The sequence below is a fragment of the Maylandia zebra genome, linkage group LG23 (assembly GCF_041146795.1).
Source record: "Maylandia zebra isolate NMK-2024a linkage group LG23, Mzebra_GT3a, whole genome shotgun sequence".
Taxonomy (NCBI): Eukaryota; Metazoa; Chordata; class Actinopteri; order Cichliformes; family Cichlidae; genus Maylandia; species Maylandia zebra.
This window is the reverse complement of record NC_135188.1, coordinates 47,934,036-48,038,100: the sequence shown is the minus strand read 5'-3', so window position 1 is coordinate 48,038,100 and position 104,065 is coordinate 47,934,036. Positions and strand designations below refer to the sequence as shown.

Below are 104,065 nucleotides of genomic sequence, written 5' to 3'. Positions count from 1 at the left end.
CCAGCATTTTACAATGAGGGGGAAATAAAACCGGTCTGGACCTCAGCAGGCCTCGCAAATTCTTCCCAAGGTCAGACCATCAGTACTGAGAGAAGCTGCATGTCATACTCTACAGTCCTCAATTAGCAGGTTAAAGTTCACAAGAGTAGGACTGAACAAGTATGGCTTGAAGGGCTTCTAGGAGAAAGCCTCTTCTTTCTATAAAGAGCATGGCAGCACAGCAAAATCCTGAGGAACAATCAATCCATTTATTGATAAGCACATTTAAAAACAACAGGTTGACCAAAGTGCTGTAGATAGTAAAAAAGTAGCTCGAACACGCACAAAGAACAAAACAAAACTCAGTCACAATCAAAAGCTAGAGAGTAAAAATGTGTTTTCAAACGGGTTTTAAAAAGTGTTGGAGAGAAGTTTGGGTGCAGCAGAGGCCCGATCTGTGTTTCCTGTTTCCTGTCAGCTGGCCTGAGAGTTCTCTTTGGAGTATTATTAGTTATCAGATCAGAGAGGTATGATGGAGATAATCCAGTTAGAGATTTAAAAACAAGCATTAAAATCAATTCAACAACGTACTGGAAGCCAGTTTAAATGAGCCAAGACTGGGGAAATATGGTGTGTTTGGTCTGTGCAAGTGTAGATGTTTGGCTGCGATGCACCAACACAAGCACCTGTCAGCGTGGTGAATGTTTGCAGCCACACAACCTGTCCAACAACTAAAGCGTGGACAGCAATGACCAAAGGACAGCGGGTCTGTCTGATGTCTCAGTGTTGGTGTTGAAGACGGAGAAACTGTTTAAATTATGCAGTAGAACAACTATATGACCAAGTTCGGTTTTTTGTCAGCCATATTTGGGTTACTCATGTTGATTAGCATTAGCCGACTTCTTGGCTAATGCTAACTGAATGACCAGACCAGGGATTGGTCAGTCCTAGACCAACGTCATTATGATGCAGCACCATGAGTGATGGTTAACTTTCAAAGGGCTGGTCAGTAAGTTTTCTTTTTTGCTATTTGATTTAATTTCTTTCTGTTTTGTACGGCGCATAACTCGGAGCCCCTCTGATGACATGGTCCCAAAAATCAAAACATTGTGCCCACAAAATACTACTTCGTGGGCATGAAATATGTATAACGTGCGCACAAAATGCTTATCTGTGGGCACGAAGCAGTATTTTGTGGGCACGATTTATTGATTTTTTGGACCATGTCTCCGTACATAACAAATAAAGTAGTTTCATACAAATAAACCATTTGTGGTGTTGTTGCGATGTTGCAGAGCCTTATATATAAATGGCAGATGAAGTTCCTCATACTGGGTCTATTCTGCACGAGGTGATATTCAAGGATCAAGCACAGCGCTCATAAACAAGAGGCCTGGTCTTGTGCAGCATAAGATCAGTTTTGGCAGAGCGACGGTGAAAGAAAGTGAGACTCACACAAACAGAGACACAAATGACTTAAAAACATAAAGGGGTCTGGTCCCAATGTCCTCACACACTTTCAGTTGTTCTACTGTAATAGATAAAGTTGTGATGTGACAGAAGCCTTTACACAGAAATATACATTTTATCACAGTAAGGCATAGCTTCAGAATTCTAATTTATAGCTAAGGGTCACTTCCCATGTCTGTTGTTTCTCCACCAGTGGCTTCCCGCTGCCTGAATGGGTCTAATCCCACAGGGCTTTGGCCAGCGAACACGGGGGCTTAGCCGCTCCATGCACCCACAGGCCAAGAGCAACTGGGCTGGGTAGCTGGGTTGGGATGTTTTGGGGGCAGTTTAGGCAGCTTGTTAGGGTTCAGGGTTGCTACCGGATGCAGATGTACTTGCACTGGCTGCATTTCAGCAAAGTCAGCATTCTGAGGGTTTTTTTTCAATGGTTCAGATAATGCCCGTGTTCTCCATGTTTTCACAGCTCTGAAAAGCTGTTTTGGTCCACAAACTGGCGACTCATGCCCATATTCAAGAGTTTTTCATAAGAAAATAAAGTAGGTTGATCAGGGCAAACACTAATGGTAACATAAATGTTTACATTTAGTTAAAAGCATCCCAAAGTCAACCTGCCATATACACTACAATATATACTGGTCAAGAGTTTCAGAATGCCCCAATCTTTCCAGCTCTTCAAGTCATTCAAGTCCAATGAACAGTTTAAGGTACAAAGGTAAGTGCTGAACTGCCAAAGGTTATGAAAGGTAAGGTTGGCCAAAACTGAAGAATAATGTGCATTTCAGAATTATACAAAAAGGCCTTTTTCAGGGACAACATGGGTTAACAGTTTAAATCTGTTCTGCAGCAATGAGGTTGATCAAGCCTTGAAAGCTGCTGCTACTAATTCTTACAGCTGTTCCAACCTTTCTGGATTACTTCCCCCTCTGTCTGCATAAAAGCAGTGCTGGGACACACTGATGTACCCTCGTGAGCATCAGCTGAACAATATTGTCCTGCAGAAAGTAATGTGTTGCTACAAACATGGTGAGAAAGAGGCAATTAACAGTGGAAGAGACACAGACCATCATAACACTTATAAATGTCGGTCTGTCCTACAGAGAGACTGCAAGTCAAGGTGTCAGTGAGTCCAGTTTCCTTCAGCATCAAAGGCTCAGAAACTGTGACAGCAGGAGGTCTGCAGACCCAAAGACACGACTGACTCAGGACGAGTTTCTGAGAGTTAACAGCTGTGTGATCAGCAGCTCACAGGACAACAGCTTCAAGCAGCTTCATACTGGTCGTAGTGAGAAAGTCTCAGTTTCAGCTGTGAAGAGAAAACTTCAAGCTGCAGGTTTGACAGGACGAGTTGCAGCAAGAAAGCCCGAATAAGACAAAGAGGCTCGTCGGGGCCATGAAACACCGACACTGGACTACTGAAGACTGCAAGAAGGTTTTATGGACTGAAGGATCAAAATCTGAAACCTACGGTTCATCACGCAGGATCTTTGTACGCCGTCGAGTGGGTGAAAGGATTATTAGAAATATTAAAAATTAGATAATAGATATTTAAGTTACATACTCTCTTCCCAGACATAAAAACATTTACAGCAAATAAAATGATTTGATGACAGGTCTTTAAAAACGAAATTAAACCTTTAAACACACACAGTGCACATTAACTTCTTGTCTTTAACATTTTCCATGTTTCAACCTGAGAACATTTTTTCTCACTCTCACTGTGTCAGAAGTATTTCATCTAATCTGTATAGTAAGTACCACATTACAACAGTTATATTGTAAGGGTAAGGTTCTTCAACAACACCGTGTGCTCTGCTGCCCCCTACTGGACTTTCAGAATATTTTCTTACTTATATACTGTCAGAAAGTATTACTTTAATATACGAATAGGTATCTATTATTATTATTATTATTATTATTATTAGCTACACATTTTAATACTTTTTTTTCCCTTTCACAGAATTTTCCTGTTATTTAAATAGATATCAACACAATTACCAAAGCAGAATTAACACGTCTAACATAAAATGACAAGAAACACCAATAACTGTGAATGAGGATTTTTTTGGACGAAAACTGTTTAGTTTCTGGTTTGTTTGTTTGTTTGTTTTTCAAATTAAAGACTAAAAAATATTGTTGCAAACCATTTCCTGGTGACTGCCATCATCCTCCAACAGCCACTCACTATTAGTCAGGGAATACTGGTTCGTTCCTTGTGTTAGGAGCCTTTTTAGGCTTGAATCAGAATCTGAATAATTTGTTGTTCCCAGAGGAAATTATGTGGTCACAGTTGCTCCTAAACAGTAAGTCATGGTCAAATTTATTTATATAGCACTTTTCAAACAGCCGAGGCTGCACAAAGTGCTTAACAATATGAAAGTGGCATTAAAAAGCAACAATGTAAAACAATAATAACAATAAAAACAATAATAGGACAATAAAAGAATTAAAACAATAACTAAAACTAATTCAAATAAGACCAGAATGCCTGGGTCATAGTGTGTTAAAAGCCAGGGCATAGAAATGTGTCTTTAGTAATGATTTAAATTGCTCAAGTGTTTGAGCAGATCTAATATTAAAGGGGAGACTATTCCAAAGTCTGGGACCTGCCACAGAGAAGGATCTATCACCACGGGATTTGAGGTTAGTCCGTGGGATGGACAGCATTAGTTTTGAGCTAGACCTCGTGGTTTTTCCTGGAGCATAGGCAGAGAGGAGCTCAGACAGGTAAGGAGGAGCTCAGGCATTAAGTGACTTAAAAACAAAAAGTAAAAGTTAAAATTGGATCCTGTAGGAGACAGGAAGCCAGTGTAAAGAAGCTAAAACTGGGGTTATATGCTCTCTCCGTTTGGTACCAGTTAGCAGGCGAGCAGCTGCATTTTGAACCAGCTGAAGACGATGGATGGTGGCCTGATCTAGACCATAATACAACGAATTGCAGTAGTCCAACCTGCAAGTAAGGAAAAGGTGAATAACACGCTCAAAGATGTTAGCCGGGAGGGATGGCTTTACCTTGGCTAGCTGCGTTAACTGAAAGAAGCAGGACTGAACTACTGCACTCACCTGCTTATTCAATTTAAAAGAACCATCAATGTAGACACCGAGGTTTTTTTACATGTTTTACAATACGAGGAAAGGGGCCCAGAGTGCTGTCGATATGATTAACGTTGTCAAAAATGACAACCTCAGTTTTATTTTCATTTAGCTTTAAAAAATTAAATGACCACCACTGTTTGACATCATCAAGGCAGCGTAATAAAAGCTGCGGATGGTCTGACCCTGCTTTTAAAGGTAGATAAATCTGCAAATCATCAGCAAAACAGTGAAATGAAATGCTGCACCGCGAGAAGATGGAGCCCAATGGCAACAAATAGAGTGCGAACAGGGCAGGACCCAAAATAGAGCCTTGAGGTACACCGTATTTAAGAGGGGCTATTTTGGAGTTGTGGGGGCCCATATTGACAAAAAAAAACCTTTCTGACAAATAGGACCGAAACCACTGTAGGGCAGATCCTTTTAGGCCAGCATGAAATTCTAGCCGTGATAACAGGATGTCACGGTCGACCGTGTCAAAAGCTGCTGACAAGTCCAACAATAAAAGGGCAGCAGGGCTGCCAGAGTCCAGAGTTAAAAGAACATCGTTAAAAACCCTTAAAAGTGCCGTCTCAGTGCTATGTAGTGATTTAAAACCAGATTGAAGTTTTTCAGAGATCATATTAAAATCAAGGTGGGCCTGCAACTGTAGGTAGACCACTTTCTCCAAGACTTCAGATAGAAAAGGAAGCTTTGAGATAGGCCTGTAGTTGGACAGAACAGGTGGGTCCAGGTTTTGTTTTTTTAAGAAGAGGCTGAACTACAGCTTGTTTAAAGCATGATGGGACGCAGCCTGTAGCAAGGGACGTATTAATTAATCTCAGGATGAAAGGCCCAACAGTATTAAAAGTGCTTTTAAGCAAGCTCGGGGGGAGACAGTCAGAGGGGCAGTGTGATGATCTTGGGTTACTAAGTTTCTCTTCTTAACGGTATAAATGAAGGGTGCTGGATTTGCGCCCTGGGACGTACGGCTTATCTACCGAGCAGCATTAGAGTGAACAACACAGGAAGATGATCGGAGATGCGCAACTCTGATATTTCCGTGATGCACACATCCAGCCCGTGGGAGAGCACCAAGTCCAGTGTGTGACCTTTTTCATGCGTGGGACCAGTAACCCACTGGGTCAAGTTAAAAGAGTCAACAATATTTAAAAAGTCCTTGACCAGAAGTTTAGAGTCACAGCAGACATGGATGTTAAAATCAGTTTTTCTCAAATGCTAAAACACATTTCACAAACATGTTCCCCAGTGTCTAAACACAACCACACCGTCCCACTGCTAAAATCAAACTTTCACACCAAAAGAGCAGCTTTCAAAAATGTGAACACATCATTACACACTACAGCAAAACAACTGAAAACACAATGCTCAGTTTGTGAGACGGTTCTTTGTTTCATAACTGCCAGTGCATATTTTAGAAACCACACAGTAACGGATCGCCATAGATCTCTGCAGAGGCGTTTAGATTTGTGAGTTTCATATGAAGACTATAAATCTATAGAAAATCCTGCATGTACGTACACTACTGTAACACAACTCAATGCAAAAAAGGAATCTATTGCACACAGCAGTACTCCTGAAAACATCAGGGTGTGAAGTTTTTTTTATTTACGTCATTCACACCACTGTGCGGCATCATGTCGCTGAGCTGCATCGGGCCACATCACCTCATCCACATCGCAGGATATATTGTCTCTTGCCAGGCACCGCGGGAAAACGCCCTGGAATGGCGAATCCATCCTTGGAAGGCCTCCGCTGGGATGTCAGCACAGGCCAGCTCCATTGCCCTGAGGAGGTTCTCTCTTGTGTCTGTCATAAACCTTCCATCTCCACGATGAGAAGAACTCCTCTATAGGGTTCAGGAAAGGGGAGTAGGGTGTCAGACAGATGTTTAAAAAGTGGTCACTGTTGGCGGTGAACCACTCGCTGATTTGGTTTGTTCTGTGGAAGCGGACATTGTCCCAGATGATCACATAAATGTGATGTGCGGGCCCAGGATGGTGTTGTTGGCGGTCCAGGAGGATGTCTTAGCTCCTCTAGGAAGGTGAGGAGACGTTGGGTGTTGTAAGACCCAAGGACAGCATGCCGGTGGACAAGCCCCTCTGAACCCATGGCCACACAAAGGGTAATATTACCCCCCTCCCCGTTTGCCAGGGACCTCAGTGATGGCTCTTTGGCCAATGACGTTACGGCCTCTTTGCCTTAGTTTCTGCAGGTTGAAGCCAGCCTCATCCAGGAAGAGGAACTCATGAGGTCTGGCCATCGCGTCCAACTGTAATATCCTCTGTGACAATGTGAAAGTGCACAGGTGTTCAGAACAACAGTCAATCAGGTAGCGCAGGATTGTCCAGAAGTAATGTAGGCCACTGAGCAACACAGTATGTCCACTGACTGTACTGTGGACATGTATACTTACTTGTAACGCAGGTCTTTGTGTCGCGCAGAGTGGCGCTCAAAGGGAACCCTATAGACCTGTTTCATCCGCGTCTTTTGGCGCCGGAGAACTCGGTCTATTGTGGCCAAGCTGACATCGTCAGTGTTCTCAAAGTTGACATTATCAGCAATGACTTTGTCTCTGATCTGCTGGAGTCTGATGAGGTTGTTCCCACGAACCATACCCACAATGAGGGTTTCTTGTGCCGCTGTGAATATGGCAACCCTCCCACCTCTATGTGGCTTTCTTTCAACTCTAAAGAAACATGTGTTGTCACATGTGTTACAATACAGTCTGATTTGAAACCAATAGCCTACTTTCACAGGTTTGTAAAACTGTATTGTGACAAAGAAAGCGATCGAGTACCTGTTGTGTTGTCTGAATGCTCTGATAGTGGCCACGGTGACCCTACTCAGGTTTGGACGGACTCAGTCCTGCTTCAGCCTTTGTCATGACACGGTCAATGACTGCTGCTCGCATCTCGTCCGTAATGATGGTGCGAGGTTGTCTTGCTCTCCCTCCTGGACCTTCTCCTCTCTCATGTTGACCTTCTCCTCTCTCATGTTGGCCTCCTCCTCCTCGTTGGCCTGCTCCTCTTCTTCCAGGGCCAGCTCTTCTCCCTCCTCTGCATCGACTTCCTCCTCCCCTGACTCTGCCTTCATCCATGGTGTTCAGGCATCTTCAGCATACTGTGCACTCTGAACTTGCTTTTATACATGTGGTCACAGCATTAGCAACAGGTGTCTTCAATTTTGAGTCGTTGTGTGTAATGAATGACGCCAGGTGTGTTCATTGTGTTCAAATCTTGCTGACTGTGGCAAGCATGTTGCATCACATGAGCTTTCATTTGAGAATATGAGCAGAGTTCTTTTGCAACTTGTGTTTTAGGAAAGATGTGTTTAGATTTATGACAACGGAGGATTGTGTTCTGTGACTCGTGTCTTCATGTGACATGTGTTTATGATATTGGTAAATGATGGCTAGATTTAGATGTGTTTAGACAACTGGTCATTTGGTTTAGAGCATAGGTGTCAAACTCTGGCCCGCAGACTAATTACATTTGGCCCGTGAAGCCATACCAAATGACTATTAGAGCTGGCCTGCTGGTATTATACAGCTAATATATATATATTGTTTAGTATTAAGCTTTGCTTGTTCCATATTCAGTTTCTCAGCAAAACATGTTTGAGTCCATAAGATTCATTCTTATATCTGGAGGAATAAATATATTTCAATAAATATTAATGTTAGCCCGCGACTTTGTTCCAGTTTTGAATTTTGGCCCACTGTGTATCTGAGTTTGACACCCCTGGTGTAGGTCAAACTATGCACTTGCAGTACTGCCTGTATAGGTGGCGCTCTAGAGACATTTAAACTTCCACGTCCCGAACCAATAAAATACCGACATTTTCCAGACCAGACCTGACGTGTGCGCAGAAACCCCTGAGTTTGTGAACATGTGTGTGCTCTCTGAAAGGCCAGTCGTTTACTAACATTAGAAGCTGCGCAGAAACAGGCAGCGCTCCGATCAAACACTCGCAGCCTCCCTCTAAGCTCCAAGCAAACTCTTCACACACACTCGCTGTTCTAAATGCCAGAGCTGCGTAAAACCAAGGACCACCGTCAATGATATAATAAAACACGAGACGTGTTTTATTTCTTACCCTCAACACAAGTCATTCAATAGAGAGCGAGAGAGAGAGTGGGAGGGGTGGGGGGAGGACGCGAGCGCTCACAGCTGATTTCCGGCAACACGTTGCGTGAGTGGACGGTGCGGGAGGGGACAGGAGGACAGCTCTCACCTGCCGCACGCAACTTTTATCGTGTGCGTCTCAAGGACAGTTACGGTCCGCGCCGGGTTAGCGTGTCACGCAGCGTGGAGGATGGGACTGTAGTTTCGTGGAAACGCGCACCAAAATAAACACAGCAGCAGCACCGGGATCAGCGACACCGTGCCGAGGACAGGAGCATTAATCCGGGTAAAAGCACGCAGGCCGCGCTGATCGCAGCGATGATGAGAGACTCGGAGCGGCCCGAGCTGGAAGACGTGGCCGAGGAGGAGGACGTGCTCGCTGGGCTGGAACACTCCAGGAGCGCACAGGAGTCCGGTGTCTCTCAGGTGTGTGCTGCTCTCCTTCCATGCTTACCGCGTACAGGAGCCGCTGCTGCAGGCTGCCGGCGCCCGTGTGAGGCAGCAAGCTTTCATCGGAAACAACAGATGTGTTTTGATTTCAGGTACCCAAACAGAAAGAGCTGAAGGGGGCTGAGCAGCAGCTGGCGGTATCCCAGATGGAGGCAGAGTTCGTGCAGCTGACCTTCAGGAAGCAGGTGTCTTACAGGTAGGAAGTCTCCAAACAGACCGGAGGAGTGAACGTGGCAACGAAACACTGATAGTCCCCACGTTGTCTGCGTGCTGGGACTTGCTGTGGAAAGGCACAGTTACACTTTAACAGGAGGTGAATTGTTACCCACAGTGAAGTGGTCACCTGACACTGACACGCACACTGTTCCAGCTTAAGATGAGGTTATATATGCTGTAAGGTGCGAGGTAATCAGTGGTAGTGCACACTGAGTAAGAGGCTGAGGTGAGCTTAGTGATTCTCTTCCTTGCACTTTCACCACAAATCCTGATGATTATGACCATGAATGTGACCTGGTGTGTTCTCAGTATAGACGTGATGGCAGCCATCATCAGGTACATGGACTGGTTCTCATTCATAGACGCACTCTTTTCTGTGCTTTCCAACATTCACACTCTGAATGGCTGAACGAGACGAAACCACCAACCTTCCAATTAACAGATGACCTGTTGTGCCTCGGAGCTACAACCACCTCCAACAGATTTCCCAACTGAAACTATTAAGACAATAAAAGCATGTGCACGACTTTGCTGCATACGAAACTGGCGCATGCACCGACTGGTGTGACAGAAGAGGACACTATGGAGGCTGAAAGAAGACGATGTACAGACATGACAGGCGTGTTTACAAACTGGCTTGAAAAATTGGAGGAATCAGAAAGAGAAGCAGTGAAACTGACGAGTTGATTGGTCTGGAGAGCGCTGCTGCAGGTGACTGCTGTGCATGTATGTGTGCCTCATTCAGTCACTCAGCCTGTTCACAGCCAGAGAAAGGTGACCGTAAGGGCTCCATTAGTTTAACTCGCTGTGTTTAGGATCAATGTTCGAATCCATTTCCTGGGTTACCAGGGTGACGCCCTCTAACACAGCTAATGTGATTGGTCTCCTGAAAAGGAGCAACAGGAGCAAAGTAATAAGTGAAGCTTGTAATCTAAAATCCATTTTACCATCTGATCCTTCTGTGTTTACAGAAACGGCACCACACTGGGCTGGCGCTGTAAACTGGATTGTCCTTTTTGTTTTCTCATCAATGAAAGAAAGAAATGAGTCTGTTGCCTTAGAAACTGCAGTTACGATCTGTTTGTCTTTAATCTGATTATTGGTCCTCGTCTCCAGCTCTCCTGTCACTACTGCAGCTAAAAACGTGCACTTCTATTAAACGCTGCGCTGGTGTCCAGTGTTTCACTGGTGTCAGGTTGTGTTTTAGTTTTTCCACCTCCCGATCAGGCCTCGCCGACACATGCCGCTTGTACTCAGGGAGGATAAACAGCAAGCGCTCCACGTGCCCGAGATGCACTGAGCAGGTCTGGGTGAGGAGAACAAAGTCAGATCTTCAGATACAGGAAGTGAAAGTACTTTTACATCAGTGTCATGATAAAGCACAGTGAAGTCACGTGTGCTGCCTCCTTCATGCTCTCTGCATCACTACAGCCTGATAATAAATAGCGGGGCATGCTGTGAGCTACACGCGTGAAAAGGTGACTGCAGACATGTCTGACCTAATTTTCCTGATATGATTCTCGGCCTGTTGCCGGTGAACCAAAGCTAATACGGAGCGACGATCTGAGGCGGTGGGCAGGCGTCTGTTTTCCTCACGAGCTCTGCTGTCAGATATGAATGCTCTCCAACTTCCTTCAGCTACTGACGGACTTGCTGTTGATGTATTTTGAGCAGGACTGCAAATAGCAATGATTAAAGTACTTGCAGGGACTTTATTGGACAGTTTTTAGCCTGTTTCTCCTGATTCTTTTTTCTCCCCTCTCTTCTTACTTACACTGATCGTCTGTTTAGTACGAAGGTTTTTGTTTGTCTTGTGGGACTCGAGATGTACCCGATGAGTGATGTGCTTCTTACTCTTTTCAAAAGAAAGAAGTGGGACATGCATATGGAGTGGCTTTGAGCGCAGCTGCAGCTGCGTGTGCTGACTGAAGCTGTGGCTGTGGATGTAGCTTCTGTTCTGGCTTCACCTGCATGTGTGGTTGGATGTATGATGCTGTGCTGCACTTTACTCCTGCTATTAATAGACGGTAGAGCATTGTTAGCTCACATGGGATGTGAAACCTTTACCAGATGTGTTAGCCGTACTGCACAAACATCATCTGCAGGCAGTATTACGCCTGAAACATTTCCTCCAGCTGTGCTGGTCTCTCATGTTAGAGGCGATTGATAAACTGAACTAAATCATGACAAACACCCACCTGTCTTCCTTCAGATTTCCTTGTGTTCCCTGTTGAATCTGCCTGAGCTCCTCAGCACTTTCTCTGAAGTGTTCAGGTGGAACACTTCAGAGAAAAGCTTTGATGTTCTCCATCCCTGCACTGACGTTCTCAGTGGAACTGTTCATCAACTAGTTTCTTATGTCACTGCCACCATGAGGCATAATCTCAGCATAATTTAGTATGGTCTGTAATCCACATGGGATTGTGTGTGTGGGGGTGGGGCGGGCTGCCTGGCTTTCAGCTCTCCTGACTCAGACGAGTTATGTAAGGATCATCTGTAGCTGTTGCCTACAAAAGTGTGTGTTGCTGCGTGTATATTTCATGCTGTGAGATAATCTACATAAGATTCGAGGTCAGCCGGAATTCCATTAGCATCAACACAAGTGTGTGACATGAATGAAGTCCACATGAAGCAAGAACGATCGGATACAGTTTGCAGCTGCAGCTCCTGAAAGGCTTCAGCGATTCGAGCTCGAGGCAGCGCGTTTCATTTTTGGTGCTATTGATTAAAATGTGTTTGTCCAAAGTTGTTCTGTTGTTGTTTTTAGTGTCTGTGTGGCAGCAGAGACACTGTTCATGCTCGGTGCCTCACAGCTATTACAGTAGTGCTGCTGCATCATACGAAGCCTCAGCCGAGCACGTAGCCTGTAGCTTCATGTTGAATAGCCTGATGCAATTATGTTACATGTAGACATTTTAATTATTTGCATTTCTTATAATCAAATGGTTTTGCAGGGTGTAAAAATTGCAGAGAAGAACAAAACCTTGGTGCTGTGTTTTGCATGATGACAAAAACTGTTACAACAGTCAGGAACATGTCAGATGTGTGTGTCTGTGTTTGCATAAAACAGGCTTGCTGTCGTGTTTGTATTTCTAACCACACGCTGACAATGGCAGTCAGTGACAACAGGCCCGTGCACTCCACGCAGCTGCAAACATACAGAAGCAGCTGGAAGGAAAGGCCTGCACATATGGAGCAGAGGCTGATAACAATCAGACATTAGACGCTGCTTCCCTTGTGATGATGATAGTAATAGTAACTGGAATAAACTGCGTCTGTTCTGTAACTAGATGAACTTATTCTGTTTAAAGGCTCGATGGTGAAACAGACAAAGACGGGCAGATTGGTGCCACCTCCACAGCTCTGCTGACGGCGTCCAGCTTGACAGCTCACTCGTGCTGTGCGTCTGACTAGCTAGTCACACGTGTTTTATGTCCTTATCTTGTGAAACCTTCAGGAGGAAATATTGCTTTTCTGTACACAAGAAAGTAAATATAATTATGGATTTTAATTAGGACACTCATGCTCCTGCCACCCCCCCTTTTTTGTCGGTGCTGTAGCTCTTTTGTAGCACCATTATGCGAAATGCTTTCTTCTTACACAAGCTAATAACCTGGGGCTGTGTTCATAAAGGACAAACAGCCGTGCGTGGACAAACGACAAAAGAAGACCAGCATCCTGATTCCTTCCAGTGAAATTCAGCCCAGTGTTTACTGAAGGGGGAACAGAAGGGCTCATGCTAAAGCTGGAGCAGCATTTCCACAGAACAGGGAACGTGAATGCAAATTCACATTCCCTGTAAGTTATTTTTGAATGTGTGTATCAGTGGCCTAATATAGCACAGTTGTTATCTTTGATATGCTGTAGAGCTCTGTTTACAATCTGAACAGAAGCTGGTGGGTGTGCGAGCCTGGAGGAGAAGGGACGATCCAACAGAAGATTTCAGAGACAGAGAAGACAAACTGAGCTGTGGCTCACTCTGTTAGCTACAAACATGGAGCGGAGGCTATTCCAGGCAGGTGGAGAAGAATACTGAGCTGATGAAGGAAATCTGGTTGGTTCGTCCAAGTCAGAACAACAAAAAAAAGTTGTTAAAAACAGACGGAGAAAAGAGTTAAAGTTCAGGAAATGGGACTGACTGAATGAGCAGAGTGTACTCTGGGACAATGTTCCCTCTAATGTTTCATGTGTCTGAGCGAACACACAAACTCCCTGAGTTTGGACCACTGTGAGCAGCAGCAGGCGTGTGCACTGTGGTCACGCCAGCATCAAATCCATCCAAGTCACATGTTTATTAAAATAATCCAATTACAGCATTTATGTTAGACTACTTTTAATTAACTGCTTTAGCCCACTTACAATGAATATTTAAAATATCTTGTTCCTGACCTGCAGCATGTTAACACTACTGGAAGTAAAAATAACTTCAACTCCAATTTTGAAAACACAACTTTCTTTATTTTTTAATAAAGCTCTGACTGTATGATGAGTCTGTGGTCTGGGAGAGAGTCTGTAACTCTGTCTGCAAATACAGTAAATAATGACCAATGTTGGGTAATTAATTATATAGTTACTTCTTCAGAAAAGTAACTGAGTCATGCAAACAACAAAGTTTTTTGCAGCTATTACCTAAAAACAAACATTTCAAACTATTTACAGAACAATCAGCTGTTCTGCATCAAATCTGATGCCACACAAATTATTTGTGTCGCTCCAAAAATAATTTGTGTCCACTATGAGACGAAGGAGAACAACAGCCTGATACCTGCAGGCCTGACAGCAGCAGATGTGTCACTGCTGTAACACCTGTAACACTCAGCAGGCGCCTCATTGTTCTGACACACACAACACTACTGACTACACTACACACTAACTACACACTAACTACACACTGACTACACACTAACTACACACTCACTACACACTAACTACACACTCACTACACACTCACTACACACTAACTACACACTAACTACACACTCACTACACACTAACTACACACTAACTACACGCTAACTACACGCTAACTACACACTAACTACACACTAACTACACACTCACTACACACTAACTACACACTAACTACACGCTAACTACACGCTAACTACACACTCACTACACACTAACTACACACTAACTACACGCTAACTACACGCTAACTACACACTAACTACACACTAACTACACACTAACTACATGCTCACTACACACTAACTACACACTAACTACACACTAACTACACACTAACTACACGCTAACTACACGCTCACTACACACTAACTACACACTAACTACACACTAACTACACGCTAACTACAGGCTCACTACACACTAACTACACACTAACTACACGCTAACTACACGCTCACTACACACTAACTACACACTAACTACACTCACTACACACTCACTACACACTAACTACACACTAACTACACACTAACTACACGCTAACTACACGCTCACTACACACTAACTACACACTAACTACACACTAACTACACGCTCACTACACGCTCACTACACACTAACTACACACTAACTACACACTAACTACACGCTCACTACACACTAACTACACACTAACTACACTCACTACACACTCACTACACACTAACTACACACTAACTACACACTAACTACACGCTCACTACACACTAACTACACACTAACTACACGCTCACTACACACTGACTACACACTGACTACACACTGACTACACGCTGACTACACACTAACTACACGCTAACTACACGCTAACTACACACTAACTACACACTAACTACACGCTCACTACACACTAACTACACACTAACTACACACTAACTACACGCTCACTACACACTAACTACACACTGACTACACGCTGACTACACGCTGACTACACACTAACTACACGCTCACTACACACTAACTACACACTGACTACACACTGACTACACGCTGACTACACACTAACTACACGCTCACTACACACTAACTACACACTGACTACACACTGACTACACGCTCACTACACACTAACTACACGCTCACTACACACTAACTACACACTGACTACACACTGACTACACACTAACTACACGCTCACTACACGCTAACTACACACTAACTACACGCTAACTACACACTCACTACACGCTCACTACACGCTAACTACACGCTCACTACACACTAACTACACGCTCACTACACACTAACTACACGCTAACTACACATTAACTACACGCTAACTACACGCTAACTACACGCTCACTACACACTAACTACACACTAACTACACACTAACTACACACTCACTACACACTCACTACACACTCACTACACGCTCCACACTAACTACACGCTCACTACACACTAACTACACACTAACTACACGCTAACTACACACTAACTACACGCTAACTACACACTAACTACACGCTCACAACACACTAACTACACGCTAACTACACGCTAACTACACGCTAACTACACGCTCACTACACGCTAACTACACGCTCCACACTAACTACACGCTCACTACACGCTAACTACACACTAACTACACGCTCACTACACACTAACTACACGCTAACTACACACTAACTACACGCTCACTACACGCTCACTACACGCTCACTACACGCTAACTACACGCTCACTACACGCTAACTACACGCTAACTACACAAGATTTGCGCTAAACGTCTCAAATCTCTCACATCTCAAACACGCCGTCCCTCCTAAAACTTCCCCCTCCCTAAACAACTAAAGGCCATGTTGCCATATCGTTTTTTGATTGGTCCACATGGTACATTTTTCCACCAATAGGAAAGGCTGGGAGTTTTGTTTTTGCTCACAGGCTTTTGAGCGTTTTCCTTATAAAACGCCGTTTTTACCGTTTCTTCCCGCAGTAAACATAAACAACGACAGTATTCAGGAAGAAAAACAAACATTGCAGATATTTTATCATAACTCTGGTTTTACGTGGCCGATCAACACGATTTAAAAACTGGTATAAAGTCCACACTTTGTCCGTCAGTTGTTCCGTCTGTCCTGCTCATGTCTCCAATGGTTGGACATTAACCTGGCTTCACTCCACATCAGCCGCTTTGCTAAAACACCGGTGTCGCACATAAGGACGCTGTCAGAGCCTGTCAGCGACGTTGATCAGCTGCGTATATACGAATGTGAATCGCATCATTGGCTGGACTATGGTGGCATCGTTCTGGCATCGTTCTGATCCCATACAGGAGCAGCCAGTCACTGACTCACACTGCAGAAGAGGATTGTTAAAGTTTTAATTTTAATTTCAATTCAGGTGAGATTTGTTTTGTGGGCAACGCAGATTTTCTGTGCGCAGAGACGTGCCAGCAGTGCACAATTGTGCACAGCGCAGCTTAGAGGGAACGTTGCTCTGGGACTATTTTTTCGCCTTAGTCTGGTCAGTTTTTATTGTTCCAGCCAGTAGCTGCAGCTACGCCTTTAGTTCGTAAATCTTCTCGTCATCACTGGCATACAACGGTGTGGCAGCATACTGATGTTCACGCTGATGTTTGTGAGCGGCACGCATTGGTGCATCAGCTGAACCTGCTGAAGCAGTTGCAGAAAACAGCCACTCCTCTCTCGTCTCGCGTCATTGGCTGCATAAAACAAAAACTCTTCTTTGTAAGCGTGCAATAATAATCCATAAGGCACCAGCTCTAGCATGGTGACTAGAGATCTGTGGCCTCCTTATTTATTATAGCTCTGGCACTACCTATAAGCAGAGAAGAGTGGCAGAGTAAGTAATCTTAGTTCAGATTAAGTTAGATCAGGTGTTTTGAGAACTGGCAGCTACATAAAGGATATGCTGTTAAACGGAGACTGAAGGGCAAAGGCAGGTGGAAGCTTGGGGGAAAACTCAGCCAGTGGTTCATCTTACCTCACGTCAAAGCTGTGTTATATTTGTGTTGCAATCAATTTCAGTTCAATTTTCTGTATATAGCACCAACTCACAACAAGAGTCACCTCAAGGTGCTTAATTCTAACTGTAAGCAAATGACGTGCGATGTGCTAACATGGGGCCAAGTGGCTAAAAACGCTTCAAAACACCAAACCAGCAGCATATACAGGTGATGTGAGCCATAGATGGTCAGCGGGTAACTGTGGCGACAGAAGAGCTTCCTGGTTGGTGACCTTTGACACAATTGATTAAATTGGCACGATCAATGTAAAACTCTCTCCTGTCAACGTGCGAGAGGAGCTCATGTTTGTGTTTGAAGAGTGAGCTTTCTGTCCCGTGCTAACGTCAGGATTTCCCTCGGCCTTGGCCCCGGGGTCTTTTGGCAATTCATGATTTGCTTTAGTTTTTAGAGAGGCTTTATGACTAGCTGTATAGTGAGCTCATAGTGCTTTGGTCATTTGTTCCTTTGTGCCTTTGAGTTTAATGCCCTTGCATAGCTTTGGTTCATTATAGGTTTGTTAGTTCCCTTTTGTAATCCCTGTCTGTTCCCTGTGTCTGCCTGTGGTTGGCTGGTTCTTCTGTTTAGTTGTGTCTCCCCAGTCAGTCCTATCTCTTTAGTTTAGCTTTTTGTCTGTCTCAGTGTCGTGTTTCCTGTTTTATGTGCTTTGTGTTCACAAAGCAAAAGCAGATGTTGTTTTATGCAGTTTGTGTCCCTCCGTTTGGTAATGAAGCAACAGCTGCAAACCAAATAACTCGCTGCAGTAGTGATGGGATTTCTGGCTCTTTTTAGAGAACCGGCTCTTCAGGTTGTTTTGTTGCTTTAATTAATTTATTATTAACAACAATATAAAATTATACACAAAAGGAATTACTAATGTAAAAAAAGTGGTTTTATTTATATATGTTTATATATAAATATATGCGGTGGCCCCTAGAGACAAAGCACGTACAAACTCCAAAGTAGGGCTGGGTTTTAATAATCGATTCATCGATTAAAATTGATTCTGGCTTGGATAACGTGATATCGATTCATTAAAATCCTGAATCGATTTTTTAATATAAATGTATTTTGCCCGAAACTCCAGAATCTCAGGTGAAACGTCACAAAATTTTGACAACCACCAAACATTTAAAACAGTAAATGAGAGCAGGTACAGGCTTCTGTACAAAGACGTAAACACACAGCGCGACCTGCAGATCAGAATCAGTGAGATGTGACTTTCTCACCGACGGCACGGTCGGGGCTGAAAGCCGACAGCTCGCTGATTCTGATGTTTCGGCAGGTCCGCGCTTTGTGTTCACGCCCTTTTTGCGCTGATTCTAAAGCTGTTAGTTTGATCTACCTTCAAACAGTATTGACCGAACCAGCAGCAAAAGAAGATCCAAACTACGCTTCACATAAACATCGTCATGGACTTTCTCTGACTGTGTACTGTGTACTTCAAGAACAGTTTCCCGTCTATCCCTGAAATCTGTTTTCTGCATTATTCGCTTGTTTGTTACGCACAAGACTACCGTTATTTACAGGCTGTTGCCGATGTTTTTTTTTCCTTTTACTTCTGAAAAGAAAACCTAATTTCTGCAGTTCAACAGGCTTCTGAACAAATTGAAACTTTTTAAAATTATGCAAAATGCAAAACGCTGTGTCTCTAATAAAACCGCTGTAACTTCAGAGGTGATGTTAATAACTTGATTAAATGTTTTCTTTCGTTTTTGATCTACTGCAGAATATTTTTATAAAATCCAGGCCAGGAAAACCTTCATGTTTTTCTGTGTTTTATCTTCAGCTACTTTGACACAAAGGCCTCTGCTGTGATGCTCACACCTTTGATAAAGCCTTGCGTGTGTCAGCTTCCTTTTTATAGATACAAAAATATGTAAATGTACTGATCTGAATTATAATATTTCTGACTGTCAAAATTTCCCAGATTCAAATTCAATTGAATCGAATCGAATCGAATCGTGGATCGATTCTAGAGACGTGATTCTAGAAATCAGTGACGATACCCAGCCCTACTCCAAAACACATTTCTAGCATGAACTGAACTTCAAAGCAGAGCTACAAGATCACTTAAATTACACAATTGAAAGCATGTGTGTATTGTTTGTGTATTTATACACAGGCACTCATATATATTCAAATAATTTAAATAAAGTTCATTTACCTGTTACTACCACACACCAAATCTGGTCGTTGGTACTTGCTGGCTTGTGTAGCCACGAGTTAACAAAAACTCAACACTGCCCCCTAGCATCCTGGAGCACTTCTGTTGTGTGTTGTACGTGATTTGAAGTTTGTATGTGCTTTGTCTCTAGGCGCCACTGTAAACATACTTTTATTTATTCACTCCACATAAAATGTAATAAATAAATCATATAATACAAAAACCAACTATTCACATTTCAACTTTTAACTAATTAAATTTTCAGCTTTTTCCTTTTAAACAAATTTAAAGTGAAACAACACAAAACACTGCAAACCACAACACAATTAAATATAAATTATAATATGAAAACAAAAAGAACATGCATATTCTCTGTCATATGGACCTGCATGAATAAACTTTCTGAATCCTTTATCATCTGCAACTGAAAATAGTTGTGGATGATTACTATACCTTTCTAATGTGACGTTGTTGTCCCTGCTCTCTCCCTCCCGCTCTGTTCCTGTGCTACTGAGTGTAACTACCGCCCCTCCCCCCTCTGCCCAGCGCAAAGCACAAGGCTGGCGTGCAGAGTGAAGCGGGAAAAAGTGAGAGAGAGAGAGAGAGAGAGAAAAAAACGCCCACGGATCCCAATAAAGAGTCGGCTCGCGTCGTTCACTTGAAAGAGTCGGCTCTAAGAGCCGTTTCGTTCGCGACCGACACATCACTGTAGTCAACACCAGCTACTCTGATAGCACCGTTTTTGTTCTTGGTGATTTTATCCACTGTAAGCTGCACCTGTCACTGCCTGATTCGGATGTTCAACACGGGATAGGCGAGTACTGCGAGTGCTACCTGCAAATGAAAGACCAAAACAGTAACTGTGGACAAGCACAGCGCTGCCCCACAGAGAGCTGGTTTTGTGGTACTGACTGAATATTTTTCATCGTTCTGACATAAATGAGGCTGTAAAACCAATAACAGATCATTCATTTCTGCACAGACTGAAAATCAGTGCTGAAAATCATGCATCGACAGGAAGGAAATTTCCCTAAATCCTGATCGTGTAGCACTTCGATCTGTGCAAGGAGAAGCGAATCAGCTTTCGAGTGTAGCTAGGAAGCCACAGATGGATATTTTAGAGGAACACTTCTATAACTCCAAAAGTGTGGGTTAGGCTTTGGCTGGTGGTTTCACCAGCTGGAGTCCTTATCACTGAGTGGAGATTATGACGGCCTGTCACCTGATCCATCCGTCTCTGTCTCAACACGTCAGCTCTAAGAATTCTTCTGACAGAATTTCAGCTTTTCTTCTAAAGACGGAGCAGCCGGCAGCAGCTTGGTGTCTGTATTTCAGCAGTCCGTAGATACTCACACTGTTCCTGATGTTTGTTATCATTCCTGCTCCAAAGAAGGCTCATCCAGCTGATTTTAATGACCAGTATCACATACAACTGTTGTGATGCTTTGGTTTCATGGGTACTGAAACTGCAGATTAAATCCACTACGGTTTGCCTACAGGCAGGGAAGAGGTGCAGCTGATGCTATAAACAGCACGATGCACTTGGCTTTCAAACACCGAACACCTCACAGCTCATGCTTGGCTGTTTTCTATTGATTTGTAGCTCTGCGTGTCATCGGATCCAGCCTGTAGTTTGAATTCAGCAGCTGTAAGGACTGAGCGTCCATCCTGAGTTAAGTGGCATCATGTTTTTTAAACAAACAGAACAGAACTTGATGGATTAAAGCCAATAAAACTTAGAACTGCCAAAGTCTAAACAGCAGCTACAGGATGGCTGCAGCTCAGGAGGTAGAGCAGGTCAGCTACTAACTGGAAGGTTGGTGGTTTGATTCCTGGCATGCCAAATATCCTTGGGTAAGATACTAACCCCATGTTGCTCTCTGATGCATCCATCGAAGTGTGAATGTGTGTAAATGTTAGATACTGAGCACTTAACAACCTAGTGGTCAGCCACTAATCAGAAGGTCGGTGGTTCGATCCCAGGCTGCATCCTGGCTGCATGTCAAATATCCTTGGGCAAGATACTAACCCCATGTTTGCCTACTGGTGGTGGTCAGAGGGCCCGGTGGCGCCTGTGTCCGGCAGCCTCGCCTCTGTCAGTGCGCCCCAGGGCAGCTGTGGCTACAATGTAGCTGCCATCACCAGTGTGTGAATGTGTGTGTGAATGGGTGGATGACTGAATGTAGTGTAAAGCGCTTTGGGGTCCTATGGACTAGAACAGCGCTATACAAATGCAGGCCATTTACCATTTACCTAGAAAACGTGCTTGTGTGAATGAATTTGCTCAGAGTAGAAAAGCACTATATAAGAATCATTCCAGTCCATACATGAAGGATGTGCCTTTAACAAGAAAGAGGATATAACCATTTCCCATTTTGAAATATCCTTTCTGTTCAGTCTGTATGTCCCCTAACACACATGAGTAGCAGATATGATCTAATCCTGCTCAGTAGCCAGAGGCTCAAGTATCTGTAAGCTTGATAAACTGTGTGAGAACTTTGCAGATGAAGGAGGAAAAACACAAGCATGACTTTCACTCCTGGCTGAAGATTGCTGGGAGCGAATAATCCATAAGTGTTTTTTATGTACATAAACACATAAAATGTTGTGCTGTAGTTATCATATCTTTCTCTGATTTCACCAGAGGTGTGGACTCGAGTCACATGACTTGGACTCGAGTCAGACTCGAGTCATTAATTTTATGACTTTAGACTTGACTTGAAAAAATGTTGTAAGACTTGTGACTTGACTTGGACTTTTACACCAATGACCTGGGACTTGAATTGGACTTGAACCGGTTTACTTGAAAAGACTTGATATTTTACCCCAAATATAAAATTTAACATGCATATTATATAGAGATTGAAAATGTAACGTCATTCACGGGTAGAACCGCAAAGGATTCTGGGAACTCGTGGCAAGCGGTACTAGCGCACGCAGGCTTTCAATTAAAATCAGTCACACAGCGATAAAAAGAAACACAAAAATGTCAAGAAGCTGTTGTATTATTAACTGCAATAGCCGGTCGCATGACAGCCACGGGAAGCCGACGGGTAAAGAGATCGGTTGTTATCGGATTACGTCGTTGAAGAGAAATTGTTCGAGCCATGTTTCCGAAGTAACAAAGAGGCGACTGGATTGCAGCCATTCAAAGATCAATTATGACGTCCCAGAACACTCCAGCTCACAGGTTAATCTGCTCCAAGCATTTCCACACAGGTCAGTCTGCTGTTGTAGTTAATGCGTCATTTTTCTTAACATAATTGGTGATATAGGTTACAAGTAAGTCTGGTGCTGAACAGAAATTGTCGCGCTATGCTCCTTTATTTATTGTGCATAAATAGTGAATTGTCCTGACACAATATTGCGTTTCGCTTCTGTTATTATGGTACATTGACAAAAACATATACTTTTATTCACAGGATAAAACAGGTTTTTTGTATCACTAATTGCCCAGTACGATTACAGCATACAGTATTATTGTCACTGCTACATTTCTGTGATGCTACCAGAAATTATTTCCACTGCTAATTAATTACCGTTGAGCTCAAAGGTCCTATTAATAAACGGTTAACGAATGTGTATTTATGACGACGATTTGTGAAACTGGTAAACTTATGATATGTACGATGGTCTTTCGTTCTACACGGTGCATTTCAAGGTCCTGCACCCATCCGTCGGTAAACTGTACCTGGGCTTGTTGCAGTGACCTGAAGTTACTAAACTTCATGAGTGTATGCACTCACTCCAAGAACCGTATGATTATAAATATGCATATAAATATGCTACGATGAGATAGCTGACTTCATCTAACTAGCAAATGTTGTCCAGGCTACGTTGGTGATGCAGTTTTTTTTTTTTTTAAATGATATTTTAAAAAAAATATCATTTATTTATGTATGATATTTTTGTCATGCGATTTTAAAGCCGGTCCTACAAGCGCATCCAAGAATAACATGCAGCTTATCTCAGAACTGTCAGTGAAAATTATTCTTGGAGCTAGGTTTAATTGAGCTGCATTTTAAAGAGGTGCAATTTCACAATTTGTGTATATTTTCTAAGTTCACTATTTTGTCATGTGTTGAGAAAAACAGATTTAAAAATTACATGGTCTAATATTTACATTTAGCATAACTGCAACATGCTTTTTTTCGTGTTTTTTTTTTTTTTAAGACTCGAAAGGACTTGAAATTCAAAGTTTCAGACTTGTGACTTTACTTGGACTTTTACACCAGTGACTTGAGACTCGACTCTGACTTGCCTGACATTACTTGAGACTTGACTTGAGACTTGAGGATAAAGACTTGAGACTTACTTGAGACTTGCAAAACAATGACTTGGTCCCACCTCTGGATTTCACTAATGTTGCTCTTCATGTATCTGTCATAAATTACACACTGATGAACACACTGGGAAGTGAAAAGCGGCCTATCAGACTGAAGTTCTCTTTCTACGGTGAAGGAAATAGTTTTATGTGCCTCTTATCAACTGAAATTAAGCCTAGTTAACATCAGTTTGCTCATGTGTAAGGACACATGCATTTATTAAAACTTTGTGGACACGTGATACAAACAAGCTGACATCGGAGCCAAACACTTGGCAAGCATGCATTCAAATATTTTATCTGCATTAGCCAGGAAGCAGATGGTTTTCATTCCATGGATATACATGCCATGGGCTGATCTGACAGGTCTGTGCTGTTGGGACACGCTGTGATGACTGACAACAATAAATGCTGTCATGGGTCAGCTGCATTATACTGGAATGGGATGTTTTTGCAGAGAGCAATAACTCATCACAGTTTTGTTACCATTCCTCCTCATTTCTGTCATGATTACTTTGCTACATTCAACAAGGAGAGGACTAGTTAGCATTAGCTATCAGTCTGCACGCCCTCATTCAGAAAGTAGGTCAATCAATGTCTCTGATCAGTACTGTCCCCCACAATGGACAGAAGATCACTTAAAACTAAACTCTATCATCTGACTGAAAGTAAGAAAAGTATGACAAACAATGATGTGATTGTTTTGTGATGAATAATCAGCAGTGGATCAGGCCCCATGAAGTCTGTTCAGCACTGTCGCTCTGTGACAACACCAACAGTAAGACATGGAGCTGACAGTCAGCAGGACGATGGTGCAGATCTATACTCGTGACTCGTCAGCGTCTCACATCACGCTGAATACTTAGTGTAACTCTAATTCTGGGAACTCACGTGTTATTACAATACAGCTGTATGCAAGGTGTGCATAGGTGTAGTGAAGTGTGGCTACATGCAAAATGAAAATATCTCAGTCTTGTATAAAGAGCTTTACAGTTTTATTGCAGATCAAACCTCTAACTGTGTAATCAGTTACCTGCTCCAGTGCAATATGTCCCAGCATATAATTTGTTAAAACAAACAAGCTTCACAATGAAATGCTTTTCCTTAAATATGTAGTTATGGTGACCATGTTGGCTTAAAGAGAATCAAAGTTGTGGCATTTGACTGGTCCAGTGTCCTGGGTGTGACCTTTAAATGGGATGGGTCCACAGTCCACTCTGCATGCAGCAGCAGTTTTCAATTCAATGTTATTTATACAGCGACAAATCAGAAAAACAGTCTCCTCAGTGTGCTTTATACTGTAAGGTCGACCCTACAATAATACACAGAGAGAAAAACCCAACAATCCCCTATGAGCAAGCACTTTGGTGACAGTGGGAAGGAAAAACTCCCTTTTAACAGGAAGACAGAACCAGGCTCAGGGAGGGGCGGGGCCATATGCTGTGATTGGTCAGGGAGAGAGAAGGAAGACAGGATAAAGACATGCTGCTTCCAAACACTCACAGCTTCCTTCCACAGACCAAATACATGCTCCAGTTCACAACAGCTGCCACTCACGGAGCTTCACACTGTAAGATAAATAGCCTACAATATTAGACACTCATTTTAATGGCAATAATAACAACTAGTGACAACATTCACTGTTGTCGAAATGGTAAATGGCCTGCATTTGTATAGCGCTTTACTCAGTCCCTAAGGACCCCAAAGCGCTTTACTACATTCGGTCATCCACACATTCACACACACATCCACACACACATCCACACACACATCCACACACTGGTGGTCGAAGTCTTCAGACCAGTGCAGAATTTTCAAATCTGTAAACAGAACCAGGATCAGCTGGCTCTGCCTTCACTGCTGCAGCAAAGCGGCATTTACAGAGTGCTTCTCTGATCTTACATAGACAGTCTTCATTTTCATATAGCACCGTATTCTATGCACCTAATGTATTTGGTCTGTGGAAAGAAGCTGGAGTACCCAGAGGAAACCTGTGCTTGAGGAGAGTTAAACCAGGAACCTTCTTCCTGTGAGGGCACAGTGCTAACCACTGCACCATGTTGTCCTAATTGAAAACCCATGTTGCTGCACACGTATTACTGTAACTGAAACATACGTTGACACATAAGTGAAACATTTGCTTATAATAGTATAAGCAGAAGAGTCAGGACTGAGCATGTCCCAGTGATCGATTACTCTGGACTGTGTGTGTTTATGAACAAACGGAACAAATGAACTGTGAACACAACACTTCCACTTTTCCACTGTGTTATCAGTTGTCAGTGTCCCTCTGACTCCGTAAATATCATCTGTAGAGAAGAAATGAGATGATCGGGCTGTATAGGGTTATGGTTACGATTCAGAACCTGAGCCCTTCTTTACATAGAAACACAGAAAATGGGTCAGCTGTGGGTGTTTGGAAGTTAAAAGGATTTCTCTGAATTGTGTGTCATGCTGCTGAGTGGCTTTTTATTTGTCATGGAAATATGGAGTGGGCGAAGGACGAGAGAACAGTGAAATAGAAAGGAGAAGAGCAGGTGTGTGTGTGTGTGTGTATCTATCAGAGGTGTGGCCTCGAGTCACATGACTTGGACTCGAGTCAGACTCGAGTCATTAATTTTATGACTTTAGACTTGACTTGAAAAAATGTTCTAAGACTTGTGACTTGACTTGGACTTTTACACCAATGACTTGGGACTTGAATTGGACTTGAACCGGTTTACTTGAAAAGACTTGATATTTTACCCCAAATATAAAATTTAACATGCATATTATATAGAGATTGAAAATGTGACGTCATTCACGGGTAGAACCGCAAAGGATTCTGGGAACTCGTGGCAAGCGGTACTAGCGCACGCAGGCTTTCAATTAAAATCAGTCACACAGCGATAAAAAGAAACACAAAAATGTCAAGAAGCTGTTGTATTATTAACTGCAATAGCCGGTCGCATGACAGCCACGGGAAGCCGACGGGTAAAGAGATCGGTTGTTATCGGATTACGTCGTTGAGGAGAAATTGTTCGAGCCATGTTTCCGAAGTAACAAAGACGCGACTGGATTGCAGCCATTCAAAGACCAAATATAACGTCCCAGAACACTCCAGCTCACAGGTTAGTCTGCTCCAAGCATTTACACGAAGGTCAGTCTGCTGTTGTAGTTAATACGTCATTTTTCTTAACATAATTGGTGATATAGGTTACAAGCAAGTCTGGCGCTGAACAGAAATGGTCGCGCTATGCTCCTTTATTTATTGTGCATAAATAGTGAATTGTCCTGACACAATATTGCGTTTCGCTTCTGTTATTATGGTACATTGACAAAAACATATACTTTTATTCACAGGATAAAACAGGTTTTTTGTATCACTAATTGTCCAGTACGATTACAGCATACAATATTATTGTCACTGCTACATTTCTGTGATGGGTACCAGAAATTATTTCCACTACTAATTAATTACCGTTGAGCTCAAAGGTCCTATTAATAAACGGTTAATGAATGTGTATTTATGACGACAATTTGTGAGACTGGTAAACTTATGATACGTACGATGGTCTTTCGTTCTACACGGTGCATTTCAAGGTCCTGTACCCATCTGTCGGTAAACTGTACCTGGGCTTGTTGCAGTGACCTGAAGTTACTAAACTTCATGAGTGTGTGCACTCACTCCAAGAACCATATAATTATAAATATGCATATAAATATGCTACAATGAGATAGCTGACTTCATCTAACTAGCAAATGTTGTCCAGGCTACGTTGGTGATACAGTTTTTTTTAATGTGTATGATATTTTTGTCATGCGATTTTAAAGCTGGTCCTACAACCGCATCCAAGAATAACATGCAGCTTATCTCAGAACTGTTGGTGAAAATTATTCTTGGAGCTAGGTTTAATTGAGCTGCATTTTAAAGAGGTGCAATTTCACAATTTGTGTATATTTTCTACGTTCACTTTTGTCATGTGTTGAGAAAAACACAGATTTAAAAATTACATGGTCTAATATTTACATTTAGCATAACTGCAACATGCTTTTTTTCGTTTTTTTTTTAAAGACTCGAAAGGACTTGAAATTCAAAGTTTCAGACTTGTGACTTGACTCGGACTTTTACACCAGTGACTTGAGACTCGACTCTGACTTGCCTGACATTACTTGAGACTTGACTTGAGACTTGAGGATAAAGACTTGAGACTTACTTGAGACTTGCAAAACAATGACTTGGTCCCACCTCTGGTATCTATATATATAATATATCAATATGTGTGTGTATACACAAGCAGTGTGAATGCTGCCTGGATGCTAATTCACACGTCCTCCGCTTGTTGCATGCAGACCAGTTCTTGTAAAAAGTATCACAAAATGAAATTTAAGATTCATTGCAAAATGTTTGCACAGAACAATCCTGGTCTGGTGTGGACTCTAAATCAGCGGTCTCCAACCTTTTTTGCACCACGGACCGGTTTATGCCCGACAATATTTTCACGGACCGGCCTTTAAGGTGTCGCGGATAAATACAACAAAATAAAACTAGTACCGGTACCGAAAAAAAGAACATTTATTCATAACACACGTGAAAAGACCGAGGAAAACCGAGTAAACAATAAAAATGATAACAAAATAACCCTGAAAACTGATAAAACCCTGAAAACCAGACATTTCACACCTGAGCCTCAACTCTCGCGGCCCGGTACCAAACGACTCACGCACCGGTACCGGTCCGAGGCCCGGGGGTTGGGGACCGCTGCTCTAAATGATCAGCTGTTCTCAAAACTCCGAGTTTCCTCAGAGTTCAGGGTTGGGCAAAAGCTGCGAATATGTCTGCTTTTCACAGTAATTCTTCTCCACATTTAATTCTGCGCTCACTCACTAATTCTGACTCTGTCTCACTTTGTTTGAGGCAGACATCAAGGTGCACGTGCTGTGTAAGAGGCAGTGGACATGTGATAAGTGAGGTATTAATATTTGCTTATTAAAAAATGTGAACGGCATTTCTGATCGGATGCCTTAAAGCTGTGTTCGTTTCCACATCGATCGAGCGGTGAGTTTATGGTGTGCACGTGATCCTAACCAACCACCACGTGAGAGCTAAACGGCCCGTAGTGACGTGCGGTCTGCCGTCTCGATGTGGGAAGGTGCAAAGCTCTGTACAAGCTAGCAACACACCGTGAAATGAACGTTAACTGCCCGCGTCCAGAACCAGAACACGGCACCTTCTTCCTGTATTTACCTTTGTGGCTCCCGCCCCAGATACTTCTGGCCAATGAGCGGACTGAATATTCTCACGTGGTTTGTAGACACGCCTTTTTGTTTGCTTGAAATGTTGTCTGTGAAAAGAAACGAAAACCACGGAAAACGGTACAAGTTTACAAAATCAAGAACGGATTCAGACCACAGTAAACCCACTACCGGCGTGAAAACGCCCCGACGAGACAGTGAAATCTGAAAAATTGAGATTTTTCCCGCGTATTAAACCTGTCAATGAGCTGATGTTAGAAAGTGTAACCCTACAAAACGGAAGCAGGAGTCACGGCCTCTTCGGTGATGGTGTAGCTTGTATTAGTGTTGCAACATCCGAGCACTGCTGAAACCACACTAACGACTGTCTGGTAATCCCGGGTTAAAGAAACTAATCTAAAACAAATATAGCAGAAAGTAAAATCCTGTCACGGACCGAGTGGCTGTCCGTTACACAGCACCCTCATGTGGGCATTTACAGCAGGGCAGAGACAACGGCTGATCAGTGTCGCCAAAGTCTGTGCGTGAATGTGTTTCAGTGACGCTGAAGTATAGAGCCAACGCAAATGTTCCAAGGTAGACTCACAGCAGGCTGCGTGCGCAACCTGGTTTATAGTAATGACCTGCAGAGAGAGCGAAGTGCAGCAGAGAACAGTCAATTTGAAAAATCTCTCACCAGCAAACTTTTTACTCTTTCTTTCTTTCTTTCTTTCTTTCTTTCTTTCTTTCTTTCTTTCTTGTGTGTATAAAACGTTTGTATAGTGAACAGCAGCATTAATTCATTTGCAGACATTCAGTCAGGCACGTGACAAGGCAACTCGCGCCGAGGCCCTGATTGTTTTCATTATCCACTTCCTGGGTTTAGCCGGCCGAGTAGTACTACACAGGATCAGTGTGTATTTACCAAACTGCGCGTGCAGCAGTTCGCTACAGTAGTTATAGTGTTTGCGCACGCGCGTCAGTATCCACGTTACATGAAGTGTCATTAAACTCAACACGAATCCAAAAGGAGGAGGCGAAGAAGACTGAGTGTAAACTTTGTCAGAGGAAGAAGTGTGGAGGGTGAGATGCAGAGTGAGTGGCTGTGAGCTGCTGCTGCTTACTGCAGGCGTACATGTGGACGGCTGGGAAGGATTAACTCTCCCTCAAGACGCACTAATCCGTCTGTAGACTCACACACACACCTTGTCTCTCTTGTGAACGACCTTTGGCTTGTGGATTATTGACTTTGTAGCTTCTGCTGGGTAGCCATGTTTGAAGTCCTTGACCAGCTCGTAAGTGTTGATTATTATTCAGGCTAACAGTAGTTGAACTGCACTTTAAGGCTTTACTAGAGTTGTGTTTGTTACATCACAATTCTTTAGACACTCTAGTAACAGGTAACTTTTGTCATTACTGCTAGAACTCTTTTAGTGTATGGGTCACTGTAACTGAGGCACAATACGTTTAGTTGAGCTGTGCTTTAGTACTTAGAGTAGTGTTCTTAAGTAACTGCAGGAGAACCATGTAGTGTCTTGTGTAAGGACACACTTCAGTTACTGACATGTTGTGATTGCTGGTGTGGTCCTTTAATGATATCTCTGTGGACACAATGTACACTCACTCTCTGTCTCGTGATTTCAGGTCATATCTCACATCTGTATAAGTTGAGTGAAGCTGGTGTCATTGAGAGGTAGAGTGTAAAGGACTTGCAGGCAGGAGGAATAATTAAAGTGGTCCTGTGGGAGTTCCTTTGTAACACAGGAGCTGGACTGACGTCATAAGTGGACTCGTCTTTAACGTCATGCTTTTCAAAGACTACCCAGAAATCCAGGAGCGTTGCAGGTCGTTCTAACACAATGTGAGATCACAGGACCTGAACAGACTCTCTCATGGATTCGGAACCGGGAGCAGGTACAGATCTGGAGCACGACACTGACCCGGAGGCCTGCAGTGGTGAGCTTGAAGAAACCAGTGTGGACACAAACGCAGAAGGGGAAGGAACGTGCTTACAAAATGTTAACGTAGATGATGGAGACTGCAACTCTGCATCCTCATCCAGTTCCTCTTTGCCTTCTTCCTTTGCCCCCGGTCCAGCCTTGTTGCCTCTTTTCTGTGTGGAGGAAGAGGAGATCCACAGTGGCTGCTCCAAGTCCTTCACTGGATTCAAGCTGTTCACCAGGAGGTAAGGCTGAAAGAGCGACAAGACCTTAAGAGAGAGTTGCACTTTGTTGGTGTAACATCTGTTAATGACCAGTAGGTGGAGCTATTGCCTTCTGTGCTTCAGAGACCTTGGCAGGGCAGATATGCCTGAAACATGCTCAGAGGCAACACACACACAGGCTGTAAGTCTCTGCACTGTTATTTCCTGCAAACGCTGGCACTCACAGCAGGATTGTTTGTGTGCAAATGTGCATATGTGTCTGTGTGTATAACCTTGCCAGTGGTTTACTAGTGATCCTGTGGACTGGGAACACAATTCCCACGGCAACGGGGGCTGTAGTTGTCAGGTCAACAGAAATAAAGATGACAGCTGTGCTTCCAGCTTGGTTAGAAAGTGTCAGTGAGTCACTGAGCGTGGTGTGCAACTAGTGGATAATCTGGGTTGCTGTGTGTGTGAATAGACTAAATAATCTACATGTTAAATGATGACACTGATTATGAAGATGAACCTGGCATCAACGTGTAGATGTTAGGTTGTAGCTTGTTTTGAGCAGCCACCTGTGCTACATGGTGACGAGTACCTGAAGTACCGCGTGGGCCCGAAATATTCCCACTTTCAAGGTAAAACCACAGCAAGCTTTATCCAATGTGCTGGAGTTATTGTGGAAAAACAAACCAAAAAAGCCAGGCTCAGGTTGGAACCTTTTCACGTTTAGCTGATGTTAAATAGTCTGACCCGTCGGGACCAGTCCCCTCTCAAACATCCAGTTCACAGCCTGTAGTTAAAAGAAGGCAGGATGCTGCACAGCGAGAAGCGTGGCCCCGTCCACCTTTGTTGCTGTCATCACATTCATAATGACCTCACTGTCACATGGTTGGTTTTAAGTTAAACATTGAACATGTTTTCTGTTGTGAATCAAATCAAAGTTTAGGACTTTCTGATTTTTATTAGTATTTAACGCGGCGTCCCGGCTGGAATTGGGGATGTATTTTTAGGTCTGATGGTCATCTGTTCGCTGTTCAGTGCTCTTCATTGTTCCCTCCTGCGCTGGTGTAAAGACGTCCTTTGCAGCTCTGAGTCATAGACTTTGTGTTTGAGTGGGTGCTTTGTGTTTCGTCTATCCTCACTGTACACCTACTCTGAATAGCTCGGTGTGCCTTTGAAAGACTGCGGTGTCATAATCACTCGCTGTGTGTTACTTCAGTTTCCTCTTTCTCACAGAGGCTGGTTGTATGTGTGTGTCTGTGTGTGTGTCAGTGTGTGAGCATTTATCAAACAGCTCTGCACTCGGCTTGTCAAGGAAATACAGTAGTTATTTTAGTCCTCTCTCAGGCTCTCCGTGTCTCAGGGCCACGCCCACTCTCTCTTCCTCTTAGCACACGCCCCTAACCCCCCTATGTGCACACACACACACACACACTTCCCTCCCCTCTGTTCCTAATAGCCGTCACCGTACACCAGGGTTTAGTCTAAGCTCGACAAATAAGAGGCGTGGACTCACGGATGGATAGTTTTCTGCTTTCTTTGACAGGTTGGCTTTTAATTTCTCCTTTTGATTTTTGAATATTTGTTAGGTTAAAAAGTTTGCTACATGCTAACTTAAAATGAAGTCAGTGTTGAGTTGAGTGAACATTATTTCCACACAGTCTTAACAATAATAATAATGTCTCAGCTGGAGGGTTTGATAGTGAAAGAAAGTGTTGAACATGAGGCTGAATCCACTCACACTGAGTCTGTGTTCTTGCAGGCTGATGCAGTGCTGTGTTCTTCCTTGTTCTTGTGACTTCAAGCAGAGAGCAGAACAGTAATGATGAGTCTAGCAGGCATACAGGGGCACTTGCAAGATGAGCTGACATCTTTGCACAGCTGTAGGTTTTGTTCATATAAAGAGTTTAGACTCCAGTGTAGCAGGAGGCCACAGTCGCTGTCCTGTAACGTGTGTGTGTGTGTGTGTGTGTGAAACCCAGTAGTTCATCTGGTAATCCTAAACATGTAATGGCTACATTCATTTGTTCATCCTGTGTTGCTCATGCGCTCATTTTGGAAAATCTGTGACATTTTCTCCGAGTTGAAGAATGTGCAGGAACATCCAGTGCTGCGGTGCATGTACGACAGTCGGAGGCTACACACAGTGGACGACAGGCAGCGTAGCTCTGACAGGAACTCCGTCGTTTACTTTAGAGCAGTCAGAAACTCTGAAAAGCTTTCTTCTTTTTGGATGTCTGTTTCAAGTAATTTTGGTCCGCATTCGATTAATATTAATACGTACAAACGCTGACAGACCCAGAACCGTCTTGCTGTGAGGTGACAGTTCTGATTACTATTATATACGACTGTCCACAGTGGAGTGACGAGTTTATTGCAGACTGTGCAGCACTCTGTGTTTTAGCTTCTTCAGCTTCAGTGCTTTGCCTCCATCTCAGTATCACATCTGTAGAACATCTGTCCAGAGGCAAGCAGCACATAGACTTTCTGTGCCCCACAGAGTCCAAGCGACGAAGGGGTGTAGCTGTCCGAGTGTTGTGGGGGAAGTGCACTCGGAACCAAAAGAAGATTTTATTCAGCAATTGAAAGTAAAACGACAAACTTGTCACTCGTCAAGTGGATCAAAGCCACCTTCCTTGACACATAAATATCCTGTCGGCTGTGTGCAGCTGCACCAGCTCCACACAGAGTGGGTGGTACCCAGGTCAGGGGCACACCCTGAAACTGAAATGTGTCACAGTGCTGTTCTACATGTAATGTGCATTTCTGAGCCAAAGGCCAGCATGCTGTGGAAATTAGCTGCTCCCTTTGGATCGTGACTCTTGTATCGTCATGACAATGAAAGCATCGGTGATGTCAGATGGAACCAGAAGAGAGACTAGAACTGAAAGGTTGACGGAGTGTCTGTAGTCTGCTTTCAGATGACACTGTGACACGTCCTCTGACTGCCCTGCTGTTCAAATGCTTGTGATTAGAGGTATGTTAGCACCATTACTTACGCACGTCTACGTGTGTTTGTTAGTGTGATTTTAGTGGCTTTGCCTCGCTGTGGTTTAGAATGGAAGCGTGTCACTGTTTAGCCTGACAATGGTGCAGAGTGGTAATAAGAGCAGGGCGCAGCTACCAGACAGAGGGACAATGTCAGAGAGTCCGTGTATCAGCTCTGTGGGCCGTTGTTCCTGTATTATTAGACGTCCCTCGACGCCAACATCATCAGTCCAACGTAAACATCTCAGCCTGACTGTTTTGCTGCTCTGGATCCTGAATGTCTCCCAGTGCGCTGTGAAGGTTTCCTGTGGTTGGCTTAGTCCCGCCCCCCACCAGGCTTTGGGTGCATGTGAGGGTGGGGGCAGAGAGGCAGAGGTTATTTGCATTCATTTAAGAAAAAACCTCTTTGCTAGCTGTCTCACTTTGTTGTTGTTGCCATTATTATTATTGCTATTATTAATTTTGACTCTGTTTCCAGGAAACGTTTTCCCAGTAACTCGGTGTGTAGGTGTTGTTTTGCACCACTGCAGATCAAAACTTTGGGATCAATAAAGACGAACCTGTCTGTGCTTCTGTGGGAAAAGTCTGATCTATGCATCAGAACATGAGGGGGGCTGGGGGCTAAAAATGAAATGTAAGGAGCCCTTTACATGCACTTTACATATAACCACTTAATCAACCACATCACATTCCAGTCAGTGTTTCCTCAGTGCCAGACTGCGCTGCTGTTCGGCTGTGTAACACACGGTGAGCGTTGCAGTGACGGCAGGATGTGGCACTGTTCTTGCTGGATGCAGCTGGATGCAGCTGGATGGCTGAAGAACTTTGTGAGCTGCCTTGCATTCAGTATCTGTGGTTGTATATGGATGTGAGGCAGATCCACATGTGTTCCACCTGTTTCACCTTCCTGCTGCACGTGTTCATTGATGCAGTTTTATAAACGGATTGTTTTTGCAAGCATCTTATTAAGAACATGAGCTATAGTTAAATTACAGTTCTTGTAGTCTTGCGTTTGACCGTCTCTTGAAATCAGAAATAGCTCTTCAGTGATGGAAAAACGCAGATTGTGGTGCAAAGCAAACAAGCCTGAAGCGGCAGAAATGACTGAAAGTCCTACCTGTGGTTCATCTGATGGCTCAGGTGGCGTGCAGAGCATGACGGCGTTCTAAAGTTACCTTTACTTTGTCGCAGGCATAAGCGCACTCATTGCACTTTATGCTTTTTCTTCACATAAAGTCTGGAAGGCATTTATTAAGGTCAATATTACATATTGTAAAATTCAGCCATTGATCTGACAAACGTTAGTCTCAGTTATTGCTGCATTTCTGTTTGTTTGTAACAAATGTTACAAACAAACAACATTTTGAGAACGTTCTTGTTACTTTTGGTGAGAAAGCAAGTTATTGTTTCCCGTCACTGCACGCCTTCAAAGATGAAACCAGTTTAAACAGTAACACATGACAGAGTCCTATTGGTGGATTAATCACCAGGATGTTGATTCAGACGCTGCCTGCAGTGGAGGTAGAAGAAACAGGCTGAGGTAAATCTACCATCATAGCTCACTGGGGCAGCAGGCGACCACATGCTATACAGTATGGCTGAGAACGGCCGGCCCGGGTTCGAATCCGACCTGCGGCCCTCCCCGTCAGTCTTCACTGTTTCTATCAAATAAAGCCAGAAAAGACCCCAAAAATCTGCCATCAGGATGTAAAATAATCTGATTGCTGTGTGTGATAGCTGCAAAGCCCCTCTAATAATGAAGTGTTGGTGTATAGAGGTGATTGCCACATAGCTCTGAGGCGTTGTTTCACTCCAATAGAGGAAAACCACATTTATCTAGAGCACTCTTTGTGTGCTTGCGTTGCAGACCACTGCTTTTCATGTAAATATTTAAGCCAACAGATCAGAGCTCTGCAACGCCTCACACCCTTTGGCACACTTACGGACTAAAAATCTTTAATTTTTGGTGAAGTGTAAAAATAGTTTCCTAAAGTAGCTGCTCATTGTAAAGATGCTTTCAAGGCAGACCTGTTCTTAGTGGCCTCTTCCCTTGTACCTCAGGCATTTATACCACCAGACCATGCCACAGACTGAACGCTGCACATATCATTTATTGCACTGCTTAGTGAGAGCGGTACACCTTGAAATGTCAAGGCTAGCTTACCAAGATGGGATGGTGGAGCCTTATTAATGTCTCATTGTGGGTTCCACCAGCCAATAAGAAGTATTTTTAGCTGCATGCACTTAGCCAGTCAAACGATGACGTGCTGTATCAAATTCTTGGACGGAGACCACGTTTGTTTCCTGTTTGCAATGACTGTTATCGTCCCATGATGATAATCATGTGAATACTTGGTCGGTTATTGAGAATAGTCTAAATCAACCCCAAGCACACTTTAAAGCAGACTTGTTGTTCTTGTGATTAATTTCACAACATTTTTCTGGCACACTTTGGTAATTTCATCCCACAGTGTCAGTGAGAGAATTTGAAATGACTGTTGTTAATGGAAATGAGTGCAGAGCTCGTCCACAGTGGATGCCTCGGAGCACCACGATGTCAGCATTGTATGTATGTTGAATGACACTCGAGGGAGAAGACTTAACATCCAGCTGAGCACTCTGTGACCTGCTGCAGGATAACTGTCACTGAGCTGTGTCATTTAACTTGAAGAAGTAAAGTGTTGGAAAACATTTAGAGCACATATTGTGTCATCTCTCTGCATCCCAGAGTCCCTCACTTGACCAGTGAAAGTTACTGGGAGTGTGCATTGGTCTGAACATTTGGAACATCTGTATGTAAGCAGTCAAAAACCCTGCTGGTGTTCACAAGTTTGTACTAAAGCTGCACATACTAGTAAATTATCCCAGCATGCAAAGTTGTGTTGCAGGGCATCACTTGAGCCCAGCTCCGAGCAGCAACGTGTTGATGCGTGAGTACGTGCGGCGGTGTGGCTGCGCGTACTCGCGCCCAACTTCAAAGTTCTTTGAGCGTTTTCCAAAGAGTCCAACTGTCTGTTTTAGTGTGTTTTACATTAAAGATGGTGGACTGTGGTTGGCCCCTGATGCATCCATCAGTCTGCTTTTCCACAGCCCTGCTGATTATTCATTCAGCACAGTTAAAGTTTGGCAAGCACGCCGCGAGAGTTTTACCAGAAACACAACAATTCGATTTTTCTTCTAAGTATGAAAAGAGCCTTAAGGTTTGAAATAAAGCAGAAAAATGGTAACGGTGCTAATAACTGAAGGAACATGCACTGCAGTGAGACCGCACCTGTGACACACAACTGTTCCAGCTGTGTGGTGTGGTTGCACGGTGTTCTGCTAAGCACCCAGTTAGTGCTGGGAAACTGCAACTGCTCTGTGGGAAGCTTGGCTTTGTAGAGCGACAGCAACTGGTTTGGCTGCTTGAAAAATGCACGTTTACATTTTTAAAGATTATATAACAAAAGTATTTGTTGACAGCTCGACTGCGGGGATGTCTGATGGGTTATTACTGAGTACTTTCATCCCATCGCTGCCTCACTTTGGCCCATTGTGGGATTAGAGCCGGAGAAAGAAGCCGTTATGTAACAGAAAACACATCGCGGAGGAAAATATTAGAACTCGATTAGAAGGAACTGTAGACATATCCAGCCTGTTACTGTCATATAACTTGTGTGTGACTCTTTTGAGCTTATCCCAGTTAAAAAACAACTGTTGTGTTGGAAACTAAGAAGTTGTAGATTAATCATCCGCGTCACATCAGCCTGCAGTAAGTCGCTCTGGTTCTGATTGTGGTTACGTAACCGTAAGGATCAAATGTGCCCACATTCAAGATTCAGAATAGAAGAAATGTATGTCAGTGTGATGATCTCTGAACGTAGTGAGTGGCAGAGCCGTTTGCTGCTGAATGTCAAGCTGATTACTGTAAGCGAACAGAGGAGGTTTCGGTGGGCTAATGAGTCTGTGATGGGACTTCCTGTGATACCCGAGGTTTCAGCTTCACGGTTCTAAAACGCCTTTTTCTCGCTTTACTGTCCTCATCCGATGCGCTGCGTGATCTTCAGTTTGCTCTTATACGTTCAGTTAGTCACACCACATGTCAAATGTTCTGCCCCACTGTTATCATCTCATCTGTCGTCTCGAGGTTCGTTTGTGGTGGTGTGTGCTTCGCTCTGTTTCTTGTAAATTCAGTGTTAGAAAAACGGAACTAGAACAGAAACGGTTCAAAACAGTCTTAAGTTCCATCCAGTCATCTTGGCTGACTTTCATTTATAGAAAATGTTTTCTGTTATTTATTAAGACGAGAAACACAAACAAATATCTTTGTACAGTCATGGTGAATTAAAGCACAGCTTTAAGGTTTCATAGATCCGTAGTTTGCTGGTCTGGAGCATTCAGGTGTTGAGGAGGAGGAGGAAAGACATCAGCAGTGATCTTAGAGAATATTTAAAAATGTGACGTGTTGGTGTTCATCTCAGGTTAACTGGTTTGCCAGCAGCCGAGCGAGCGGCTGAAGCTGGAGCTTATTGCTGAGTATAATAGTGTGAGCATTAACAAACTGTTGGGTTGCTGATGGGCGAACACAGAACAAAGCCACGGATGGTAAAATGAGCTGGTCGTTCACCGCTTAACCGTGTTGTTCAGACGTGTGACTCGTACAAACTGTCTATATGCTGAGTCTCATAATCTCCTGATTAAATATCTACACTCATTTCCTGTTTGCTACCCACCAAGCCAACGCTACGAAGCATGCTTCCTCACTTCACTTATTTAAGGATGAAGAGCCTTTTAAACAATCTGCCTGTTCACGCCGCGGGAAGCTCCACGTAGAATTGATTTTTCTAGTTAAAAAGCAAAGAAAACGCTGCGTTTGGTCACAGCTTCGTCTACTGAGGACTTTTCTGGTCTTGCTGACTCTCGAGGATCGTATTGTTTAGACAGCGTCGGCAGCCGCAGGGCCCAAATTCATATTTCAAAGACCACAGAAGATGAAGTTTATACAAATACTGAATAGCTGGCCTATGTGCCACACATCCACAGCAATCTAATTTTAACCACTCGCACACTTCAGTCAGTGGTTGGAGGTCAAATTGATGCAACATTTTTCAGTTGCTAAGTATGTGGCTATGGTCAGATTTCAGAGCTGAGCTTTGGTTTCATGCTTTGTCATCTCTGAGGGCATAAATTGATACTTCTCAGAATCAGGAACTGAAATTTATTTTAGCACTTTTATATTTACATTTGACTTCTTCTGAAGAACCACAAAGATTAGATTGACTGATCGAATGTTACCTTTATTTAGTAACTCTAACTCTAATTTGAGTGATTCTTCTGACTGGAAAGTGAAGCTGTGTGTTTTATTAAGATACGTGACACTACAGTCCGCCCTGCTGTGCTGCGACACACTACGGTCCCTGTGCTCACACATGAGCCTTTTCATTGGAAGCAGCTTCACAGCTGCAGTGAACAGTGTAGCTGCTAGTAAAGCAACTTATCAGTTAAACGTTTCACTTTATATTGTAACGATCCTACAATAATGATGTGACCCTGTATGAGCTTTAGTTTATATTTATGATACAGTAGGTCTTAGTAGGTCTGTGTGTGTGTGTGTGTGTGTGTACCTGTTTAGATGTCTTTGTGGGGACCAAAATCCCCGTCCTCACAAGTTTGAGACTCAAAATGTGGTTTTAGTATCAGGGTTATGGTTAGACATTCATTTTTTAAGGTTAGGGTGAGCGGCCAGGGAAAGCATTATGTCAATGAGATGTTCCCACAAGGACATGAATACATACCCGTGTGTGTGTGTGTGGGGTGTCAGATGTTTTGGTATCAATAAAGTTTTGGTCATAATTTGATTGACTTTGAAGAAAGCAGCACTGCATCATGAAACAGCAAGTTAGATCATCCAACCTGAGAACAGCTGATTGAGTCTGATTTGTTTGGAGATTCTTTTAGTCGTTAACCTCAGTAAACTCCTTGGTGGGAACATTTTTCTCTGTTAATGAGAAATGACAGATTTCTGTAACGGCCTGTTTGCCTCTGCAGCATTTCCAAAGGAGGGCTGGAGAGTCAGAGATGTCCAGCAGTAGCTGTACCAGCTTCGAGTGGAGGAAACCAATCTTCGGTCGCATGGATATCTGATATCTGACTGCTAACCCGCAGTCAATGAAGACAAGGAAAGGGCACTGTGTGTTCTTTACCCAACCGTATCTCATCAGATGCATTTTGAGTAGCAGTGTACTATATCGCTCTCCAAGACGAGATGGATTTGTTTTTCCAGCGACACTTTGGTCGACGCCAAAAAAGACAAAAGCATTTTGCTGCAGTGCGTCACAAATGTCCCTCTGTTCAGGCCAGTAAAGCCAGGAGGCGCTCCAGCGTCGGTCTGCCCTCTGTAGCATTAGTACAGTCCAGACGCTCCTCTGTCGGTTTGCCTCTGGTTTGCACTGACCAGCGCAGGCGCCCGAGTGTTGGCCTACTAGTGGCTAGTGGACAGAAGCGACAGTCTATCATCGAGCTTGGGCTAACAAATGCAAGTGAAGGAACAGGAAGAGGAAGACATCGTCCCTGCTGCTCAGTCTCCTGTGCACGTCGTTCGAAAGTGAAATCTATCGAACCTCATTTACTGGGATCCTCTATGTTACTGGCAAGTGTAGTGCATATGGGCACAGGACTGCAAAAGGAAGAAGAGGATGAAGAGGGCATGGATGTCTCCCCGTGCTCCTGTTCTGAGTCGGGTGAAGAAGAAGAAAGCGATGATGAAGCTGATGAAGAAAGCTTCACCCTGGCAGCTCACAGGCACCTAACGCAGGCTGTGGTTACGGAGAACATCAAAGCCCGGCCCTTGCTCTGGCCTCCTCGCTGTCTGAGACGAAATTCCTCACACTTGCTTCCGGCAGACTCCGTGTTTCAGGACAACGAAGCAGGGTTTGGCGTCTTCGGCCGATATAATCCATTAGAGTCGAGTCTCAGTACAGCGAAGTTGACGAACGCAATGTCGACTTCCGTGACCAGTCCCAGCCTTGGCCAGCCGGCTCCAGCAGGCCTGAGCTTTGATGTTGGGGCGGCTGCAGCAGATGCTACCTCATGTGGCTCCATGCTCCATAAAGGCTGTTCCTCTCCACTAGATGGACCCCAGCAAAGCATTTATTACAATCCTTACCAGGATACATGGGACAACTTCCTCTCGTATGTCTCTCTGTCTCACACACACACACACACACACACACACACACACACACACACACACACACACACACACACACACACCTAACATAGACCTGACAGAACTGGTGTTTTATGTTTTGCAGACATACATTTTTTTTCTTCAGATGTTAAAAATATACAGTGACATGTAACTAAATAATAACTAAGCAGCAGTGTATTATTGTGCTGGTTCAGTTTGATTCTATAGTCAGACTAATTTACTGGCAGCATACAGTGGTTTGCAAAAGTATTCGGCCCCTTGAACTTTTCCACATGTTGTCACATTACAGCCACAAACATGAATCAGTTTTATTGGAATTCCACATGAAAGACCAACACAAAGTGGTGCACACGTGAGAAGTGGAACGAACATCAGACATGATTCCAAATAGAGCAGGGCGATATGGCCAAAAATATTTATCACGATATATATTTGAAAATTTGCGATAACGATATAACTGATGATATAATTGATGCGAGACAAAATACAACTCCACAACATTACTAGCGCAAAAAGACAACCTTCCATTTATTTTCACTTAAACAAGAAGCTGGTTTTTATGTACATTAAAGCTTTATAAAAATGTAACAGTGCAAATGCAAATTCCTTGCTGAAAGTTTAACCAAAAGGCATTTCCAGTAGAAATGGGCTGACATATCCTGAGCATAACCATGTATAATATCCACTGAAGTTAAAAAGAGGTGCTTTGCAACATTAAACTGCAGTGTGCAGTACGTATTTTTCGGACCATAAGGTGCACAGGATTATAAGGCACATTAAGCGAAACAAAGCAGTCAGATAAATCAAACTTTATTAAACTCATTCTTCTTGCTTCCTCCACTTCTGTACCATTGATTCATTAATGTTGAATTCTCTGCAGCGGCTCTATTCCCATGTTGTTGCAGTATATTAATGACTAACCTCGTATTGTGGATGGATTATCTCAGTTGTTCAGGTTTCCTTGTAGCATCTGATTCTGCCACAGGCACAATTTCGTTTTAAAAGCTCTCACTGCAGCGTACATATCTGTGATGATACGCCCCCGTCCCTGAAGCTGCAGGTTCAGCGCATCGAGATGGCTCGTGATATCACACATAAAGGCCAGTTCACACAGAAACTCTTGCTCCCTGAGCTCAGCTGTGTCTTGCCCTTTGCTTTCCAGAAACTGAAATATTTCCTCGCGTAGCTCGAAACATCTGTTCAGTACTTTCCCTCGGCTTAACCACCTCACCTCCGTGTGATACGGCACGTCTCCGTATTCCGAACCACACTCCTCAAGTAGAGCTGGGCGATATAACGATATGTATCGTGATATAACTTTTTCTCGATAGAAAAATTAAACTATCGCGATAGACCTCACCGCTCTTGTCCTCTTAAAAAAAAAAAAAACAGCCAATCCAAATTAAGTAGCGCAGAGCCGAACCAATCACAGCCGCAGCGTCACGTCACGTGACTTGTTACGTACAGCACAAGTGCCAAGCCGCACGTGTGTTTGTTTGGGAAGCAGCCAGCGGGTAATGGAGGAAATGAGTGTGCCGACTAGAAAAATCAACCGAGCGTGACCGAAGAGAAAACAGATGATGGTTCCAACGCCCGAGAGATTGTCGAACGGAAGAGCCATAGAAGTTCCGTAGTGTGAAGGTATTTCGGCTATTTCAAGTCTGACAAAAACAGAGTAGCGTGCACTGTAAATGTGCCGAAAGCAAGTCTGGAAATACAATAAACTGGTGCATGCGCTACGTCCACACGTACCCGGGTATTTTTGAAAACGCAGATTTTTCTATGCGTTTGCACCTTTCGTCCACACGTAAACTGCGTTTTTGGTCACTGAAAACGAAGATTTTTGAAAACTCCGTTTTTGCATTTACGTGTGGACTAGAAAAACGGAGAAAACGCGTCAAAGGTGTGCGCCACGTTATTGTTTCAGTGAAATGAATTTCTACAATACTGTTAATTCTACTCTCTGCAGTGTTTAAATGCTCACACACACACACACACACACACACACATACACACAGTTACTGTCCCTCCACACATACGACTCGGTTCTGCTTCTATGCCCCAGCTTTGTTTACTTTTTCCCACCGAGGCTTCTAGACTTCTGATTGGCCAACATTTCTGCACGGTTAGGGATCTAGCGCCACCTGCTGCTTTGGCATGTTCATAGCAGCGTTTTCCTTCATTTCTGCCTTTATGTGTGGACGGGATTATTTTTTAAAACGAAAACGGAAAATCTCCGTTTTCAAAAATACCCGTGTACGTGTGGACGTAGCCTCAGTCTCTGACTGGAAGCGCTAATTCGTCATTCGGCTTTTGTCAGACTAAAGTAACTGTTAAAACTGTTTGAAAAGCTCAGCTATACAACAAGGAGAGATTGAGAATTTCCTTTTAGTTCTCAGTTTATTTGATATTGACAAAAGTTAGTCAGTTTTGTCTGTTCTTCTGTAAAACAAACTAAGATTTATTTTTAGAATTAATATTTTGTTTCTAAGTGGAATTGACAATTTAGTCTGTTTCGTTTGTTCTATTTTGAAACTTAAACGCTTTAGCGGCTGCCTTTTGTGTAGTTTGCAATATTTGCCTTTATTTATCTGAAAAAGTCTCATGTTCCTTAAGTACATCTACCCTGTTGAACTTATTATGGGAAATAAATATTTAAATAAAAACAAGCTGCTGATTATTTCACATTTTACTTGTGAGCAACGGCACATTTAAATCTTACAAATATAGTTATTTGGCTTATATCGTGATAGATATCGTTATCGCCTGAAATGAAAAAAACATATCGTGATATGAAAAAATCTTACATCGCCCAGCTCTATCCTCAAGAAAAGATTTGAATTGGCGGTGATTCAGGCCTTTGGCTCTTATAAAGTTAACTACTCGTGTTACTGCGGTCATAACATGTTCCATCTTTAGGGCTTTGCCACAAAGTGATTCTTGATGTATGATGCAGTGATAAACAGTCAGCTCACCTGCACAGTTCTCCGCTCGCATCTTCTCCCGTACCCTGCCCACCAGTCCGCTCTTTGACCACACATCGCTGGTGCACCATCTGTCGTTAACCCCACAAGTTTTTCCCATGGCAACTTCATTTAAGTTAGACATTTGGAAACCTCTTCAAATATTTCCTTCCCTGTGGTTGTTCCATGCATTGATTTTAATCCTAAAAGTTCTTCCGTAACACAGAGAGTTGAGTCCACACCACAGATGAAGACTGAAAGCTGGGCAGTATCAGAGGCGTCGCTGCTCTCATCCACAGCGAGGGAGAATGCAACGAAACTGTTTCCCTTCTCCATCAGCTGGTTATTTAGATTGTTGGCAAGTTCACGTGTGATCAGCTACTGTTTCTGCTCAGGCTAACATTTAAAAATGCTTGCTTTTTCTCTGGGCACACAACGTCGCAAACTTTCATCATACAACTTTTCACAAACTCTCCCTCACTGAAGGGCCGGGCTGATTTTGCGATCTCTGCTGCCACAACAAAACTAGCCTTTACAGCAGCCTCACTTTGTGATATGGCTTTTTTGAACATAGTCTGTTGTGAAACAAAACTTCTTTTCATCTCTTCTGCTTTCCGGCGCCTTTGAGTCATGTCCAGGTCCTTGTACTTCTCTTGGTGTTTCGTTTCATAGTGTCGTCTAATGTTGTACTCCTTGGTTAAAGCCACATGAGCTCCACATACAAGACAAACAGGTCTGTCTTTTACATAGGTAAACAGATATTCTGTCTCCCACCTGTCCAGAGAGCTCCTGTTTTCGTTCTTTCTTTTCGCCATTTTGGGAGAGGTAGCGCGGCAGTATTCGCGCGGTTGCTATGACTACAGTCAACAGAGGAGAGGGCGTTAATGGGTCCTGTCCTGACTGACGCGCCAAAACGCCAACAGAGCATTCTGGGAGTTGTAGTATTAGCAGTACATGCGCTGTATAAGACCGGCGGGCCAGCTCTAATAGTAATTTGGTATGGCCTTGCGGGCCAAATATAATTAGGCTGCGGGCCAAATGTGGCCCGCGGGCCAGAGTTTGACACCTATGCTCTACACTAATGAATATTTGAATGTCAGTGATCACATGACACTGGCGTTACCGTTGCAGGATCTGAGGGCTGATCTATGCTGCTGTGTTTTTCACTGGCAACTCAAATCAAACTTTGGGCTCCTTGGTGAGATGAAGACTGGAGGTTAGAGCAGCTGACTAGCAAAGCGCGAGTAGCTGGTTCGAGACCCTGAACAATGCTGGCGTTTCCTTTCTGAGATACCCGACAGAAATAAGAATGAGAAACCACTTGACTTCACTATAGTTACAAATACCTGCTTCAGTCTTCTTGTGGCAGCTGTGGGAACAACATCTGCACAGTTATCACACACACAGGCTAATTCTCTCAAACCCTCACAGTAAAGTTTGTGTTCCCTGAAACAAACTGCAGCTTCTTCACTAACCGTCGCGCCTTCTGCTTCACGTACAAATATAATCTAAGAAAAAGAGCTTTCTTTCAGGCTGCCGTGCTTCATAAAGCACTAAATAAAACTGAGCTGCATATTGAATATTAAAGAAGTCTGTGGAAATGTTGAAATGACACCATAACATAGAGCTGTGGGAATGTTTGTATCACACACAGCAGCGTGTTCAGAGCCCTGCAGTCAAAAAAGATGCAAATTAGGGAAAATGTCTGATGGTTTTAGCAGAAGTAACGTCCATTTCTACCAACCGACCCTTCATGATGATCCGTCACTACATGTCAGACGTGGTCAAACAGTTGGGACGTCACAGCAGTATGTTTGTGTGTCTGTGGCATGTTCAGGATGTGTGCAGTGAGCTGCAGGCACCAATCAGATCTTAGAAATGCTAAGTATTGGCGTGGAGGGCACCCTGTTTGGATGGGTGTTGGTGATCAATGATGCTTTAATACAACCTCTTTTTATTAGCCTGTGATAAATGTCTAAAACGGTGCATCGTATTTTAATACTCAGTCTGTCAGAAAAATGACAAATGCTACACAATTTTGTGGCAAAACACAGATGTGAGTGTGATATGAAGTAAGGAAGGGTTAAGCTAACAGGCAGTGCACCATTATGCCTGTTAGGGGGGGGCAGGATTTTGCTTCAGTCCATTAAAACAAGTTTTGAAATCCCTGCTAGTTATTTTGCTCTGTGGCTGCTTTTTACATTTTTCTGACGATTATGAGCAACGACTGTTTTCTACTAAGCCGCCTGTTATCTCAGTGTTCATCGTGATTAACAGGCAGTCAGCAGCCTGGCTGGGCAGCTGAAGCTTCTGCTACGTGTAGTTGTTGGTTAGACTCCAGTTATGCTCTGATGTGTGGTGCTGTACATCTGCCCAAACTGGGACGCTTACGTGACTTCTTGTTACCAGTAATACATAACATGCAGTCACCAGCACAGCCGTAACTGCCCACACACTTGCTGTACGTGCGCTGTGTTACACCCACGCACCACCGTGTCAGCCAGAATCACAGCAGTATGAAATATGCAGAGCAGCTTCTGACTCACACGTAGCTCGTGCTTTATGCAAATAAATAATAAACATTTCTTTTCCAAATGTGAATGACTTTGAATAGTCAGTGTCTTCATATTTATTGAAAATGAAAAGGGAAAAATGAGAAAGGCCCAAACTCCCCACGCTGCTGTGCAACCTTCATCGACCTTCTTTGTGTTAGTGTGTCTGGTGTTTTCCACAAACAGATTGGTACCCTGAAACAAACACAGTTAATGGTAAAAGGTATCAAAAACATGACTGAATCGTGAGCAGGGCTGTCTGGAGATATGTTGGGCTCCGTCTGTACATGACATCATTTATGACCATTTGAAAACGCGTCCCGTCAGAGACTTTGAGACTGTGAATGCGGAGTCTGAAGACTGTGTTGCTTTGAGGCCATTTGGCAGAAATCTGTAATTCCCACAATAATAAGTCACATTTTCTGAATCCTAACAAAAATACCTACGTTTCGATGTATGATTTGTGTAGGGTAGGGTGAAAATTGAGCGAGGAAGAAGAATTTGGTCAGACGTGAAGAACAGATTCAGAAAACTAGAGTGGTGCGCTGTAGCTGAGCTGCATAGCAACCATAGCGACGCATGTATTTTCTGAAAAATCTTCACGGTGTCACTGAAAACTTCAACAGGGATTTTACGAAAACGGTAAGAGACACGAAACAGCTGAATTATTTGGTAGTAGCCCAATAATTTGAGTGCATTTTAAAGTTGGAGTGGTGTTTGTACGTGAAAGTGTGAGGAAGGAGTTGAGCTTGAAAAGAAGCAAGTTTGAGTGCAATTTGGGATGTTTGCCATTCATTTCAATAGGAGAAAAAACTCATAAAAAGCTTAATAATTTAAAATGTGTAAAAGTAATAAATACCAACAGATATAGCCTTCATAAGCAGAAATAGCAGAACATTTTAAAATTGAACCATGAAAGTAGCACAGAAACTGTGGAAGTGGTTTAACAGCAGAAAACAGGAGTGACTTGAAGATTAGGAACTCAAGAGATGTCCAGAGATGTATTCTAAGACACTTCTTCAGCTGAGAGTCAGAGAGGAGAAACACAGTTTTACTTGCAGCAAGAGCAGCCACAGAGCGCTCGCACGGAGTGAGGGCTCCGGGACTCTGCCCTGGTCTTTATACATCAGCAGGTGTTTGTTCCTTACATTGGTGTGTGTGTGTGTGTGTGTGTGTGTGTGTGTGTGTGTGTGTGTGTGTGTGTGTGTGTGTGTGTGTGTGTGTGTGTGTGGTCAATGTGACCCCATAAAGACTCCCCTAAACCTGCTGGTCTGGACGTCCAGCAGTTCATCTAAACAAAAGGCACTTAGACTAAAACAGACATCGTTACGTTTATCCTGCCACAAAACAATAAGAGAAGCTCCGACCTCTCCCACGCCCCCAGGGTGTGCATGCCAGAGCGCTCTGGAATGCACACAACAGCCTAAGTCATCAAAAGGTCAACATGCAGTATTCTACCACATGCAAACTTATATCACTAAAAGCTTATACTGACTGCTAAGTACAATTTTCCATTGACAATAGTGTAAATGCCTCAGCATTCACACGACTGCTTGCACATGTGTGTGTGCGTGTGTGCATAGACCTCCACATATGTTCCTGTCACCTTTTGTTACCTTGACGACTTTGCGTTTTCTCTGTTTTCTCGGACGCTGACAGTTTTCCTGGTCTTTGTGTTTCCAGAAAAGCCATAGCCAAGTCCGGTCTGCACCATCTCCCCTGTCAGCCCAGCACATCCTCTGTGACCAGGACCGACCCAGAAGCAAACATCTCCAGCACTGTGGACTGGACTGTGAGTGTGACGGAGACGTACAGGGTCGGCTCTTTATGCCATGTCAGACTGCTCAGCAGAACTGCTGGATTATCAGGAGAGGGAAAGCTACGGCTTTCATAGGCTTAGGAATCAATCATGCATTTCAGTGGGTCTTCAGTCCATCTTGTGTCTGCCAATGAGAAGCACATTAGACTGAATCATACTGTATGAAATATTAACATTTGGGTATGGGTTTTTTTTCTTGCTAGCTGATCGTGGTTCACTCACAGGATTTTTCACAGTGATTTGAAATGTCTTCTGTCAAACACTGTGCACATTTCATCAGTGAGCTGATACTTCAGATCTTTCATTGACGGTCCGTAGGAACCGCAGCTCTTCTTTCAGCTTCTGTCCTTTTCTTAGCTCTTCTTTGTCTCTCTCCATGTTTGTCTCTGTAGGAGGTAGCTGTGTATGGAGATCATATCTGGTTTGAAACAAACGTGTCTGGAGACTACTGCTATGTGGGAGAACAGCACTGTATTGCCAGATTACTGGTTAGTATCTGCCTGTGTGTTTCCAGCCCGGCCGAGTTCTGTGCAGCCGCCTGCACTCACACTGCGCTTTGTTCTGTTTGGGGTAGAGTGTGATTTATACATGGCTCCAGGTTTTCTTTACTGTGTTACACTGAATGTTTATACAGTCGCATGCTTCCACGTGCACCTGCTCAATGTCTGCTGCTTTCTACAAGTCCTTGCATTAACATCAACAACTAAGCAACCGACTTACGGAGAACACGCATAACAATCTGGAGGAGATCAGTGTGAAAGCATCTCCTTGCACAGTGTGTACTGGCTGCTCAGCAAACATACTGTTAAGTTTTCTTGGCAACAGCTTTAAACAAATGACAAGTTACTGGAAGCAACAAGAAGCAGAATTTAGACTGGTCAACCCCTCCAGCTTCTGTGGACGCAGTGAAACAGCTATGAGCACCACCAGCTAGCACCACCAGTTAGCAGGTGTGCATCACACTCCCAGTCCCAATTAGGGATGGGTATCGTTTAGGTTTTATCCGATACCGGTGCCAAATCGGTACTTTTGAAACGGTGCCGGTGCTTAAACGGTGCTCGAACCGGTGCTTAAAGAATGGAGAACACAAACCTCTCATGTTTTTATTTTTAGCAGTCTCTTTTTTTCTGCAAAATGATAACCACCGTCCAGCCCCACGCACCGGGCGATCCGCGCTAACTCACTAATGGAGATTTACCACACCCGCAGTAGATGCGCTCGGTGTGAGGTCTCGCAGCAAGCTATCAAATACGGCGCATTTCTCGGCTTTTAAAACAACGCTATGCGTCGCCAGGTGTTTCGTCAGATTCGAGGTCTTACCTCTTTTGCACAGTATCAGCTTAAAGCACTTGTTGCTGCTGAGTTTGCACCTTTTGTTGTGAAGTACAGCCAGACTTTGACCGCTTCGCCTTTTAATCTGTAGCTCTGCTCTAAAAGAACCTGGGCCCGCCTACTATCCTTGGAAAGGTAAAATGATTGGCTGGAATCCAAAGTGTATCACAGCTCAGGTTACTACCGTTCATGCCATAATGGCACCGGATATCGGTACCCATCCCTAGTCCTAATGGGACACCCTGAATGAGCAATGAGCTGCACTCGGTGTCTTTATAAAGTGCTGCTGGTAAGAAGAGACGTTACAATCTTCACATGTGAGACTTGCACAGTAAGAGCTCCAACATTTTATCACGGTTTAGTCAACATTCCCAAAAAGCCTTTGACAGAATTCCCATTTATTTCAGGGTTTAACTTTCTATAGAGTGAGATTGTTATGTTGCCTGTAGTTTAATGACTTCATCTGAAGTTTTTCAGTTGTTTTTCTTGATTGGCGAGCGATATCTAGGGTGTTTGGGCTCGAACACGTGCATCCAAGTTCTGAGATGGAGATGTGAAGGACATTTGCATTAGTGACAACAAGATCCTCCTTCAGACTAGAACAACCTAGCACACCTAGCCTATCCAAGCATGCCAGCTTCTGTCTCCAGGAGAAACCGTCCACATTGTCTGCTTGGCTCGTTCTGCTCTGGATCAGTGGAGTTCTTGTGTTTCTCTGCATGTTCAGTCTTGTAATGGTAGTTTAAACACAGCAGCGTGCTCTCCACAAACTAAGCACACAGCTCCACCTCTGACACTACCACATAAACACTTAAGTGCAGCTCTTATTAAAAACTTTACATTCTGCATCAGTCTCTCTTTTTAATGTGAGCCGTTAGCGTTCAGGGATAGCAAACCAATATCTCCCACAGGCTGTTCCACCACATTTACAGTACATCTGTAAACTCATGCACTCATTCATGTTTGGTGGCTGGAGAAACCTGCATGACGTATACTTGTTTCTGTCTGTATCCTAATTCCCGTCAACCTCACTCATAAAAATGTTGACTAATCAGATGCAAATGACCTTTGACCTTTTCAGTTGGTGATGGGAGAGCATTTTCACTACTGTGTTTTAAAAAAATCAGTGCAGTGCTGCTTTTGTAAACATCTGTAAATATGTGAAAAGTCCAAAGGTTTGTAAAAAGATGCAGCCGAGTCAGTGCCACAGGCTGTGGGGGAGAGCTGTGCTGGTTACAGGCTGCCTTCAGTGTCCGATCACAAGGAAATAACAGGGTTCTGTTGAAAATAGCCGTTCTGTGTTTGAACCATGAACTCGTCCCAGGTTCTCCTGTATTCTGTCTTATCATTCAGTGACATAGCGACAAGTAAATCAATAGATAATATAGTTCTTGTAATGTGTGCATATGAGTGAGACCTGCCCACCTCCTGAGCCACTGGACTGAAAAGTTATTATTTCCATTTGCCGGCTGTATGAGGCCTGAACCCCTGAGTGCTTTGATTCATCTGGGATAGTAAACACGGATCGCTGTGTGTCTATAATAATAACATGCACACTGAAGCTGCTCTCCTGCAGCACCGTGTCAGCTCATATCACTGTCAGACACATGCTGGCTGTATCACACGCACAAAGCCGTCATATTTTTAGATACTGTCAAGTCATATCATTGCTATGTTGTGTATCTGTGGTGGTTTCACTCACGTGGTGCAGGACTGTCTCCCAGTGGTCATAGATGGAATTAAGGCTTCATAGTGACTGCTGTTCTTTGAGGCTCATAAAGCAAATGAACGACTACAACACAAGAACCCTGTTTTTTTTCTCCTGTTCATGTGATTTAATTGTTAATCAATGTTTCTATTCAGAGCTGATCACCTTTTCCCTTTTTTCTTTGTAGCAAAAGTCTGTCAGTCGAAGGAAGTGTGCTGCCTGTAAGATCGTCGCTCACACCGTCTGCATAGAACAACTGGAGAAGGTATAACGCTGCCTGTGAGGATACATGAAGACACAGAGGTGTATATTAGTCCTTATGACTACCAGTAAGGTGAGTCTCTGTCCCAGAGACTCTGTGCCTTTATTATCGCAGAGAAGTGTGAAGCAAACTGAACGCTCCCTAGAGCAGGGGTGTGCAGCTCCAGTCCTGCAGTTTTTAGATGCATCCCTACTCCAACACAGCTGAATCCGATGGTTGGATTCCCTCCTCAGCAGCCATCACGTTTGGCCTGATAACAAACCATTCATTAGATTCAGGTGTGTCGGAACAAGGATGCATCTAAAAGCTGCAGGAGCGCAGCTCTCCAGGACTGGAGTTGGACACACCTGGAAGTCTAACATGGATCCAGTGTTGATTGCAGCTGGTGATGATTCTGTATGTCAGTGCAGTCGAATTCATCATTTGTAAGCAGAGGACAACAGGTTGTGTTTGACTGAGCGTCCTGTCTGATCTGCAGTTTCCCGGCTCTAAAGCTATTCTTATGGATGCCACGCTACCCGTCAGTGACCCCAGCTTTAGAGTGAGATACACAGAACTCGTCCTTGTCTTCTTTCTCTGTCCTCTGTCCTCCTCTCTGATCCTCGGCCTGATGCACAGGTTGATCGTGGGTGCTCTGAACCTTACATCAGTCTATTATAATGAATCACTGCACAGCAGCATGGGATGAGGGGTGGCATATGCCACTCAAAAATAATTATTGTTGATGGAGATGTAATTTCCACTGGGAACAGGTGTAGGTATTTAGACACTGAGTGAATCAACGTGGAAGCTAATCCAGGGCAGACACGTCCTCTGAAAATTCTTCTTCTGTCAGGGTCCTTTTTTCTGAAATCCTTCAAATTTGGTCCTCTCGTTTTTCTTGTGGTGTGACAATCTGATAATCTTGACGGTTTGGGTGCTTTGATCTGAAAACACAAGGAGGTCATTGATCTGAAGCTGCTTTCTGAAAGTGTTCTGGTGTAGGAAACTATCAAAAAGGGCCACGATTGGTTGCAGACACAATGCCAGGATGGAGGTAGCGCTACACAGTGCTAACTAAAGATGTGTGTCGTCACACCTGTGTGACGTAATTCTTGCTTGGGGGGTCCCGTCTGCTTGTTCCTTTCTGTCAGCGAGTCCTGTTGAGGAAGTCATGACCCTTAACTGTAAGACACATGACACCTAATTGGCCTGGTCCCACAGGCGTGTCAGTGCTGCTTACCCAGGAAGTGTGCCAGTCAGAGGCCCAGTGTTCAGCTGTGCCGTTAGACCCCGGTAACCCTCTTCTTCTTCTCTGCTCCAGATTAATTTCAGGTGTAAACCATCATTCAGAGAATCAGGATCCAGAAATATTCGAGAGGTGAGTTCTGGTTTCTTTCTTTCTCTGGGGTTCAAACCTGCTGCTGCAGCTGGATCATCGTACAGTCACAGCTATAATCACTCATGTTCGTTGAATTCTGAGTGTTGTAAATTTCTGCTGTGTTTTTTGTGTGTGCTCAGCCCATTGTGGTTCGCCATCACTGGGTGCATCGGAGACGACAAGAAGGCAAATGCAGACAGTGTGGGAAGGTGTGGAAATGATTGTCTTACTGACGAGCAGTAGCGCTGTTGTCCTAAACATCTGCTTTGCATCTTTAACTGAACAGGAGTGGAAACAAGTTTAATTGTTATAGCAGTTTCTCCTTCTGTGCTTTCAGGGCTTCCAGCAGAAGTTTGCGTTCCACAGTAAAGAGATTGTTGCCATCAGCTGCTCGTGGTGCAAACAGGCTGTGGGTATCAAACTGATGCCGTTCATGTCTCCAGAGCTCAATAAATGCACATATTATAACCATGCATCTCTTCCATTAGTACCACAACAAGGTTTCTTGCTTCATGCTGCAGCAAATTGAGGAAGCTTGTCCAATGGGTGCTCATGCTGCCCTCATAGTTCCACCAACATGGATAATTCGGGTCAAACGCCATCAGGTAACGCTGTTCTTAGTGCTTCCATCCTGCTTCAATTATGAGGTCATTTTGTTGTCTGCTGTCATTCAGGCAGCCATCAGTCAGATCAGTGGTTTCATGTTACTGCAGGTCCTTTAAGTGGTGTGTGGATAGAATAAAAGGAACTGTGGGGAGTAGTGATGGCAGTACAAATGATGAAATGATGTGAAATCAGCTGCTTTTTCTCCATCTCACAGTCATCGATGAAGTCCAGCAAAAAGAAAAAGAGAACATCGTTCAAGAGGAAAAGCAGCAAAAAAGAGGTTAGTCTTGTGCTACAGGGTGGGCTAAGGCACACTGCAGAGGAAGCTTGAACTCTGGCGTCTTAAGCAAACAGCGAAGCCTGTCTAGTGTTTGTGAGTCTTTGTCATCTTAAATCAACACACGAACACTTTATATATTTTATTTTTGGAAAAAGAACCTTTGAACAGCACGTTTCCGATGATATCATCCAAACACGGAGGGCAAGCTCAGCCCCGGTTCACATGCTGACATCTTTGTACAGTCCATGCATCAACGTTAGTGCCTTACCTACATTTATACACGTTGTAAAGATGCTATATGACTCCATTAAAGGCAGTACAGTGGTGCGGTGGTGAGCACTGTTGCCTCACAGCAAGAAGGTCCTGAGTTCAGTTCCACCACCTGGCCAGGTTTGCGTGGGTTCCTCCGTCCACTCTCCATGACGTTAGTGGGGTCAGGTTAATTGGTCATTCTAAATTGCCCACTGGTGTGAATGTGAGTGTGAGTTGTTGTTTGTCTCTACGTGTTAGCTCTGCGACAGACTGGCGACCTGTCCAGGGTGTACCCTGCCCCTCCCCCTAAGACAGCTGATATAGGGAGGAGCCTATCCCAGCTGGGACAGACACAGCCAGCGTCTGTGAAGCTTCTCGGTCATCCAGGCCATCGTAGTCTGAGGAGCTTGGAAAGAAAAGCGTCTGGACGTTCGAGTTTCTTGAAGACGTTTCTTAGAGCCGAAGAAACTTCTCAGTTCTAAGAGACAATTGGTGGAGAGTCCCAGATTTAAGCCCTATGAGTGTCCCCAAGGCCCATTGTGAAACCTGGCCCCACCCTATCATGTGATCTCCTGAGGTCAAGTGGCCCAGGATGTGAGTGGGCGTTAAGGCGTCTGGGAAGGATCTCAAAGCTGTATCATAGATGGCAGACAGTTGGTGTGATAAGCCCCGCCCTCTGTTCAAAGATGGTCGTTCCGTCACAGCGGACATAGATGCTTCTTTCACTCCTCTTTCAAACTTCGATGACCTGGAGGCTGAGGACCTTCACAGCCACAGCTGGGAGAGGCTCCAGCCCCCCCGTGACCCTGAAAATGATAAGAGGATGAATGGATGGATGTTTTTACGAATAGCTATAGATGATTGGAATTGATTGTAATACCACAATCAGTCTGTTTTCTAACTCTAGTTCTATTTTCTTCTATTTTTATTTTAGTTTTTTGTTTTAGTAAAAGGTTGATGTGAGTGTGCGTAAGATGCACTCAGTTTATTGAATTCTCATAAAGTCAAAGCAGAGCTTCTTCCATGTTCACTTCATGTGTAACAGGACGTTTATGAGGAGGCAGCAAATCGGGAACAGTCTGCACTGTTCTACAGTCACACATTAAATATTGTTTCTGTGATGATGACTGGTTAATAAAGCCTGTTTTTTAGGACATGACTTGCTTTTAGTTTGGCACAGGAAACCTTCAGATGTCTTCTAATGAGAAGCTAAAATAGCTTTTAGTTTTCGGTCCTTAATTCTATTTTTTAAATACTGCAGTGAACAACAGCTGCTGTGCTTTTGACCATCTGAGCAGATCCTGTTTTTTCTCTGACAGGACGGGCGGCAGTGGAAGCCATTCATAATCCGACCCATCCCATCACCACTTATGAAACCCCTGCTTGTGTTTGTCAATCCCAAGAGTGGAGGAAACCAGGTACTCAGATTTGAAACAGATCCACACCAGTGCAGGCATGCAGTCAGTGGCCTCGTAGTAGTCCTCTTTTTGTCCAAAATGATTTAGATCTAGTGTTTTTGGCAACAGAAAGTTTTACATTTTAAATAAAAACAGTAAACCACAGGACAAAAGCTGGAAAAATAACTAAAATATAAACTAAAACAAAGTCAATTCTAAACAAAAGTAAAATAATAACTTGGTGTAGTTAACTAACTCATTACCAAAGAGAGAACATTAGTGATCAATCGTGTCACTGTTGATGTTTGAGGCCACAATGAAACAAACATGAACATATCTGTGGACTCACAGGAACAAAAACTGTGACGAAGTGTGTCTGACTGACTGCTTCTCTGTTGGTCAGGGCACTAAGATTTTGCAGTCCTTCATGTGGTATCTGAACCCCAGACAGGTGTTTGACCTGAGCCAAGGAGGACCAAAGGAGGGGTTAGTGTCTCACACACATACACATATACATGCACATGTACTGTACATGTACATGCACATATACATATACATGCACATATACATGCACATATACATGCACATATACATGCACATATACATGCACATACACATATACATGCACATATACATGCACATATACATATACATGCACATATACATGCACATATACATGCACATATACATGCACATATACATACACATATACATGCACATATACATGCACATATACATGCACATATACATGCACATGCACATATACATGCACATATACATGCACATATACATGCACATATACATGCACATATACATGCACATACACATATACATGCACATATACATGCACATATACATGCACATATACATGCACATATACATACACATATACATGCACATATACATGCACATATACATACACATATACATGCACATGCACATATACATGCACATATACATGCACATATACATACACATATACATACACATATACATACACATATACATGCACATATACATACACATATACATGCACATATACATGCACATATACATGCACATATACATACACATATACATGCACATATACATATACATATACATATACATATACATGCACATATACATATACATATACATATACATGCACATATACATATACATGCACATATACATGCACATATACATGCACATATACATACACATGTACAGTTGTGTGAAATAATGTTTTCCACCTTCCTGATTTCCTATTTGTTGTTCAAGGTTAGTCACCCTTAATGTTTCAGATCATCAAACAAAGTTAAATATTAGATAAACAGAAGATAATATGAGTAAACACTAAATACAGTTACTAAATGAAGCTGTTTATCATTGTTTATTATTAAAGGGAAAAAATTCCACCCCACCCTCGTTTAACGTAAATTAACTGTGGTATATGTGATTTACTGTGGTGAAGCTTAAACCCAGGCCTGATTACTGCCACCACCTGTTCTTAGTCAAGAAGTCACTTAACTATGACCAGCCTGACAAAGGGAAGTAGACCGAGACCAGAATGAGAGCCATTATCCACAGAAGGCAAAGACAAGGAACGGCGGCGAACCTTCCCAGAAGTGGCCAGCTGGCCAAAATTACCCCAAGAGCACAGTAACGATTTATCTAAGAGAGAAGCATCCAAAGAACTGCAGGCCTCACTTTGACTCCACCATAAGACAGACGCAGGGCACAACTGGCCTGCAAGAGTTCTGAGATGAAACCCACTGCTGAGCAAAAAGGAACATAAAGGTTCGTCTCAGTGTTGCCAAAAAAACATCTTGATGACCCCCAGTTTGAAAAGTGTTCTGTGGACTGAAGAGACAGAAGTTTAATTTTTTCAGTGTGCCTCATCACATCTGGCATAAAACTAGCACAGCATTTCAGAAAAAGGAACATCATACCAACAGTAAAATTGGCTGGTGGTGGTTGTGTGATGGTCTGGGGCAGGACCTGGGAGCCTGGCTGCAGCAAATGGAAGCATCAGTTCTGCTGAAGCTTTCTGAAGCAGAATGTCCGGCCATCTGTTTGTGACCTCGAAGACGCTTCTGTTCTGCAGCAGGATAATGATCGAAAACACACCAGCGAGTCCACCTCTGAGTGGCTTAAGAAAAACAAAATGAAGACTTTGGAGTCCTGACCTGCATCCGATCTAAAAGGCTGTTCATCCTCAAAAACCCTCAAATGAGGTTGAATTACAACAATTCTACAAAGATGATACTTGTGTTGTCCTTGTCTAATATTTGAATTTGTTTGATGATCTGAAACATTTAAGTGTGACAAACATACCAAAAAACTCAGGAAATCGGACACTTTTTCACACCACTGTATATCTGCTGTGTTAGAATGAACTGAATTAACCATCAACCTTTGTCTTGTAGTTTGGAGCTGTATCGTAAAGTCCATAACCTAAGGATACTGGCCTGTGGAGGAGACGGCACTGTAAGAATGACCACATGCACACAGACATGTACCATTAATATGTTCACTTTGCAAAAGTCATGTGCATTTGCATTCAGCTGCCGCCTGGGAATAAATTATTTACTAGGTGGAATGATTTCTCTTACCTCTATTTGAAAATAGTCTCAGATATAAGAAAATATGGTAAATTGCTGATCATTAGCTACGAGTGTTTTTGCACTCCCAGGACCTGCTGGACCAAGCTTTTTAAATGTGCACATTTGCTTCTTGTCTGAGCTCATGCTTGGACAAAACAGTACTGTAATAGTAGTACAGAGCCCTGCTTAAACCGTTCTTGCTTTTAATCAGGGTGTAAAACTACAAATCAAATGAATTATAATGTGTATTTAATTTGCATATTATTTAGAAGTTGATAGATGGATGGATAGATTTCCAGTTTCAAGCTTTCGGCTCGGCTTCCCCTCATGAGATCTGGTTTAGTGATGCTGTTCTTCCTCTGACATCACAAAGTCTCAGACCTTTGCTGACTGGAGACTTGGGCTCTTTATGCTCAAAATCTCTAGTGATCAACTTTCTGCAGAGCGCTTTAGAGGGCTGTCCCTGCAGGCTACACTAGCTGCAGGTTGATTTAGTTGAATGAACCTCTGACTGGCAGAATAAATGCATGAGTGTCATCTGAGCACTGCTTCAAGAAAACCTTACTTTTTGTACTAAGGAGTTAAAATGTTCAAAGCCACTAATTAGCTTCCATTTGATTGGTTTAGACAGGTAGTACAGAACAGTCTGTTTCTGAGCAGTGTCTTTATTTATAATCCAACAGGACTAAACAATCAAACAATAAATATGTCATTCATATCCTATAAAGTCTCTTAGTAAAAGCAAAGTAAAGTGTAACATGGAGCATATTTAAGCTGAAATCAAATTCTCATTCTTCACACTCTGCTGCGAACTGTTCCATTCGCCTGATGAGGGCAACAGAACCACATCATCTGCGAAAAGCGGAGATGAGATTCTGAGACCTCCAAAGTGAAAGCCTTGTGCCACTTGGCTACACCTAGAGATGCAGAGCAGAGGGTGGCTCTGGCAGAGTACATCACCAACCGGAAACAAGTCCAGCTTATTGCGGAGCTGCAACGGTTGTATAAGGATTGCATGGCCCGAGGGACATGGTCACATGCCTTCTCCAAGTCCACAAAGCACATGTAGACTGGTTGGGCAAACTCCCATTCACCCTCAAGTATCCTTGAGCCGTTAAAGAGCTGGTCCAGTGTTCCATGACCAGGAACATTACCTTGTTCCTCCTGTATCCGAGATTCAACTAACGGAATGACTCTACTTTCCAGCACCCTGGCATAGACATTCCCAGGCTGAGGAGTGTGATCCCCCTATAGTTGGAACAACCACCCCAGTCTGCCAATCTAGAGGTACTGCCCCTGACCTCCATGCAACATTGTAGAGGCGTGTCAACCAGGACAGCCCTACAAGATCCAGAGCCTTCAGGAACTCAGGGCGAACCTCATCCACCACATCGCCCTGCCACCAAGGAGCAGTTTCACTGCCTCAGTGACATCACCCCCAGAGATAAACAACTCGTCCCCCTCGTCGGGCGGTAGAAGTATTCCTTCTACCGCCCAACAATGTTCTCAGTTGCAGTCATCAGTACTCCACCCGTACTATGCACCAACTGCCTTGTGTCTGCAGCTCAGTGCAGCAGCTTGGGCAATGGAGGTGCTGAACATGGCCCATTCAGACTTATTGAAGCTCTGCCGGAGGTGTGAGTTGAAGATCTTGTGGTCCAGGGCCTCTGCTACACCAGGTCTGTCCAGTATCCTCCCCCGCCACCTGATCCAACTCACCACCAGGTGGTGATCAGTTGACAACTCTGCCCCTCTCTTCACCCGACTGACCAGAAGATATCCCGCAGGTCTGGTGATACGATTCTAAAATCAATCATCGACCTGCGGCCTAGGGTGTCTTGGTGCCACGTGCACTTTTGGACGTCCTCCGCGTAGGACAACAGAGTCTCCAGGTGGAGCACCCTCAAGCACTTCACCCAGGGATTCCAAGAAGGCTGCGTTTCTGAACCGTTGTTTGGCCCATAAGTGCAGACCACAGTCAGGACCCATTCCCCGACCCGTAGGCGCAGGGAGCAAACTCTCTCGTCCACCGGGAGAAACCCCAACGTAGAGGCAGCAAGCCAAGGGGATACAAGCTGCCTTTCACCAGGGGCAACTCCAGACTATGACAGAGTCCAACCCCTCTCCAGGAGACTGGTTCCAGAGCCCAAGATGTGCATTGAGGTGAGCCCGACTATACCTTCCCCACCAGGGAGGTGACATTTCATGTCCCAGTCACTAGTTTTGGTAGTCAGGGATCGGTCTGCCAGGGCCTGCTCCTGGCTGCCACCCGACACACATTGCACCCGACTCCAACAGTGCCTCGTGCGGGTAGTGGGCCTACAGGAGGATGGGCCCATGTCCTTTGTCGAGCTGCACCTGCCCCATGGACTAAGGCCCAACCACCAGACGCTTGTCTCGAGGATCCTCCCGAGGACTGGCTCCAGGGTGGGGCCCCGGTAACCCTATCCCGTGCAGTGTGAACTGTTTCCTCAATGTTCTACTCATAGTGGTCTTTTGAATCGCTCTTTGTCTCCCCCCTCATGTTGACAAGCTAAACAAGCGGCTAAACAACCGTTAGCGTGGTTAGCTTGTTAACGTGTTAGCGCTGTACAGCCCACGCACAGGACAGACTGCGTTAACTCGCTAACGGAGATTTGCCATATTAATGCGGTTGTGGTGTTAAAGTCATTGTGTGTGTGTGTGTGTGTGTGTGTGTGTGTGTGTGTGTGTGTGTGTGTGTGTGCGCGCATTGAACCAGGTGGGTTGGATCCTATCCTGTCTTGATGAACTGGCATTAACCCCCCAGCCTCCGGTTGCTGTGTTACCACTTGGGACAGGAAATGACCTCGCTAGGACCCTTAACTGGGGAGGGGTGGGTACAAACTAAGAAACACACACACACATCTAACATGAATAAATCCAGACTCCAGTCGCTGGCTGCTGGAAGTCAAACTCCTTTGTATCAACATTTATCATGTCTTCTAACTCTTGTGTGTGTGCCATGTTTTTACGTTTAGATTTACCTCCAGTCTGTTTATAGGTTTGGATTAACCCTGAGTTTCACCTCCTGTAGCGTTTGATTTTGGAAGTGACAGTTTTTTTAAAAGTAAAGAATGAAGTAAAAATGCAAAGTGTTTTAGTGAGCCTTTGACTTGGCATGAATTCTACAAGTGTCTGCAAAGTGCTGGATGGATGGAACAACATTCTCCCCAAATTTATTTTGGTTTGTGGTGGTGCCTTAAACATAGGCACATAATCAGCCACAGGAGGGGCCATAGCTTTTTATTTATTTTGATGTATTTTAATTTTGTGCTCTGCGGATGTTTGCACGCTGGAAAGCATGCTATGATGAAGGTGAACCCTCAGAACTTTCCTTAAATGTGTCACATATCTGTATATTTGTGCGTGCATTTCTGTATGTGAATGCATTCAGGGCTACACGGATGAACCTCTGTCTAAGATCCTGTCTCATGTGGAGGAGGGAACAGTTGTCCAGCTAGACAGGTGGAACCTCCTGGTTGAACCAAACCACAGTGCAGGGGCTGAGCCAGATGAACAGCAAACTGATAAGGTCAGTGCATACGCACGCACATGGACACGCACACAAACCTGGGACTCTCTACCATTTGGTTTTGGAACTGAAGTAGCTTCTCAGATGACAAGTGAAACATCTTCAAGAAATGTAAAGAACTCCAGATGCTTTCTTTCCAAGCTCCTTACAACACACACACACACACACACACACACACACACACACACACACACACACACACACACACACTCTCAAGCAATGGCTTTACCAATGTGACCTCAGCTAACCTGTGTGTGTGTGTCTGCATGGTCTCAGCTTCCTTTGGATGTTTTCAACAATTACTTCAGCCTTGGATTTGATGCCCATGTGACTCTTGAATTTCACGAGTCGAGAGGTACAAACACCACTGTGACACAAAGATTCACATTCTGACTTGTTGTTTGGTGGCTCTGCATGTGCTTCATTTACTGTCTGTGACTGTTTCAGAGGCCAACCCAGAGAAGTTTAACAGTCGTTTCAGGAATAAGATGTTCTACGCTGGGGTGAGTTTACCCTCAAGTTTAAAATCATGTTGGAAGCATGTGTCTTTAATAATGATCCAACTTAAAGGACCACTGCTCGTTTTTCAAACTCTGTTCCAATCAGTCAATCATGTCTGTGTGACTGGTGCAACCAATAAGCAAAGAATAAGGGCCTGCTTTGATTTCATGATGCACTCCTGCTTGTCTCACACAGACGGCATTCTCAGATTTCCTGATGGGAAGCTCCAAAGACCTGTCAAAGCACATCAAGGTGGTGGTGAGTAGCTGTCAGCCAAACCTCTGTCTGTCCGATTCAGATCTTATACACCGTATTCAGATACAGTAGAGTATGGCCCAAGCAAGAGAGTACTTATCATTGGTAACTGCAGTGTGTGCACACACCCAGTCAGAGGTTTATGGAGCACTCAGATAAGAGGAAGTGTGTGATTGGGTGAGTGTGGCATGTTGTATAGAGCACTTTGAGTAATTGGGAGAGTAAAAAAGCTCTATATAAGAATCAGTCCATTCACTGTCTGAACAGAGTTTCGTCATGTTACGTTTGCACTGTTATGCATGTTCTGGCGCATGTTGTTATTACAGGGCTTGATTAAGGCACAGATTAGGCTGCCATCTGGACCAGCAGTGAGTCTGCAACTGGCCCGTGGCTGCACACCACCTACAGATGGCCCACATACTGCCTTTGGTGGCCCAGATCAGGTTTGCCAGAGGTAATCCACACATGGGCCAGCTCAGGACCACCAGTGTGTCTGCAACTGGCCTTGTGCTGGCCTATGTGTGGGCCACCTCTGGCAAACCTGATCTGGGCCACCAAAGGGCCGTCATTCTTTGCAGTATGTGGGCCATGTGTAAGCACATTGTGTGGGCTGGATCCGGGCCATACCAGTTTTGCTATGTGGAGAAGTGTGAGTAAGGATCAGCTGAGTGAGGCGGTTAGTCTTTGTGCTTCTCTTTGGCATTTTAGGACTTTTTCCACGATGATGCCAAAGTGATGAGTTTAAGTCCATCTGTATCTCTCTTCCTCTCTTTGTCTCCCTCTGCAGTGTGATGGGACAGATTTAACATCAAAGGTTCAGGACTTGAAGCTACAGTGCCTGGTCTTCCTCAACATCCCCAGGTCAGTCAGTGTACTGACAGAAAACTGCTAGTTGTACACATTACCATCTATGTAAGCTGTGACTAGTAACACAAAGACATACATACCAGTCAGGCTGCCGGGTGTGCAGCATTAACAAATGTAAAGGGTGCTAGATCCTAAGTCAGCCCTATCAGGAGAGCTTTGGTTACAAAAGCATGTTGTGTTTGTCATGTGTTGTTACATTAATGGCGAGAGTCCAAAGGCACATTTCCTACTCAGATTAAAGAGAAGCAGAGCAGCTGTAAATATCATAAGAGAACTGCAGCTGTGGTGTTTGAGCAACGTTCATTCAAACAAATACAGAGCGTTGGACACTCACGTTGAAGCAGGTGTTTCTGTGTTCGTGATGGTACTTGTTGTGTTCCCAGGTATTGTGCAGGCACCACACCGTGGGGTAACCCCAGTGAGCATCATGACTTTGAACCTCAACGCCATGACGACGGATACATCGAAGTTATCGGATTCACGATGACTTCACTGGTATGGCGTTCTCTCTGTGTCCTGGTAACCATGGTTACAAAGGAGGATGACCAGCTCCCACCTGAGAGCCTTTGTCTTGTGTTCAGTTTTGTTTTTGATTTAGAACGCATCTAAAAATCTGTCATAATTACAGAATTATGACAGATTATTAGGTACACCTTGCTACTACCACATAGATACAGCAAAGAGATGGAAACATCATCATATTCACATGATAGCATCACATGGCTGCTGCAGATCTGTCAGCTGCCTGTTCTTGATCCCAAACCCCATTCAGTACATCACAAAGGTGCTGTGGGGCTGATGAGTACAGTGAACCCACCTTCATGTTTGAGGACCCCGTGGTCAGCAACAATACTCTGGCAGGCTGTGGAGTTTAAACAATGCTCGTTTGGAACTTGGGACCCAAAGGGTGGCGAGGGGATATGTACCAGCAGCAGCTCGAACGGTTTAAACCAGGCAGGATGGAACTGTGCTCTTTGTTCTTTACACCACACTGTGTCATCAATCATCACGCCGGGCATCGTCTTCCAGTCTGGCTGTCCAGTGTGAGCCTTTGCAAACTGTACACTCAACTTCCTGTTCTTGGTTGATAGAGGGGCAAAAGCTGTGTTCTGCTACTATAGCCCAGCTGCTTCGAGGTTCAGTGTGTTGTGCATTCAGAGATGCTCTTCTGTATCCTTGGTTGTAACATGTGGTCATTTACCAATCAGCTCGAAGCACATTCTCCTGACCTGATACGTCAACGTCAGGTTATTTTATTATCAGAGGCTGCTATTCACGCTTGAATTCAGCTCTATGGCCAATTTAAACTCACTAGTTAACCAGCTGGTAATGTTTGTTGTGGGCTGCAGATGTTTCAGGTGGAACCTCCTGGTTGAACTTAGAGTTTCACTTCGATGGGACAGGTCTACATTTAGCTTTTTCTGTTTACGTTTTCTGATAGAAGCAAGGATCTGTCCTAATTATCACATAATTATTATTATTATTATGTTGTACAGCTGAAGTCCTTTGATGCAGAGCTCTTTAATAGGAGCTTTAATTGGACTTAGTGATTTGAAACTTCCCCCATAAGTGGGAGTGTTGTGTAAAAGCACTGTATTCCAAGCAGTCTGAACTCAAGTTGTTCTGTGTGTGTGTGTGTGTGTGTGTGTGTGTGTGTGTGTGTGTGTGTGTGTGTGTGTGTGTGTGTGTGTGTGTGTGTAGGCTACTCTTCAGGTTGGAGGTCATGGTGAGAGGTTGAACCAGTGCAGAGAAGTGATCCTCACCACTACTAAACCTCTCCCGGTGCAGGTAAATGGTGCACATGAGCCTCGTTCTGTAGCCATGTGCTTTTTAATATTGAATGTACACCTTTGGGCTGAGGTAACATCCAGCACTGTCACTGAACCTGCTTCCTGTTTACACTTGTACCCATCGTTCCCACTGACTGGCTCTCAAGTAACACCTCGGTCTTCTGCTGATGTCTAAGTACATTTGGGTATCAATCTGTGGGCTGCTTAGCTGATTGCATTTTTGATTGAGGCTATTGCTTTTGTATTGCTTTTAGGTGGACGGTGAACCTTGCAGACTTGCTCCATCAGTCATCCATATCAGCCTCAGAAACCAGGCCAATATGGTTCAGAAAACCAAACGGCGAACCTCTATACCACACCTCAACGAGTACGTTCTTTTTAGTCACTCACTGCAGCAGCAGCCAAATCCAACCCTGTGAGCAGCGTGCGTTATACGACACGTGCGGGTTTCACTGAGCATTTGCTAAAAGTCTTTGGGCCGTGTTTGTGTCTCAGTCAGCAGCCGGTCCCGGAGAGGCTGAGGATCAGAGTCAGCCGGATCAGCATGAGTGACTACGAGGCTCTGCACTACGACAAGGACAAACTACGGCAAGCATGTAAGGAGAGACACCCTCACTAACATCTGTGTGTCCACTCGGTCACATTGCTGACGCTGTGAACGCATTCTGCTTCTGTCTTCATATGCACGCTTCACTCATAATGTCACAAATATTCCTATGTTTTTAATCATATGACCTGTACTTAGCAAGAATATGCCGTGGCTTCCTTACTGGAAGTTTATAACATGATGAAGTTACTCAGTTTGGGTTGATCCGCACAGACATGTATGTCTAAGTTATTAGGACAATAATATTTATATCACTATTATGAGGCTGCCAGATAACTGAGGATCCCTTCAGTTTAACATGCGGGACAGCCCAGCCTGCCACATGCTTTCTGTAGCTGTTTGCCAAACAAATATTTTCATCCGTCTCAGTCAACATCCAGGGACTCAGCTGAGGACACTGTACCAAGAGTACTGTTGGATCTCATGTATGGGTTCTGGTCTCGTGGCTGTATTGTCACTTATCAAGTAAAGTGTTGCTGATTGGCCAACACAACACTCAAACACCTGGAATTTGGCTGAATTTCCTGCTGGCTGGGATGCAAGTAACTGAATTTGATAACATCAGCTCAAAGAAGTAGAGACAGGAGTACATAGTGATGAACCTGCCACACACCAACTTTTTAAAAATATGTAATTAAATGAAAAGTTGGCTTGGAGATTCAATAAACCGTCGGCTTATGTAGCGTAGCTGAATGACAGCAGCATCTTCAGGCTGACAAGGAAATAAAAACTGCTCGATGATTGAAAGGTGGAGAAGAGGCGTGAAGGTCAACATGCTCATTTTCAGCCATCTCAGTCGTTCCTCATCGCTGTGCTCGCGTCAGACCTCCTCGTTTCAGTTCATGCTGCACAGACAGCAGAGAACAGCGCACGTCTCCGATGTTTCAGGAATATAGAAAGGGACGGCTCTATGATCTTCCTCATTAGAGACAATTACAGTCAGTGGGCTTTGCAGCCGTGCACATGCAGTGCTATGTCAGACCACATGGTGGCGCTGTTACCTTTGTTGTTACAAACAGCACGTTTCATAACACTGTAAACTGGTAATAATGGTAAATTTTATGTGTTTCATTTGCAAAGACAACATATGATTGCAGGTCTTTGCCCAAAGTGGAAACATCGATATTAATATTTTTCATTGCTTATTAAGAATTCATAGTGGCATTACCTCATTGCTTTGTTTTCAATATATTTCCAGCATGTTTTGGTTTCAGATAATTAGCGTCATATTTTATGCCTCGTTCTCTGTTCTCGCTTGCAGAAGTTTTCATTATGTAAGTCCATCACTGCTCTCAGCTTGTAGATGTGTCACACTCAGGGAGACGATTCAAAAAAGAAAAACATTTCATAGCCAGAGGCTCAGTGTATCATCTCAATGCCACTCCTGTGGCTCTGTGTGCACGCTAAGCACAGAATAGAGACTCTTAATAAAGGTTGAAGGATGTTTAATAACTATACGGTTTCATTACATTTATTGTTACTACCATCTGTGAAATGTGAAAACAGCAGCTCACTTTTAGTTGTAGCTTATTATCTGTAAGCTGTGACTGTGTTTCCAGTCAGGCGCCGAGTCAATAGGAAATAAAAGAGAAGAGAAATTGCGAATGTGCAAGCTGCTGAATCGAAACCACTGAAAACAGCACAATAGAAAGAGAATAGAAACGTAAAGTTAGCAGTGCTGTAGTACTGTTCGCAGTAACACTTCCAAACACTAGCAGGGATCTTTAGAAGTGTTGGAATTATGGCTAACTGGAGGTAAACACTGCAGTCTGAGAACGAAGGCGTTCTTCTCTTTGTCTGAAGGTTCACAGATTCCCTGGAAAACAATCTGCCTGTTTTACTGGTTCTACATGTTTTTGCCTTGTCTGTTACTTGAAAAGGTCAGTGTGTGCGGCTACAAATGCAGCAGCTGCCTTTGAAAGCAGCGCTGTGGTGACTGTTTGAAGGTGTGTCTGGCTAATAGACCGCTGTCCGCGCCTGCTTTCAAGAAATATTGTGAGAGAAGTCAATTAGCAAAAAAGTAAGCAAGCCACACTTTTCTTGAACCTGTCAAGCTTTCACTGGGCTGCTGTTAGTGAAGCAACCGTCGACTTTGTCTCCCTCGCTGAGGTGTGTGTGTGTGTGTGTGTGTGTGTGTGTGTGTGTGTGTGTGTGTGTGTGGTGTGTGTGTGTGTGTGTGTGTGTGTGTGTGTTCAAGTCTTCACGCAGTCTGACAGCTTTTCCAGCACAATGAGCTGTGTGATGTTCAGCCAGCAGTGCTGTGCTGGTGCAGGCTGCTGGCCTGGGCTGCCTCGTGGGGCACTTTTTTTTCTTTCAGCATCCACATCGGCTTACTGATGGGAAGCCAGCTTGGTCAGGCTTATTTATTAAAATAAAAGTTACTGGTGCCATTATCAATTTGGCACTAAATACTAAATTCTGGCCCTGGATGAAAACCATCTGATGTGCAGTTGTCCAATATGTTGTCATTTTACGGACTCAATGACTCATTTTAAAGAAAACGTCTTCTGCTCCTGCTTGTGCTGCTCGTTTTGTCACAGGGAAATTAAATTCTTACGTTAACTGAATGAAGGTGTTTACTTACAGTGGGGGAAACAGTTTGCAGTTCCCAGTTTGGCCCATAGGAACCACAGTACTGCCGACCGCTCACATGTATACTTTGTACCATTTAAGTGCGATCCCAGCTCTGAGTCACGCTGCTACATGACCAGAATTAGACTCTCAGGGTCCTGAGGACTGCAGAGTGTATAAGTAGATATCAAAGTGCTGGTGGATAATTGTCCTGTTCCTCTGTATCTCCAGCCATTCCTCTGGGACTGATCGTGGTTCCTGGTGACAGTGACTTAGAGACCTGCAGAGAACACATCCAGCGATTACAAGAGGTAAGAAGAAGAAGAGAGAACAAGAGTGGCAGAGGAGATACGTTGAGATGAAAGGGTCATTGTTCTGTGTTATTAAATAGAAAAGTGCAGTGACACAAAATCGTGAAGAAGCACGAAAACTCTTTTTAAAAGTTGGAGTAAAGCTAATTAAGCTCCGTGTCTGTGCGTGAGTGCGTTTCCTTCTACATTCCTGCTCTTATCTTTACCTTTAGGACTTCTGCTCTCTTCATCCTATACCTGTGGGACTGCAGGTTGGTAGTAAAATGTCGGGCTTTATGTTCTACACTTGTTTGGCTCAGAGACACATGGGAAATAAAAGCTTGCTCAACACTTTTGTATTCTAGTTTTAATCGGAAAACGGACTCCTGTAGCAACGAAAGCCGAATGTTCACAGTAATCAAGAACATTTAAAAATTTAGTTTTTCCTTTTGTTGTTAATGAAACTGATTATTTTTTTATTAGCTTGAACGTTTTGGTTGGTTAAGAATCCCCCTGAGAGGTTCATCTTGGTAATATTGATTTCTATGGTGTGCATAGCCTGAATATGAGAGCATCCAGAGTGAGTGTGTCTACAAAGACATCTGCAGTAAAAAGTGTGACTATTGGCCAAAATATTACTGACTTGTTCTGTTGTTCTATTATCTTTGAGTGCAGTTTTATTTAACTTTATAGAAAAACTAGAATACCATAGTTGGGTTATTGACTACTACTGATAGAAGCATCCAGAATAATCCTCAACGTCTTTTAGACCCCATTCCTACAAAACTGCTCAAAGAAGTCCTGCCATTAATTAATGCTTCGATCTTAAATATGATCAATCTATCTCTAATGATCGGCTATGTACCACAGGCCTTCAAGCTGGCTGTAGTTAAACCTTTACTCAAAAAGCATCTCTAGACCCAGCAGTCTTAGCTAATTATAGGCCAATCTCCAACCTTCCTTTATATCAAACATCCTTGAAAGAGTAGTTGTCAAACAGCTAACAGATCATCTGCAGAGGTTTATTTGAAGAGTTTCAGTCAGGTTTCAGAGCTCATCACAGCACAGAAACAGCTTTAGTGAAGGTTACAAATGATCTTCTTATGGCCTCTGACAGTGGACTCATCTCTGTGCTTGTCCTGCTAGACCTCAGTGCAGCGTTCGATACTGTCGACCATAATATCCTATTAGAGCGATTAGAACATGCTGTAGGTATTACAGGTACTGTGCTGCAGTGGTTTGTATCATATCTATCTAATAGACTCCAGTTTGTGCATGTAAATGGAGAGTCCTCTTCACACACTGAGGTTAATTATGGAGTTCCACAGGGTTCAGTGCTAGGACCAATTCTGTTTACATTATACATGCTTCCCTTAGGCAGTATCATTAGAAGACATAGCATACATTTACACTGCTATGCAGATGACACCCAGCTCTATCTGTCCATGAAGCCAGATAACACACACCAATGCGTTAAACTGCAGGAATGTCTTAAAGACATAAAGACCTGGATGGCCGCTAACTTTCTGCTTCTTAATTCAGATCAAACTGAGGTTATTGTACTCGGCCCTGAAAATCTTAGAAATATGGTATCTAAGCAGATTCTTACTCTGGATGGCATTACCTTGGCCTCCAGTAACACTGTGAGGAACCTTGGAGTCATTTTTGACCAGGACATGTCCTTCAACGCACATATTAAACAAATATGTAAGACTGCTTTCTTCCATTTGTGCAACATCTCTAAAGTTAGAAATATCCTGTCTCAGAGTGACGCTGAAAAACTAGTTCATGCATTTATTACTTCCAGGCTGGACGACTGTAATTCATTATTATCAGGATGTCCAAAAAACTCCCTGAAAAGTCTTCAGCTAATCCAAAATGCTGCAGCAAGAGTCCTGACAGGGACTAGAAAGAGAGAGCAGATTTCTCCTGTTTTGGCTTCCTGTTAAATCCAGGATTCAAAATCCTGCTCCTCACATACAAGGTCTTAAATAATCAGGCCCCATCTTATCTTAATGACCTTGTAGTACCATATCACCCTATTAGAGCGCTTCGCTCTCACATTGCAGGCCTACTTGGTAAAAGGTAAACGTGTTAGAAAAAGATGGAAGGTTAGACAAATAACATAATCGAGCAAATCGCATCATTCTAGCTGATGAAGATTTGTTATCTCAAAATAAAAAATCTGTTTGTACCATATGTAGGTTTTGCTCTACACTAGACAACTGTGGTAAAAATGTGAACAAGTGTGGGTTCAGCCTTCAGTAGAAACATTTCTATGCAAAGTCTGACCTTAGGAAATATCAGTTAATACAACAACATTCATTTTTAGGTTTCCGCAGAGCAGAGCCAGAGCAGCGGTAACGTCTGACAGCAGGGTTGCACGTGGTGTGTCTTAACAATGAGCTTCAGACATTTCACGTGGACTTAGTTTCTCTTCCACATAAAGTCTGATCGATATTTGCTGCTCATTCTTGCTGTTTATTCGAAGGCACGTGGACACAGTTATTAAAGCGAGTGTTGTATTATATCCTCCCATCTATAACAGAAGATGAGCTAAATACGTTCTGTTAAAGTCAGTTACACTCAGCTGCTCTACTTTTTTGCTTTCAAGATTTCATTTCGTAAATGAGAAGCACAACTTTAGATTGAAACTAATTAACTGGAGAATATTTGTGAGTCATATATTAGTATAATCAATCAATCAGTACAAGGAGACGAGCACATGAGTTTACACGATAAAGGAAGCCAACATTGAAACATACACACATACATGTTTAAGTACAGACTCTCCTGGAAACTGCTGAGAAGTTTCATTATGTGCTGCAGCATCTTCTTTCATGATATTCTTCTCACCACGTTTCCAGCTCAGTTTTCAGTTCGGCCAGGATGGAAAAAATGTCTGTAGACCTTCCTCTTTGTGTCAGATGCTAAATATCACATGAGCACGAGCAGTGTCCATTATGGTTGCGTAATGTGCACATAGTTTCTATGGAAACCTGCTGTACTGTATGTGTGAAAGAGCAAAGGAGTTATGCTACCAAAGAAATGAAGCCAGTGACCTTACAGATTTCCTGTCTGACCAGCTTTTAGTCTGCCAAACTCTGGGATCTGTTTACTACATCCTGAATCCATCTTGTTAATGAAAGGCTTAATGATTCAAACAAACAACATATACTGCCACACAGTATATGAAAGCCAGGCTGAGATGTTAGATGTTGTTTTCTTGCTTTAAAAAGTCAGACGTGACACTTTTACAGATGTTGGATGAGCACAATAGATGAAATGGATTTTTAATGAGTCAGCATCAAGTCAGGTGTTACTGTGGGAAAAAACGAGGTCTTGCACCGAGTCTGCAAAACTATGACTGCAGATTCTTATCAGCATTTTAGGTGTGAGAGTCTTACACAGGTGTTCCAGTTTTAGCAGATCAACCACCAGCCTTGAAACCAACCTAGTTCCATCTGTGGTTGACAGGCTGTCTGTATATAGCTCTCTTACTTCCAGAGGCCGTTCTCTCATGCAAAACATAAAACTAGAATAATCTGGCCTCCCCGTCTACCACCATCAACCAACCAAATGTCTCTTTTAGCCACGATCGGTAATCTTCTTTACACCAGGTGTTGAAAGCTGTGACTTTCTTCACTCATTCAGACCTAATGCAGCATTTTGTTAACAACTCTGGTAGAGCTATCTGTGTTAATGTTGTTGTCATAGTCAGTGTTGGCCTTATCACTCCAGTTCTACTTAAATAAGATTGACTCAATTGGGACATCCAGCGAAAATCCCCCTTTTCAAGAAACTGCAGCATTCATCTTGTTTCAGAAATGAGTGCAGCCGTTAGCTCCCAGATTATATCCCGTACTATATATTCCCCAACTCATGTGTGATGTCAACACAACCAGGTCTCTTCCGGTGCCTCACAGACGCTTCTAAGCTCGGTGACAACCGCTAATAACACTCTGCAGAGCTAATTCTTGTTAGCTTTTCTGTCATCCACCGCTGCTTTCTGAGCAGTATTGTTGCCAGCAACCGATTCAGGAAAGTGGCTTTTATAAAAATGGCTGTTTAACAAAACAAAACAAGGCAACATTATACATAGAAAACAAAACCAACTTTCCAGTCTCTCCTCAAATGACAGTTTACGTCAGCATGGCTGCAAATTGCTGAGCGCTATTTCCATTCATACCATCCGGACACGTCTTCACTACACTTTATTCTCCATGTAACCCCTAACACTGTCAGAGAATGAATTACCACACGTCTCTGTGTTTATACACTGGCTGCACCTACATGAATAAAAGTACTCTCAAAACACAGAATCTGAGAGATGGGGAACTAAAACGCACCGTGAGGTGACATAATGTAATCTTTGATTCCTGATAGCGTTTTGTTTTCAAGGAGACTTTCCCCATGTGTCTCAGTGTGACTGCATGATGCATGCTGTGCTGTATCTGACTCGGTTTGAGTTTCTTCATGTGTTGGTAACCTTGAAGTATTCTGATTACTTGTGTATTTCCGTGTGGTATCTGTGGTGTCGTTTGTGTGCAGCAAAGTTAATAGTTGAGTTTGACCTGGTGTGCAAAGTATGTTGGGTTTGTCATATAATCCCCAAATTATTAAAAAAGTTAGCATGAATACTCAGTTACCTGGAATGGTAGATGTTTTTCATTCATTCGTGTACTAAACTGCACTGCCTGCTCACGGTCTCTTCAAGTTGATGATTTTGTTCTTCTGACTCAATCAAACAATTACACAGTACAGTTCTGATTTGAGAGGTCTATTTATAGCTGTATTCAGATATCAAGGGTTGTTGAGCAAAGATTAAAACCATTAAATCTGCACAGCTAATTCTAGTTACTTGTGCTTTAGAAAACCTTTAAACTACCTGAAGCTCCAGAAGGACTAGTCACAAAGCAAAGCCAACAGGTAATTGCTCAGGTTCTAGAAGTGAATCACTCTGAACTAGGTTTCCAATGGGCATCTTAGGTAATCAATGAAACTGAAGTTAGAGTAGTTTGAACAACTAGTGAGGTTGCTGGGCTACTGCAATTCCAGCTTTACCCATTACTTAAGAAATCTACACAAAAACTCTAGTTGTAGTCAGAAGTTTGACTACACCTCATGGACAATTCTCCTTGTCAAGTGTAGATTTACACAAGTTGGGAATGTTTCTTGGAGACATTTCTAAATTCATCATTTCAAACAAATGTACACTACACATGTGTTACACTCAGATATGTCACAGTTTTGCCTGGAAGTCTGGAAGAAGATCCGTATCGTCACCTTGAAATCAGAGGGAAATGGTTACAGTGTGCATCAGCAACACCTGAACCCGTAATGAACTGTTTTAACTCCAGTGTGACTCTGCACAGTGAAGCTAGTTTCACATTGTGAAACTGCCATTTTGGACTAAAGTAGGCTAACATTAAGTTCCTGGGACGATGGTCCCAAAGCGCTGATCTCAAAACTGTTGCAAATTTGTGCCAGGAAACTTGGTTAAATTAACCTGTCAACTCTTCGGAAGAATTGCTGAATATCCAACGTTAATTATGCCCGAAGCTTGTTGATGGCCACCGAAAGTGTAGTTAAAGGGACATTTCAATTCAATTCAATGTTATTTATACAGCGCCAAACAAGTCGCCTCAAGGTGCTTTATACTGTAAGGTCGACCCTACAATAATACATACAGAGGAAAACCCAACAATCATATGACCCCCTATGAGCAGCACTTTGGCGACAGTGGGAAGGAAAAACTCCCTTTTTACAGGAAGAAACCTCCAACAGAACCAGGCTCAGGGAGGGGCGGGGCCATCTGCTGTGATTGGTTGGGGTGAATATTTAACCAAATATTAGCAGCGGTGTGTGTGTATATATATTTGAGCCTGTACTGTATAAGTGCTGTTCACCTTGTGCATATTAGAGAAAATCCAAAATAAATTCAAACTGCACCCAATTATTGTTTTTTAAAGTCGTTAAAGATGCTGTACAATCATACCAGGCTGGAAACAGTTCAAAGAAAGCCAGACATTACCGCGACGTTCATGCCCACCATGAGTCAACCTCTGACCACATCTCTCATCCAGAGCGATGGAGCCAGCCTTCATTAAAAACGAGTAATTGATTGTTTTCATTAGTATTACAGGATTTTGATATTCAGGGGGTATAAACCACAGCCATCAAATGAAAATGACTATGCTTGTAATAAATATATAGAATATATGAAACTTTTAAAATTGAATTAAGAACAATGTGAACTTTTTTATATTCAGCATTTTTGAAGATGCACGAGCATTTCAACGCATTTTTTTACGACTGTAACAGGTTAGTCTGAATCACAAAGCTTAATGACAAGTCTCAGGACTCGGCGAGCTCACCTGCTCAGCGCTCCAGCGAGTCTGTATCAAGGATCCTCTGTTCTTCCTCCCTCTCTGCTCTTCCTGTGCTTGTGCTAGCCGAGGGGGATTTGCTGATGAGATGCCACACTGTCATGTTCTGTCACCCTGATATGTGTGTTGTATGGGATGTAGCTGCTGCGCTTTTATTGAACGCTGGCCAGTGCAATCTGAGTTGTGTTCATAAGCGTGCGGCTTCTCTTTTCCTGTGGTTTATATTAACAGACTTTAGAGACAGACGGCATCACAATAATTAGTGCTTTGGTAAATGAGTCTGTCCGTCTGACTCTGAGTTTAAAGTCCAAAATTTATGAAGCAAAGAAGAAGAAGTCATTTCCTACTCAATATAAACGGCATCATTCGCCATTTAGAAGCTGTGCAGTTGTTGATCAAAGGTGAAACCCAGTTTTCAGGCAGGTTTCACAGAGCGTGCAGAGAGCTCATTCACTTGATAAAGAAAAACAGTTTTCTGTGCTCTGCTGAAAAGCAGATAAAGTCCATTACTTGAGTGTGAATCTAGTGAATGCTGTATTTAGACAAACACTGGATGAACTCAGCCTGTCGGACACCATGTATCCACATCACAAGCTCTTCATCTTCCTCATTAGGTGAAATCAGAGCAGCACTAACTGTAAATGTTATTTTTAACAACATCCTAATTTTATATAGGCGAGATCATTAATAGGAGAGAATTTGGGAGTTGCTGTCAGACTTTGTGTTGCGTAGCAACCAGAATAATGAACGCCTGTTTCGCAGTTTGATCTCCTGCTCTCTGGTGACTGTTGATGCTCACTGGTGCAGTTTGTGATAGAGCGGGAGAAAAAATAGCTTCTACAACCACCTACCGAGTAAACTTTTTGTGTGTTGCAGGATATTCAGTATTTTGAATGTTTTTCTTTGCAAAGCAGAGCTCTATAATATGCATACGCCCACATAACAGCTGTAAAACAGAGCTTGGCTTCTGCCAGTCCATCCAATCTGTTCTTTAAGTGGAGCTTTTGCAGGCTCTCACCTGCTGAGTACACCTAGTACACGTTGAAGGGGTTATATATCCAGTCTGAACTGTGGGAGTACCTCAGGATCCACCGAGGAAGAGCTGGAACATATTATTGGAGAAGGATCACCTTGGTTAGGCTGTTGCTGCTACAGCTGATACCACAGCTAAAAACCTCACAAAATATATTAGTAATGCCCTCTGCATTCATTCAGTGTCCACAAAATGAAAACATATTGAGGAGCTGTTCTGGTTGGCAGTCGCATCTCTCTGTGTATCTCGGCGAACCTTTCTTGGCAACCTGTCATCTAATTTGACTAGAAAAGGACTGTGTTACAGTAAGGCAGTTTATTGTTGCTGTGTGCCGGTAAAGCTGCTGCCATGTGTTACATCGTTTGCAGCGATTGGCTGATCCTGTCTCATCTCAGGAGAAAATGAGAGACGAGGCATCTTGAAGCCGTGACAATTAAAACCAGCATTTCACTTGAGCGAAGTCTGCTTATTATTCACTCCGGTATCTGTTCCTACAGTACTGTCGGCATTTTACTTCACTCATTCTTTGTCTGCTTTCTTTGAACTTGCTGCAGAATAAGGGTTAAGTAGGACAGTGAAGACGGAGAAAGCAAAGAAGACGCAGTCACTCAGATAAGTCAAACTTTTTAGAAGCGTTTGTAGGTTTTCTTTCAAAGCCTGCAGGCATTTTACTCAGCCTGAGACTGGTACCGAACATGACAGCAGGATTAGGCAAGTAAAGACAAACAGCGGAGAGCAGGAGTGTTTACTCCAGCGAACCTTTCTGTTACCGTTTGAGAGGAGAAAAACACAACTTTCTTTAGCTGTCCTCTTCCTGCCACTTCTACTGGAAGGTGACTTTTTCTTTCTGCAGTGCTGAACTCAAATGGGTTACCTGGCAAATCATTAAATGGTTTCATTTACTAGGAGCCACACAAGTCACAGTCTACATTCAGCTGGGCCACTCCATACCAGGTCCTCTCTGATCTCCCTGAAAAACATGTAGGATGATGATACATTTCTTTATAAATTTGAGCTCTTTGTAATGTGCACATACAAATATTTTCAAAGTACAATTTTCAGTGGAGCCAGAGGACTATTTAATCCATGTCAGGCAGATAGTTTTAGGTCAAATATGACCTCAGAAAGATGGGATTTCAAAAGTCAAGCTTAACTTCAGCTACACTTAAAAAATCAATAGTTTGGCACCACCATCTTTGGCATTTAAAAATACATTTTTCAAAGCTAGGGGCTGAAATCTGGCGCACACTCCCATAGTTGTACAGAGAAATGCTCTCAAACACATTAAAGCTTGAAACATAAACAACAAACAAACAAACTGAGTTTATTGAGTGATATTCAAAAAAAACCCATAAAGTAACAGCAGTTTTATTTGCTTTCTTCTGATTGTAGGATTCCTTATACTTCAAACGACTCTGGAAATGTTACAGGGGAACAACATAATGGCCCTGAAGCTCGCGTCCACCCCATCTCTCATATCTTCTTGTTACACGTAGAAACCTGGAATCAGAAACTTAGAAGTACTTTAAATACATCTATAAACAAACGGAGCATGCAACAAGTGACTTTAAATCCTGCGGGTAAGGAAATCCCAGGAAGTTCATCTGGACGCAGCGTTGTGAGAGAAATGTTTCGTCCCTCATCCAGCTGACTGCAGATTTCCAACCTTATAAGCAGCACATCTGTAAACCTACAGGTGGTCACTCAGTATATATCTATATTTTGACAAGTTTCCAATGAAATACTGATGGGAGGTCACGAGCTCTATAATAAACTTCTGCACAGATTGTAATTAGATTATGTTCATTTGCCATAAATGAACATAAAACTATAATATGCAAATATTCCTGACCCTCAAATACTTTCAAAGGTGGTGTGGATTGAAAACACAGCAAAGGATTTCCTGTGGGGTTGAGTCGTTTGTTTGAGAAGTCAGACAAAGTCAGCCAGAACTGATGGTGTGTTTTTAGTCAGTGAAAAATAATGATCGATTCTGCTGTTTCACTCATAATCCGGTGTATCTGTGGGACAGACGCAGGCTTTGGTCTGGAGATCTTAGGTGTCTGACTGTGTTGTACGGGGGCAGGAGTTCACAGATACCAGGCTCAGACCATTTACTTCTCTGTAAACAGAGAACAAGCGTTCAAACTTCAGTCTACAGCTAACAGGGAAACTGAGCAGGGAGGCAGGAATCTCAGTAATGTGCTGTCTGTGTTTTGATCTAGTTAAAAAGTCCTGCTGCTGCATTCTAAACTAATTGGAGACTGGATGTAAAAAAGGCTGCGCCATATCAACATACAAAAAGTTGCAGTAATGAGGCTGTATAAAGAAGTGCAACTTTCTTCTTGTCACAAGTTTTTGACATTATGACTCGAGAAGATAATGTGAGTGGATGTGTACAGGACACATCCAGGGCCTGCTGTATCGCACCTGCTCACAGGGAACAGCGATTACGTCTGCTTTATCCTGATGCGACGTTTGTTGTTTGCAAACTGAAATCTATTTTTATGACTAAAACTAAACTGGTTTGCTTTGTAGAGGATTTTGTATTTTTATTGTACGTTGTTTGCTGTAGGATGTGAGGATTAAACCTGTCACAGCTCTTTATTTTTTAAATTGCCAAAGACAATTTAAAGGTCTTCAGTAGGCAGGATGTTCCCACTCAGTAAAGGCTCATTAAAAAGACAACCTGCTGTTGCAGAGACCCCTTACAACTAAAGCTGGATGTGAAGTGAAAAGTAAGCTACAACTTCTTGAATGCATGTCCATCCATGGGACTCGGCCCTAATGTGCGATGACATCATTCATCTTATCTTAATGACCTTGTAGTACCATATCACCCTATTAGAGCACTTCGCTCTCGCTCTGCAGGCCTACTTGTTGTTCCTAGAGTATTTAAAAGTAGAATGGGAGGCAGAGCCTTCAGTTTTCAGGCCCCTCTTCTGTGGAACCAGCTTCCAGTTTGGATTCAGGAGACAGACACTATCTCTACTTTCAAGATTAGGCTTCAAACTTTCCTTTTTGCTAAAGCATATAGTTAGGGCTGGACCAGGTGACCCTGAATCCTCCCTTAGTTATGCTGCAATAGACGTAGGCTGCTGGGGATTCCCATGATGCTATGGGAGTTTCTACTTCACTCACTATGTATTAACAGACCTCTCTGCAGTGAATAATACTTGTTATTAACCTCTGTCTCTCTTCCACAGCATGTCTTTATCCTGTCCTCCTTCTCTCACGCCAACCAATCACAGCAGATGGCCCCGCCCCTCCCTGAGCCTGGTTCTGCCGGAGGTTTCTTCCTGTTAAAAGGGAGTTTTTCCTTCCCACTGTTGCCATAGTGCTTGCTCATAGGGGTCATATGATTGTTGGGTTTTTCTCTCTGTGTGTTATTGTAGGGTCGACCTTACAATATAAAGCACCTCGAGGCAACTGTTGTTGTGATTTGGCGCTGTATAAATAAAACTGAATTGAATGATGTATTGATGGTCAGGTGTGATAGTCCCTGAGTGTTTTGTTGGTGCATGTTTCTGTTCATGTATATTGTGTTAGTCTTTATTAAATCTAAATAGCTAACAGTCAGACCTGATGAGGGTCAGTAATCTACTTTAATCTACTTTAAATGTGAATGCAGCTTGTTAGGTCTCGCAGGTGTTTCTCCAGATTCAACAGTAGGAGAATGTGTAAAAATGACTCTATTTATTCATTTTAAAACCAAATCCCAACAATGTTGTGATGTCTGGTAATCGTGTTATATTTTCATGGCTTTATATGTGGCCCGAAACAGATATTCATCATGCAGTAAATTTGGAGGAGATTATTTGCAACGACTACTTTTGAGCTGAACAAGAAGCCATGACTGCTTGAAAAACAAGACTCAGTATTACCAGAGGATCTCGTCCTCGCGTCGGCTCAGCTTCTGTTTACTCTCTCGTCCACTGACCTGTAATCAGGTGTCTGTTTGTCATTCAGGAGGAGGCAGCCAAGCCGAAGAATCTTTGCTCACAGAGATTGTCTCCAAAGTGGTGTTTCCTCGACTGTAAGTATTACTTAATAATAGTAGTTTTTACCTTTATGCTAATCATTACCCAGTATGATGATATTATGGTGACATCCTGTTTCATGAGTATGACTTATACATAAATACTCTTATCAACACTCATCTTGCCTGTTTGAAATGGCAGTTACCAGTTCAGTTTTGATCAGCTGCCTGTTGGTCTTTAATTAACTTGGATGAAGCTCAGATCAGTCATGCATGTTTTTGCTGCTATGGATGTGTCATATAATGAATGCATGCATTCATAAGCATAATGGCAGAGGAATCATGTTTATAGTCATTTACAAATGTTGCAGATTAAGTTTACTGTCTTCTGTTCTAAGGCAGTGATGAAGTCACATTACTGGTGTTTTTTTGTGTTCCACTGGGAGAAATGGACAAACACACAACTTGTTACATTTTGAGTGCCCCTTTTCAATCTTGTGCAAGCAATACCAGATCTCTCGCACCACATGTTGCTGTGAAATGTGTATCTGATTGTAAGAACGCAGTCAGTGACCTACAATCAAGATCTGTACTCTGCTTTTGTTTTGTGTAGATTTCAAATGTTCAAATTGTTAGAAAATCGTATCGTAGGTCCATGCAGCATTATCACAGGCAGTGTGAGCAGGACAAATGCTGACACAGTTCTCTAATGTAAACAGGTTTCTGTGTTAGCACTTCCTCAAAATAACATAAAACATAGTCCCATCAGATCCTGGGTTTTGGAGAATGTCATGAATATTTATCTCTCAGAGCAACTTGCCAAAAATATCATAGAGAAAGACCAGGCTTCCTACACAATGCTAAATGTGCATGCACATTAACACAACCCCCCCCACACACACACACCTCTGCCTGGGTTGTGTCCTGTTGGCATTGAGCAGAAAACTGGATTTAAAAAGATGCAGCATCTACCTGACAGAGAGATAAGGAGGATGTGTTTGAGGAGGGCGCATGTGATCAGTGCTACTTCTGCTCTAACCCAACAGAGGATTTACACACATGGCTGATATGTTTAAGTGCTTTTGAAAAACTACATTGTTTGTTTGTACTTTTCACATTTGTTTGTTATTAAGTTATTTCACTGTATGACTGTATTCATGACATCAAAGAATTTCATCAGTTCTTCCTATATTAGACTATATTTCCTCCACCAGCTGCTCAGATGGACAAACTGCACAGAATCTGGCTTTAGAATAACATTCCTAGAATGGTGTGAAAGGAGTTGTGTTACCAGCTGCTGGGCTGTGCTGGACCACGAATTAAACTGGTCCATGTTCATTATAATGATGCAGAACAAAGGTGAACTCGGTGCAATGGGACAAAAATGCAGTCTGGTTAGAAAGTCATTGTTGCATCACAGTAGTCATTGATTTGGTCTTCACAAAATGAATGCGAGTTCCCTATTACACTGAAATAAAATACAATTATTTTATGGTGTAAGAAACAATTCAATTCAATTCAATTCAATTCTTTATTTATTTGTCACATGTAGTTATAGCTGGTACAACATACAGTGAAATGTTTTTTCTGGCTAAAAAAGTACTCCCCCCGACTGTGCAAGTACTCCCCCCAACAGCAGTTTCTCACCCTGTGGGGGCAGCGTCTCATCTTGTTACTCTGCAGGCTATTGGTTTCCCACAGTAATTGGCACAGGAGGTGGGAGCTAGCATATGTACAGATTAACAATGTTCAAAGTTATTTGCTGACCTGAACCTTAATGACCGCCTGCAGCAATCTGCTTTAAATGAGCTGAGTTTGAGACATGCTTACAGGAATAGTAATTTTCCCACGTTGTCTTTATTTGGCTAAAACCGTTTTTTTGTGTCTCCTCAGCCACGACAGCCGATCGTTTCTACAGGATCGACCGAGCACAGGTAAGGTTTCACCACCTGTGTTCTAGTTTTTAGTCATTTTCACTCCGTGACCTTAATGATGCCTTCTCGTTTGATTCTTTGCTAAAACCTTCAGGAACATCTCAACTACGTATCAGAAATCTCCCAGGAAGAGATCTTCATCCTGGACCCTGAACTTGTTGTCATGACAACTGTAGGCACCTCCCCCTCAGCCATGGCCGACCTGGTTAACCCCGCCCCTAGCCCAGTAAACAGCAGGTAAATCAGTTGTGACTAAGCTGAATTTTCATTAAACATTTTTTCTTTGTTCCATTCATTGCAGTGCATAACGCTGGAGGAGGAGAAGGAAAAGCGTGGCCTTACTTTGACTCCTTGAAGTAATCAATAAATCAATAGAAATAGTCTGCCAATTACAGTTACTTACAACCAAAATTTACATGAGAAAAGTATTAATTATTCTTCCTTTGATAATTTTCTTATTACAGCCTTTTAAATAATTCTGTGGCGAATTCTGTAGTTGGACAACAACCACGACAGTCCATAAATATAGATGTTTACAATGATCCTTTTTAAATCAAGACTTTAGTCCCCTGGCTTAGCAGGTAATTATACCCTATGCGGCTGAAATGCAGCCACCTGGGCTCGAGTCCGACCTACGTGCTCTGGCTGTGTGTCTCCCCCACTCACTCTCTGTAAAAGTTAAATAACCAACAAGAAACCCTCTATTATTATACACAAAATAAGCTGATTCCAAGAGTCATCTCGTATTGCTGTCAAACGAAATACTCTGTAGGGCCTATTTCATGACCTAAAAGCTTCTCCAGGGACAACACTTCTAGTCAGAGCTCCACTGATGCTTTAGTCTACACTGCTGCTTCCTCCTCCGACTCACCTTCATGCTCTGTTCCCAGGTAAAGACGCACATTAAACACAAATGCGTCCTTAATGTGTGTCTGTTGCTCTCACCCTGCTTCTATGTTTCTGGTTCTAAAAAATGAAACAAAACAAGGAAGCCAATGTTGTGTTGTGGTCCAGTAATGAAAGTCAGTCTGTTGTTTCAAAGACTAAAGCAGTGGGCCAGGCCAGATCTGGGGAAAAAGTATAGATTGATGTCAAAAACCTGGGTCCTTTTTAAAGTTTTAATTATTATTTTATTTCATAATTTTAGTTAAATATATAAAAATGTAGATTTGGGGGATTGGAAGTTCCTAGTTCAGTGTGGCGCTTTGTGTTTTAGTGCCTATAAAATCTAATCGTGCATAAATGGATGAGTTCAGTTTCTTTTCCTACTGAGAAAATCTGTCATCATTATGTTAGCTTGTGTTTGCATATGTTTGTGTCTGTGGGTCTTGAGATCTGTAGACAACACGTTTGTATTCTACTCGTATTTTCATATTATTAACCATGTACCATAGACTCGTGAAGGTTAATTCCTTACCTACAGCTGTCTGTTGATGCTCCATAAACAATTCTCGTGAGGCAAAATGAGAAGAGGGTAAGCAGATTATGAGTGAGAGGATCAAGAATTTCTGGGGAGAAAACTGGTTTTATTCAATATTTTCTTACAGTAAAGAAATCCCATGAAAAGAACCAAGCCAAAGATGTGTTTTCATCTTCCTGACATCTCTGTGTTTGCCTGTGGCACTCGGCTTCATTGGTTTGATCTAAGGATGAAAATCTTGAAAAACATTCCTCAAATACAGCACCAGTGAAAGGTTTCAGCACATCTATTTATTATAAGACTTTCCACTGTTTTTTCCTCATGTTTTGCATTATAGAGTAAAAAGATCAAAATAATTGAATAACACATTTGAATTTTCTAAAACATGAAAATCCTCAAACTTTGTAGTTCACTCATCCATCTGTCACTCACCTGAGTTCAGATCACCCTGCCAGCCCGGGGGGGCAACAAAGTGTTCCCAAGCAAGGTAACAAAGGTAATCTCCCCAGTGTGTCTGGGACCTGCAAGAGGCCTCTTCCTTGTAGGACATGGTCAGCATACACAAGGCATCCTAATCAGATCCTCAAACCATCACAACCTTCTCCTTTCAGTGTAGAGGAGTAGCAGCTCTACTCTCCATCCTACCACTAAGAGCCCAGACACTTTTTGGAGGAAGCTCATTTCTACCCAGACACACACTACCCAGAGCTTGTAAGGGTAGGAAAGCTGAAAGTAGTTGCTTGGTTGATGGTACTTCTTGGTCACGCAGGTCTTACAGAGGCAGAGGTGGGATTATTGCTCGTTTTCCTGTTGAGGTACAAAGCAGAAACCACATGGCATGTTATGTCTCTTTAAGATGTTGGTTAAGTGCTGTCTTGAATTCTGAATATGTCAGTGAGAAAGACTCCCAAATCCATCCTACCTCCAGCTCCATGTTTTACACCATTTCAAATTAGTGTTCATCAGAACAAAGTCGAAGTTTCTAATGGTCTAACTTCCATCCCTTTTAATGGAATTTAAGCAGTTCTGGTCTTCCTATTGGTCTTCCTTAAATGTGTTTTTTTGCACTTAGAATAGAACAGAATAGAATAGCTCTTTATTGTCATTGTACATGTACAGTAAAATTATGGGTGCTCCACACCAACTGTGCAGTAATAAAATATGAATAGTAGGACATCAAGAAAATTATATACAAATAGAAAGAGTAGAAAAAATATACAAAATAAGAGAGAAGCACAAATAGAGAGCAGGTTGCAAAGTGCTGGGGAGTAGTGTAAAGGACTCTGTCTGAGTAGAGTCGGTGTGAGTGGCCTGAGTGATGAAGGTTACCCAGTCTCCGATTGGTGGCTGCGCAGCCTTCTTGTTCTCAATTGTGACCCCTGCATACCAAACACTGAGGAGTGGTAGAAACCCAGTAGCAGCCTCTGGTCCCAGTTACTCTTCCTCATGACACAGAGGAAGTGCTGCAACTGCTGGGTCTTCTTTCCCAGAGTTTATGGTGTTGTGGCTCCAAATGAGATGAGCGGAGATTTAGGTGTCCAGAACCTGAAGGTGGAGCCCGATTCCACTCGTTCTCCCTCTAATGGGAGGGTAGTGGACCTGTCTGTGCCTCCTGAACTTCATGTTGAGTTCTTTTGCTTTAAGCTCGTTCAGTTTCAGGTTATTTTCTGAGCAGCAGTGGGACAAGTTCTCTACCTCCGCCCTGTAGGCTGTCTAATCTCCGTCAGACTTGAGTGTAACCACGGAGGTGTTGTCGACATACGTTTGATGACGTTGGGTGGGTGGTGTACAGTCATGTGTGGACAGGCTGTACAGTAGGAGGCTTAGAAGGCAGCCCTGTAGAGATCCGGTGCTGAGTCACAGTAGAGTGGCGAGGTGGTGGCCGAGTCTGACTGATCGGGGCAGTTTAGTGGTGATGGCATCTTCCATGGACCGTTTTTGCTCAGTAAGCAAACCGGTTGACACCATCCACTCAAAACACTTGATGACTTGATGTGAGGGCTGTAGGTCTGTAGTCATTGACGGTGTATATTTCAGTCTTTTGAATGGGAATGATGGTGGAGGCCTTCAGACAGGTGGGAACAGTGGCATGAGTCAGAGGCTGAACAGCCTGGTAAGGATACCTGCCAGTTGATCCGCACAGGCTTTGTCCACAGTCGCCGGGATGCCGTCAAGGTCAGCAGCTCTCCTGGGGTTGAACTCTCTCCAGCCATTTTTGTTCTTGCCGCGTCGCTTGTGTTGCGGGTATCTGGTGATAATTTTCACATCACATCCTGTTTCACAAGACACAATCTTTGTGGCACATCGGGTGGTCGTGCAGCTCTGTACTTTTTTTAAGATGGCGAGCTGTGCCGCGACTGTCGCAGCTGGGTTGAAAACATGAGTCTACGATCGTGCCGTTTTTTACCGCCATTTCTATGATAATCAACTTCTTTGGTCTCAAACTGAGCAAAGAAGTTGTTGAGCTCCTCTGCTAGTGTGAGGCTACTGTTGGAGCCATGGCCTTTGAAGTTCTTGAGGATGCCTCTCCAAACCTGGCTGTGGTTGTTGTGTATGAGGAAGCCCTCTAACCATGAAATTCATCAGATTGTGCTGAAATACAGTGCTTGTAAATGGTCATCATCATGAAGTAACTTGACACCTAGTGCAAGACTGTGGCTTTATGAAGTGTTTCTAATGTTTTTAGACAACAGAAGAGTGTTGGAACCGTGTTGGGTTGACTCTGAAGGATTGGTTGCTCTTTAAAGGAAAAGATTATTTCAAATGAAACTTAATTTATATCTCAAATTAAAATGTATAAATATAATTACTGGAGTCACTTAACAAAGAAACAAACTGCTAATGAATAATAAATAATTAACCAGTTTACTGAATACTGGAATGCTTTAACCCTTTCGTGCTGCCTGTTTCACTGGTCTGAACTAAGCTTCACTGGCTAAACAACAGAGATGTCTGAGATGTCCTTGCATGCAGATTCATTTGAGGCATCTGTGACAGCCACATCTGTGGTTAGTATCTCAGATATTTATTATTTCAGTTACAGCAACTATAACCAGTTAAAGCCAGCTGACAGTAGATGAATCCATATCTAGGGCTTTAAAACACTTAGACTCCTAACAATTGCCACAAACAACACAATGTTTTGTAGAGCACTGTGGGCGTAATTGCATTTGCTATCACTCCAAAATCCAAATAACCAATTTTATAAATGTCTAGCCATCAAATATAATATGATGCTCACTCTCAGACTATTATCCATTCTCTACAGAGCAGTGCACTTGTCATGTTTTTCTGCTCATCAAGTGTTGCACAAATACACATCAGTATGTTTAGAACACTAATTATTATTATTATTATACAAGCATGTATTGCAATGTTTCTTTCATCATCTTTTCACTAGTTTCACACCCACTGTATGTTTTTACAGTCTTTGCACAGATTACATCAGTTTTGTGTAGCACAGTGTGCAAACTGGTACAGTGGGTCGTCACTTCACACAAGGTGGTCCTGGGTTTGACGCCAGGCTGCTTCTCCTCTGTGTGGAGTTTGCATGTTCTTCCCGGGTAGTTCAGCTTCCTCCCTGGGACCCTGTGACAGCTGTGACTGGCTTCAGCTCTGCTGCGACTCTGTACTGGATGAAAGGAAGGAAAATGCCTGTAAAATGACTTTTGCCATTTGTCTAAGTAGGCCTGGGATTTGTGGCCTATTACTTCCTGTTACCAGTTCCTCTGATGGCCATGATGTATCAAAAAAGCTTTTTTGGCATTTTACCCCAGCGGTATAGAAACAGCCAAGAAATGTGGGGAGGGTTAGCAGGGGCGGCCTGGCAAGGGATTCGCCCGGGGATTCATTTAGTTCTTGTGGTATGCACTCTAAGCACTTTAGGTTTTCACTCATTTTTATCCTGGATTGACATTCTCGTCCGTACAGTATCATAAATGCCACAAAAATGCAGCTAAAGCAGCATGAGCTCCCATGAAGATTCTCATAATTAGTTAGTTAATAAAGAACTGATTTCATTACTAATGTTAGTTTTAACAAACTGTTAGAAGGCAGCTTAGAGCCTGAATTCTATTTCTTGTCTTTTGTGTGATCTGATGTGTCCCAGTCACAAACTATGACCATCAAGTAACAAATGTTACAAAAAATGTTACAAAAAACCTGTTTACTGTTTCTCCTGGCAGCTGAGCGGCTGTGGCCATGTGAGCTACAAACTGTGAACACACATTTGCATGTGGAACAGAAAGAGGCAGTAAATAAAGTAACAGGTACAACATGAGTATAAGCATAGCAACACAACCTGCTGATCCTGACAGTAAATCCCTTTGGCTGTGTGTGCGTGTGTGAGTGTTGGCGGGTTGATTTGCAATGCTGAGTGCACCGAGTGGGAGGATGAGGAGGAGAGATGAGATCGAGGGGCAGAGTGAGGGAGAGAGAGGTTCAGGAGGAAGATAGTCAGGAAAACAGTGGATGGAGAGAGAAACGTAATGCATGTCAGAGCACTCCAGAGTCGCACCAATCTACTGTATTTAGACACACACACACACACACACACACACACACGCAGCACAGCGGTTTGCCCACGCAGGGCCAGAGGTGAGCGTTATTCCTCCCACTACAATTACTTTTCTCTGTTCTATTTCTCTCCGTTCCCCTGTCTCTCTGGCAAACACACTGAAGGACACCTACACACAAAACATTTAGTTTTTTAAATGAATTTTGACCTGAAAGCTTCACTTACTGTCAGTTTGGCATCAAGACTGACATAATCAGGAGCTCAAGAATTGGAAATCTTTGGAAAATTGGAGTCTGTTTTGTGGGAAAAACTTAAAACCGTTGTAAGAAAGTTTCTATTTTGTGTAGACTGACACAGACACAAAGATGATGCTGAGCTTAACAACATAAACAAAGACAGCTGAGCAGTACAAATCCTTGACTTTAGTCTCTGTTTTGTGCTGGGAGCAGCAGCTTTGGAGCTGTGGCTGCTACACAAGACATTTCACCTAAATGACCAAAACTTATATATGCAGCTGTTGATCACACATACAGAAGATTCTGCTGACATAGATTTTTACTTTGCAGTATCATCCATGATCAGATGTTATTGTGTTTGGTAGGTTCAAGCAGGGTACACAGTGTAGTAACCAGCTGGTTAACCTCAGACAAACCTAAAGCTTCTTTATCCTGGTGAGATGAGTCAGCCTTTTATTCTGTTAGAAAAACAGAAACACAATGGCGAAAACGAAGACGTGAAAAACTCTGCATACAAACGTAAAACAGACAGAGGACTTAAATACACTGAAGGGTAATGAGGGAAGTGGAAACACAGCTGACACACATGAACATGACGCCACAGGAGAAGCAAAACTAAACACACTGAACATGGACCACAGGCAACATAATGGGACATGACATGACAACACACGCTTGACAACATGGAACACACAGACATGAAACATGTGACAGACTGGGGAGACATGAAACACAAGAGACACATGAGAACAGTCCATAGAGGACAAGACAGACTGCACAGACAAAGACTCAAAACTAAAGGGAGCTTGATGATAACTAAAAATAACACAACAACTCAACATATCCAAATGTAACCTGATGAAGAAGCAAACCATCAGGAATCTGCTGCATCAATGAACAGTCAGTTAAGTCCTCTTACTCACACTTCTGTGCTTAAACTGATTCCTGCTTGGATGCCACTGATGGATACTGTGCCATCATACTGGTGTTAACAGTGAGGTAGAGTAAAAACAATGTTAACACATCACAACAATGTGTTTTTAAGGCAGGCTGAGAGTTTGTGCAGATACAGCAACATGATGCTGCTCCCACCTCAGAGAACTGGTATTACACAGATGACCACAAAGGTTTGCTTTTCAGGAAAATGGGAACAATGGTAGAGCAACCACATCAGTGCTGGGATAAAGCACTATGTGTGCTCTCTATTTTCTCTTGGTGCCATAGATTTGGGACTTTGTGAGACTCCCTCGGCTGCTACCAGTTTCACATGTTTTGAAAATTCAGAGAATTTCACATAGCGGCTGTTTCTTCTTGCTTTGCCCTAAGCTTGTCCTACTTTCACAGCCCTTAAAATGCTTTATACTTCCTTCCTCTGTTCTCTACCCATGCCTTTACCTCAATCATGCTCATTATCATACCGTTTACTTCTTTAACCACACCGACCAAGACGCTGCAGACAGGCTGAAGATGTTTTGTTCCTCATAACGTCCCTGTGAATCTCAGATCTGTCTGAAACACGTCTCTCTGTAAAGTCATGACTGGTTCATCATTTCTCTCTCTGTGTCAAATATTCACAGGGATGTTGTTGAGATCTCACATGCAGGTGTTTTCATGCATACGTGAAGCTTCAGAGCTCAGTGGATCTGTGAACTGTGCCTCTTTCTTCTGTCCAGGCAACATGAAGTCCTGGCTGCATGCTCACTCTACCTTTGTTTCCTTTGTGTTCTGCTGTAGTTCTTCCCCAAGGCAGCACATGAACAGTGACAGCACAGAAGCAGAAGTTTTGATGCACAACAAAGAACCTGTGACCAGCAAACTCAGCCGGTTAGTGACTCTAAAATATGCACCGTGTTTTTTACGTGTTTGGTGTCGCAGCTCTCGTCTGTTTGGCTTCCAGCCTGCAGCTTGCTGGGTTATATTTTTAACAGTGTCTCTCTCCAGAACTAGAGATGAGGGATAGTCAGGTTAATGACCACAGAGGAATCAGTGAGAAAGAGGAGGAGGGTCTAAGCAGTCTAAGACCCTTCAGCTCTGTGGCTCTTTTTATCTTCTTAAAGTTGTTTTTCTATCAATCTGGCCATGTGTTGTGTTACTGCACAGCAGAACAGCGTGGATGGTAATGTAACTGTTGAAGCTAACCGTTGGAGGTCTAAGTCATCATCAGTGATAACCCCAAACAAATCCTAACCCTAAGTTTTGACTTGGAAAATAAATAAATCTTTCTGGTTCGTGTCGGTGAATATTTTCCTCGTCCACCGACTGCCAAGACATGAAAGAACAACTGACCTATTCTGCTAGCAGCAGGTTGGGTTTATCACTGATGCTGACGTCAACCCTCAGACGTTGTGAAGCCCTGTTGGTGCATCCAGCCAACGATGCCGAGATAAACACAGACTGATCTTGAAGATAACAGCGATGATGATCAGAGTATATGGATGTATAAATGTCTGTATCGTCTCCTCAGCTTAACCAAACTTTGTCTGTGTGATGATGTTTGTGCAAAGAATACGAACATCTATATTTTTTTAAATGATTTATTATAACTTCCACATGTTTGGATTTCTGCATGTATTATGTTCAGTTCATCATCTCGAAGTCTTGAAAATGTAATTTTCTTCTAAGCTTTTGTCAATAATAAAAGAATAAACACATATACCCATGTAAAAAATAAATATGTAATAAAAATTCAAACTACTAACAAGATGCTTGAAATGAAGGAACGCGATCAGCAAACACCATTACTCCAAATATAAAACATAAAATGCACACACATCGAAGCCGGCCGTATAGCTTTAACAGTGTTCATCTATTTACAGCAAAGAGTATTGATTTGACTATTTAGCATCAGTGAAACCTTTTAAATGTGTTCTGCAGAGCGGGCTGTATCCATCGTTCCAACACAACAGCTGCGGATACCAACCAAAGGCAAAAGTAAGTATGCTTAAAAACACTTTTAAACCACTTCATCAGTACACAATACCTCTACACAAACAGTTTTTTCTACCTTTCATCAGGCTGTGAACGCCTCATAGCACACTGACTCCTTGGTTAGGACCAGATTAGCTTGGTATTAAATGATTTTATATAATTGATGTTGAAACCAAGCCTCCCGAGTGTGTGTGTGTGTGATGCTGTCCACAAATACACTTTATTCAGTTCAGGTCACTTTTATTTGTATAGCGCCAAATCAGAACAACTCTGAGATCAATAATACAGACAAACCCTGTCGATCATATACAGGATATCTCTGTGTCTCTGAAGCCTGCCTCCTTTATCTTTATATACGTTAGAAACTGTGAGCGATGCATTTACAGTTTCTCATGTATATGTATGAGGCAGGTTTCTGATTTGGTAGCTCGGTCACAAATGGCTGTCCTCCTCTAACCCTCATGTAACTCTACTTAAGCTGCACTAGGAGACATGATGGGCACTCAGGAGTGTGATGTGATTTGAGGAAGACTGTTCTTGACGGTGTGATGTGAGTTAATGTTTTGCTAATAGTTTTCATCCATTAATGATGAAACCAGTCAGTTTGAGTCAAGTCACATATCTCTGCTCATTAAAACATAATAGTACTCATTAAAGCGACAAAGTAACGTGCTCATTAAAACGTTTTTGCACTGAGTAATGAGTACAAGTGGTTTTGCACCCTAAACAGCTGTGTGAGAGATCACTTGCTGTACTTGTGATCTTAGGCTATAGTCTCTGTTTACACAGCACACTGGCTCTCAGTCTGGGAAAAAAACATTTTTGTACACGCACAAATTTGCAGTAGAGCAGTTTATTTCTGGATGAGGAAGTATAAAAAGTCTTTCCTAACAGACTGGTGTAACATGTGTGGCATCAGTTGAAAAACATAAATTCAACTAGAAAAAGTTGCATTTCCTGCGAAAATGCAGTGTGAATGCCTCGTAGTGGAATCTGCTGGAAACAGCAGAAGTAAAACTATGTGCTGAGAGGATTCTGCAGGTGAAGAAGCAGAAATTTGTACTGAAAAGAGGTGAAAAAGTTAAACTGTCTGCTGGAAGGAAATGTTGCCATGAGCGGGATTCGAACCCGGGCCTCCTGGTGTCACAGCTACTCATCTCACTGAGCCAAACTGGTTCTCAGGTAACTGATAACAGGTGAAGAAACTGAAAATTCTGCTGAAAACAGTTTTAAAAAAAGTTGAAGAAATTGTTGCCATAAGCGGGATTCGAACCCGGGCCTCCCGCTCTGAGAACGGCTGCTCATCTCACTGAGCTAAAACACGACTCAGCCCGGCAAGCCAAACTAGTGATCACACTGATAATATGGTCCTATTCAGCAAAATGGGCCAGAAAATGGCACAAAAAGTATAACAGTTATGAGCACCAAAAGATATAGCAGGAATTAGCGGAAGGAGAAGAACAGTTTAAAGTTTGAATGGTGAAAATCGGCTGAAAACTGAGGGAGGAGTTAACCAGCAAAGGTCCGAGCAGCTAGAATAAGGTAGAAGAAAGAGAAACAGGATCTCAATAGTGTGAATGAGTTTGTTATTGGACTCCATTTTTAGACATTTCTTGTTAAGTCAGGTTTGGGAATCAGGCGTCATCACTGACACGACGCTGGCTGGTTCTACCCTGAGCGCAGTCTCCAGCGCCATCCAGCTGTGTCACCTGCCAAAGGCCCTGTAACATACTGAAGGATGCTTCACCCTGCGAAGACAATGGGCGCGGTTATATCACATTCCTGCTTTGATGCTGCCTCTGGAGCTGATCCCACACAAAGCACTGCTTGCATCATACGACAGTTCCAGCAGAAGTGGAAGTAGAGGGTTTCAAAAGTGTCCCAGAAATAACATGGGGTTATTTTTGAATTAAAGATACATGAAGCTGCACAGAGCAGGTGAGGAGACGGAGGGATGGCATGTAGAGTCTGCTCAAACTTCACAGAGACTGAACGTTTACTCTGGAAACACTGCCGGCTTGAACTGACCCACCCAATCTGTTCTTTGTTATAATTTATCCTTATTTTTTCATATTCATATGTACTGAAAGTGTTAAACACCAAACGGCAGCAACAAGATTCCTTCACTTTCTGCCAAAACCTCGATTTTGATTTCACTGAAAACAATGAAATTACGATGGAATATCCAGGCCAGCTGATCGCTCTCCACAAAGAGCTAACAAAGCAACTGAACTGTTTTCAGACAAAGGTTTCAAGGTTGCATTAAAGCAGATATAACCCATCCCCTGCTCTCTGACAGATGATTATTGGCATGCAGCCTATTCATACCTGACTGAGCAGTAACATTCAGACTGGAGGCAGAAACCAGAACGCTGCTGCTAGTCTGGCTGCAGTCTGTGTATTTGTAGGCAGTCCGAGTCAGGCCGTGATTGTTTGGAGACACTTTTGCCTCTGACCAGGCGACTTGTGCAGTCATCTTGTGATGGTTGCATGCTCAGACTCTTGGTAATGAAATTGTTGCCATAACTACTTGAATCACCGAATCCAAAAAGATTCAGTGCAGCCACTGATGTTTCCTGGCTGAAAGCAGGTTGCTGTGCTGTTTTTACTACAGTGTGACTGAACCATGAAAGCACACAGTAGTTATTTTGAACAGGTGATCATCGTGTTTGCTGTCATTGTTTCTCCAGATGGGAAAAGAGCCAAAAGATGAGCGAAACAGAAAAGGAGAGAGAAAAAGGTAATGCACACACACAGTATCGAGGGCTTAACTTGTAGGACCTGACTGAATGATGTCTGATTCCTTCACTCAAACATCTCGCTCCACACAGAGCTGAACGTGTACCTGACAAGTCTGTGTGAAAGACAGAGAAGAGACTCAAAAAGACTCTTTTCTTCTCTGACACATTTCCTCCGACTCGCTCTGCCTGCACTCGTTCTAGCATGCTGGGAGTCGTGGCCGTGGCTTCCTCTTCTGTCAGCACCTCTGTGCTTGTGTTTCTTTGGGATGTTGCATGTTTTCACTTGGCAGCAGGTTTGTGTGTTAGATGAATACGACCCAGTTGTTGCTGTCAGTTATTAAAGATAAGATAAGATAAGATAACCTTTATTAGTCCCATCATTAATAACAATAATAACTGCTAATACAGGAGTGTTATTCATGAAAAATGCCAGTTGAGAGTGAGCTGCTGCATAGGGACACATTCATATTTCCACTGGTCACGTGTTTTAAAATGGACTGATTCTTATTCTGCACTCAGAGCTTTATACAACACGCCACATTCAGCCACACAAGCACCGTCTTCTACGCTTTAAGTGCTTCTAGCTAACATTCACACACTGTGGATGGACGCATCACAGAGGGGGGTCGTGCTCATGCAGACTGAGGGAGCCAGGGATCGAACCACCAACCTTCTAATCGACCTCCTGACCTACAGCTACGCCGCTACACCTACTGAATTGCCAGAAATTTGGATATCATGTATCCCATTGTTTGTGGTATTTTTACATCAACCATATGCTCAGCATCTGCTTCAGAAAAAACAGAGGCAACAAAAGTCTGTACAAATTGTGTAGTTCCAAAAACACCTGAAGAAGAATGTCACACTGACAAAAGGTCAGGAAGAGGATTTCCTGTAAAAAGACTGGACAACAAATAAAAATAGGGAGGGATTACTCACGTTCAGTAATGAAAAAATAATGCATCCCAACAGTTATTCTACAAATAAGTTCTCTTTCATGAGCCACAGCGAACCATGTGATTAAAAGGAATGATGTTGTGGGGTTAGCAATGCTTCCACATCCAACCCTCTGTCGCTGTTCATAGTTCAGCCAGGAAGACAAAAATCCATTTACTGTAAACAAAGGCAGGAAATCCCAGCATCTTCACCAGGAAGAGTGTGACTCTGCTCTGCAGTCTGACGATTCCAAATTTGTCACAACTCCTCTGTGATTAAGAGGAATCCAGCACTCTGCAAACATGTCCCAGCGCTTTACTCTGAAATGAACACATTTAGTTTAATGTGATGCAAAACAGTAACCATCAGTCAATGTGACTCTATGGCTGCTGCAGACTGTAAAACACTAGCCTCAGTTTCAGGTGCAGCACTGTGTGCGTGATTGCGAGTGGATGTTCAACATGTGAGGCTCGGCTTTGTCCTGTTGTCGTTCCGTTTGTTTTAATGAAATGTGACTCCAGGCTTTCTTTCTTGCGTACATGCATACATCTGCTTTCATCCACACGCACACACGCAGCTCCCATAAGGGTCAGACAGGCTGACTGCATCAAACTGAAGAGTTCAATGGACCAAGTGACGTGTGCGAGTGTTTGTGTGTTTGTGTGTCCTCTTTCTACCTTTTCTCCTCTCTTGTGTCGTAAGACTGAATCTTATTTTCTCTGGTTTACTTAATTCTTTCCCTCGGCTAAATTCATTTAATTCACAGTGTGTGTTTGGTTTTGTTGTGTGTGTGCGACTGTGTGTGTGTTGTTTTTGATTTGTCTTACAGCTACAAACGCTCTTAGAGGTTTTTGAAGTCTGCTCGCTTTCTCTCCCCCTCCTTTCACTCACTCTTTGCACCCCTCTCTCTCTTTCTGTCTCACACACACACACACACACACACACACACACACACACACACACACACACACACACACACACACACACACACACTAAGCCTAACATAACTGGATTAGGACTCAGCTACTAAAGAGAGAGGGAGTGAAAGCAAGTATTGAGGTCAACCTAATAAACATTCATCTCATATCTCGGCTTAGACAGACACACACCAACCAACTGTTTCACCCAGTAACAACTCTGAACAGTTTTCATGGGGATGTTCAATATAATGATGATCCTTTGTGGCGTTATCTAATCACTCAGCTACTGCACTGTAGCCACAGAGTGGCTGATCCCTGTTTGCTTCATAATTTCCATTAGAACAGAAAATGCCAGCTATCACTACAAACATGACTCAGTAAATATACCAATTATCCATGTAATAAAACAATTATTGTGTCACAGCACTGAAGCTGTTGTTTGTGATGCTGCTCAGGTGTTTCTAATATTCTGACCCTCGTGGATGTAATTTACTGCCCGTACATGTTTTTTGTACGGACACGATGATACGATGTTTGGTTGTTTATGCAGATGCTTTCTGTAGCGTGACAATGAAGCTGTGATTTTGTGTTTGCGTTCTCTCTCTGTCTCGTAGAAATGTTAATGGATTGTGTGAAGAACAAGGACTTGAAGAAGGTAAGTACTGATAAGTGCTTGCAGATTTATTTATTAGTCCGTAGCTAACTTAAGGAAGTTGCATGGAAACACGTTCCTCTGAGACACCTCTCTCACACCTTTCGCATCCTTTCCATGTGTTAACAGCTAACAGTAGGATTAACATCTCACTGTGATGCATTTAGACTTTAATTACAAATTTAGTTTGTCATCGTGTTAAAAAAGCCTTTCTGTTAACGTTTATCTCGCCTGTATATCACCTGCAGCTGCAGGAGCTGCACCTGAGGGGAGCAGACCTCACGGTCCTGGACCAGTCAGGGTGGAGCTTGCTACACCATGCTGTTAGTACAGGAAGCAAGGACATGGTGCGCTACATCCTTGACAATGGTAACAGAAAAGCATCGAGTGGAGATGAAGATCTAGTATTTACAGTAATGAAAAACATGCTGGTGCAGTTCTGTCAGGCTGTGGCAGAGCTCCATCCATCCATCCATCCGTCCGTCCGTCTTTTTCTATTTGTCAAGTCGGTGGGATCAGCTCACAGCGCTATGACTGTGAAAATACTGCCACCACTGTTGCTAATAATGAGATGATACTGCAAACTGAAGGTTAAAAAACCAGTTTGCATAGTTGGATGAACCCCGTGTCTCTACAGTCACTCCTCCTTCTCTGTTTTCCAGCACCAAGTGAGCTGATTGATGTCACTGAAAAGCTACAGTGAGTATGTGAAACATTTAGATGTTACAGTAGGAACAAATAACTTGAGGCGATTTGTTTTGGGCTGCATGTTAACACTAGTCTTAGAATAATAACGAGGTTTGTGTGTTCTCTATCTGCAATAAACTGACTGTATTCAAGCTTTGATGATGATGCCAATGAGCTCTAGTCTCTTTCTGTTGCCTGGCATTCCAACAAGTGTAGAAAACATTAAAGAGAATAAACATAAAAGCCAAACAGAATCAGCTGGGTGCCTCTTCATCAGCTGTGTTTCACTCCCAGCATACATGAAATACAGCTCGCTCTCTTCTTTTCTCTCTGGTGCTGCATCATGGACCACCAGTGGGGAAACGGTTCTTCATCAGGCTGCGTCGCTGTGTCACAGGACTATCTGTCATTATCTGGTGGAAGCAGGAGCCTCACTCATGAAAACAGACCTGCTGGTAGGTTCAGTAGCATTTACAGTTCTCCACGACTCTGTTAAACAAAAAGGAAACGCCCTCCTTCTTTGTCAGTGTCAAATTGCTTTTTATACTTGCAGACGGACTCCTGATTCATGTGGCTCACAATGACAGAACTACATACAAACAGTATTTCTGCCCTCGTTACTGGATATACTGAGTATCACCGATGCTGGCTGCAAAATGGAGATGTCCAAAAGTTACTTGACGATGTTTCAGTCACAGAGATAAAATTAGTGGGTTGTAGATTTTCCCACAAAGACGTATACTGGCACAGTCTGCTCTTCTGGGTAAATAAGTGACTCACCCCTCTCTTAAGCTTTAGGCATGACTAAAGCTTAAGAGAGGTCGGGTGATGCAAGAAGACGGTGCTGAAGCACACAGGTGAATGTACAACGAAGTGGTTTAAAAGGAAGAAAACTGCATGTTGTGACCAATCTGTGCAGAAATCCTTTCAAAGCTTCACACACATTTTGTTCCATTTTGTCTTTCTCAGCCCCGGAGTACGTCGAGTCTTCTTTACTTTAATCGTTTCAGCGAAGGAGCACAATCCACACAGCTAGAATTTGCCTTTTCAGAGAATAAAGCACCAACACAAATGTGTAGTGAACAACACGTATGTGGAGAACATGTGTCGGAAACACTCGCTCAGGAAGCATTTCAGAGGGGAGCTGATGAACGACTGCACGTTTTGGTGAATGCAGTGCAAAAATGGCACTATTGCAGTGGCTTTAGCACATGTTTGTGTTCTGGTCTCAAATGTTTCTCTTTTAGTTTTTCTATGGAGGTTTTAACTGCATAGGAAAAGCTCTTAACTCACTGGACTCAGCAATGACCTAGATACTGAGGGGAGGAGAGGGGGGAGGAAACAAGAGAAGTTTTAACATTCACCATAAAGTACTTTGTTTCATCTTAAAACGTCTCTGCACTTGGACTCTCTCCCGCTTGGCTCTGGCTCTTCCTGGAGCGTAAACCCTACCCATGGCTCGACCACTGTTATGCTTGTGGTTAGGACTGGGCGGTGCATCGAGTTTTTAAATATATCGATATCTTTTTATATGAGATGTGACAATATTGTTTATGTCGATGTAGTCTGTTACGTTATAATTATACTTGTGGAGCTGCAAGTTTGCCTCTTTCGTCCACTTTTGTCTCCACGCTGCGTTACTCTGCCTCTCCCCCCCCATCGCTTCACCTGCAGGCAGCGACAGGACGGACACGGCAGCTATCACAGAGGAGCTGCTCGGCAAACAGAAAACATTTGAAGATTATTATTTTAGTGCTGCAGTGCTACTCTAAAATGACGTTAACGCCGTAACTGCATTAACCCGACAAATCTCCGTTAACGAGTTACCGCAGGTCGCCCGTGCGTGGGGCTGCACGGCCGTGCAGGTAGCACTACCAGTATTTTCACCATTTACAACAGCAACAAAAGTGCAAAATGAAGAGTGTGTGAAACAAGCTGCATCCCAGACCGTCTCCCAGCATCCTGCCCCGAAACAAACCACCTTACAAAACTCGTATACCGTATTTTTCGGACTATAACCTCACACTAAAATCCTTTCATTTTCTCAAAAATCATCAGTGCGCCTTATGCATGAGTTCTGGTTGTGCTTACTGACCGCAAACCGATTTTATGTACACGGCGCTCAGCAATCTGTCAAAAATGTTTTGGTACGACTTTGCTACGAAGCTGCAGCGCTTGATGGATTGTTGGAGCATTACAGCTACCGAGGAGCCTCGCGGAGTGATACGTACTGTGCTTCAGCGTAATGTTACCGTACTGTGTGCGTATAAGGGCCACAAATGGCAGCTGTAAGAGACACGGTTACAAAGAGGGTTTCAAACTCCAGGCTGTCAGTCACGCAGTAGAACAGCAGCTCATTACACTCGGCGTCTGTTAGTTTACATTTTGACTGCACGATTGTGATGTTTTTGTTGTGCACAAAAACAACATAGTTTTATTTTATTTATGGAGCATTATTATTTAACAAATACTGATCATTTATATAAGTTTTGCACGTACATCTGCGCTGCATGTTAATAAAACTGCCTATGTGAGATCTGGGACACAGCTTTGACTAAACTCTCGTTTTGTTCGTACTTTATGGTTTTAAATAAATATTGAGATATATATCGTATATCCAGCTAAAGATCGAGATATGAATTTGGGCCATATCGCCCAGCCCTAGTTGCGGTCATATTTTTTTCCATATATTGTAATTAAGTAAATAGATTTATGTCCCAACAACATGAATACGACACAAATGAAGCACCCACACTGTAAAGCAGCTTCTATCCTCAGTTCTTTGGTTTTCAGTGCACTGCCGAGTCTTGATTGGTGAGCTGGTTGCTCTGTGTTGGGCCGCCTCCGACACAGGGAAGCAAATGAGAAACGTTCCTAAAAAGCTTCGTTTTCTGCGTTTACATTTCTTTGTATGCAATGCAACATTTCAGAAACTGGGAGGAACCTGTACAGTGAAGGCAGCATTACTGAGCAGCATTAAACACACAGTTTTGTTTGTTTGTTTTGATCATGTAAACAGTTTAATGCAAACCAAGTTTAGTGGGCTAACACAAAGCTCTTTGTCATGCAAAAATATTCATTTTTGAGTGTAATGTCTCTTTTTCAGGGTGATACTCCTAAGAACAGGGCGGAGAAGGCTGAAGATGCTGAACTGGCAGCGTACCTGGAGAACAGACAGCATTACCAGATGATACAGAGAGAGGATCAGGAGACGGCTGTCTAAGATATTGGAACTCTCCTTGAACTGGACATGGATGAAGGTTTTTTCTCCTTCCTCATATTGACCAGACACAACGTGTTTAATGCCTTTGTGCGAGCTGAACTGGACACAGGTTCCAGTTTACTGCTGACAGCCCTCAAAAACAGGTGGAGAGTGAAGCTGTGCCAAACGTGGTTTAAATAGCAGGGCTGGCGTTAACTGCGGTGAAGCGACGCACATTTTCAGAAGTTTATTAAGTAGTTTTGATATTTTGATGTTAAATAGCTTAGTAAGAATAATAATATTGATTTAGAAATTTTGTGAAATTCTCTGACTTGGAACATCAGTTTGGGGGATTGCGGGGTGGGTGGGGCTTTGAAGAGTCATGTTCATATGGTAATGATTTACTTTATTTCTTATGATTATTAAATACACAACAAACACAAAACCTAAAACTGTCAGAAGCTACAGACACTGTATGTGTATAGATCACACAGGATGCAGACTGATGATTAAAAAGTTAAATGTCCTGCTGATGCGTTCAAGGCCAAAGTTCTTTGTAGTAAAATACACATGTGACTAATAAACATCCGAATCACTAGCTGGATAAAAACCACACACACTTTGTAGACGCATATTGTGACCTGATGTTAACAGGATACAAAGCATGAAGAAATTAAACATTTTCCAGTGTCGAATTCTTTCATTTTTTTAAAATTCATTTGGATTTGAATATTGAAAGACACAGAAAACTTTTACATCTACCAAATTCACAGATGTGTGTTAGGACGGCACGTTCAACATGTCCAACATCCTCCGCTTTAACATTTATTGAATGTCCAACAAGGACACTGAGAGCAGAGCAGCCTCGGCCTCGCAGGGCTGGATACTGGTGAAAAGAAGAGTTGGTCAAAACCACAAGTGTTCATCCTCTTGGGACCATGAATACCTCCAGTTCATTTTATCAAGGTTATTGGCGTCATCAGTATAAATGCTGTTAGATTAATACTTGAACTAAGCCTTAAAATATTTTCCAGTTCTGTGCTTTTGTTTCATAAATGATGGTGATATGTTCATTTATAGCCACAAAACTCAAACTGGTGGCACTACCCTCGTGATTCCTCTTGAATAATTTCAGCACAAATAACCACACGTATTGAATGGACGTAACAGTGGATTGGCAGACGCATGCTGCTGCTGTAGTAGGTGGCACAGGAAGTGCTGTGCGTGTCGCAGACGTCAGTACCCCAACAGAACCTGCAGGAAACCACCAATGAGTCGAGGCTTTACTGGAGACGCAGTCCTTTCCAGGTTTAACGCGCAGAACTGATGTGTGTTGTTTGCACATTGTCACCACTGCTGTGATCGTGGTTTGGTAGAACACACAACACTGACTGTTATTATAAGACATGGATCATAAGGCCCTAAATATTCAACACATCTAGAATTAAAGCCTTCACGTCTTTGATCATTCCTGTTAATAAAGTTGATTCACCACAAGCATGTCTGCCAAAACCACTGACTGAAAAAACTGTGATTAGAGTGGTTTTTCATTCAGTGACTGTGGGGCAGGTGTTATATTAAAGTATAATAATGTCAAATTAGATCAAATCGATTTAAGTTAAACAAATCTAATTAGATATAACAGATGGAGCAATTAAGAAATATATTTTGGAATATTTACATCTGTAACATTGATTTCATCAGCGGTTTGCGACTGCAAATGAAGACGTAGCTCATCGAGAGCTTCCTTAGTTTCATCTTTATTATTGTTTCTGTGTATTTTAAAGTGCAGTAACTATTAGGCCGTCCCCTAACAAAGAAAAGAAGGTGTTGTTTTTAAATGTTTTAAATGAATGAGTAATTACACGTTGGCACAGTGATGCAGTAGTCAGCACGGGAGCAGCATAGAGATCAAGAAAATTCGTGTTTTTTGTTATGTATGAAGACAAAAGATCAAAATTTAAAATGACTCTAAACGTCCAGACTTTCCAGCAATACTAAAATATTTGAACAGGAAACAGGAAGAATTACAAAATAAAGTTTTTCACACTGCTTTGACATGAAGTAAATATGTGCAGAAACCTGTCTATTTTAATGTTAGTTTACTTTTGGGGGATTTCAGTGACTTTGTCAAAGTGTATGATAGAATTTACTGTACAAAGTTTAGACCCGAGCGCAGCACCTACTGAATCCTTTCAAACCAAAAGTCTGTGCCCAAGTTTACGGACTTTTTTGTTTTGCCTGTAACTTCCAGCATTTGAGCTTTTTTGATGTCTTAAGGTTTCTTTGCATTGGAATTCTTGTGATGTAAAGTTAGGATTTGTTTTTCAATCATCTGTTGCCAATGTTGTTTTTTTTCAAGGCAATTCTTTGTTCAAACATTTGTATGAAATAGTTTAAATCGCAATTATCAACAATTATGTGTTTTTATCTTTCATTATCTCCGCATGTACTAATTGGTTTTAACTCCAGTTTGTTTTTGAGAGGAATGTAAAGATAATAAAACAAAGAGGTAGTTTGTTTTTTCATGGTGTCTTTTGCTTTTTATGCATGTAAAAGTACACCCAAAAAGCCATTAAAGTTTTTCAATTTCTTCCTGCTCACGAGTGATGATATTTACACAAAAACATTTCATATTCAAACAGCACTTTTATTATAAATGCATGTAAATATCAGATTGCGAATGCCTTGAAGCTGTGGACTGACAAAAATGTATTGTTTGTTGCCAAGTTTAATGGCCTCTCCACATGCTTTCTAACTCTACCATTGCTCCTACGATCTGATTTTCAGACGCTAGGATAGAAGGATGCGCTCTGCCAGGTGAATACAAATGCAGTCCCTGCATGCCAGCCTGCTCGTGTGATACTTGACTCTCTGATGCAGAGATGTTATTTATTTTGTGAAGGAGTCAAACTCATTCAGTTTGTAAGCACACAATAATTCAAATATCTGAAAGATTCACTTGAAATTTGATTTGCATCGTTTCTGGTTTCAGCTGTTGGACTGGAGATGTCAGAGTCCAGTAAGCAACAAGTCAACTTTCTCTTTTTTACCAGTTTCCCTGGTTGCTGTTACTGAAGTCACCGTTACATACACAACATTAAATAAACAGAAAAGGGTGCAAACAAAACTAGATTGCATGTCCATTTCACACTGGACACTGTGGACCAGCGTGTCGATTACATGCTTTGCTGTGATATCGTTTAACAGGAGTTGTCAAATGTTAATCCTGGCATGCCCAGCATGGGGGTCACTGTTGTTGACCCTCCGTGTCTTTCAGAGCTCCTCTCTCAGAATGTTCTAGAGCTCCCTCTTCCTCACGCAGTATAGCTACAGCTATCACTGCAGCCGTTGTCTTCTGCTTGTGCAGCGCTTCTATGTCTGGTTGGTTTGTAAATGACCTGTATTTGTACAGCGCTTTTCTAGTCCCTAAGGACCCCAAAGCGCTTTGCACAACCAGTCATCCACCCATTCACACATCTACCCATGCCATCACCATTCACACCGGTGATGGCAGCTACATTGTAGCCACCCTGGGGCGCACTGACAGAGGTGAGGCTGCCGGACACTGGCGCCACCGGGCCCTCTGACCACCACCAGTAGGCAACGGGTGAAGTGTCTTGCACAAGGACACAATGACCGAGACTGTCCA

At 43.0% G+C, this 104,065-nt stretch overlaps 1 protein-coding gene across 6 annotated transcripts; it reads left to right on the top strand.

Moving 5' to 3' along the window:
- Positions 1-8,515: 8,515 nt before the first annotated feature.
- Positions 8,516-103,006, top strand: LOC101483724 (diacylglycerol kinase zeta). 6 transcript variants are annotated; one of them, XM_014407683.4, is made up of 37 exons: positions 8,516-9,092; positions 9,209-9,312; positions 48,486-48,594; positions 49,014-49,109; positions 51,849-51,926; positions 52,402-52,464; positions 53,227-53,283; positions 53,424-53,492; positions 53,621-53,692; positions 53,772-53,888; positions 54,104-54,169; positions 55,741-55,839; positions 56,222-56,304; positions 58,230-58,290; positions 61,147-61,260; positions 61,822-61,959; positions 62,236-62,314; positions 62,407-62,462; positions 62,656-62,718; positions 63,503-63,576; positions 63,966-64,077; positions 65,284-65,370; positions 65,627-65,739; positions 65,868-65,968; positions 68,782-68,861; positions 69,074-69,112; positions 80,232-80,298; positions 82,135-82,175; positions 82,270-82,412; positions 90,082-90,171; positions 91,222-91,278; positions 93,966-94,015; positions 96,487-96,527; positions 96,773-96,893; positions 97,187-97,223; positions 97,567-97,666; positions 100,318-103,006. In XM_014407683.4, exons 1-37 carry the CDS (start codon positions 8,985-8,987, stop codon positions 100,432-100,434), a joined length of 3,102 nt encoding a protein of 1,033 aa, XP_014263169.3. In that variant the 5' UTR covers positions 8,516-8,984; the 3' UTR covers positions 100,435-103,006. The 6 variants fall into 6 exon arrangements, with proteins under 6 accessions (XP_014263169.3, XP_014263168.3, XP_014263164.3 ...); XM_014407682.4 differs by lacking the exons at positions 8,516-9,092; positions 9,209-9,312 and adding exons at positions 29,823-30,256; positions 30,606-31,146; XM_014407678.3 differs by lacking the exons at positions 8,516-9,092; positions 9,209-9,312 and adding exons at positions 32,539-32,656; positions 40,126-41,268.
- The last annotated feature ends 1,059 nt before the right edge of the window (positions 103,007-104,065 follow it).

What these genes read in the sequence shown, in the direction of transcription:
- LOC101483724 (XM_014407678.3), top strand. Translation starts at nt 40,343, where the DNA reads ATGGATTTGTTTTTCCAGCGACACTTTGGTCGACGCCAAAAAAGACAA. An exon ending in ATAAGATGTTCTACGCTGGG is followed by an intron (nt 62,463 to 62,655) that starts GTGAGTTTACCC and finishes TGTCTCACACAG; the next exon opens with ACGGCATTCTCAGATTTCCT. An exon ending in ACAGGATCGACCGAGCACAG is followed by an intron (nt 82,176 to 82,269) that starts GTAAGGTTTCAC and finishes TAAAACCTTCAG; the next exon opens with GAACATCTCAACTACGTATC.